The following is a 144179-nucleotide window of genomic DNA, read 5'->3' on the forward strand; positions in this document are numbered from 1 at the left end:
TATTTATTGTCCAAGAGGCATGAGGTAGTTGAGCATCTTATTCTGTGGAGAATTGAAGACATTGTTCTTCATCTCTGGGATGGAAGTCATGTTTTTTGGGGGGAGACTTCCTCTGGGCAACATTTCGAACTTAAAGCCTAGCTGTGCGGTCGTGCAATGTGTATTATCTTTCTTTTTCATTTGGGCTGTTCCTGGTAATGAGATTCCTGCTTTCTCTGATTTGCCTATTGTCTATAAAATCTCAGAACAAGATGGCAATAGTGCAATGGAGTCCTGAGCTACAAATACTACATTAAACCTAAGAAGTTATACAGTAATGGAAATAAAAATAATGTAGTAGGTAATTGCCTTGGGAGTTGGTATTAAAAATATAATCAAACCCTAACATGCTGGGTAAAGCTGATTTCACTCCAATGTTAAGATAGCTTTGCTCCTATTTCAGAGGAGAGTGGTGATGGAATATGACTTTTCCTGCATGGGTTTTGCTACACAGTTGGTGGTGATGGGGTGTGTCAAAAGTGATGCAGATTGTTAGTATTTCCAATCATGATCAAACCAGACAATGTATACTGTGACAAGCTATTAAAGCTCCATGTTAAAGAGCCCCCAAGAATTTCAAAACTTGGAGATCATATCTGTGCTAAAAAGCTTTTGAGCCATGCCAAGCCAGTGACTGAAGCAGCTGTATTATTGAAAAGTAAGCTTTATAACAATGAAAAGATTCTCATGTAGTTTAGCAAACAATAAAAATAGGATTAACTATGAAGTTGGTGGGATGGCTTTTTTGAAGCCCTCAACATATTTTTACTGTTTGGCCTCTTGTGTACTTACAGAACTAGAACTGCAACAATTGAAATTCCTTTATTATTGAAATATATTCAATTACAGGGTCTAAAGAGCTATCAACCATCAGCTGGGCCACAAAATATGACTTCCTTTATAATTAGAAGAAAGTATCCTTTGGCTTTAAAACCCTGTTTAAATAAAACTACATTTTGTCACAGAGACCCTTTAAGAAAAGGACAATACTTGATACATTCAAAAGTATTGATTATGTTGGAGGAAAAGGATGAATAAAGAGAGGAATTTCCCTTCCATTATTTTGAACAGAAATCTATGTTAAATGGAAAAGGCCAAAATCACTTGGGACTTTTAAACTGGGCTATTTTAAAAAAGAAAAAAAACCCCTCAACAAAAATTGTTTTATAAATAAAAAAGCTCCATCCTTTTAAATGGCCTTTTTAAAAAGAGGAAGCACTACATACATTGAAAAGACAATTTGTATTGAATGTGTAGAGGCAAAAAAATTCAGAGGTAAGGTCCAGAGGTAAACTCTGGGCTGAATTCAGCTGAGAAGCTATTGCCTCTGAAAATTACTGTAGATCTAGTGATAAATAAGTACAAAAAATAACTCAAAGCTACCAAATCTAGTGATCACTGGGAAGATACTATAGTGATAAGTGACCACAGAATAAGAACAGCACCCAAATGTGAGTTTGTTCTGTATCTTCTATCTTGCGTAATACTACCAGAGAGAAGAGCTGGAATATGCTTAAGAGAGCTGAGTATGCCTGAAATATCCTTCTAAATTATTCACCGCAATCTTACTATGTTTTGGCAGGTGAATCCAGGTTAAATTATAATAATAGCATGGTCATAGCAGGAGAATAAAGCCAAAGTCTGGTATCTTGGTGCCTCTGGGTAGATTATGTAATTCTAAAAATTATTCTCTCTTCCTATGTATTTTACATTCTATATTTGGAACAAAATATAACAAAAAGATGAAAGTCTGTCTATTTGAATGTAACTTTCATACTTAGCTAAAAAGTCTGTGGAGTATGGATCATATGATAAAGCCATTTCAATAGTTGATATAAGGGAATATATTTTTCATTAAGTACAGTGTGGTATTAAACTGTATTCTGTACTTAGTAACTGTAACAGGAATTCTGTTCCTGCTGCTCTTCAGCTTGTGTAATTAACTGGACAGAAAATGACATGGACATATACAGCAAAGACAACCTTCTTCACCAAGAGAAGAAACTAATAACAAACCACTTCACTTCAGAAGGATGCAAAATACTATCCTAAAGGATAGTATGGCAGGAAAGCTAATGACATTAGTACATAGTTAAAATTGCTCTTTCCTCATAATTGAGATATACTCTTTCCTTAGATCTAAGAACGTTCAGGTGGTGGTGGTTTAAAATAGGTCGTGGCATGAATATCTGAAGTAATTATTACTGTCAGAAAAATTTAATTCACTTCTTCACAATAAAAGAGCATTTAACTTATGTTGATTGCTTTTTTCTCTGCTCCCCCCTCCTCCTCTTCTGCCAATAGTAAAACTCACAAGTTTTGGTCATGTAGGGATCTCATGGCACCAAAGGATGTAGGAAAAATTAAATGGAGTCTTTAAAGATCATTTGAAGCCAAGTAATAGAAGGGAGGCATTGAGAACAGAGAGCAGATGTCTTCCCTCAAAGAGTCAGTAGATAAGTTCTGAGCCAGCCTGGTCCAAGCATAATCGAGGGAGCTTTGAACTTGACTTTTCTGTATTCTCAGTTTAGCTTAACATATTGGCTTTTCCTTAACCTGTGGTTGTCATATTGTTAGCCAGTGTTGAAGCTGTAAGGGAACAGAAGTAGTTGTTTAATAACATTATTGATTCAAATGATGATAGTGAAAGATGTTTTAAATACAAATCTAGAGTTACAGAGAGGCTTCAAAATAACAGAGAGATTACAACTAAATTTCTGTGGATTCCAGTTTGCAGTGAGAAATGTGCTGAATATAAAAGATATTTAGTCAGCTCTCAGTTGAGTTTCAAAATTCAGAACTGCCGAACATATATGAGAAGAAAATTTTTGTACTTGTTCGGTTACAGTAGTCAATGTTCTGTTTACAAACTTAAACATCATGAACAAAGCACTAACTATGCTTTAGCAAGAACAAAGCTATTCCTAGCTTTCCATTGAAGACAGCAACACATTAATATGCCCTAGTGTTTGGCATGGTTTGAGGTGTCATTAGGAATTTACTTCTGAGTACAATCTTTTCTCCTTTTTGCCATTATAGATTTGGGTTCAGAAGACCAGTACTGTGTAGGAATGTCTGTTTATAGCCCATTCACACAGGAACATCTGCCTCTGGAAAATTCAAGTTATTACTTACAGATGGAACATTAAATCTTCAGACAAATGTGGGCAGGAATAAGGGAAAGAGAAGGCAGGAAGAGATGCTGTGCTACTACATATTCTTGGCCACATCAAATAAATTATGGTCATGAAACAAGAAGCCTTTTCTTCCTGTTTCCATTCTGCGTCCCATAAATCTACACTTGGATTATTTCCTTTAAAATTAAAAATTCTACTTTAAACAGTATTTTTTAGAGTAAGCAAAAAGCAAATTTCTTTTTTTCAATACCAATATACAAACCACCACTATAAAATCTGGGTCATGTTTTGAGGTGGTGTGCATAATTCTAGTTGCTTTCAACTTTGAAGACAGAAAGTGGTCCAGCATGAATGCTGATAAGTGTAACAAGCTTCATATTTGCATCCTTTTTATCTTCTACAAAAAGGACTTTATTTCAATAAGCTCATTTTATTTGCTAAAAGGAAAGCAGTATTTGGAAACCTATAGCATATTTTTCATGGATGCTTAAGAAGTCTCCAGCAGTGTTTTCAATCAACTGTAGGCCTGTGGGGAAAGCCTATTCCACATAATTTAGCACATTATTTCATCACGGCCATTATATCTAAGCTCTGACACTGGATATTTTGTTTTGCTGTTTACAATGTGTTGTGGTACATAATTGGAGTTCAGGAAACATGACTTCAAATTGCTGTGCAATAACTGAGGGAGAGGCTATGACCTGTTCAAATGCACTTGATAGTTTGGAAATACCTTCGTCTCTTGGTGAGATCTCGCTGTATTCGGATACAACCTAAAATACTGGATTCAGATGATCTGTAAAATTGTGGGCTCTGTTTAGTCAAAGAAGGAAGGTGCCAAAAGCCTTCCAACAGAGTTGATGCATATGGTACTGAGCCTCCTGCATCTTGTCATGCTGGTAGAAATAAAGAACCACAGACCTGCAAAGGTATCCACTATGAGGAGATTAGTGCAAACCCGTAGTTGTTGCTAAAGACAGGAAAGGGTTGGTATCAGGAGAGGAAGCATGGTGAAAGGAGTACAAACCTTAAACTGCCTGACATTTCCTTGTGCCACGAGTTGGTGCTCATTTTCAGGTGTGATGCAGTAAGCTAGTCTCTAAACCAGATGGGAAGAAGAGGAAAAAGTCAGCCATATGAAGTGGGATTATGTGTGTAATCCCCAATCTATAATGGGGAAGTAGTATGAACTTTATTTAAAACAGTAACTTAAATCTTTAATATCACTGCATCATGTGCCTTTAACTTGGTCACTGAGAGAGCAAGCTTATTGTAAGCCCCTTGGTATTAGCCTTTAATATAAGAAGCAACAGTAGAAAGTTTATGCAAATACTAAGTTCAAGTATTTAGCAAGTGCATATGGAAAAGAACATCAGGAACAAGTTGCTATCACAGGCCTTACATCCCCTAAAATCACACTTTTCTGTTAGTGCTGTGATGGGGTTGACCACTCCCAGTGGGAGAGGAAGGAGGTACTGACTGTTTCCCAGCTTCTCTCCCTTGTCTACCCTATGCTGGGCCATTTGGAATGATGTAGATTTTGGTTTATCGTGAACTTTCAAACAACTTGAGTTCCCACTAGACTGAGAGCATACCTTTCCCCATACTTTTTAAGAGCCATAAGTTAGGGCATCATATCTTATGTTACTTGGATGTAATATACTAGCCTTTTGCTATATTTCTCATGGGGAAATTGGAGAGTTGCTATCTACAGGAGCTGTAAAAGACAAACCAGAACTTGCTAACACTACAAAATGAATGAGAAATGTGGGTTTGGCCAAAGGCTTCTGCATGCCAATATCAGTCAACTTGTGCAAGTTGGCAAAAGCCTGTCGGGCCAGTACAAATTATTCTTTGGCATTTAGATGCTAATAGAAAACGGGTTTGTAAACCCCCCAGGAATGGAAGAAAACAAAGGGTTTATAGAATTGCTGGAAATAAGAACTAGAAATTGTGCACAACATCGAGATGTTGGAGCTGATGAAAACAGGGCAGGTGAAGAGGAGCTCCCACTTTAGTGTGCCTTTCTGAAGTGAACATTAAATGAGGTGACTGTAATGTTTCAGAAATGAGGCATTTATGCCTTTGAGTCTGCCAGGTCTAGGTGAGGGGGTGCGCCCTATCTAGGTAAAGGGTGAGATCCTATTTTCTGCTTAATTCTCTGTATGGTGGTGGTTCAGTGATTTGCCTTAGACTGTCAATATCTTGCTACACCTTTGTGTAACTCTAGCTGTAGGAAAGGAGAGCCATAGAACTAGGTATAATTCAGAGAGTCTAGACTAGGTTATAAAATTATGACATGTGACGGGACAAAAATTGATGCTGTATAATGGTGAGGAGTCTTACTTCTGAGCACCATTAGAGGTTTTAAGAATATAGATAAATTACTATGACAGTGATGGTAAAATTAATATGATGGTAAAATGATGAGTGAACCTTAATCCTGTGGCATTTTGCAGTAATAAATAAAGAAAAGTACAGGGGAGTGAACTGTAAGGAAATATGGATGTGTTTTTCCCATAGAAACAGGTTCTTTTAAATGGAATTAATACATTAGTATTACACATAAACATATAAATGAAGTTAAAAAACACTGTTAAGGTTGTAATGTTAAACATCTTGCTGTTAGGCAAATCATTAGAATAAGATGGTCACAAATTGTGTCTCCCTCTGGTTCTGCCTTATTCAGTGCACAGACGAGGCACAGTATGCATTAAGTGGGTTTATGTAGGGCAAGATGCTGCTGTCTAGTACCCTAGTTCTTTTACTGAAGTAATTAAAAAGTAACAGGCTAGATGGGACCATAAGCAGTGCCTGTATCAGAATTTTCTTGATCTCCAGATCTATTTCAGCACCTTGGTCTATCTTGACTATTAAGTTTCTTCAAGCATTCTGATATTAGTGATGAACACAATAGAAAGACCTGCATTAATTCTAGCCTTGGCAGAACATTGAAATAATTCCAGTAGATAGAGGATAAGGATACATAATTGTCAGAGAAAATCAAATATGAAGTGGCTGCTGTTAAAGACAGAATACTGGGCTAAATGGATCTATTGCTATGACCCAGTTAAGGCATTTCTTCTGTCCTTTCTGTATGCTCATTAAATGAACAAAGGCCATCCTGAACACAGGGCTACTTTGGGGTCATATCCTGCCCTCCCAGCATGTGGATATATGTTTAGAGACTCTTAAAATGCTAAGACAGGAGAGCTCTGAATTAACTTTGTACATATAACAGTTTACAACACTCCAGTATATAGTGATAAAGCATACCTTGGACTGAACTCTGTTTAGGTAGAACTGTGTGAAGACCATACCTCAGAGTTGAATATGAAGATACCATAATTTGTATATTTTTTTGTTAATAAGGAAAAAAAAAAAATCTCATCAATCAGATTAATTACATGCATGAAAAATAATTTTTCAGAATTATTATGGTGCTGTCTGGAAAGCTAATTTCTATCTAGAAACTCAAACAGCATGCAGTAATACTACCTCAAAACTCCAATCCATCTGACAGTTGGATCCAAAAGGTCACTCATAAGTAATAAGTTTCAGGAGTAAGAGAAACAAACTGCCAACTTAGATCCAACCTTTTAATTTCATAGCAACGTTTCATGACATTTTATTAACGTTCCACTTACTTCTTTAAAGGTCCCACGCACATTCATAAATTTATAGATAATATAGGCAGGCACAAGTATCATTGAAGATAATGCTATTCCCCAGCCAATGCGATTTGCCCAGAGAGGGAAGGTGTAGTCATCGTAGGTCAGAGGTTTGAAATTTATTATGCTGACTATCACGACAAACTAGGGAAGAAAGAATAAAATGAACCACACTTTTGGGATGAAGAAACTTAGTGGAAAAATGATTTCATGTGTTTTATTAGGCAGCCACCCTAAGGTATATTTCAATCCAGCTTTACCATTTACCTTCATCCAATTGACTTTGTGCCTCAACTGCTTAAACTGTTGAAGTTCTTAATGCATTTACTACTATTAACAGTTCATTTTAGCTATTCTGGACACAGATTATTTGGAATTTTGGTGGCAAGATCAGGGGGTTGTCTGCTACTGCCTCAGTCAAACTAGTGTTACAGATATAAAAAAGGGATTCTGTAGTCAAGAAAAACCTCTAAGATCTATTGGTTTTCCCTTCTCTGTTTCCCACAGGCATTAGGCTTCATTTAGAAGTTTTGTACTCATTTTTCAAAGAGAAGCATAACGCAAACTCCAGCATGATACATTTACTGAGGAAAGGTCAAGCAGCCTTAAGGCCTGGAAGACAAAGGTGGTTTTTTTCTGCTGGTGTTACCCTGTCCAGTACTAGATGCAAGAAGGAAAGAGTGGGGTAGCACCCTATTTCCCTCCTGTTAATTCCACATGGGTTGTGTAATATGCAGAGTTCCTTGATTTGATTCTCTGGGCCTGTGCATTCTGCTCCATATAGCAATTTCAAATTAGAGTATTTTGAGCCTAGGGTTTCAAAGGCTACACAAGGAGAGTAATGGCGTGGGTTAAAGGATAGTGTGAAATCCAGTTAGAAAAATACAAATTCCATTTTGAGATTTTTCTTGGGATGATGCACATAGCTGCAAACAGTATGGAGAAAAAAGGTTCAAGGAGATATTTCCAAATATCAGATACCTGACCAACACGCAACTTACCATTTTCTTATAAAGAACTGTATTTATCATTAGGAACTTCTGTAATATATTACCAGTACCAAACAGAGGCCACCTTGCACTAAGCATGCATGGGATTTTTAGAGCAAGAACTACACTGAAGTCTGACAATTTTATAGCCTTTCCTAAATTATCCTAAACTATATATATATATCTCAAAGAAACTATATCTGATTTTTTTCATTTGTATTTACTATGCTTATGGTCTCAGTCTCTTCTGGTGAGGCAGGTTGCATGCTTCATATAAGTGGAATAGAAATGCTGTTTCTTAGATCAAGTGACCAAATTTCTAGAGTTTGTAGGTTTTAATTATGTAGTCTAATGGTGGACTACCTTTTTTTCATGCTAGTGACCATCTTTCTAGTTTTCATTTATAAAAGAATGTTAAACCATTTTGGTCAATTTAACATAATTTGCTTTATTTTCTTAATGTCTTGAATAATGAACTCAAAAGATAGGCTGTAAGAAGGTAAATTATATTCACTTTTCCCCTATAAATCAAGATTGTAATGTCTGTCTTGCCTTTTAGAAAATTGAGGAAATGTATAGCTATAACAAAACTGCCCAGTGTCCCTACCCAGTGTGATACCGTTCCCATGGGTTTTAAAATATATTGGTACCCAGTAATTAAGTTGTTATGTTCCATGTTTAGCACTTCCAGCTGGAAAAAAATCTGTGCATTGTGATGGCTGAAAGATGCATTACCTGCATTACCTACAGATTCATTCTGACTGTTATGTTTGTAGGCTTCAGTAGGAAGGTATTGGGGCCATTTCACCAAGAAATCTTAAGCTACTTGAAGGTTAGACAGACAGTCAATTTAGCTTTCTCTAGCTAGCTTGCTAGAACTCTCTCTTTGTAAAATTTAGATGTGCAAAACCTAAGGATGCTCGGTGCAGCATTTTTCTGTTCTGCTTGAGTCATCTTGTTTGAAGTGCTGCAGGATATAGTCCCATACAAGCTTCTCTATAGAATGGTGTTTAAAGATAATTAATACATGCTTGGTAGGTGCTTTCTGATGAATTGGGGCCAGAAGCTTTTATATTTAAAAAAAAAAAAAAAAAAAAAGTGGACCTGAAGGCTGTCATAGAAGCCTACCCAGTGTATCTTTGGAATACCAGTACTGCTTTAAGAATGCACAGCTTTAATGTAATTAATAGTCTCCTAAAATCACAGTGAGCTTAAATTTCCATATTATTCATTGTGACCTTTTGATTTACAAATATGCATAGGAGAAGATCCCAATAAAAAACTGTAGTTTAGTTCTGAATCTAACCTTTACTCAAAGCAACCAAATTCACACTTTGTGATTTTTTTTCCCCAAATTAATGAAGCACTTTTTTTCCCCATCAGGCAGCTCACAAGGTATATTTAATACACCTCTTCAGTGTTTCACATAGTTAAATACTATGTAGTTACCTATTAGTTTTTCTAAGGTGTCATTCCGCAATTCAGGTATCTTGGTATCCTCCAATGAAAAATAAATTCTTGCTAACACAATCTCTTGTACCTGGCCAGTTTATTTTCCCATCAGCATGATTTGTGTTTAATACACATAGATGCTGGGGAGGGGCAGGGAGGACACTGCCTAAGAGTTCAGTGTTCCCTAAGAAAAGCTGCTTTCTTTAAATCCTGCTAAAGTAAAGGAACAGAAGATGATCACAGCCACAATTAGCTTCTCTTTCGCAACTGAAATGTATTATACAAAATATAACCAATGCCATTGAGGAGAAACAAGAATTAAAAATTAAATTGGAGTGTCTTCTATTCATCCTGACAACATCAGGCATAGTAATGGGTATCTTGCTCTTGGTACCTATTGTATATTCTAGGAAGCAACATACTAGCATTCTTTCCATGATGAAATAATTATCAACACTTACCAGTAAAAAAGCAGGGCTAACAAATTTCCAGCACAATCTCCAGTAGAGACCTGGCTTGAAGCCCATCATTTGTTGGATATCTTCACTGAATCTGTCCACACCTGGAAGGGATGTAAACATCAGACTGCTGTAAATCTGAACTGATGAGATGCTGGCATACCCAAACCCATCTGCTCTTTCAGAAAGCAGACATGAATGACTTCCAAATCAGAAGACACATAAGATAACAACATTGATCTCTCTTCAATGACTAGATGTGTCTTTGACATCACTGTATCCAAGACTTAAATGCCTGTGAGCTCTTAAGGCCTGTTGCAAATAGCATTACCATTGAAAAATGGGATTTCACAAATATCTAGAATTAAGTTGTGAATGGGACACACTATTTTTAATATTGTAACCTAATTACTCAACACTATTGTGAGTACACTGAAGGAAAACCCAGACCCTTACTCACACAAACTGCTTACTGATAATGAGGTAGATTCATATGATTCTTAATTTATCAAAGGAGGCTTACTTGTTCCACTTAATGGCATACTTTACTTATCTTTCAGTGTTTCACTGAACACCATGGAATGTTCATTATATCTGTGACAAATGTCATTTCATCTTTTTTCACCTTTCCAAGTAACTAAGGAGATGATGCTTCTCTTCAGCATAAATATATACAAAACTACATCAGCTATAAACAGGTGGCCTTTTTTAGAATATCCTGTGTGTTTTTGAAAATTATAATACCAAATACAATTTTCTAAAATTGTTACCTCTGTATGCATCTAAATATCTAGTAAGGTAACTGTGGTAGATACCTTAGAAGATACATGATCTCTTCATGTGAGTAAAAACCATGAGTAGTCAGAAATTTTATCTCCTGCAGTAATTAAGACAGTAGAGGATAACATGAAAATCATTAAATTAAGAGATAGATCAAAGATAAGTATGGCTATTTGTACCAGGAATATAGAATATGGATTTAGAAACATGGATGGCTTCATTGATTGATTATTATCAAAACCTTGATAGCAACATACAATATTTCAGTATAAGACTTTGGATTAACATGCAAGAAATAATTTACAAGATTTCTATTGTCAGGAAAACTTTATAGTGGTATTCCATTCAAAATGACTCAAATGTTAGCTACCTGCAGTGGGATTCACTGCACTACAGTACAGAGAAATAGAGGCACTAGAACAAAGTGTTTGGCAAGTGACGTCATGGCCAGAAGGGAGGAAAGCTGCAAATACCCAGTTCTCAGTTTTTAATATCCCTTGAATCCATCTAGTCTGAGCTTTTGCGTGTGTATGTTGTTACATGTGTGTGTACTTAGTACTTATGTCAGTTGAAGTATTAATAGATATAAAAACAGTGTAAATAGTTGCAGTAGAAATCTCTCCCCACAGCCAATGTGGAAAGGAAGATCCTCTGACCTTGTTGACTCCCCTGCAGAAACACTATCTAGACCGTAACTTCAAAATCAGAATATGTCATGTTGCACAGGCCAAGGTGAAAACAAAAAAATCTGCTGTCCTGGGTTCCTCAGGACATACCAAATTAACAGTGAATAAGGAAGAAATGGCATTTCAGTCAGTGCCTTTTAATTCCTTACGGGTTTTACACATTTAAGTGTTACGAATTCTGTGTCTGAATACCTCAGGAAGCATTGCACAAGTACAGTGTGCTCCTGTGAGTGGCACTAACCTGATCTAGCTAAACATTTTGAATCGTCTACAAGGGTATCAAGCTGTCTGTATGTGAGAAACGTATATTTTTTACTCTAGTAGTATTTATTGATGTCAACTCACATACTTTGGACTTCTGGAAATAGTCTAGTCTTCAGTGGGACATTTTCCATCTTCAGTATTTATTAGAACACTTTTTTGCATTAAGTAATGTACTATAATTTACTATGCAAAGGAAACATTCATTTTATAGTGACTATAAAATGTCCATTTGACTAGTAGCTTCTTCCCAGTTTTTTTTTATTGTTTCTATTCTGGTTGGACTTAACCAGTATGAGGTATCTTGCAAAAGTTTAGTCTAAGCCCATGTTATTTTCCACACTGTATTTTAGAATAGGATGACTATCACTGATAGAAAAGTGGGAAAAATACATCCTTCTCAGTTTTCTTTAAAAAGAAAACAATCTCTGACTTTATGCCTTAGAGACATTGGCTCACAGAGAAGTAGTTCTCTTTAGTGCAACCTGTCATGTCAGACTACTAGTTTGTAATTTATTATACTTGATGTGTTCAGGAAGTTTACTTTTAATCCTGAACCCTATTAGGTAAAGAGCAGAAATGCAGCCTTTGCCGTGAACATTTGTTTGTTAGAGGAGATGTATAGTTTACCATAATTGTTTCTTTTCATGTGGATCAGTACAGTAGGATTTATTTAGTGTATTTAATGTAAATAATTATGACAGCTTTAGGTAGTCCTTTACATGCAGCTAGGATGTAACATATTTGCAAGGTCTGGAAATTCAAGTATAGACTTCTCTTTGATTTCCAGCCCCCAATATTATGTACAGGTGAAGAAAAGTAGCCGAAAGGATCTGCAAATGCTCTTTAAATTTAATCTAATTCTATTTGCAGTGCCTTCTGTGAACTTTAAAGTGACTGAATTTCAACTGCTATGAATACTGAGTGAAATTTATCATGGTGCAGAAGGTCAAAGACAAGGAATAGGTATCTCCACAAATTTTATTCATAGGCTTCCAGACAGACATACCCAGAGCTCAAATAGTGCCTGATGTTCAATTTCTACTGAAAATGGGGGATAAGCAGGCCATGCTCTCGGACTGCTTTTTCAACAGCATGCTTTTTCAGCACTATATGTCTTCAAATAACTAGTCTAAGAATCAACCTGTAAAAGTAGAACATAGCTATAGCTACAGATGATGGTACCTGTACGGTTTGGTTTTTTCCAGTTCTTGAAAGTATTTACCCATTTTTTTTGTGATTCTGTAGGATAAACCAAAACTGTGGGTGTCTCGTTTAGTTACAGGAGGGAACTGGTGTACCACAAACAAAACTCCATGTTACTTGCTAGACACCTGGTGTTGAATAAAGAAATAATCTCCTTGCTTTTCCAGTGAAAAACGAGTAAGAGAGACTTACAATTTATCCTCAGGTCCTGGTTAAACACACTGAACCCAAAGAGAATTTCAGTGTAATTTCTGAACTAATAAACACTGCAGCTGCCTGAGAATGTCACCACGGTAATGGTCTATTAAATGGCATAGAAAATTTGGCCCATTCTCTATAGACATAATATTGTGTTGTCAAGGGAATTAAATCAATATGCAAAAAAGAACAGAATAGGAAGAAAGTGAAAAGTAGATTTGGCTATAAATGCAAGTTACCCTCCTCACATTGGTGCAACCTTCTTCCAAGGGACAGATATCAGAGTTCAGATAGAATGAAAGTCTGCATGTTACCAGTACCTCCTGCCCCTGCTGCCTGCTAGAGCTTTGTAAATCATTTTGCTGTATAAACTCAGCCAGTGGCTTCAGAACCAGTCACTTGCAGAGAAACCCTTGAGCAGGTCCTGGCCCTGAGGTGAAACTGCTTAGTGGCCATAGCTGAAATAATTTGTGGGCATGTTTCCAAAAAGTGATGTCATAGCTCCAACAATCATTTGGATCCCTACAAGCAATCTTTGTATGTGTTTTTTTCCCTTACTATCTTGTTTAACTCTGTAATGTATAGTATTCTTTATATACTTAGAATATAGGGGTTTTTTAATTTGGAAAGTAAAAATTAGTAATAATGCCTTTAATGGCATACATATGATTTAAATGAATCCAAGAAATCAAATGACTACACTGAAATAATGTAGTAGTAAGAAAAAAGGTATATTGAATCAATCTTGAAGTTATTTTGCACTTAATTACCTTTCTCTGTGAATGTTATTTCACAGTTTTTTCTCCCATACTGAGTTTTACCTGTGTGGTCATGCGTAGCAGTGTATGAGCTCACACAGTTTGTATGCAAATGAAGAGTTGTAGTGAAACGGCTTCACCAATCCATCTGATATTTTGGCCCTTGGGAATTACAGTAAATCACAGAACCATCAAATTATTCCTTTTGGAGGAGTTCTTGGAAGGTCTCTAGTTCAGTTAGTCTCTTGCTCAAATCAAGGTCAGCACAATTCAGAACAGATTTCTCATGGCTTTGTCCAGTTGGGTCTTGAAAACCTCCAAGAACAGATTCAGCAAGCAGTCTCTGCGGAAACTGTTCCAATGTGTAATTATCTTTATATAGAAAAATTATTTTCTTCCTTTCAATTTGATCATGGTCTGCTGTCCTCCCATTGCGCACCTCAGTGAAAAGCCTGATTCTCTCTCTTGATAACTTCCTTGTAGGTGTTGGAAGGCTGCTATCAGGTCCTTCCTAAGCCTCCTCCAGGCTAAATAAGCTCAGTTCTCTCAGATTTTCTTCACTGGGCATGTGCTCCTCCAGCTCCTGAACATCTTGGTGGCCCACCACTGGACTCTCAGCAGTTTAACACCACCTTGTTTTACTGAGGGTCAAAAACAGGACACAGTATTCCAGGTGCAGTCTAACAAGTGCCAAGTAAAAGAGAGGAATCATTTCCCATAATCTCCTGGTTATGCTTCTGTTACAGCTCAGTACACTGTTGGCCTTCATATTCTGGCAGGTCACTCTTCTGACTCATTTAGCCTGCTGACCACATCCCTGAGCAGCTCATCTTTGAGTGCAAGTAGCAAATCCAGAAGAGTGTCACTTCTGGTTTGCCCACCTAGCATCTATCCTGAGAAGCTGCTCCTGATACCTTCATCTGAAAGAACCAGGGTCTGATCTAGACACTTCTTCAAGTTGCCTAAAGAAGGCTTCTTGCACTTCCTGACCCTGATCACATGCTCAGTAAAAACATTCCCCGCAATGTCGCCCTTGCTGGCCTCTGCCCTGACCCACAAGCACTCAGCCATCCAGTTCACTACATTTGAGTTGCTCCTCCGCACATAAAGATGACACCTACCCCCTGCCTCTGTCCTAATGGGCATGTATCTACCACATGCAGAACCCCAGGCATACAAGCCCTCATCCAGGAGAAGATGAGGAAAGACATTGTTTTTTCACACAGTTCAGCAATCATTGGCATTGGGAACATGAGAAAGAAGAGATAAAAAGAATATAAAAGCCATTGTGAGGCATTCATTTGCAAATCCTACAGAGCACAGAACAAGGTATCTGTTGATTAGCCATGTAGCAAAGTAACAACAACCGACCCTTTTTGCTCCTGAGTTTCCTTTCTAACTCTGGAGCAGTATTGCTATTTGGTGGTGGTGACCCTCACCCAGTGGCAGTAAGGGAGTAAGCCATACCAGTACCATTCTCAAGGAAGGGCAGCTGCGCTAGTGTAAAAGCAAGCAGAACAGTAGGAAGCATTTCCCCACCATGGCAGTGGAGTAAGCTCTCCAGGTTGGTTTGCCCCATTTGTATTTCCATTCCATGGAAATGTGTGCATTCATACTTTGTCTCTCATGCCAGGCACACATCCATACAAAAGCATCTGTGAGCAAAGATGAGTACCAGCAGTCAGTACTTGGTTAATTTCTTTCCCTTTTGCAAAATCAAACAGTTGAGCTTAGATTTTTTTCAAACAAATGCACCTTTTGGTCTGAAATTTCAGGCTAAGGCATCTTTTTTGAAAATTATTTGAGTAAATGAAAGCAATGAGATTACAGTTGAGGGTCAAGGTCATTGCTAGCTCATACTGAGCTTATTCTAGTCATTCAGGGAGATGTTCACAGTAAAATCTGACTGAGAGAGATTTTCCTGCAAGTGAAAGCAAAGAGCAGTTTTGTGTCGGCAGGAGAGGTGTCTGGCTTTTATAGCAGAGGGGTCAATCAGGGTTGCACAAGAGGAAAAATGGTAACAAGCTAGCAGTCATAACTAAAATACATCTGTATAGTAAAACAAACTGTCTGTCTCTTCTCTTACACATACAGTTGGCCTTTGCCAGAAGCAGCTTCACAGTGAGCGGTCATAGGTATAATTTGAACTAAATTTCCATGTTCTTGGTCTGTGCCAAAATGTCAATGCTTGCCTTCAGGCTGGCTTAATATTCATCTGGGTCATTAAGGCAACTGGGGTCTATCAGAAAAAAAGAGGTAGACAAGACCATGCCAGATTTAATCAGTTTAAATAGCACCTGGGGCTGTAATAAGTACTTTATAAAGCAACAGGTCATGCTGTGTCAGTAAAAACATCTGTCAGCTGCTTAAGATAAGTGAATAGATATTTTCCTGGTTATGGGGAGGCAGGAGGGAGAAAGGAAAGGATGATGAAGGACAGAAGGTGCAACAAATAAACAAAATTTGACTAACCTTGACTTAGTCTGTGAACCACATACAAAGCCTAGCTATTGTAAAGTGCAGTAAGTCCTATTTTAATAGTAGCAGAGAATAACTTGCCCTTACTAACTGAAGAATATTTTTATGCCTCTGCTTCCAAGCTAAACTATTATAACTCTTCTGCTTTCAGCTCTTTTATAGGGATTAAAGGCACTTGTCTGTGAAATCTAATGCCTCCACTGTTTTGAGAGAGAAAAGCATATGAGCTCCTAGCTCAAATAAGGCTAGGGAAGTTATTTAATGAGCTGGGCGCATGATCTGAGACCTGACTTGAATTGTGAGCCATATTTTTTTCAGGGTACTCTAGCACATCACTGCACTCTGGTTGGCACACAGTGATTCCATCCTAGTGCCAGAGATCAACTGAACACTCCTAAAGCCTGCCATATTGGGGATAAAACAGATTACTGCCCCCTTTTTGTGGCATAAATTAGTATAAAATACTCAAAATAGTATTGTTTCTGGTATCTAGGACGTTGGGTATTCCATACCATGCTATGAAATAAGATAAATTTTAAGCCACTAGTGTTTTACAGTTAGGTGGAATATTGTCTCAAACAAAAGGGACTAATGTAGGAATTATTTTAGTTCTCTAAAGACAAACTACCTTTATTTGTATTGCATGGTGGGAGCTTGAGATTGGCCCTGGGGAATTCATGGAAAGGAGGAACAGGTGAGTCTGTATTTAGGCTAATCTACTTGCTTTGAAAGTATCAGGTATAAACCTCCTACTGCAAGTCATTAGCTATGTTAAGAGCTGCAAAATACTGGCAAAAGTAGTAACATTTCCATCCCACTGTAGTCTCCTTCACAAGGCAGTTTTCTTTGGCTTTGTGCAGGGTTTCAAAGCTTGGCCCACTGAACGTCTGCATTCCTGTCACTATTCATAAATCAGATGAAAATCGCTGCATGAAACCTGGCTTGTCATGGTTTCATGTATACAAGGCTATGCTGTTTTCCCTTAAAAAAATGTGTAAGGCTGTCATGAGCACTTGGAATTTTAAAAAGATTTTGCAGGTGCAAAATGGTGTGCTTACCATAAAACCAGGAAACTCCAATTGCCTCCATTAGAACAGCAAACAATATCGAAGTCCCAGCTGCAAATGTGTCCAGAAGTGTGAGGACATAAATTCCACCCTAGCATTAGGGAATTAAAAGATGCAACAAAACAAAGTTAAAAATCAAATAATCTCAGTAGTTTAGTATCTAGTTAACAGAAATCTGCTTTACTTGAAACATTATCTTAACCCAAGTATTTGAATATGGAGCCGATGCTGCAGACACGGGTTCATATTTGCACACAAAATAGTGGAATCAGACTTGCAACTTTCTGAAGAGGCTTCCTTTCACCTATGTCCTTGCTTAACTGGGAAACAGAAGCCTCAGCTTAGCATGATTAATGCGTGCTCTTGGCACTCAGTGTTCAGTGAAAGTCAAAGGCACTGGCTGTTCGGGAAAATGCTCGGCAGCTTGTAAGACAGGGCCTGTCTACAGCAGTTAACGAAGATCTTCCTAAATTATAGGCAGGAATGGAGCGCTACAAGCGTTTCCACAAGCCATTATAACTCAGTTTGTTCCTAAGGCCAATTATTCTGTAGTACAGTGAATCTGCAGACTTACACTGATGTCTCCTTTTCCTAGACTGCCTGCATCTGTCTCTTCCAATCTTCCTGCAAAGGGAGCAGTTGCATGTTAAGTCTCTGTTACCAGCCCAGCATGGAAGCAGCTTTGCCCAGTTTAGTTTCTTGGCTGTGGTATTAGCAAGCCTTTGCTTAGGGGAGAGGGCAAACCAGATCATCTTCCTTCACAACAGCACATTTCTGTTCTTCAGTGGCTCATGACTGAGAACTATAAATGAATTTACTAAAGTCTTGTTTCACTGATTATTTTGTTTTCTTTAGCTGCAGTTTGGCTACTTTTTGCCTCATTTTACAATGTGGTATGACTTTGTGTAAATTACTGCTCATTTTATTTAGTTTGGGCTAATGAGGAATGGAAGACCATGGTATGTTTACTCGTTTCAAAATGAACCTGAATTAAGTGTTTCAGGACATTCTACACATGTAAACAACTGAAACATTTGCAGTTGCAGTAGAGTTGTGTTAAAATCTTTTTTTACAACCCAGCTTAATCTGGCTATGCCTGTTCAGAAGGGGAGGATCAAAGGAATTATTCTCCATGTTTTTACTAATGGTATAAATAGCACTTGTACTCTTTAGATCTCTAGGTGATTTTAATCTCTGCAATCAATCAGTGTTCTTTTTTCTTATAAAAAGATGGTTTTCTGAAACAGCTGTGCATATTTAAAAAAACAGAGAGAACAGTATTTAGGCCTTGTCTAGGTTTTTAATTCTGTGGGGACTTGTCTGGAAACTGAATGAACTTTGGTTATCGTGTGGAAAGAAAATGTTCTTTATTGAATGACATTTGGGTTTGACCTCTTGTTTTTGCTCTACACCTGCTCTAAATGAATGCCTCTGCTATCAAACTTAGTAAACTGAATGTCAAATACAGTTTTGTAAGAAACGTGTTTTGAAAATACAGCTTTAAAATCTCAGAGGACAAAATCAAACAAATTAATGTGATGGTATCATAAGGGTTTTTCTTTGTATTTTGTACACATTAAAAATGTTCTTCTTCAGTTATGAGAACCAATACATTTGGACAAGTCTGGGCAGTTTTGTGCATTCCAGCTGGTGGGGTGAACTTAAGTATAAACAGGTGCCATTATTTAAAAGCTAGACCTATGTTGTTATCTGGAACTGCTTTAGCTCACTTGAAGGCAGTGGAATTGCACCCACTGGCACCTCTTCAGGTTCTTAACCATTGAGTTTCTTCTGATCTTGTACTGCAGGAAATTTTATTTCAGTTGAAACTTTGAATAAGGAAGGAGTATTTCAATTCTTTAGGTAACAATAGAGATAGCATGGTATTAAAAGGATAGGTATTTTAAATGGTATATCTAGCGTCTCAAATGTTTTCCAGTTTGAAATAACTAGAGTAAAAATATTGGGGTATTCTTTTAGTGTAAAAAGAGTTTTGTTATTTATAAACCTATGCCATTTCAGTAATCTTAAAAATAGATCTGGAAACCATTTCTAGGGAAGGAGAGAGGTTCAACCCATCTATTTTCATGGTGGCTACCTCAAGTTTCAGTTGTTTTCTGACACTTTTGGCATCTTTACTTACAGGGCTTTTTGCTTTTTTGTCAAAAAAAAAAAAAAAAGTTAGTTCTCTCCAACCTAGAACACTGTGATTCTCATCCTTTAATTAATTGTTAAAAGCCTGGTGAGGCAAATCATTCAGGATGATGGTAGTGATAAATACAGGTTACTAGATGTTCAGGGTAAGTTATCTGTGTGCTTTTTATAGTATTAAGAGTAAGAGGTAAGATTTAGGTATATGAAGGAACATTAAGAAACACATGGTGGGGAGGAGATCATTATTCTAAACTCCTTTCACAAGAAGTGAATGCTTCTTATGTGCTTCAGGAAGAGAATAGCCAGATAAGGGTCTGGTCACTTGAAATTCTTAGTTCCTCACACAGGAATAAGCACTCAACACAGTCCCATTTAATGTGATTTAAAAGAAAACCCAAAACAAACCACACAAACCCAAACAAAACCAACAGCAGCACAGATGGCTCTTTAGAACAAAGACCTGTAGGTTCTGTTGATAGCTAATGATCTTGTGCAAAAAAAGCAGAGAAACTTCATGTAGATAAGACTAAAAGTAATGTTCTGACCATAAAGTTGCTTAAGAATTAAAATTTATAACAAAAATAGTCACCTGAGCATATTCATATTTCTATCTGATGTTAACTGCATTTTTAAGGTAGCTTGTTGATGGAAACTTTTGTTGTACTTACATTGGTGATGCAAAAAAGGGCAAGTAGGAAAGTGCCAAAAGAAACACCAAAGGTGAAGAGCTTCCTATGCTGCTTCAGAATTTGGAAATCATCTGCCAAGCCAGTGATGACAGCCTCCATTCCACCCATCTGAGGAAGGGAAGACAAGAGCTCTGGTTAAATGCTACTGACTGTTGTAAATACAGATTGAATAATGTAAAGCAGCTTGTATAATTAATTCCCAACCACTGTATGATTTCTGACATTTCAGCTGTAAATCACTGGCCTTCTGAGGTATAATTTATTTTCTCAAGGTAGAGAAGCGAGTCAGGGAACTGGACGTCAAGTGCCATGGCTGTTGGCTTGATAGCCATATCCTCTGCAGAGACTCTTTGCTGACTCATCAGGATAGTAAGTAGACAGTACTTTGGGAAAAATAGTACATATTTTAGTATACTTTGGGGAAAAAGCTGGTAGCTTAAGTAACCAAACTCCTTAAGAGATTACTAATATAAAGACAGACACAGCAAGTACCTAGGGGAAATGTACTGAACAAAGATTTGGTTTAGCCATTGATTAACCAAATCCAGTTCGACAAAAATCTTTACAGATCTGGGAGAATCACTACATAGGAAGCTTGATGTAATTTTTTTTGTTGACAACATGAAAGAATTTTACTTCGTTTCCTAGAAGTTAATGCTGAACATTAGCCATTGTTTTGCAATATAGGAAAGGTACTTCCCAAGTTTTCATTGAAATTGCTGAGTTATGTAGGTGGTTATGAATTTTAATTTCTTTCCAGCAATGAAAGCATTCTGCACCCCCTCCACCAAGAAGTTGTGAAAACGAATTCCAGTCTCCTCTCATAATAAATAAATTTATCTAATATTTTGGGGAGGCTGGATTCTATGCTTCTTCTGATGCTGAAAGATCATGGCAAGACTTGGAGTGCTTGGTGCAATACAGTAGTTGGTTAGTAGTTGCTGACATAGTCTGTCCCTTTCCTATAAGAATTTGATGAAACCAGCATCTCTGGCTGAAATCAGTAGCAGAGAATTATCTCTCTAGAATTTGAATGATTCCTGTCTACAGCCAAATTGCTGCGGGCAGTGGACCTATTTTTTTAAAGGTAGCTAATATTCACAAGTAAAATGTCCCAAAACCTAGTGTAGGCTTGTATTTCCTAGTGTCTGGGGGGGGCATCGGTAAGTGCCCTGCAGTTAAGATGGGTTAATATTTGATGTTCTCAGAAGTTGTTACCGTGTTGGCACTTAAATTGTCATGGAGAAGTTGAAAATGGAGAAAACATGGATTATTTTGGCTAAGGACCACTTCTTAATGTATCATGATTTATTCCCCATGTTAATTCCCTATGCCAAGCTAGATACCTACTCCAAACATTTGTTCCATTTTCTGTCCTTTTCATTGTTGCTTGCTTAACCTTGCATGATCAGATTTCTCTTTGCTTAAATATTTTGGCAGTTCCATTTTTGTACAGATGTCTGTATTTCTGTGCCAGTGCAGGCTTATATGCATGAATAAAAGTAATCATATATAATTATTCCTCTTTAGCTTTGGGGTTATTTGATTTTTAGCTTTAAAAATTTTTATTTTCCCTTCAGGGGCTTGATCAGTCAAATGTGGGGGGAGAGTTGAGAAGGCCACCATAAAAAATACTGTATGACCTGAGTTTTCTTAGGTAAATGATGAAGAATCCTGAACAAAACATGAACAAGCAAATCCCTCCCCTTTTAGAAAGAAAGAGCAAAACTTGGTGACATAGTTCATAGTATTTTAATTAGCTCCACAAGAAAGAGCTTTCTCCACTTGTTAGATCAGTGTGTTCTGCAGTCTAAAGCCCTGTGTTTTTGTCACTTAAATGTTTCTTTACATCGCTTAAATTTACTGCTGTTGCAAAGGTAACTGCTTTCGATCTAAACACTTCTGAGTAGGTATTTTCTTCTTCTTCTTAATTCTGCCCTGTACCTACTGGTCATTAATGCCCTTCTGCAGTGCTACACCCTTCCTTACCATCCTTCATGTTTGCTTACAGTTGAAAAATGGCCAAGCTGCTAACCCAGATATAATCTTGCCTCAAACATTTGAGTAAGGATCCAGATCTTAGTGTATAGACAAACTTCATGGAACCTGAGCTGGAATCCAAAAATCGAAGCACTTTGGAAACATTTAGACCTGAATCTGACCTTTGCTGCCCTGATCTTACTCCATAAGATCTCATTCAGCTATTTGCCAACGATAATCAAAGCTTCCGGCTGCAGCCTCATTTTTCTTAGTTTTGCTCTCCTCCATGTCAATTCATTCCTTCCCTTTCTTGTCCTTCAAAATGAATGACATTTTCTGAAGTTGTAAGCAATGGAAACACTGGTTTTTGCCATTTCCAGCAAGAAGTTCCTAGATCAGCTCTGTACATTCAGAACTATGAAAGAGACTTCTATGTTTTAGAATAGTAAGAAACCCCTGCCCTACTAAAAATTATGAATGTTTGTTCATGGTTCACTATTCCTTAAAGACCCTGTTTGTTTTTCCCAGAAATTAATCAGCCCTTAAGCTAAATATAACAGATGTCTTGATGAGTCTTTGGCAACAACAGAGCAGTACAAAAGTTGTTAGGAGACTTGGGATATTTTCTGGGCTGAAGTTTCTGTGACCCTGAATGTCATAGTACAGTAAAAGTCATCACATTATGGAAAGATCAAATACACTTGTTAGACTAGACATTTTGTAGTAAGACAGTAGTAAAATGAAATCACTATGGAAATATTTTGGTGTGATTTTTAAATTGTGACTAAATTTACAGGAAGTTCTGTATCATTGCTTGTAGAAAAAAATCAGAGCACCTTCAGACATTGTCTATCTTGTGCTGAATTTCATTAATCTGCTCATGTAAAAATCTCTTCTAGAAACCACTCTACTCAATGTCTTACTATGGCTTGTTTTTTGCAAGTGGGATTCCAAAACCGTACTGCAGGTTTGTAGTAGCAACAGTTCATAGTAGTGATGCTGGGTCATACCTTTAAATAGTAATAACTGTTGATGAACAGCCCCTCTGTAAGGTCATAAAAAAGCATCAGTGAGTAATTATTTGCTGGCTTGTAAAAGATTTGATCTTTTCCTAATTCTCTTAAATACTATGAGTCTTTAAATGTACTGCCAGGAGTAATACTATTGGTATGTTGGCTGTGACTGTGAAAACAGATTCAGGGAATGTACAGAATGTTATCTGAAATGTAATAAACCCCCTGTTTAAGGTTGATACCTCTCCAGTTACAGAATATAACAATAAAGGAAAAACGTCAAGGCTAGAAGGAAGAAATACTCACAGAACTGTCAATGCCAAGAGTAAGGAGCATGATGAAGAATACCACAGCCCAAAATGTAGATCCTGAAAGAGTTGAAATTGCCTCTGGATACAGAATGAAAACTAAACCAGCTCCTGAAATAGAAAAGAAAAAGTAAAAAAAAAAGTATTACTAAATGATGTTTCTTAGCTTCACAAAATGTTCATTTTAATAAGATAAATTATGACTAAGTTGACCTTTACATCAGTCCACATCACACTCTTGAGTAGCTGTTAAAAAAAAATGTGCATTATACCAAAAATATATTCACAATACTTTAATAAGGTACTCATGACAGTTTTGTCTTAAAAAAACCCCGCTATTCCATTCTTTCCTATTTCTAATAATATTTTATGGGATTTGCAACCACACTAGCTACTTTTCAACTATGTAGTAGAGAAGGAACCATGTGGATGTAAACTCCACTCTTGGCAGGAGAACTCTTGGATGTGATGAGAGATACAGGAAGTGAAATCATGGGTAACCTGTTACCAGTGAAAGGACTCTACAGCTAAGCTTACCAGAACCCTCCAAAACAGTAGACAGCAGTATATGGCAGTGAACAGCAATACTTTTGCAAGATACTATGCAGTAGTAAATGACTGTTGCACAGGGTAAACTTGTGAGGGGCAAGATGTTCGGGAACCTCGATTCAACAGAGGTGGGATGAATCAATACCATTTAGAGTTCACATTTCAGCAAGGCATTGACACACTGAGTTTTAGTTCCAAGTAAGTTAATTCAGGTCACTTCCATGAGATTTTCACACACTTGTTTGAAACAAATATAAATACATTTGCAAATAAATGGTGGACAAAAATGGATAACACTAGTACAAAATAAACTTCCTACCTTCAGTGGCTACATCCTCAATTTTAACTTTGTGTTCATGAGCCATGTAGCCCAATATGGAGAAAATTGCAAATCCTGAGATGAAGCTTGTGACACAGTTAATGGTGCTAGTCAGCAAAGCATCCCTAGTGATGGAGAGAAGAACAGCCCAGTGAAAAAAAACCCACACTTTAAGAACTAGATGGGGATTGTCTTATAGTGATAGGAAGATTCTTGTGAAAATGCTAATTGTGCAATTATCCTGATGATCAAAAGCTCATATCAGTATACTATGCGAGGAAATGACCTACTTCTGTGTACTATTTTGATTTAAAACTGAGTTCTGTTCAAAAAAAACCAACAAAGCTATGTTAAATGTTAAGATACTAAAGAGTAATGTCATCATCCTAGCTGGTAGCCGTAACATAGCAAGAGAGTGGCCTGAAGTGAAAGAGCCTTACTGTTCATCAATTCATATAAGTAGATATTGAGAAGTATTTTCAGTTAACTCCAGGAGTGCATTTTTAGCAAACTGTGCTGCCATTTAGATGGCACTGGATAACCATCCTTAATCTATAATGAGGTGCCTTCATCTAGGAAGTTAGTGAGGCTTTTTCTGAAAAAGATACATCTCTTGTTTATCACATTGTTACAATAGTGAATTTGGTTTAAAGGTTAAATATTATCCAGTGTGCATCACATAGTAATGATTGTACGAAGCTGTGGTTCTAATCAATCTGCCATGGTATTATGATAGACCTATGAGTTTTCCTGGGTACTAATAATCCCTATTACTAAACCTAGCTTGAAGATAAGTAGACCATACATCTTTGGATGTCTGCCTAATCTGCACAGTGTTTTTTTTGCTGCATATGACCTTTAGAATGGAGGACAGGGCTCTATGAACATCAGTAATGCTAAACAGTGCTTTAATAAGCAGAAAGTAAATATGATTTCCTTTTATCAGTTACACTACCCAAAAACATAGGTGCCATACACCAAACATTATCCTCTCCCTTGTATCACTTTATTTTGATAACACTGAAGAATTTATGTCCTGCAATTCTTAAAGTGCTTTCCTGGAGGAAAGCTGCAGGATCAAGAGAGACCAGATTGGACCCATAAACTCAAATTCTTTTCACTTATTAAAGAAGAAAATTGCTAGTTATTTGTCACTGATAAGATGGCAACAGTATTTCTTGTTTCCCACAATTCAAAAACATTCTTATGCAAGTGAATAATGCTTCTTTTTGCTTAGTCAATAACTGGATTATGTGATGCTTATCTCCTTATAAACTGAGCTGAGATAGCTCTCAGTATTTTGCATGTAAAACTAGATCATGACTTAAGTACGGATTTTCCTATTTTCTGGCCCTGATTTTCAGTATTGTTACCCTACCTTACATTACTGACACTATTCCTCTCAAGGAAGGTGTATTGAAGCATAGATGGGACAGTATTGTGCTGAGTTATGGCCTTCATTTGGAAACAGTACTATTTTCAATTTGTACTGTTTCAAGAAAGCCTTTTGAACAAAATATGTCAGCACATTATGGAGTTATTTGACCAAAAGAAGGATATTTGTAAGTGTTGTAAATGCTACTGAATTGAAGCTTGCTTTTATGGTTAGAACTAAAACACAGTATTTAATGAAACTATAGATTACTCTTACAGGGAAGGCAAAGCTTGTGAAGAAACATTGGACAAATACAGTAAGCTAAGAACTAAATAATATGGTTTCACATATAATCTGTGGTGTTTGCTTAGTTTTAAGTGGTTTTTTTTCCATTTCAGAGCAAATTAGAATGCAGAAGAAAAACAGTTCTATAGGGAGCTGCTATGGGATTAATGCAAAATTATTTGCAGAAGACAATAAAAGTTATTTTGGAAGATTGCTGTGGTTAGCATTCTAACTGAAGGGTTCTCAAACCTGGTAATACTACCTGTTGCAGATAATCAGCTGGCAACCTATAGTTTCTCTGGATTAAGTACAAAGCTCTCTAAGTCAGTGGAAGTATTCCATAATTTTGGTTTTCAATCTGGTTTAGGGAGTTCAAATCTATATATTTTCTTGTACCTTTTTACTTCAAAATTTTTTTTGCTATCCTTCAGTTCACAATGTATTTATAATACATGTACTTTCTGCATTTATATTTCATGGGAAAATTTAAAGCGATGCTTGTTTTCATTCCAAAATGGAATGTTAACAAAACTTCTAAATGTTGGAAGTTCTCAGAAGGTGCAGAGCAGTTCTGGTTGTATTTCCATGGCGGTGATTCAGCAAGACACTTACAAACTGACTTGATTTAAAGTGCATTCCTAAATTGGAGCTCAACATAAAATATCAGAAATATAATCCCAAAGCACAGAAACACTTCTGGAAACTGGAATCCTTCTGCTTTTGGCTCCTGGACCAATAAGATTTCATCCTGTATTCACTGTTGCACTTAATGGTACTTTTGAAAGGCAAACACAAGCACAGTTTACACAGCTGTTTAAAGTCCAAACCTAATCCCATTCTGGTTTGCTGTACAGCAGATATCTTGGCAGGTTTCTGTTACTAAAATTTCAGTAAGGAAGACAGTGTTTCAAGATTTGGGTTGGTTGCTATGTCTACACAAGACTGGCCATTATTAATAAATGACTAAAGATAAAAAGATAGCTTAATACTTATTCCAGCTGCAGTTAGAGTAACATAGTATCATTCTGAAGCAGTATGAAAGAATAGGCTGTCTTACCTGTAACAGTTGTTGTCAAACTTATTGTAACTGGCAAATGCAATTAAAACACCAAACCCGGCTCCTAAGGAGTAAAATATCTGAGTAGCTGCATCAATCCATACCTGCATAATGACACCAACATTGTCATTGTCAGTTCAGTCTGAAAGATACATCAGGGAAATGCAAGAAGTGTACAAGACATCTGGCTTTTGAAAAAATGATCAGCATTCATGCTTATGGGGGTGTAACTGCTTCTCAGCCCCCATGAGATGTCACATGGAGCACAGTTGTGATCTGGAATGGCTTAACCCGAAATAGTAAGGGCCAATGCAGCGGGCAAGTTCTCAGTGCCTGCACACTGCTACTATGGTGGGGTGTACCAGTTGGATCTGTACTTCTGAGCTTTTACTGAGTACTGAAATGATTACATGTTTTTTCTCCCGGTGACAGAAATACACTTCCAATAGTTCTTGTTCCAATTTATTTTGGAACGTACAACCAGAAAACTAAAAATAGTTAATGGGTCAAGAGTTACAGGACATTTTCTTTCCCATAAGAGAGCTTTCTTCATGGGACTGTTAGTACACTTTATATGATGCTTTCTTGTTTCAGAAGCTGAAGCATTACTGACTTGCTGTGAACAGAACCATGCAGGTTATCTGTCACCTTTCCCACTTAGTTGGAGAAGGAGTTATTGCTGATAGTCATGAATTTTCAGTTCAGATGCAGCTTGGTCATTCTCAGAATTGTCCACTAGGGAAAACATGTTTTTAATGCTATAGCATTTTCTAAAGTGACCCTCCAGCCCAACATCCAACCAAGATGTGCAGAGAGCAGTCAGGAGCAACAGTGCTGGTCTCCTGAATCAGAAGCCTGAAAATAGCCTACCCTGGTTAATGAGGGTTTCACTTACTCAGTTGTTACACAGAGATATTTAAACAAGCATCTTCAACAAGCGTAATGAAGCCAATGGAGTGAATACTACTCAACATTTCTCAAAATGAGTTCTTCAGTTTTTGATTAAGTCTGCCAAGAGGTCAAGACTTTGAAAAGCACTGGATTTCATCTCCATCCATCTCTACAAAATCAGATCCAATGTATCTACTCAGCAGCGGCTTTCTAACAGATCTAAGCAACATTTGCATTGGGATTTTAATGCTAAGCTTTCACATTTGGCCCAATGGAAAGAGAGTGAGTGCCTTGTCCCATCTAACATGATATGAAAGCACTTACGCTAGTAGTCTATTTTTTTTCTCAACATAGATGATAGATGCTTTTAACTACTGCCTGTTGAAGGCTGAGGACCATTTATTGAACTCTAGATTTGTAGAGAAACTTAATTTTATGAACTGTTGAGAGTTAATTACTTGAAAGTTAATATGTAGAACAATCTATGATGTGTTTATTGCAAACCGGTGGATAGGGAGATATGATTTCTCTCAAATTGCAGTTCATACAGGGCTGGCTTTTAGGTATCATGGATTTCTTTTACTAAATAGCAAAACAATCCTGTAAAATTAATTCCTTGCGCATTCCTTTCATACACCCAGTTACATCTGAATGTTCTATCTCCACACAAAGGTTGAGATCAAATAGTTGTACTCTCTGAAGAGCGTTTATGTAGATAAGAGTGCAGAAGGGGGGATGCAAAGCCTCCTATAATTTTTCTTGTTTTTTTAAAACTTCCCATAACTTGTGTTGTTAACAAATTCCTGAAATTTTTTTAAATAAATTTTGCTTAAACTATAACTAGATCTGCATGCTGCCACCATAAGGCACTTGTTTTTAGTGGCTCTCTAGCTCTTTTGTGTCTTGCTGGTAGAGTTGTACTCATACTTCCCCTTGCTCAAGGGTGCTTGAATAGTAAGAATTGCTTAAGTCCTATTGATTCAAATAAGCGGTTATCACCTGCTGCCTACCAAAGGAGTTATGCATATGCTTACCTATCTGTTGAGTACGAGTCTTGGCTCATAGTAGCTGATTAGGAAACAAATTGAGAAGATCAAGGTGAAGGGAAACAGAGCAGAAACCAGAAATTACTTTAGAACTAAGATTAAATGCAAAACATTCCCTTTGTTACAACAAAGCAGGATGTGAAACAGACAGTGGGGCTGGTTCTTCTTCAGTTTACACTTGTGTTCTCTGTTTACTTAAGCTGGATGGCTTCTGATTGATGCATAGTCTAATATATTTTATGGTAGGATATTGTTTTTATATGCATTAAAAATGAAAAAATTGAAACATTTTACAGAAGGCAGTCATCAATCTTTCTAGCTTTCTTCACAGTTTTTTATGCCATTATAACTTCTGTGCGTATTCTTTCTTGTGTATGTGGATTTAAAGAATCACTGTGCTGTGTGGAGAGGAAATATTGTGTGCACCCCCAGATGTTATATAATCTTCAGGAAACTTGTTAAGGTCTATGAAGGAGTGAGTGTCTTCCTCATGTCTGATTTAACTCTGTATTTAAAGCCGATTCCTTTAGCAGAACAGAAGTGTAGCTGCTGTTTTACACAGATATTTAATGTATCCATTTGTGTAGTGGAGATGACTATTGTGGCTTTGTAGCTCCTGGACTTTCACCGAGGAGTGTAACTGGGCATTGGTCTAGTTAAGAGGTCTTCAGGTGAATATCTTTCTGTCCTTTTTATAGACACACTCTTTGTGGGTTCAATATCCCTGAAAATTGAGGTGTCTTAGGGCTTGCTCAGTGCTGTGCAATATGCAGTCCTATATAATGAGGCAGACCTTGACATTGATCAGGATGCTGTAAGGTCTTTTAGAACAGCAGAGGCAGAGCCCTCTGTAGGTCATTACTGTTTGTGACTTATGATGTTTCTTTGTGTTGTGGTTTAAGCCCAGCCAGCAACTAAGCACCACGCAGCCGCTCACTCACTCCCCCCCATCCCACTGGATGGGGGAGAAAATTGGGAAAAAAAAGTAAAACTCCTGGTTTGAGATAAGAAAGGTTTAATAGAACAGAAAAGAAGAAACTAATAATGATAATGATAACACTAATAAAATGACAACAGTAGTAATAAAAGGATTGGAATGTACAAATGATGCGCAGGGCAATTGCTCACCACCCGCCGACCGACACCCAGCTAGTCCCCGAGCGGCGATTCCCTGCCCCCCCACTTCCCAGTTCCTAAACTAGATGGGACGTCACATGGTATGGAATACACCGTTGGCCAGTTTGGGTCAGGTGCCCTGGTTGTGTCCTGTGCCAACTTCTTGTGCCCTGGCTCGGCATGAGAAGCTGAAAAATCCTTGACTTTAGTCTAAACACTGCTGAGCAACAACTGAAAACATCAGTGTTATCAACATTCTTCACATGCTGAACTCAAAACACAGCACTGTACCAGCTACTAGGAAGACAGTTAACTCTATCCCAGCTGAAACCAGGACACTTTGTTAGGTTCATAATTTGGGAGAAAAAAAAATCATAAATCAGAAAGATTCAGGGACGCATTGACACAGAACTGAAGCAGGAGTCTATTCTTTGGAGCCTGAGGACAGACTAAACACACAAGCCTATTGCAGCAGCAGGTATCCCAGTCTCTGAGCAGGAGAAAGGCTGACTTGACAAAGCAGTTTGTGAAACTTCTCCTTATAACTGATCTTTAGTCTTTTATTATTCTAAAGCAACTTTTTTTGTTGTTCTTGTCTGAAAAATTTAGTCTTGGAAAACAAATAACGTTAGGGTCATCCAAATAGCAGCTGCAGAAATATTAAGCCACAAAACAGCAGTGCACAGAATATCCTTCCAAAAGCAGAAAGCAGATATGATTATGGAGGCCTAGATTGTGAGCTGATGCAAGCTGGCATAGCTCCATAGACAGCTAGTTGAACTTGTGATGTTTTTTGCCAAACAGCACTTAAAATGTATAAGAAAAATTTAAGCACCTCCTTTGTTAATCCTTGCATCTTTGTATTTATGTGTATGCGTACATGTGAACTACTGAGGTGGCTACTGCCTTGTTGACAAAGGTGGATGGAAGTCCCATATTTGAAGTTTGCTTTGACTATTACAAATAGAGTGAGAAGGGGACTGGGTTCTGGTGATAACTTATGTTGTTGAAGAAATGCCCATTTCCAAATTTAGTATTACAAAACCAAGGAAGGATTGTTTTGCTAAGAGTATATAAAATAGGTCTGTATTCTCACACTCAAGGTCTTTTTAATTATTCAGGAAAAATCAAGATATAGGAAATGTACAGTGCAACTATATATAGACTGCAGACATCTCTGAAAGCTGCAAATTTTTGAAGACAGTTAATTTCCTTCTAGTAGAACTATGTCCTCACTTTTCAGTTTTGTAACCATTTGAATGGCCTTGTGACCCATCCACAGAGATACTGGTGTTTTATAAATGATTTGTGATATTTTTAGAACAGCACAGTGGTAAGATCTCTCTGTAGTCACCAGATCATTGTTCTTCATAGGTCTGAAATGCTGGTAATTTCTTGAGTTAGTGACTATACTTACAGATCTTGCTTTACATGGGATGAAATAATTATTAGTTCTAAGGTACTCCACGAATTGAGTTGGTTTGGATATATTTAATGAGAATGTCTTGCAATGTTGTTAAATGATACAGTGAAATGTACATTACTTTTGATAGTAAGATAAGAACACCATGCTATTGAAAATCTCATTTTTATGAAGGACCATTATTTGATTAGGTGAGTTAGTCCTGAATTAGTAGGTTTAGCAAGGTTTTCATAGGCCAGCATTTTTGTTTACTAGGTTAATATTTAACCTAGTAATTAATCAAAATCACAAAGAAAAGTTTTCTTCTTGGGGAAATTCTTAGCCTTTTGAGAACTAAATTTTTGCATGACTCAATTTTCATGTATAAAGCATACTGGAGTTTACAAGGTACACAGACAAAGCATGAACTTTAAGGGACTGCCGCACCTGAAAACTGCCCTTGCACAGGTTTTTTGTGATCAGAACAGCTTTGGTTCAGGCTGAGATAGTCCTGTTATGGAGAGTGTTGGAAAGTTAGACTATCAGGGATAGTGGACTAGTGCTTATGCAAAAGCAGAAGTGTGGCTATATAATTTCAGAAATTACCTCTAATATTTTTAGTTTTAGTAACAGGGGAAACAGGTTTAATAATAACAAGGGAATGAGAGCAGAAGAGTATACTTACTGTGGCTTCTTTTAATCTTCTGAAATCTATGTGCAGGTATGCATTTATTCCATTGTATGCACCTGGCAGGGTTATTCCATGTATTAACAAGACAAATAATACAACATAAGGCAAAGTGGCTGTTATCCAAACAACCTGCAGACAACAGAGATCCCAAAGGTTAACCAACTGTTACAGAAGATTTAAGAATGTGTGAAAAATACAGCTGGCACTTTCTTGGTTTTGTCCATTCAATTCAATGGAGAAGCTGTTTACAGGACGTCTTGGGGGAAAATGCTGTTATGTATCATAAGTCTTTACATGTGCGTGTTTACAGGTACCAGTAGGAGACAGTTTTGACAAACAGAAGACTTGGGGTGCTTATATATTACCTGTGTGTGTTAGACTGCTGATTAGTTCTTCGGCTATGTATTCATTTACGAAACAAGTGCAGTCATTGCCTCCTGTTAGGTGATACTTTCATGAAAATGTACAAAAAACTCTAAGATGTACCCAACCCTAGAATTTCCATTCAGGTGTTTTCTGAGGGATGTCAAAGAGTAATTTCAAATTACTTTTGCCAGATATTTCTCCTGTCATGGCATTTTATATAATAAAACCAAAGCATCTTAAACCATGGAAACATTAGTACATTCTGCTAAGAATAGGAGGCACGTTTAAGACAATTTAAAGTCTTTCAAAATATTTTCTGGATGAGACCACTAATGCTGAATTGAAAATAATATGCTAATAAAATTTCCAGTTGGAACATTACACAAGCAAAACTTGTAAATAAAATGAAGTCTGAATCGGGATTGTGTATTTCCACTGTACATATATCAAGGCCTCTCACATGGTTTGGTCCCTGAGGATCCCTCAGAAGCAGTGATTTAGTCTCTTGCTTTCTAAAATTAGGAGACTTCTTAAAGGAGACAGAGAACATAGTTGAGATAGAAGGACAATATTAGCTCTACCTTTCCTGAAGTCTTCACGCCTTTCCACAGACTAAAGAAAAGAATGATTACCACAACCAAGAGGCAGAGGGAAAGTTGCCAGCGAGGCAAGCCAAGGTCATGGATTCCACGGCTTTCATGCAGGTGCAGAACTCCTCGCCTACATACCAGATACACAGAAACAAAGCGAAGTCACTGAGGGAAAAAGGGTTTTACATATCTCATCCTGTGGGCAGCAGAAATGGATGCTGCACTGCGGTAGTAGTTGCCCTACTGACATCACTAGCAGTTAGTGAAATCTGTTTTGTGAAGCCATGTATTGTGCTTCTTCCTTCAATGCCTTTGTGGTCTCACTGGCCCTCTATGTCTGTTTAGCACCATAGTGCCATAATGATAGCACTCTCTCCTTCACTGGAAATGTTTGGGGATTTTGGAAGTGTCATTCATTGATTCTTGCTTGAACACTGAACAGGTGCCCAGAGAGGATGCAGAATCTCTGTCCTTGGAGATTTTAAAACTTAGCCAGTAAAGGCCTTGAGCGGACTGATCTACTTTTGAAGTTAGCCTTGCTTTTGGGTAAGGAGTTGTATTAGATGGCCTTCAGAGACCTCTTTCAACCTAAATTATTTTGTGATTCTAGATAAGCAAACAGCTCGCTTTCTGTAACTTGAGCAGCTCCAAAGTTACTCTCAATTTCTTTTTGAATAGGCTATTGTGAGGCTGCAAAAAAGTGGTTGGATAGGAAAAGCAACAATTGGTAAATTTAAACTGGACATAGTGCTCTCTGTTGTCCACTGAGACAGTGGAGTGATAGCAGAGGAAATTCTGTTGCTTACTAGAGCAAGCTAATTCTTTTGAGATCTACACAGTGAAATGGACTGAAGTGTAGGAAAGAGTGTTTGTCCTCATGACTGGTGATATCTACAAGTAGAGCTGTCAAAACACATTGTGTGCAACAGGCACAGGGATATGGGAGAGATGTTATAGTGGATCTCCGTCCCTTTAACTTAGTTCTGTGCTATTGAAGTGTCTCTTGCTGCTTTTACAAATCTAAAAAATGCAGAAATATTTTCCTTTACTGAAAGCTGCATTTGCAAAGAGGAATGGCATTGCGGCTGAAGCCCTGCACTAGACGTGAATTACAGAGCTAACTCCTGGTTCTGATATGAATCTACAGAATGCTGGCTCAGGGATTCAGTTTCTTAGTGTTTCAGTCCCCATCCAGGTAAAATGATCACGACCTTCCTTGTCTCCTTCCCTTTCTCTATCACCTTTTATTTGCAGTGCACTGCTTGGGTGAAATAGAAAGTTGATCTCTGTTGGCTTCTCTTAGCACCATGATGGGACAAACAAATCAAATCAAAAAAGCCCTTTTCACTGGAGGACCCTGACATGTTTTATGAAGATAACTGCATTTTAGAGAAACTGAAGTACCGAGTGATTTGCCCTGCATGACTGCAGACATGTAGAGACTAAAGCCTGAGGAGTCTAATTCCAGCCCCATTGGCTGTGCCCATACAATCTCTTACTAGATAGATGGTGCTTCAGAATTAACTTAAGCACTGGTCTTATCAGGTCAGAGATGAGTGAAATAGTTGAATAAGTTCCAAGATAAGGCAAACCTGTGTCAACTTAAATGGGAAAAACTGAAAAATGTATCTGTGTTACTTAAACTGTAGAAACATGCTGGGAAAATTAAGGCCCATTGTCTAGTAATATGAAAGAGTTGCACACAATTCCCTTTTGATCCCTAAAGCATCAAGATATGGTCAGCTAAGAATTGTAATAGTTCTGCTTCTCTAGTTTCTTGGATTTAATAAGAAATGCAGTATTTTTGAACTGTTTCTATGATTAATCACAGGTTGGATAAAAGATACTTGTAGAAAGCATCCTCCTAAATCAGCTGCTTGATTTAGGAAGATGCTTTCTACAAGTATCTTTTATCCAAACTGGGATTATTGTAAGGCTAATAACAAGCAGGGCATTAAAAGGGTAGTGACCATGTGTTTGTGGCATATATTCAAGAATGTTCCTATTTAGAAAGTATGAGGTGAGTTTAACTCCTATTATACAACAATGTAGCTATATAATAATACAGCTGTTACCTATGGAAAAAGTAAAATATAGAGGCAGTCTTCTTCATATCTCATCTAAAAACCTATTATCTTTAATTAAATGTAAATAAACAGGTAGGTCTTATTCAACTTTTGCTTTGAGCGTCAATGAAAGCTACTTGTATTTCTGCTAATAAAGCATAAATTGCCAGAGGATCCACAGGTATAAGTGAATCCTGGGCAGGAATGCCTGTTTCCATTCTAAACTTATCGGCTTGGGCAGTGATAAGTATAGCCAGGAAAAGTTTCACAGGTTTCTGATGAGAACATTTGTCCAGGATCTTGGGAGGGTTTTGGCAATCTGTGCTATCGCAGTTACACTGCTATCACTGTCATAGCTGGATGTTGTAAAGGAAGTCCTTTGGATTATGATATGTAGATGTCTACTCAGAAAAACTGAATCTGAACTTGCATTCTTTGTTGCCTATTTAACTTTTTATTCTTCTTGCCCAAATATTTTTCTAGATTTGCAAAGAAGCCTGCTTCCTTGTGTGTTTGCTTTCCAAGAAGCAGCTAGCAATGTGTCTTACTATTTGGAACACTTGCCAGAACTGCCATTTCAAATGCAAGATTCCCAGGATTTTCAGGAGAATCTCCATTCCAAGAGTTCTGCTCCCTTAATCAGGTTAAGGGATCATACAACAGGACGAGAAAAGTACTTCTGTAACCAGCCAAAACAGCTGTGTAACTGGGCAGCTAAGCAAGGAAATTTTCATAGACAGCTGCTGTTTCTGAGCTGTAATTCTAGCAGGTTTTGTTTCCTTTTCCTTTTTTCTTTTTTTGTTTTTCTTTGTCACCTCTGAAGAGAAGTCACAGAAGCTTTCTGATAGGTGCCCTTTTTGAGGGTTGCTGGGAAGTAGTTCATGAATGTTTACCTACTAGAAGCTACATTTCTGTTCAGGTGGCACCATAAATTATAAAAGATCTAGTGCTAGACTGCAATTTAGGTTAAGATGTGCTGACATGTGAAGAGATGGAGGAGAGAAGCAGTGGCCAAAGTATTAGGTAGACTAAACCTTCTTGGTTTGAAGGATATAGCTCTGTAACGTTCTTTGAAAAACAGTCATTTTTTGAAGAAGGGCAAATTTGAAAAGAACTTTGCATTCATCATGTTCATCCAAGTTAGTATGTATCAGTGATGCTATAGAAAATCCAGTTAGCTCAATTATGCCACAATTTTTTCACACCAAGGAATACTTACTTCATGAGCAGCTGAGGCTGTTTTTAGCCTGTCTGTGTTAAGGCAAGTTGAGTGATAAATCCCTGACTGGCTCCTTTAGATTATACTTGGTCACTTCCTTTATACTGGCCACAAAGAAGAAAATGTGAAGTGAGAGATACTGCAAGATTCCCCATTCAGGAAGCTCTGAGGTCAAAACACCTGAATTTTCAGCCTTTTGATATTACAGCAGAATGATGCAACATGGCCAACGTCCATTCCTGAATTGAGGTTGCCTTCACTAGCTGCAGGATTGTCCCACTTCCCAATGCTATAAAGACATATGTAAGTCAGACAAAGTGGCATAAACTGCTCTCTCTTAAATCCCTAAGCCAAGGAACCAGAGGAGGTACAGTACCAACTAGTATCAGCCTCTGTTGTCTGTCAACTTCTTTAAATTATGTCCAAAGCTACTGAGAATGTCTTAAGTAAAAGCTTCTGAAAGTGATTCTTGTTTCCTAAGTACAGAGATATTTGTCCAATTCTGCTAACAAAATAAACTCTCATAATTTAGAACTCTGAGTCAAACAGAAAGGAAAAATCAGGGGTAGTGAGGCAACTAGAATTAGTATTTTGCTTGCAGATTGTTGTTATTGAGAAAAGAATGAAAGTAGATGAGAAATACATGCAAAAAAGGAGAAGAAAATGTTATGGGGAAGATTGAGAATAAACATTAACGGAGCTGACAAAGTAGAACAGGGACCTATTATGCTCAGCAAAGTATACAAGAGGAGCTAATAAATTGTTTAAGTTTTCTGATATTCTAGTCAGAGCTTTAGCAATATTTAGTTAGTACAGCACCCGGAATCAAAGAACATGCACTAGAGATAAGAAATTAACTTTTTTTAATCAGGGATTTGTGCAAAGGAACCTGATTTATGCTAAGACTGCTTTCCATGTGAGGGAGTGTAAACTACATTTGCAATAACTTTGAGACTGTACATCAATGTAAATATGGGTCCCAAGAGTCTTTCTGCCTGTCTGCAAGAGGAGCAGGAATGTGAAGGGATTTCAGACTGAAGCTGCATTCATTGATTCTGGTTTCTCTCTTTGTGAGATTTCTTCTCAATCTCTCCTTCCCTGTGCTCTCTGCTGGGAAGATTCCCGTAGTCACCCTATAACTCTGGAACCAATTCTTGCCTTACTTCCACACTGTGTTTGGCTAAAAGGAAACAGTTCATCTCCATTGAACTCAGCAAACAGTGATTCATTTGCTAGTACCACTATCTTCTGGTTTGTCTTTGTGCAGCACTTGGGTCCTCTTTAATTTGGTGTCAGATCACGGAAAGCCAACAGGAAGCCTAGCTGTTTAGTAGTCATACATGAACCCTACTAAAGACAAATTATCGAGGAGGCAAGGGGGCAGCTGCTCAGTGGGACTCAGTAAATGAAGGATCCAGTCGTAGTTCTAATAATAGGTAATGCTGGAACCAATAAGTTCATCTCTGTGTCTTAGTGTTCCCGTCTATAAAATAAGGATTATTATGAACCTTTGCTTTGTCTCCACTCTGAGCCATTCAGAATATACTCTTTATGGAAGTGGTGAGTATTTGAAACAGGGAACCAATGGAAAAAGAAATGCCAAGGGTCATGATCTGAAAATTACTCTGTATCTTCTTCACTCCAAAACATTTAATCCATAGCGAGAAAACAGGAGGTAAGAGTTTTAGGTATAGAATTCTCCTAGACTTTTTTGTCAGACTGGTTCTTTCTAAGGACTTTCTAAGGAGCTTTTTGTATTCTTCATCCCTAGACAGATTTACATGATTGTATTTTGGAAATTTAGAAGGTTTTGTACAAACAGATCAAGTTAAAGGTCTCAGAGTAGGCCTCAGTTTTCCAATGCCAAATCAATTATAATTTTATGTTTCAATCCAGATATGATTACACAGCTCTATAGGCTCATTCTTTCTCTTTTTATTAAAGGCAAAAGTTATTTGCCAAAATTTGATGCGATCAATAGAAGGGTGTCATTCCTTTAAACGATTTTCAGATGTGTTGTATCAGATTTGTTCAGATTGCAAAAATGTCATCAACTTGTCAGCAAATTAGTGTGTTAACTAACAAAAGTATTGTTAGTTAACATATTAAGTAATTCTAAAAACTTAATAGTTCTAAAAGTTAGTAGTCACTTTTATGGGATCAAACCCAAATGGCATGAATAGAGTAAGTATCACAAATTGGCTAAGATATAAATAGATATAGTCCTGGTGTCCTGAGCTCTATTCCCTATTCTGGTAGTTAGACTAGTTTTTTTATGATTTAGAACTTAATGCAAGTTGTAGATTCAAGTTGCTAAAAGAACTGTCGTGTATACAGTGTGCAATCTATAGAAATTAAATTATATAGTCAATTTAGAAGGCAATTTGAAGCATGATAATTGTGCTCAATTAGAAGGGTCTCCTACATGCATCTCTTGTGTTACATATTTGGGCAACCATAGTTCAATTGTCATTGCTGCCAGTTTCCATCAGAGCATAAAATATGGTTGGTTCTCTTTCTGTGGAAGGTTAGCTATCCGCATTAAGCAGGTGGGGTTAGAGTTCTTCTTGCACAGTTTGCCAGGCTCCAGGTATTTTTACTTCAGGTGCAGCACTGCTTAAATTCAGCTGTATTGTTTCCATGGCAGTTTGTGTCCACAAGGTGTATATCCACAGCTGTGTGGGGCAGACCATGTGGTACAAACCCGGCAGACCTGAGCCGGCTCCACGCAGACTGAATACCAGTGTCTCCTCACTGTAATTCTGGGGCTAGGGGCGCAGTGCAGAGATAACAGTGTCTCTCCACGTGAAGTCAGCGAAACGCAACAGGGTTAGCCTGGCTCAGACCCAGCTCTGCCATACCTACAGCTGCTGTCTGAGCTGCTTGGGTTGCATCTGGGTGCTTTCTAAAGAGCTCTGCGTAAGGCATCACTGCAGTGCAGGATAGCCTGGCTCCGGGAGCGTGCTCTCGTACAGCCAAGAACATAGGACAGTGGTGCTGTGCGCTTACATACCTCTCCCCCACCCTGGAGCACTGGGCATGCTTCAGAGACATGCCAGGGGCTCTGCAGCAGCCAGGCAGCTTGGGTTCAGCTGGAGGTACTCACTCCAGCTCTGTTGGATACTGCATTGTCTTTTGCCAACACCTTTGTTGCCTGGGTTTTTCTGTTTCTCAAGATATTTCAGCTCCCTCTTGTGTTGGAGAATGGAGCTGTGTAATGGACTTCAAGCTAGATTTTGGGAATCACTTACAGAAAGATAATTTACCAGTGGCACCCTGGCTGGCGTATAATTAATTATTATTTGTACTGAATGAAATGGTATTTCTTTTTGAATCACGATAATCCTGAAATTATATGTGGCCACTAGGACTAAACTCTTCATTCACTGAGAATGTTTTTCTCAACTCACTTAAGTTTTCACCCAGCTTAATTCTCCCATTAACTCGATAATTCTGACCTCCCCTGCTATTTGTGCCACACTTCAACACACTGAGGTCTGCACAGCACTGAAAAAAAGAGATTTTCAAAATCTGCTTTTATTATACTGAGATCTGCAGATAGGAAACACTTGAATTTCAGCCCTCTGCAGCTCTAATGAATACTGAACTCCTGAAAAAAGTTTATTGTTTGAGGATACATGGCAAAGCAGTTAGAGCACATGTGCTCCCAACTGCCCCAGCCCTTAGTCAGCAAGTTAAATGTTGCTTCAGTCAGCATTCTCAATTGGCCATGCACTGCCCTAGACAGGGAGGTGGTGAAAGAAGAGCCCCAGCCTCTCCAAAGCAGCTGTTGACCTTTCATGAAGCTTTACTGATTTCAGAAGAGCCACACGGAAAGACACAAAGTTGAAGAAAATCAACCATAGGGATAGGCTCATGCACCACAAATTGAGGACATTTCAACAAATGAATGCTCACTTTGTGGTTTGACATTTGTTGTAATGCTGGGTCCTTTACACAGTGAGGTTAAGTTTGTAACCTTTTCATGGATTAATGCTTACATGTGATAGCTTAGGATGGGCAAAACACTCTGCCTATAGGAAGCAACACATAAAACACTAGTGGTGGTATCACGTCAGTAGTGTGTTGTAGAGAACATTTGACAGGAAACAGGTGGATACAAATAAATGGGTGTTTAGTTGTGTGTGACACCATTATTGGCTTTGTCTTGAGCAATATAAGCAGGTGGAGATGTTCCACAGAGAAAGGCTCTGCTTCTGCTTGCCAGGTTTTCAAATGCAAGGTAATATAGGGGACCTGCTGCAGCACTGACCTCAGCTGTGGTAATTATTGCTCAGAGCTTGGTGCCACTACCAAACTACATAGGACTCTGTATGTAAAGGTAGCGGTTAGAATTCGTCCTACAAGTAAGCACAAAGCAAGCCAGTTGCATGCAGCATAATGTGCAGCTCCTGACATTTGCAATATCTCATATTCCCCGCCCCGCCCCGCAAATTTAAGTTGGCAAAGTGGTCATTATTCCAGTTTTCTGGACTTGCTGCACAAGGGCGTGTTGTGGTTTAGGAATCATTTCCATAAAGCTGTCCAAAGCCTAAGAACATGTGTACACACTTACGTGGATTGACTTCCACTGTACTTGCATTTGATTTCTTTTCTCTTTGTGTAGGTAAATGGTCAACAAATGTGAAGATGTGAACATAGGTGAAAAGTAAATGTCAAAGCTGCACATGTAAATATTTGTGGAATAGCTTTTTTTATTTTATGCATATAAATACTTGTACCAGAAATTTCTATGCGCTGAGTCAAAAAGAGAAAGATTGAGTTACTTAGTTGAGTCCAAAAAAGTCAACACAATCAAAAAGTAAATAAACAGTGTGTTCAAAAAGTAAATATACAATGTGTAGGGATGCAAATATGTTGGTCTCAGACTATGGATGTGTAAACAATGCACCCAAACTTCCTAAATGTGCCTGTGCAATTAATATAGAATTGATATCTCAAATAGCTTGCTTATTGCCATAAATTTCCCACATAAAGTATTTAATAATGTACCTAATTCTAAGCCCACTGAAATCAGAGGAGGAGCTCGGTTGCATTCTGGGGATTTTCTAGGGGTGAAGGTACAGAACCTAGCTAGAATTATTGATAGTCTTTGTGTGATTTCTATGAAGGTAAATAGATGACTGCTACCTAACTTCAAACCTGTCAGAAACACCTGACAACTTTCCTTACAATTAAGATTCAAAAGATGAGTAAGTCTAGATGTCTAGAGAGGTTCTTAATTTTTCATTGCGTACAAACTCTCTAATTAGTTCACAGGGTACAGATGTTACATGAAGAAACCTCCTAAAGAAGCTTCAGATGTATTCAGTGGAGGTTTGTTGTCCAGGAGAGTGGTATCATTGAGAACTGCTGATCACGTTTAGCATGAGCTTAGAGTCTTTTCTTACCAGATATGATTAGCAGAATATAGGGCTATCCACTCTAATTAGTTCTTGTTGTCTGATTCAGTTTTTATAAGCATTTATAGGCAGAATTGCTTATGCTTAATTGAAGTGGTGTTTTCTCTCTTTTGGGAGAGGTTGCTTCAGAGTCGTTTTATGGGGATAGGTTCCTGCATCTTCCTTTGAAGCACATAGTGTCGATCGCTCCATTTGACATGATACTGTACTATGTGGACCTTTTGGTCTGTGGTGGTATTTCTGGTGAAGACTTGTACCCCAAAGAACAAGCCTATCGGTCTATAAAAGTAACCTTTGCTGTGTAGGGTGAGGGTTTTTTCAGAATAGTCTTGGTTCACACACTCCTCATAAATTTATGTTCATAAATATGATAGATGTAGACTGCCATAACTGAACTTTGTCTTTAGTTCTTGTTCTAAGGTAGCTTTTTGCAATTACTCACAGCTGGGCATACTTGTGAATTCTGTGAGTTTTCTTTACTGAATCTGGCACAAAAATTTCCTATCAGAGGAAAATAGCTGTAGCTCAATAAATTTGTTGACAATTTCACTGTTTTGTTTAAAAAATTGCCAGGATTTGTTCCTATAACAGCTCATGATTTTTTACAGGCACAGTACCTCATGAGAAGAATAGTGCTTTTGTTCCTCCAAACTGGTATTTCTTAACTGTCAGCAAATGAAAGCAAGATGGTAACAAACTTTTCCCAGACACAAGAATGGAGAGAACAAATATAAAGTATACCTGTATTCAGATAAAGTATTTAAATAGGAGTGATATGGAGTAGATAGGGGAACTTTTTTTGTAGTGATGCATTTGTGTTCTTCCAAAAAAATGTTTATAATGAATTATATTAATATATGTTGAAAGGATAGAAGGTCCTTTGCATTTTGTGTGTTTAATTCCAAACCGCTGAAGAGGTAAGTAATTGAAGTAATGTGTGTCTCCAAAGCAATGTGGAATTTACTTTTTATTCCTAACTGCATTTCTCCTATGACTATTACTAGCAGAAGGGCACCAGTTGTTATCAGATTTTGGAGTGCTTGTTTGCTAAGTTTGCAGTGTACAAATACTTTATAATTGATTTTAACCATCTCTAATGAAGTATTGTAGAGGTCCTATTCCTTCCTGTTGTAAGCAACTGTCCCATTGATGTCAGTGGCACTTTGACCTGAATTAAGCCTGAATCACTGAAACCAGACTTAGTAAAATGAAACACTCTAGAAAGCCTAAGTGTAGAACTACTTCAACCTGAATTATTGCCCAACTCTTAAGGCTTGAAAATAAAAGCCAAATAATGTTTGTCAAAGTCTGCCTGTCACTGCCTTGGCATGAAAATTGCAATTTGAACTGATTTCTTCCAAGTCTGAGGCTTAGAGGTTTCTCCCTGCTTTCCCTCCCTGCCAGATACTGGACAGCTGAAAGATTTGGCCTAGATTCTTAGCAAGTTTTCCCTTCTCTCATTTGATGTAAGTGGTAAGAATCAGCATATTTCTGTTGAACTTAGAGGTGCCTTTCTTGGAGTATTAGATGAACTATCACATCACAGTACTCCCACCTCTTCCTACAGTTTATTCCTGTGCTGGTGGAGATAGAGACAGTCAGCTCTGGCAGCTGCATGGTTTTAGGAAATAACCTACTCTAAATTCATGGTCAGGCAAGCTTTGTGTGAAGGAGTCATGTCCCAAAAAGAAGAAGTGTTTGTTTCTTTTAAGGGTAACCACACCAGCTTTCTGCTTGTGGCCTGTTTTGGAAGTACCTCTTTTCAGTCACTCTCCAACTGCAAAACAGATGTTTGGTGTTTCTGGTCTCCCTGCTTCCAGTTCAGCATGCCCACCAGAAGGCAAAAGTTTGCATATGTTATTGATGTAAATATACAACCTATAGAACCAAGTTCAAGCTGTAGCGCTTCCCATGTAGGCTTGAGGCTGAAGGCTTAAGTGCTTGGGCACATTTAGCATCCTTAACAAGTTTCCCATAAGCTGCAGTGCATCCCAGTAACACAGAGCAGCAAGTTCTTGTTATGCTAGTTACTGTGGTTGAAAACATGGCCCCAAATACTCAAAATTGTAATGGAACTTATTTTCACCTCCACTGACAAAATCTCTTCCTTTCTATCCTATTTTTACAGTGGGGTCCAGTGCTGTTGCTGTTTTCAGTTCCTGTTTTAATAATGCTAATTATCGTACTTTGTTGTGTTAGTGCAGAGGCTGGGCTTCCATAGGTATCCCACTGAATTTTGAGTGGCATAGTTTGATTTCCCTCTGGTATAAAAGTAGCTGCTCCACTTCCTTGTTTCTCTATATAACTGATCAAAACTCAAAATCTTAAATCTGTCATAATAAATCTATTGCCCCCAAAGTAATTGTCTCTGTTATTGCTAATATCTTGTACCACTGGATAGCAGTACAATCTTAAGAAAGTAAATATGATCACAGAATTTGGAAACCAGTGTCTTCATCATCCACATGAACTCTTATTCATCCACAGTAGTACTGAGGAAGGATCAATTAGCTATCCAGTCAATAATTTAGGATTTCTGGCTCTAAGGAATAGACTGACCTGGCACAAACCATTCCATCAGGAGCTGTAGTTCTCCTCTGGCAAATATTTGTTGATTAAGAAGTGACTAATGGCTATCTACCAGGAAGAATCAGGTGTGATTCCTACACAAACAGTTCGGTCAAGTTCAGCAGTTGTTCAAGCAGTAGTGCAATATGGTATGAGGACACCCAGTGTTCTCCAGTATTCTTAAAGGAATATTCAGCCTTTACTTGAGGGGGTTTGCAGAGGGAACATAGCCAGTCAAGACCCTTACTTGAACTATTATTTAACATACTCCACCCAGAAATGGTGCATCATTTTGTAAACCCACTATATTGATACAAATTTAATACTACATCATCACTTCTATTTCCTGACCCTGTTGCACATAATAGGAAACTTTATGATCAGAAAATTCAGCTCTCCCTGTTGTAAAAAGACCATGGGAATGAGTTAGATTATTTGATATAAGAAACACTGTTTTCTGAATTGGGCTGTCTTTGTTAGGTTGGATCTGAATACACTAAAACATTGCACAAGTTTAGGTCCACACCTGAGCGGTACAGCTGGACTTGATGACCTAATCCAAATACTGGATAAGTGAACATAATGCCCCTTGTGATTCCCTGTTTTTACAGCTGGGGAGGCAGATGTTACAGATTGTGTTACTTGAGTGGTTATTCTAATTTTTGCAATATAATCTAGTTGCTAATAAGTACAGGGCCTAGGGACTTAATTATGGCCCCAAAATTCAGGGATCAAAGCATAATGAAATGTCAAATTCCCTTTTTATTCTTACCTTCTGAGAACTGCACTTTGAATCTTTTACATGGTGAGGGAAGATCCCTAATGTTTCAAGTTTAAGTGTACAGACAGAATCACAAATTGAGCTGTTCCCCAGATCAGTGGAACTAAATCAAAACATTGTGAATAGATTCTACCGCAACCTCACCCACTACAAACTCAAAATCATACCCCAAGCATGATGTGATAACAGAAAATGTGTAGAACCACTTTAAATCACAAAGGAGCAAAGCAAGAATATAGGGATTGCATTTTGCTTTACAAAGGCTTAAGCACAAGAAAATGATAAAGAAAACCTCTTTTCAAATGCTGTTCAGATGGAAGTTCTGTAATAATGCAGTTCTTTGTTTGAAGATACTGAATGTATAACTTCTTATAGTTCACTTCAAAGTGAAGGTTCTTTAACTGACTACATGTGTATATAGCCTTTTGCTATAAATGATCTATCTTCATGTTTGAGTTACAAACACATCACATACTGTCTTTGTAAGGGCAGTAGATTTTCTAGGTGTCATTATTTGCCATTGTAGTGAGTTCCTTTGAACTCAGTCCCCCCTTATTGTTTTCAAAGCACTGAGTTTAGTTTACCCAAACCTGTGCCAACAGTTTGGTAACTGATCTTTCACTGTGCTGTCTTCAGAGGAGAAATAGCAGCCACAAATGTTTCAGAGCTATGAACACAGACCTCGAAATCGCTGCTGTAGCCAGGCATGGTGTAACACACACTAGGTTATTTATAGTAACAGTGGTGTCCCTTTGTTTCTACAGGCCTGGACTTGCTGCTCAGCAGGTGTGTGTTCTGATATCCTTCTATTCCCAACACAGAACTATGAATTGGTTATTCAGATTAATTCAACGGCTGATTCAATTACCCTGATGCCCATCCTCCTTTTTTATCCTAATCAAATCCCATTTTCCCCTGGAGGCCCATAATGCAATTATTTATACACAGATCGATATCTTTATTTTATAGTTCAGTTGTTAGTTTATATACCTTTTTGGTTTGGATTCCAAGTGTTTGATTTGAGTGTGCCTTTGCCTGTCTTGGCCCATACTGCAGAATGCTCTTTTGCTTAGGAATTAGAAAAACCCATCTTTCCACAATGTGGCAGCAGCTCTCCTGCTCGGTGCTTCATCTCACTTCATTGAACTATTGAAGCAGCTGAGCAAACAGATGTCTGCTCTGAGATATTTTGCAAGTAGAGAAACAGGCCAAGCCTGTTGAACAAATGATTATTTTAAAGCCTTAAAGTCAGCTCAGTTTGGCATGCAGTCATCTTTGTCAGAATATTTCTGTGTTTCCTTTTCCTGGCAAAGTTGATGCAAGCGGAAGTGGTACATCGGGGAAGACTTGTGTCTTTTGTCCAATTCCATTTTGCTCAGTGGCAAGTATTGCACAGGAGAAACCAAAGCTCACAGAGGCAAGAGTCTTAATCACACAGGAATACAGATCAACATTACAACTGCATTTTAGCCTTAGTCTTCTGATGCTTATTCTAGAGGCTGGATGCTAAGCTGTTTTACCTTCCAGAGTAATCACAGTTAGACATAGAATTTTTAATAAATAGCAAAGTCAGGTCAACACTTACTCATAAAATTCAGCTGCAGGAGTGAGCTTGTACTTCGAGTATTTGGTACCATTGCCAAGTACTGATGCATTGAAGAGTTTGGGATCTGTACAATTCGGGCTGTTCCAACTGTTGTCGCAGTTTGTCCAGGGGAGCTCAAATGTGAATGATGAAAATAGATAATACAGAGACCAAGCTATGATAACGTTGTAGTAGAAACCCACGTAAAGAGCTATGAGTATCACTGCATAGCCTACACCTAAAGACAAAGGAAAACTAGATTATACATTGTGTTTTACATGCACGAGTATATACAAACACTGTTGTTAAACTCAGCCATACATGGTTGCAAATTCATTTTAGATCTTTAGACCAATAAAAGGAACTTTTGACATTTACATACACACATGCAGACACAGTGTCACTGACCTTAAAAAAAAAAAATACATCAATGATTTTAGTAAATGACTCGCTTTTAGCAAATCCAGTTGTTTGCCAAAAAAAGAAATTAAGCAGTGCAATGTCAAAATTTGCTCTTGTACAACTCCATTGCTGATTTGCTTCCAATGCAGAAGATTGCAAGCCCATGTTAGGAGTGAAACTCACTTCATCTTCATAATGTCAGAGTCTTGGCAACTTTTCTTGGAAAAGTAAAGCTCGAGACTCAAGTGAAGTTTCCCTATGCCTCACATTCCCACCCTGAGCTAGTTTGGAACAGACAGTGATCCCTGTCCTGTTTCTTTCCCATTGTTAATCCCCAGATTGGCTTCCGTCAGCGTGTAATTAGGTCCAAAACATGCATGAAACACTCTGTGCTGTTCCACTGAGGGGCTCCAAGTGGTTCTTGGGCATGCCAGTAAATCTTGGTGAATATCAAGCTTGGGGCTAAACTGTGTGTAGACCTTCAAACCTTTTCATTATCTCCCCAGGATTACAGAATCCCCACTGTAAGCATTCTCTTTTGACTTTGAACATTTGTTTTATATTTTTGCATACTGTGAAGTGTGCTTGGAGGGTCCCTTTAGCAAGAAAGCCCCAGAGAATGCATGTTGTCCTCATGAAAATGGACATTTTCCAGTGTTTGGGAGGAAGCTTTGGTACTATTGTCAGAGCAGAACAAAAGTTTGTTGGCAGAATTGTTCTGGAAGCTTGCTTTATATTGGCTTATATCATTCTTCCTTTACTCTGTGTGCAGCATTGTTCTCCGAGTCCTACCCCAAAGTTGTATGTATTAGATATAACAGGTAGAGACTAAAGCTGTTTTAGGACTATCATCACTGTACTGTCACAGCATCTAAGTGTAAACCTTTACTTCTAATTTTCTTCATTTTAGTTTTTTGGAGATCCTAGCAATTGGAGATTGTTAGGCTTTCATATTTCTTGATAAATCAAGGAAGTAGCACAACGCTTTGAGTATTAATCCTTGGTTTAAAATTTGCATAAGGAACAGATGTTGACCCTCAAGGAGTTGGCAGTTCAAAGACTGCTGCATATACCAAAGTTAGTCTTTGCTCTTCCGGAGGCTTTTAATCCATAGACCAGTTTGCTCACCCTTAACATTGGGGAAAAGGTTGTGAAAGTAAATATGAAACCGTATCTTCAGATCCTTGGTGCTTAAATGAATCCAGTACATTAACACTCAAACTCTAGTGATACATTATGATCAATAGAATGGAGAGGAGGGGGGAGTCACCCAAGGGGATAATTCTTAAATATTAATGTGAATGTTAAAATACTAAGTACAAGTAATATATGTTGCACTGAAATTGGATGATTTCTGTTTTAAAAAAGTTTTTCTGAAATTCCTCTAATTCAGGACAATGATAGATACTTAATATCAAGAAAAAAAATACTGGATCAAATGTATCTTAAATGTCACTCCTCTGAAATCATAAGAATGTTCAGGAATAAATTTGCTCTCCTGTTTCTAGGTTTAGCTTTTCTTAAAAGTAATGCTGCACCACCCACACTCCAAAATAGACCCTGGAAAATGCAGAGATGAAAACAGACTGTATTGCAAAGGTTACAGGGGTGTGTTTTTAATTGCTTGCATTGTAAGAGCATCTTATTAGAAGTAGAGTCCTTAGAGTTTACAGCAATAATATTCATAGCTAAAATTAGTACTATAGTGCTGCTCATTTAGATTAGCTGTTATAAATTTGTGTAGACTGTGTACTTTTCATTTGAGTGAGAGATTTGAGTTATCCCAGAAACAACTCAAAAGCATTAGCAGTAAAATGTGTTTGTATGTTACCAGAAGATTTGGTCAAAGCTTTTAAAATACTGATTTTATACTAGTGCTGAGGTGCAAATTGAACTCAATGCTTATTACTTTTGGAGAATCAAATAACTTATGCTATTCTATATCCTAGTAATAAGAACACTTAAAAATCAACAGTAATGTATGTTTAGTCCACCTTGAAAATGTCAGCTTAAAAACACAGCTGGAATGTCAACAAGACCGTACATGAAATAAGTTCTATTTTCCTTTCTCATCATCTTTTCAATCCTGAAGTCAACAGACAGAGTACCTCTGAGCGCAGTGGTATTTGGCTCAAACTCTTTGAGATCCTTAAGGTCTAATTTTTGCAGTTAGGTTTTCAAAATCCTTGTTGGCATCCAAAGGTATTAACTGATACCAGCAGGAATTTTGCTTGAGCAAGGGTCATCAGGTTTCCAGGTGGTAGGATGAATTTTGCCTCAAGTGAATGGATTATAGAAGGACTAGGTAAATCTTATATGAATTTATTTTAAAATTTTGAGGCACATATTTTATTACCTTGCTTATTCATTTTTTACTATATCTCTAATTTTGCTGTGAGTTTTGGGTTTTACTGATAAGAAAAAACCCTGCAGTTTTCCTATTGGGCAGCACTAGACTGCTTAAAGAGGAAAGCTGTATTTTGAGAAAGAAGACTAACATTTACTCAGCGTAACCTATATCCAAGCACCAGATCTGCCAAGTTTGGATTGCTATTGTTAAGCTCCTCAGCTTTTGTCAGTCACAGGATGAACATAATGTGAATTTTAAGCTTCTAAGATCAGCTGAGCTTGACTGGTTTCATTTCAGATAGCTCTGTGTTGAAAAGGCTTTTATATAAGATTATAGATACAATCTGGTATAGATATAAGGGAATTTACAATTTTTGCTGGTAAGCAATGCTTAAGAAAATTCTTGAGGCTCCTTAACAAATGTTTGTTTATGTACAGAAAGCATATGGCTTCTTTCACCCAGGGAGATCCCTTTATCCCTGATCAATGCCAAACACCCTGATCAGTATCCAAACACCTAACTTTGGATATTTCTTCCTTGCAGAATGATTGCAACTCAGTGCACAAGACAGCAATCCACAGCCTTTTATTCAGTGATGCTGGAAAGTTAACCCTAGTGGAGAACACTCAATAGTAATAATAATGTTAAGGTTTTAATAAGTGCATTTCATTGCTAGATTTGAAAACCTCTTTATAAAGTCTATCAGAATCATTCCTCCCATTTCATAGGGAGGACAACTGAGGTACAGAGCTACAGATAACTCACGTGATGTTACAACTCTAGTGGCTGAACTACAGTCTCCACAACTCCATTTTAGTGTTCTAGCCACTGTGGTACCTGACTTCTGCAGACAGTGCTGCACACAATGAACTGAATGGAGTCAGTAGTTATCTTAGTCACTGGGGGAGACAGGGCTGAACTGCCCTCGATGGGATTTGATTTTTCCAAATGTTTGCGTTGCCAACCAACTGCCCTCGATGGGATTTGATTTTTCCAAATGTTTGCGTTGCCAACCCCTTCCTCCACCTAGAGATACAGAGTTCCTCCCACTCTGCAATATGCAGAGGAAAGGGAGCACAGGGCTGAACTGCTCCTGCTTATTGCTCTCTGTTGCACTCCTCAGCAATCACCCTGAAGATGATTCCTGTGGCTTTTCCCATTTTGTGCTCCACTTGTGATAACAAAAAGACTTCTGACTCCAAGGGTTGGGGAAAGGTCAGCAAATATCATGCTGTCTGTGGAAAGATGAGAGACCTTTACTTTCTTTGTGATCACAAGTGTGTGGCACCCTCACGGTGCTGTTCAAGTGAGCAGAAGGACGCTTACCTTTGAAAACTGGACAGATTTTCCACACAGTGGCAGCCCCTTCTCGGTTATACTGTCCCAGTGCTAATTCCATATAGAACAGAGGCATTCCAGCAATGATTAAGAAGAGGATATAGGGAATAAGAAACGCACCTGGAAAGAGAATAATTAGACAGTATGGTCTATGTTTTGGTTACATTTTGCTTTCTCTATTGGTTACTTTTACTGGCTAAAGGCAAAGCCACTGCCTTTGGGAAGTAGAAGGGAAATATCAGGAAGGAAGAACCCATGTTCTCTTGGCCCTTTCCTGTATTTTTTTTAAGGTCTCAGAGACAGAAACCCCGAAAAAAGCTGTAGATGTGGCTCCGATTTCCCCCTAATGTTTCCCCTCTGCTTTTTGGCTTCAAAGGGGAAAAAAATGTACCCCTGAAAATTAATCCCTAGCTGAAGGAGAAATTATGACGAACACACTTGCAGAACTAAAAAGGAAAGGGACTATGGAAAATTTTGTTAAGTGTTTTTGGAGTAGTACGTTCAAAAGGGAGCATGGAGGACAGCAACAGAGGAAAATAAATGTTGTGCATCTTCCTGTAAGTGCGGTTTAAATCATACTGTCTATGGTGTCTGCAGCAACCTCTGGCTTGAAAATGAATCACTACTGGAATTTGGGCTTCCATGGCATATTTTGGTTTTTGCTATAATAAATTCCCTTATTCTTATGAAATGTGTTAGACAACACACCCCTTTCCAACCTAGTGATATTCATTGCCATTAACGTGGAGTATGTACTAGGTTTCACTGCTGGGCCTAAGTACAGCATCTTTATATTGCAGCAGGACAGTGCCAGGGCTGCTTGCACCTTCCTGGAATACATAACTTTACTTGATTGAGGATTCTCCTGTGAGTTCATACCACAGAAACTGTCACCTGTGGAAAAATCCTGATGTGTCAATGCTACTATCATAAAAAGTATTGCCAGCTGAAATACAAAAGGCTCATCTAATGTAGAAATTATCTGAAAATTTCTTAGCTATTTTATATGATCCAGGTCACAGAAAGAACACTCCCCCAGTGCATGGCTACATATGATCATTGTAAAACAATCATAGTTGGTGTCATGTTAATAACTGGATGCTCTGTCAGTCCTCTGCTTTGTGGTACCTGTGAAGTGTAGCTTTTATTTTATTACATGGTCCAGAACAGTTATTACTTGATCCAGGACAGTTCAATTCATGTAAAATTTGTCTGTATAAAAAAATTCTTAGATTGTTTTGATAAATAAGGAGCTGACAGAGTAACTACATATCCTGAATAACTGACTGCTGTCCTTAGGAGTTAGGTATGAAAAAGAAAATAGATTGTGAAAATCATGCTTAAATTGTTCAACAAAAGAAAAAAGCAAAACAGCAGCAGGTGTCTACTTCTCCCAGTAGCAAATAGTATGAACTTCTGCATACCTTTAAAATCTACTGTACTGGTTTAGTAATTTGAAAACTTCCCTTGCAAAAGGAAGTAAGTTTGCATTGTTTCTAAATATATAAACTTACAGAAGGTATGTGTAGTCTATAAAAGTATAAAAGCTAAAAGCATGACTGTAGCTATCTAAAACATGCCAGTAAGCAGAATGAATTGCACATTTAAAAAGTACTTTTGGGACTACTGTCGTACTTTTAAAGGTCTTGAATAGTTGTTGCTCCTTTACCTTTCATGTTTGCTTTTCACAGATATTACTAGTGTAAGCTGCCTAGCATGACTGTTCAGAGAGAGAATTTTGTATATATACTGGAGAATAAGAACGGAAAAACAAACTGTTCTCTTAGTCATACCACAAATCTACTTCTAAAAGTAAAGTTCTGTAACATAATGATAAGGACAATGTATTCAGCATTCAGTCATAAGTAGGTATTTGAAAGTTGAAATCTTGCAATGAAACGGAGACAAGGTATAACAACAGAAATAAAGAACAGCTTAAAGCTTTGAGAATGTATCCTAAAAGTGGAAATACATTGGTTGTATCACTTTGGGGGCAAGAATCTTTGTACTGATGATGTTTATATTGAGTGTAGTGGAAATGCAACCTGCATTCACATTAAGCTACTACAGTACCAGGGATATGTGTTTTAATAATATTTCAGTGTTGTTCATAAGCTACTTTCTCTGATTGTCATGTTGAACTGTCATATGTTTGACTACGGTAGAGAAAAAAATATTTGTATTCAACAAATACTTGATACCCTGCAGTTCTAAACTCTGTTTAGTGCTGAAACATACTGAGCTAAATCAATCTGGGATACTACATACTGCTTTCACTATATCTAGTATCTAGAAAAATTATTTTAGGTGTTTTTTCTGTCAGATCTCTTCTAAGTGATGGCCTTTGTAGTGCCATACTTGTCTTGCTTCAATAGTATTACAGTGTGTGGAGCTGACTCACAAACCTAGCTTGTATTTGGGAGGTATGGAGTTTGCACAGAGTGCTGTTTGATTAACTTTCATGTCCAGAGACTGTGGAATACATTATGCCGCAAATTGAATAGGGAAATTTGTGTTTGAGGAAATTAATCCTGGAGATGTGTAGTGGACATATATATTAAATGCTAGTTTAAAATACGTGGTTTTTAAGTATGACTAATAACCATGATGAACTGTGAAGTGTACTGTACTTAGGCATACTTGCTTAAGCGTCATCTCTTTGGCTGCGAGTCATTCCAGGCTTTAGTTAAAGGAGGTTCTTTTTTTTCTTCCCCCGCCCTGCCCCCGCAAGGGATTAATAAAGTGTGGTGTAATTTTCAGCAAAGAGCAGTTACACAGTATGGCAGGGTTTCATAGCTGGGTTACTTTCAGGTAACTACATGATTGAAGTATTTTGAAATTGAGATAAATATCAAAGTAAGGGTGCTTAGTCACATGAAGTTGACTTAATGTTTTGGAGACTTCTGGAAACTTCTTGTTTTGCAGCTTCTCATTAGGTAAAAAATACCAAAAAGTCAGGTATTTTGTAAATATCTTGATATGTGCTCTTCTATTCGTAGTCAATAACCAGAATCGAACTTCATGTTGTTCACTGAACCCTTTCTAACATCATGGGCACTTCAAAGGAAAATAAATGACGGTCAAAGTATCATTCAAATTGCTGCAAACTAGAATGGTATGCAAATGCTTATAAACAGCATATGTGTGGTACATGATCAACCTCACTCTGTCGCTGCACAGGGTCTCCATCATAGGACTGGTTTGTGTACGGGATCTTAGAACAAGAGGTGCTGTTTGGAAGGAGACTTCATACTGTCCTGCATGTGTGAACATCCTGTGGGCCAGGGAGGAGGCAAACCTGCATGCTGGTGGGCCTCTTGCTTTAGGTCCACTGGTGTGAATTTGAGCATCATACCAGACTTCTCTGAAGGAGCAGCCTCACTGTTAATGCCTACCTGGTCTATGAAGTCAAAATGTGTTAGGAAGAGTGACACGATGCCAGCTGTGTCACTCCCACCTGTGCCACTGGCGACAGAAACTGCTGTGCTTTAATTGCATGAATCCAAGGGGCTGGTCAGATTTGTATAGCCCAGGCAGCTGAACTCTTAGGGAGCACACAATTTGGCTATCACTTCAGACTAGCTTGCCAAGATCTACCTACCTCCGAGAGCTGAGGGAATGCAATCTGTAGGATTGCTGCATTGGCTATAACACACTGATAGCAGTCGAGGGGATTCCACTCCCCCACTGTGTGATGGGATGGGGCTGAGCACACAGCTGCATCCCAAGGGACAATACTGGTCTTAGCAAACCCTAATGGTTCATAATGTCCCTTTACAGCTAAAAACCTGAAGTAATTAATGTCTGTAATACAACCCTGGCATAAGAGCCATACTTGACTTCCTACTGAGTCACATGCAGCTCAAAAGCCACAGGTTGGCCTTGGGCTGTTGCAAATTGCTACATCTCTCTGTTAACAGATTTCATGAGATCCATACACACCCCTTAAGGTGCCAGCATATACATGGAGTTAAGACAGCCTTGTGTCTTATGCAAAGCTAGATTAGGTCAAACCCTCATCTTCTACAAGAACCATCTGTGTGAAACTTCAAGTGGAAACTTACACAGAAGTTTTTTTAAAACACTATTATATTAATTAATGAAGGACAAAATACAAGACACGTTTTGCATTCCTGTGTTCAGTGCCTGTCTTAATTTTTGTAGAACAGAATCCACACAAAGAGTGTCTCCTCCCTTTGTTCTTCAGCATCCTAGGGGGTGGGAAGCAAAGAGGAATACAGCTCTAAATACTCCTCTCAATCCTACAAGGAGGTCTCATCTCACTTTTAAATACCAGAAAGAGGCATTAATTTACTAATGACTGAAAAAAGATCATTTAAACAGCTGCTGTTATCCTAAAAGGATTTGTTGATGCACATACAAGAAGCAGGCCAGGCCAGGGGTAGTTGAAACAACTTTGAACTATTTGTGCTTGTTAGCCTTCTGCATTTGTTACCATGGTTATTCTAGTCAAAATGTTAACTGGCGGGGATGTCTGCTAAAACAACAAACTTTGTGCAAATATTGCCGTATATTTTCAGATAGGAGTGTTTCCAGTATTTGTGCAGGAAAAGAGTCTAAAAATCAAAGATCTTCCAATTGGTGAATTGAAATACAAGCTAATCTCTGTATCTGATCAACACTGCTTTTTTTTCATACAGAATAAATAGTACTTCAAACAGTATCAGGAAACAGTTGATAGAAGGCAGTACGTTTGCTCAGACAATGAGGAAAATGGGTGTAAACGTTAACCTGTGCAGGCTCTTGTGAATGAAAAAGGAAGTCCCCGGTGCAAAGACCTTGAAATCTAGATTGTACAAGATCGCCATAGGTAGAAGAACTAGGTAATCAGAAAGGCACACATTTATTAGTATGTGAACGTTAGCTCTGGCTCTTCAGAAGACTAGCTACCAGCTGGCTTGCACAGCCACCGAGGGCACCTCTGAAGGAGGCGAGAGCTTGAGCCTGCTGCAGGCTCCTGGGAAGAAGGGGTGGACGGGCATACCTTTACTGACCTGAGATTAAAACCAATAAGGGTTTGCATGGTACAGCAAAGAGAAGTCAGAGATACAAAGGAACATGATATAACCTCAGTGTCAAAGCCAAGATGATGATTTTAACAGCAGCTGTATGATGATGTTGAGCCCAGCCAGCAATAGATTATAGTACTCAAAAAAAAAAAAATTTTCTGCAAAACAGATTGCATGACATACTATAAAAACTTCAGCAGCACTTTGCACATATAAAATCCTCAAAGTATGCAGTAAAATCTTCCAAGTATGCAACCTTTTTCATGGAAAGTATTTCTGAATCATAAAACCAGTAGAGCTATACTATGGTGAGTGACATGTTTCTTTTGAAACCCTTATATTTAGCTACTCCCTCTAACAAACCGTTGCTAGATTTGAATTTATTTATATTTCTACTCTCAATTTGGGCTCAGGGCCTTCAGTTTTTCCAGAATTCCAATTTTAATAGCATTCCTTTCACTCAAAAGGAAGTGAAAACAAATAGTTTCCAGAAATGGTTCAATGCTGTTCATGGGCTGATGCCAACTGAAGCCTGCATTTTTTGTCTTGAGCTGTTAACCTGCTACTGCCTTGAAATCACTTGAAGTGACTTGAAGTACAGTGTATTTATAAGCTGATCACTGAGTTGTAACAGAAAGGGTTACCCAAGCCCATCCATACAAACCCAGTTGTGTCTTTGGCTTTTTGTTACAAGAGTAATAAGCTAAAGAAACCCATTAGTAGCTATTTTGAGCAAATTAATGAGAGTTAAATATATCCAGTCACTCAGAGCAGCATGATTCATTCATAAATGACACCCAAGTCATTGGCTAAAGTCCTATTTACATAGATTAATGAAATTATCACATTTACAACAGTGTATAGTTTAAAGATAATCACAGGAACATACAAGAGCAGAACAGGCCTATGTTGTTTGATAGGAAATCAAAGAATAAATGAAGAGACATGGTGGGTTTAAGAGAATATAAATCAGGTTGGTCCAAGATGGCCAGCATGGCAGTGGGAGCTCTGGAGCTTTCCTGCTGCTGACCTTCACAACACTCTCACTGCTGCTAGCTTAAGAACTTAAGCCATTTCAATCTTCTGCCATGAGTGTGACCATAGAAAATCCAAAAATCTGCTTTACAAGGTTGCAGTGATACCTTTTGTTTTTACATCATGCCTCCTTAAAGCAGAGGTACTATTGAAGCTGTCTCCTTTGTTCTGAAATAAACGAATTGGCATCAAGGTGAGTTTTGACAGTAGTCTGGTAAGTAAAGTTTGTAACAATGTGGAGGTCTAACTATTAACATTCCTGCCCAAATCTATCTTGTGGATTTTGTGCCTTTTTCTTTCTTTAACTACCTGTCTGGCTTAAACAAGAAATGAGAGAGTAAGTGAGCTGGAATGTGGAGCCAGCTTGTACACTGTTTTGTTATGTAATTTATGAAATCCCTATTACTAACGTTCAATAGGACAGGGTTTGTAGGAGTGGTGGTATCCTTTCCTGGAACAGCTAACACTGTTGGGAACAAAATGGCAAACTTTCTAGTTCACAAGCTCTTCAGCAGGTGCTGGTCAGGGAAAGTGCGTAGTACTGGACAGCTGGGTCAGCCTGCAGATGCCTAGCTGGAGAACACTGCTGCTTCACAATAGACATGACTGGAAGCTTAAGAGATGCTAAATTAAGAGGAAAAAAATACTATTCTATCATTTTATTAATAGGAGTGTTCTATTTGTGTTTTTTCCCCAACCTTGCAATTATTAGGGGTGACACAAGGATATATTCACCTGCAATTACACATCAACAAAACCACCCATGTAAGGTGTAGGCTGTACTTGAGATGTACAAAATCAAGTCAAATGTACTGTCAAAATGTACCCTGATTTACTGGTGGCAGAACATCCATGACTAAAAATCTTTTTGAATGAAGACATCAGAAGCTATTCGCTGTGAGCTTGTGGATCAAGATAAGCAGGTTTTGCTGGATTCCAGCACTAAAAAATCCATAATAGCATAACCTCATGTGAAGTTTTACTTGAAATTTGTGTGCTGAAAAACTATTTTCTGTGATGTACAGACTATAGTCATGTGCATGAAAGGAGGTACTACTTCATCAGCTTAAGTGTAGGGAAGTCCTTGCTTGGTGCCAGGGAGATTTTGGCAACTACAGTTTTACTTCCGTTCAGATACAGACTATCAGTCATAGTTTTCTCTCCCTTCTCAGAGAACTTGTATGTTCATTTCTGTTTGTTTTGTCTCAGCCAGCTGTAAACCAAAATTAATGTTTTCAAAATTCATGGATCCATCTGATTTTGATGCCAGAATGGATTGTTAGATATTGTGATCGAACTTCCTGTCTAACATAAACCAGAGTTTCAGACAGAAAAACATACAATCCTGATTTGAAGATACCAGCCAGATCCTTTGCCTTTTTTGGTAGTTTACTTCATAGGTTAATAACTTTGGTGCTAAAAAAAATTATTTAAAAAAAAAATCATTATTTCTAATTTGAATATATCTGACATTTGGTTGTGGCAGTGCTTCCCCTGATAAATTAAAATACCTTGCAATATTTTCTATTTCCCTCCTGTGAAGATGCATAAGCACTGCAATCAAGTATTTTGGCCTTCTTTTTATAATCTGAAGAGACTAAGTAAGCTAAACTAATCAATTACAGTGTAATACTTATTTCTGCTTTTCTGTCTAAAATTCCCACCTTACAGGTATTCCTTGGTCTAGCAGGTTCATACATTGGCAGGTTGAAGGGTTATGTGGGCACTTTTTGTACCCACATTAGATCATGGTACCCACTTTCTTAGCTGTGCATTTGATGTTTCAGGAATGTCAAGTTTATATCCCTGAGATGTTCCTCCACCTTACTAGTAAAGAGCCTGGGATGAATGCTCTGGATTTCAGCTCCTCATTTAGGCAGTGTTAGTCCTTGCTTTGGTCTTTCTAACATTCTCAGGATTGCTTTTGTGGGAGCTGCTCGCTGTCCTCTGTACATTGTACAGGGTATACATGGGGAGACTTTGCCTAGTTATGCCACCTGCTTTGGGTGCCTAATACGAGGTGATACAACTGCCCTGGCAGAGCTAATTAAAGCCACAGTAGTAGCTAATGTACACAGTGAGACAAGGCATGTTTGTTCTGTACATGTAACAGTGCAAATTCTGGTTCACAACACGACCTCAGATGGAGGGTGTTTCTCTTAAAGACTGCTTTTCTTTTGCAGGTTGTCAAAATAAAAAACAGCCCCAAAGTTAAGCTCCCTCTGGAGGGGACACAGTACCCGTTTTAGGCAGCATGAGATTCATAACTGTGCCAAGGTAAAACAAAGTGCTTAAGACATCTTAAATCAGCTCTAGACAAGTGCCAGGCAGCTTCCAAGAGGATTAATGTACAAACCAATAGGAGGTAAATGCCTTGAAAACGGGCTAGAGAAAATCAAGTATAAACACTCCGAGGTACACTTAAAACTTGCCTTACCATTAAGTGATTAATCCAATTTTAAGTTGTAGCTCCAATTTTTGGACTCAATGACCAAAGCAAAACATTCCTTTTCTTTCCAGGCTTAATTAGAGATATATTTTTAATAGTATAATACTTTCTGTACTATCTTAATCTTTACAAACTCTTGCACAACAGAATCCTCTAAATTCTTCCTATCAATAAAGGGTTATGTTTTATCACAGAAGTACAAGACAGTTATATGTTCCTATCTGTAAGAATTCTAGTAAATCTAACCTGTACTCTCAGTCATTATAAATGAAGCCTTCAGGATGAATGCTCTTTCTGATGTCACTGAAGGAAGCAGAATAACTGTAAACTACATATAATGCATGCTTATACAGGGCTTCAAAGTAGAAGGCAAACAGTTACATACACTGTAAAGCCATTCTCCATGTTTTATTAAAACCCACCTATGTTTTCTTGTCAACACTACTAGGAAGTATTCTTTATATACAGTTTTCTGGTACATCTATATTTCTTAGACATACTGTATAAACTGCAAAGTACAGATTTCACACATGTTTTGAAATGGATAGTATGCTATCTATCCATAAATAATATTTTCTTATATAAGACAAATGTTGCATCAATTTAATTTATTTGTCAACTTTAATGGCTGCATGTGATGCTGTTAGCAACAATTTTGGCAAATTTACCATTACAGCGATGGCTACTACTGCATAATTGCCTAGATGTCGTGGTTTAACCCCAGCCAGTAACTAAGCACCACACAGCCACTCACTCACTTCCCCCTCACGCCCCCCCAGTGGGATGGAGAACAATGCAAAACCCTGTACTCTTATCAAAGATTATAGTTGCTGTTGGATTGTGCTAAAATTCTGGAAGGTCTGGGCGAAGGTAGTTTCCAAATGGCTGTGGCTTCTTTACTTTGTATAGTACATTTCTATGAGCACCAAACACAAGAATTTTACAAAAACTGTCACAGCATTCTTCACAGAAAACTTTTCCATTTGGAAAAAAACCTGTATTTGGCCTAGGGTAGTGCTGGTAATATTCTGTATGTAATGCAGACCCATAAGGTGGAGTCTCTTAGAATTTGGGCATTGTGGGCACAAAGCAAAACTTCAGTAGTATCCCTGCAATAGGAGGACTATAAGAACTACTACTCTTGATGTTGCTTTGATCCAAAGGGTAAACTGAATCTCACCTAGACCAGTATGAAACCACAACACTGCTGCATCAATCTAGCTGTACTGGCTAGCAACACCCTTCCTTCATTTTCTGTCTGACTACTCTCCCTCTTCTGTGGGAATTAATCAGACAAAAGTTTTTATTTAAGTTTGAAACCTGAGCTTTATGTTTGTTCTTATTTAGGGGACCATTTTCCTAATAGGCTTCAAGCAACAAAGTAAATTTTCCCCCCAGTCCAAGCTGTCCAGTACATACTTTATCACTGCCATTCTGCACAGGGCCTCCTAGCTTGAAATGCCATAGAAGAATGTGAAAATGACCTCAGGGCCCACCATAGCTCACTGCCAAGATGAAGCAGAGACTATTAACAGTTTGAAGCAAAATCCTTCTTGTTTCATCACAGTGCAGCTTTTGCTAGGGCAGATTGTGGGGCAATTTTGTTCACTGATTATTCAGACCTTAAGATAAATCAGTGTGGCTGAGCTTGGTGTTTTCAACTTACCACACAGCTATATTTTTTTTCTTCATATTTCTAAACAGCTTTTAAATACATAATACCCCATGACTGCAAAACAGTATTTAGAAGGAAAGATGTAGGTGATCTTGAAGATCTCTAAATCTCTTAATTTAGGGTTAGAGATAGTGGTTTTGTCATCAGCCTCTGTATGTGTCAATAAAGGATTAACCTGCAATTTAGGAATAGCCTGGTAACTGTTTTCTGTCACTTTCTTTTAGGAAAGAGGCAAGGGAGAGAGACTAACCCATCCCAGCTATATTGCTACAACTGCCAATTTGAAAAGTTCAAAAACCATGGGTTAGGCTCCAGAATAATTTGAAATGTCTTAAAATGTGAGATCTTCTAGTCCAATCCTTTTATTTGTCTGCTGGCTGTTAGTCTTGTACTTGCTTTGTATTTTCCCAGCTTTTTTCTTTAGCCTTGAGAGCTAGAAAGACTTTCTTGCCTAATCATTTGTCTCTATGAAACTGTGAGAGTAAAAAGCACTTTTTAAAATAGTACTCTTTTTAATTGCTCGAACCCTACATAGGAGAATGCTGAGGTCATAATCTAACTCTTACAGAGTAAATTCATTTTGTGTAATAATGACCATCATCTATCTAAGTCCTGACATCTTACTTATTGGGTAAAGTACTGAGCTATTGCATTGAGTGAAGATCAGTTATTAGTCAGTGGAAGTCTTCTATATCAGTTTAGTCTGAATAGTTTTTTTATTACTTTACTCTGTTTTTCTTCTCACGTAGTCTGGAAATTCTACTTAGGAGTCCTTAAGAGAGAGATGTCTGTTATTTGGGTTGAAATCCTGGCTCTGGTGACGTCAATGGAAAAAAAACACCCATTGACTTCAGCTGGGTCAGGATTTCTCCCTTGTGGTTTATGAATCTATTGATTTTAACTAAGGCTGTAGAGCCACACATAAATGAGAAACAAACTGCAGAAAAGGAGCAAATGATCAAACTCTTCCCCAAAACAAAATCCTGGAGTGTCTCTGGTCTCACCAACACCTGCCTCGTGATCTCATTGACACAAATTCCTTGACAATTCCTCTTTAAAGAGGAGACAAAAGCGCTGCACAGAACAAGCTATTCCTTAATTTTGTGATAAATCTAATAAATAGGATGCCTATGTACAGTTATAATCACCCCTCAGGTGGGGGCATGGGCTTTTGAGCTTTCTTCTAGCATCAGTCTTATCGGACATCAGTAGACAGATACAGTCCTGCATGCTGACAAAGAGTCATGTAGCAAAGACACTTTTGAGTAGCTTCGAAGCTGTGGACTTGACGTTTTGATAACACTTGGCCTTGAACATTCTAATATTGTAGTTAGTCCACTATACTTAATTGCTCTTGCTCACTGAAACTCTTTGCTTTCTGTTACTGGTGTTGTGAAATAATTATGCTTCTGCCAAGAAGGCAAGGTGCTGAGACCTGCTGGAAGGCGGGTTACATTAACACTGAAGAAGAAAAAAAAAACACAAAGCAAAAAAAAGCATGGTGCTCTGTTGTAGAATGGTAGTGAAAATCTGTGTGAAGCTTGTTTGTTTTCCAAAGGTAAATCTTTTGAGGGGACTGCAGAGAACAACCTCCTAAACTTAGTATTTGAGAAACTATTTCCTCCTGTACTATTCCTTCAGGGGAGGATGCTTTATCTCTATTTTAATGTTGCACTCATTTAAAAAAATGTCGTTTTCAGGGGGTAATATCTTGTTATCAGTGGATTGTCTCCTTGCTCTCATTGTGGCCATGCTGACAAGTGAGCTCCTTAATGTGAATTAGGCATCAATAAAAGCTGCCACTCTTATAATGTCCTAATAAATGAAATTAATCAGGAAATGCAAGAAGGGTCTGCTTGGGAACAATCATTGATATTACTGGGCAGCTTTATATTTGAAAGTCATGAGCCACCCTGTTATTATTATCAGTAATTCTTTTTTTTCTATAAATGCAGTAGGTTGCCGTTACATTAATTATCAGGTTAGGATCTACTAAGATCTATAAGGATCTACTGCTCCACCTTGTGGTCTGAAAAGAGTTTTCTGTTATTCTACTCTACAGAGTGATGTGTCAGAAAAAGTCCAGCCTCTTCACCTTTTAATATTAAACTATAATTTGACTGGAATCAGTATCATGCTTTTCCTTGAGATACGGATCTTAAAGGCAAGTAATATGTTGTCACCTTTGGCATGCTTCAGGATAGACATTGCAAGAGGTATGTGATTACAAAATAGAAAAAGAGAAAGAAAAAAGTTAAATTGGTGAAGAGTGCTATTCAGTACACATAGTTCAGAAGGTGCAGAATAAATTATAAATAGCTAGCAAAAAGTAAGATACATAATACTCGGCTGTTTTTTTCAGTACATATGCTAGGCCCATGGTAACAGCTTGTTTGTATGGTCAGTGAGGCAATCAGATAGGGTGTATTCTTCCATGCTGCCGATGGGCCAGAAAATCAGCGGCTTCCCACAGTTCTGCAGACTTCAGTAAAGATGAATGCTATGCAATTACACAGCCACAATCCTTCCTGTACATCAATGCCACAAAAGCTGTTTCTCAAACTAACAAGAGTACTATAGCAAGACATGGCTTTTTACTCACTCTGTCACTAATTGCAGTGCTTGGAAATCATGCCAATATTTTTCTCCAGCTCTGAAATAAAGACTGTAAAGGAGTAATATTCTTCTGCTGTTGAAATCACAACTCCTGTGTATGGAGTATGGGGCGGGATCAGACTGGTACTGCTCTTCTGATGCTGGGTTTGTTCTAGGGAAGCAGTTTATAACAAAGCAGTCCAAGAAAGGCTTTATATTTGTGTAGTCTAACACCACCGGTCTGGGAGTGCTGGATCCTATATTGGGCACTTAAATTAGCACATATTCTTAAACAATAGTAATACCCAAACAATAGCAACCCGTTAATACCTACTTTACATTAAGAGCACAGCTTCTGCAATCACTTGTGCTTTTGGAAGTGAGTGGTTGTGCTCATGAAGCCTAGAAGAGTGGGAGCACTGGAAAAATTACCATCTGCTATAAAAAGGCTTATTGTATAATAAGGGCAGCTTGTCTTACTGCATACCAGCAATCAGAACGCTAGTTATAAAAAACATTTATGGACTGGCAAAAGACAACTGCCAGCCCAATCCTGATCAAGTTTTGTTTAGTAATATGTTATCATGGAATTCCATGCACTGGGAGGTTGGTAGTGTGCTTTGGATGAATATGAGTATAAAGAAGTATGTGGCTTACGTAGCCAGACCTCCCTGCTGACAGTTTCTGTTTCTGAATGGTAGACCCTAGTTCTCAAAGTGGTGTACTGTTCTGTCACCTTTGTCATGCTTCAGGAGAGGGATTGCAAAACTTGTTAAATAGAGAATAGGCAAAAGGACAAGGAGGAGTGAAAGTAAAACAAAGGATAGCTTTGATAAGTAGTTTAGAGGTTCTTTCCTGTGGTCTTGGTAAAGAATAATATGTCACAAGGCAAGGAACTTAACTGTTACCCTTCCATTCCCCCTACCTCCTTACCTCTTCTTTATGGATTAAAGGTTTCAAAATCTGTATGGCTAAAATTAAGTATGTTGAATCTATACAGAAGTTAAGATGCTGAATTTACCAGTTATCTCTGCAGAATTTCCATGAGAACAGGGATTATTCAGCATTTCTGGAGATCTAGGGACTCAGTCAGTAAAGCCTTTCATTTGAAACTATTCTGACTTGGCACCAGTGCATAAGATCTGCACAATTAGGATGAAATCTTGCCATGAAAGGTTCAAGACTTAAGTTGGAGGTAAGGAGAAGGAAAAGGGAATTACAGGTTGTCAAGGCATGGGTAATAGGCTACTAACATGAATCCTTTGTCACCGAATGCCCTGAGGAAGGGAAACTGAAGGTTTATAATCAGTGTGATATTCCTGGAATCTTTACATACTCTTCATTGAAACTGGATTGGGGCAGTGGAGTTGTCCTGAATACAACTTATTGCAAGTCAAGAGTCAGTTGCAAGATTCCCCCAAATCCATTATCATGGTTTTGTATATTCTGTATGAAGGATATATACAGAGAGAATTGAAAGTACTAGGAGCAAGGAAGTACTGAAAGAGCTAGAACTATTACAAAGACGCTCCATTTAAATTTGTCTCTTGCCTCCTGAATTACAATATTTTCATATAAATATATCTGTATAGAATTTATTTGGTTATGGTTTATTATTTTGTTATAGCGCTGAAAGCAGTTAGGTACAAATGCTATGGAAGTTACAGTGCAAACTGATATTAAAGAGCCATACTACAGTTCTTAACTATTTAACCAATTGCTTAACCTGGGACAAAGGCTTTAGAACTGGGAGTTGCTGATGTGCTTCGCATTAGACATAGCAAAAATGAAGGTATGAGCTATTTGATGTTGCTCCTCAGAACTGCTCAAAATTCTTTAAACCATTTGTTTCCATTTTGATTCACAGCAAGAAGTTCTGTAATTTGTGGACTGGTTTTAATCATAATTTCCCTCACAGCATATCTAAACACTCACTAAAGCTGTATGTTCCCTCTGATCTTACATGTAAGCAGTTTCATCAGCATTCTGTTTTGTATCGGTGCAAGTATGGGGAGGAAAGTATCTGACTTGAAATAATATCTTTAGACTGCTGGAGCTGTATTCACATATTCACTGAACTGACAGACAGGTTTGTGATATTTTGCCAAAAGATGAAAGGGAAATTCTGCCCCAAAACCATGTAGACCATGTCTCAGTCTCCTTAGAGATATTTTGGTTTCTTCAGTAAAGAAGGGCTGTTGGCTGCTACACTCCTAATATGGCCTTTCTATTTTCCATTGCTCCCAGCGAATTTAGTAAAGAGCTTAAAAAGATGTTGGTGAGAAAACAGACTAGAAACAGATGAAGCTTAATTGCCTGCTATTTCAGCTTGAATGAGTATCCAAAACCTGAGATCCCTAGCCAAACTGTAAGAAACTCTTTTATCTGTTTTAATGGGTGTTAATATGAAGGTAGAAGGCTTCCTAATGCAACTTTCAGAATTTACTTGTCTAGGAGAGATATATATCCTATTGGAATGGCTTTCTAGGGATATTTCAGTACTTCAGTTTCCTGGCAGAACTGAGAAGGGTATACAGGAGTGAAGGCCGGGGGGAAGACCTTAAGCAGAGACTAAATTTCCAAACCACAGAACTAAGTTTACTGTTTGATGTCTTTTCTGCCTCTTACTTTAGAATAAAGTGCTTCTGAGTGGTAATCAAAATGTGTTCATTCAGCGCGCTTAGAAAGAGGTATCTTTGCTTTTGTTAGAACAGCTGATTTGGTTCACACCAGCTTTTTTATCGTCTTGGTAACATGGAGGAGCAAAGGTGGAAAACCAGTTTTGGTGATTGATTGGGCATTAATCACAGGATGCTCCTCTTAAGGTGTAATGTCAAGCTAAATACTATGAATCTTGCCTAGAACCTTTCTGTGCTTGTATATCTCTAGAACTTTTGTAAAATTATCAATCAAAGGGTTGCTATAATTGTTCAGTCAACTGAGAGTCCATATAGTGCACCACTTACACACTATTTCATGGTATCTCACCCCAGAGTCAGAAACTAGAATTTTAGAATTGATGAAAGATTTGGGTGAGAAAGATTCAGTTCTTCCTTATCAGCTATTTATAATGCTTCATATGTAGTCAGTGTATGACATAGTAGCTTATAACCCTGCAGACATTACAGTTCTGAAGATTTATTTTGCGGATCCAAAAAGACATGTAGAGAACAGGGAATTTCAGAGAGGCAGCTGCCAACCGGCATGTAAGCCACAGTGCTGGTGAGCCTAGCTGAATCTACGCTCTGTATGTACCAGATGATTAGTGGATTATGAAGGAAAGAGAAATGATGAAGTTATGTGTGAAAGGAAAGAGAGCAACTGTGAGCTGGCCACTGAATCCAGCTCTGGGGAGGGAGGTACTGTCACACCACACAACTGAACATTGTCCCCAGTGTCACACGATGCCCAGGAATCCAAAGCTCATGGCCACAGTTTGGAGATCTGCATAAGAGTTTAACCTATCTGAGGTCACTGGTTTGATGTGTTAATGGGAATTGAAAACCCTGTATTAGGAAACCCAAATCATAGATTTGCATCTGAGCTTTGATTGATTGATGAGTCAAACTCTTGGCATAGGCTTTGCAGTGAGATTACTTCAAAGTTGATTTATTATTATCATCATCAATGCTATTTTGGAATGTAAACCCTGATATTACAAGGCAAAGGTCATCCACCTTTGAAGTGTAAAGTGCCAGATTATATTCTTTCTCAAAATAGTGATGAAATTTGGTGGCAAACACTTGACAAGATGGAGGGGGGCAGAGCCTAGTAGAAAGGCAAGGTGCTGCTGGTCAGCATCATATCTTGCTTTTGGTGAAGCAGTGCACTAGCCAGGCTCACAGCTCTGTGGGAGGTGATACTTTCACAGGTGTCATTCTCAATGTGTGACAGATCTTGGCTCCTAGTTTTGTGCTGGCCTTGTTTAGGGATGTTAGGATTTGGTGGTATGCTGGTTTTGGTACATGTGCTGTGGATTGCTCAGCCCTGCATTACAGCTTATGGAAGTATGAATAGGAAAGGGAGCATTAGGATAAATTGTAAGATACTTCTGTTCAAGTGTATTGATTGCTGGTGAACTGCTCTTTGAAGCAAACAGTTCTTCTAGAAATATTGTTGTCTAAAAACACTTAAATAATGCTTCAAAGGAGATTAAAAGTTTATATTATGACAGGTAGAGAACTGTTAAAATTTTTATCTGCAGCTATTCGTAAGTTCATGAAAAGCTTAATCTGATTCTTATGATACAGTAAGTCTCCAGTGACTAATCCGACAATTACACGCTTCCTAATGAGTAGTCCGAACATGACTGACCTTGCAAATACTTTGGCTAACAAAAAAAAGTACTTTATGTTGGTAAATTCTTTTCCCCACAAATTTCAATGGGAAATCGTAATTTTGCCTATGACTATGCAGGAAAACTAAACAGAAATGAACATGAATACTAAAAGTATCTTGTACAAAAACTACAATAGCTTTGTTAACTAAGACTGAGCATCATCCTCCCCCACTGTGAGCACATCAGTTAATCATACTAGGCATTACTCAGCTTCATTTGGCATCAGTAAAATTTCAGATGTAATCCAAATATCAGGGTAAATCTTTCTCTAAATTGATGAGACTAATTTTAATACTTGTCTTATTCCTTAATTCAGCATAGCCTCTTGCAGAACTGGGGAGCACTTCAAAGGTTGGATATGTTACAAAGACTTGTTTTGAGTACATCAATGTTGACCACTTACAGAGTCATACAGCTAGAGAGTCTCTTTTTAAAAAAAAGAAAAATGGGCTCTGGCCAGAAATGAGTTGTAATGAGGATATAGCACTTGTGAGAATAGCCAGTAGAAATGACTGTAGTTGATGATTTCTCCAGTGACATACCCTGCTCCTTGAAACTCTCACAAATGGACTGCACAAGAAGTATTTGCTTTGCTGCAAACAGTGTTTTTCCTTTGTGCTGTGAGCAGCAGTCAAATACATATAAGTTGTGGTGTTTATTGATCAGCCAAACTGACAAGGTGATGTTTGAGAATTCCCTCTTCTGGAGTGTTGCCTCATCTGCTTAATGACAGCTTGCAGAATTTTACCATCTGTACAGAGCCTCCCTATCATCTTATAAAGCAGTTTAGAGCACATAGTGGGCATATCCCACTTCCAAGAAGTCAGTGAACACAAGATCTCACCCAGTCTGTTCATACTAAACTGTCCTGAAAGTTTTCCGTAGCCTGTTTCATGTTAAAATACAGCCACTGGATCTGTCTCTGCCCTTGTAAGGCAGGAAGGTCCTGTGGAAGTAGGTAACTGATACAAAAAATAAACATGCTAGCTTTTTAGTTCTTACTAAAGGTTGGGGATTATTTTTCTTTTGTAGCAGAAGAATGTTTCCAAAAATCACAGTTGTTCACATAAGGGTTACATTCTGCCATCTATCTTTGTGCAGAAGTCCCATTGGGGTCTCTCAGCAGGCTACTCCCAAAACACAGATGTTTCTGGCTATTCATTCAGCATTTTAGTGCTGCTGGATGCTTCTTACTCTCTAGCTTTTTGTTACTGGAAGCTTGTTAAAATACAAATAGGGTTTTTTTGTTAACACCACCGGTGCTGTCTCCAAAGTTATCTAACATGAAAAAGTCTATATAACTACCACTGGGTGGTGTATGCCTCGTGTAAGTAAAACTCATTGGAGTAAACTCTCGGAGTTTTGTATGTGTGGAACTTCAGGATCTAACCCAAAAGCCTGTACGTCTAGTTTTTAATTGGGAAATTTCCCTGGACTTTATCACAGAAAAAACCTCAAGGATTTGGCTAGTAAGAAAGTGGGGGTGTATATGCATCTATGTCCTTATAAAATTCAGCTTTGAATGAGGGAATACAGTGTGTATTTATACTTTCCTTCTGAGTTCCTGTAAGTTCTCATGCTTTATTGAGAACCACCTATTTTTACAAGCATGGAAAGGCCCTTAGTGTGTCTGCTGGCATCTTAAATTAATCATAGCCAGTCTTAGGAACATAACAGTCTACACGTCACCCATGTCACTTTTTTTCAGATGTAAAGGGGGATGCCATTTTCTACCAATTCCATGTCCTTAACGCTTTTGTTCAGCATCTAGGAGCATTTGTAGAACCTTTGTGAGTGTAGATTTTGGAAGGATAACAGAATTTCTTTTTGCTAGATAGCACAAGCTATGCTGAAAACAAGTGTTAAAATACTTTGGTGGCTTAAGACTTCTGGCATTGCAACATGCTGCCTTTTCACTGCCTATTTTGTATCAATCTGTTGAAGATACCCAAATTCATAACACACATTTGACTATCTTTGTCTAAAGTCAGCTCTAGTTAAATTGCTGAGGGTGAGTAATTGCTGAGGCTTTCAGAATAAAGAGAAACTGATGGAGGAAGAGGAAAGGAAACCTTTTCTTACCACTGATTTACTTTATACATGCCATCCAATTCAAGTTTAATCTGTTTTGGTTTTTTTTCCTTTATCTAGTAGTTCCTTATAAATATCAAAAGGCAAGCTGTAATCCTATTACAAGCATCTTGTAAAACTTTTTTTAAAGAACAAGTCTGAGCATGCTATACAAGTATAGAAATGCCACCTGATTTTGTCTCTTTAGCTTGCTTGGCAGTCTAGCAAAACTACTAAGATAATGAAATTAAATTTTCTCCATATCTGTTAGTACATTTATTTTTATTACATCTTTTGTATGGAGGTAAGTAAGCTGGCAGTTATATGAAACCCACTGGATTTTTCTTTTGAAGCAGCAAAACTTGCTCTAGTGCTAGAAAGGTTCCCTCCTGCAGTAACAGTGTGAAAAAAAAGATGTTTAAAAATATCTGTGATTTAGGACTGGAAAGATATCAATAAAATCCAACAATATCCCATAGCTCTGCCCATTGCTTCATGTTCTTTGGTCTTGTAGGAAAATTTACCCATAGAGCAAACAAGCTCCCAAACCCAGTTTGAAAGAGAGAAGGGACTGAGTTGGCTCAAAACTCAGTAAAAGTACTTTTACAGCCTGAATCTCTTATAGGAGTTTCTACTAAACAAAATTAATAAATATGTCCAACATGGGAGGCAATGGATGGAAAATTTTTGAGATACCATAGAGACAATTGTTGTAAAGAGAAGGAAGAGAGCTGTTAACCAGTCCCTGGCTGTATTTCCATTCCCCACTTCTCAGCGCAGGGTCTATCCTGGAAATTGTCATGACTGAATACTACTAGCTGATATGCTGATGGCCATGCTCTATCAAACAGCACAGAAAAAGAAAAATAATCTCAATATCTAGATATGGTTAAACTTCAGTAAGCCAAACACGAACTGTAAAAATTAGTTTTGTCTTCCTATTAGCCAGGGGCGATGTTAGCTAGTTGATGTCCTCCATGAGAATACCTCTTTAGGAAAAGCCCATTGTTGATGGTTTTTGACCATCGGGATTATCCCATCTTTCATTTTACGGTAAAATAAGTCTTTTAAGCACCAGTAGAGGATGTTGTGATATTATGTATGTGTTCAAGAATGATATCTTGGGTGTTGATTGAGATGCTTTATACTGCGGTTTATTCCCTATTGAAGAGCAGAGTAAACGAGTGTTTACAATCTCTGTATCAGTAAGCAGTTCTCAGTCATTCTATATATTTTGATAGCATAGGGCCTCTCCACCTTTGCTTGTAAATGTCTGATTTCACTTTGATGGTATGGAAGAATTGGTGCAAACTTTTCTCTGAAGGATGCCTCTTGTAGCTGTGAAGTAGTTAGCTTTCTCTCCACTGCAATTTGGAAGTATTTGAATTAAAAGATGCTAGTGAAGACCCAGGTTTCTCTAGCTGAACTGACATAGAATAATACACAGAGACTAAACAAAACGCAAGATTGTTGCGGACTGTTACCTCCTGTGCCTGAGCTAGCACCAGATTATAAAGGAAGCAGGTTAGGAAATTAACTGACCCAAATTACAACAGAAAAGAGTTCAAGCGCTCTGGGTGTCACCTTGTGCAATGTGAGATAGGGGAATATATTTCTTTCCCTAAAAATTGCCAGATGACCTGGAGATCTGGCAATGGTACGTATGTAATGAGTGGCATGAATGATGCTGCTGCTACACCTGCATCTGACATTGTGGAAACCTGCTGGGTTCGTGAGGCATTGTGCTGCTGTAGTGTGAATTGCTGGAATTATTTTTGGACATAATGAAATAAGGATGGAGGTTATTTTTCAGTACTACCTACCTTCTTCAGCCTGTCTGGGTGGTGAGTGGAGAGATTTTCTGACTCCCCTCAGAAGTTGTGCAGGTACCAAACTAGTCCTAGTGTTTCAGTACCAGCCCTTTCTAGTATCCCATTCAGTTCCAAGGACAGGTGTAATTCCATGCTAATGGACAGGGATTTTCCCATCCTGCATTCCTCTTTTCACAGGAAGCAAGTATTTTATGCTGAAAGTGTGAACCATTAGCCTTTATCACCAGGCAACCACATTATCAAGACATACATAACTATCTCACAGAACCCGCTTTCCATCTAGCAGTTCTTCTGTCTGTATCATTCACCGTTCACACAAACAGTCCTCCATCTGCTAGGCAGGGGCTGTTCTTCCTATGTGCGATTTGAAAAAGCACCCCAGGCACCTGCCCGGCTTGCAGATGGTGTTACTCCATCAGGGTGTGGAGTCATCACTGACAACACAGCGTATTTCAGGGAGATGAAAGGGGGTGATGGAGTTGAGGTCTTCCTGAAGATGTGCCAGACAATCTGAGCTAACTGTAGTTACCGCGTGTAATTTTTTTCTGTTGCTGTCACTGCCAAACTGTGCGGGAGGTAAGGTTTGCTTTGTAGCGAGTCTCCTGCCTACTTTGAAGGGGGGTGGGGGTGGGGTGGGGTGCGGGAGAACCCCCAAACTGCAGAACGGAGGGCGGAAATCCTGACCCCGCGTTAAAACTGCCCCTAAGAAACCTTTCGGTGGTCCGGCGCTAACTTTTCTAGATGCCGTTTTTCTGCTGAAGTGTTTTCGGTTCGCTTTTTCTTTTTTTGCCCTCTCGACGAAAAAAGCGTGAAGCAGGCTGAAGCGGCAGCCGGAGGCAACTACGCCTGTGCTCGAAACTAAGTGAAACTCCGCGGGGCGTGCGAGCGCTCCTTACCGCGAGGGTCTCGAGCGGCGGGGCGGGGAGCGGCGGCCCGTCTGGCCCCGGGGCCCGGAGCGGCGGCGGTGCCCGGAGCGAGCGGCGGCCGTGGCCCGAGCGAGCGGCGGCGGTGGTGCCCGGCTCGCCGGGACGCGGGGTGCCGGGTGGCGAAGGGAGGAGCGGGGGAGCGCCGGGGCAGAGCGGCAGTGCCGCCGCTCCTCCCTTCGCCATCCGGCACCCCTCCCGGGCACCGCGGGGCAAGCCTCGCCGCTCGGCTCTCCCCCCGAAACTCCGGGGAGGAGAAGAAGGGGATGCCGGCCTGGCGGCGGTGGGGCTTTGGGGCGCGGGGCCGGGGGAAGAAGACCTCGCGAGCGGCGCTCTTACCCCCTCCATTTTTGTAGCAGAGGTATGGAAATCGCCAGACGTTGGCCAGGTCCACGGCGAAGCCGATGACGGAGAGGAGGAAGTCGATCTTCTTGCCCCAGGTCTCCCTGTCCTGGGCGCCGTAGCGCGGCGCGGGGGCGGCGGGCAGGAGGCTGCTGCTGGTGTACTGCACCCCGTTGTGCTCCTTCACCAGGATCAGCTCCACGTCCTTCCTCGGGGGCGGCGGCCCCGCGCGGTCCGGCAAGGGGGCCACCACCGACACTTTGCGGTCGGGCTGGATCTGTTTGTTCATCCTCGCCTTAAACATCCAGAGGAGAGAGCGAGCTGAGGCGGGGGAGCGGGCGAGGCGGGGTGTGGGAGCGCAGATAACGGAAGTGCACTTCCCGCTGGAGGCGACTCCGCGCTCCAGCCCGCCGGTGTCAGCGCGGCAGGAGCGAGGCACGGCCGTAATAAGAGCCATGCAAATGAGGCGGGAGAGGGGGGACCGCGGCGCCCGCGCCCGCCGGGGTGCCCCCGGGGAGCGGGGCTTCCTTCCCGCGCCTCTTGCTCCGCGGGGGAGCGGCCGGCGGCCGGGCACCGCGCCGCTGCCCGCGGGCTGCCGAGCGGCGGGCGCACCTGGGGCGCGCCGCCCCCGCCCCGGCCCCGGGCCCCGGCCCCGGCCCCGGGCCCCGGCCCCGGCCCCGGCCCCGGCCCCGGCCGCCGCTGGAGACCCGGCTGGAGCCTCCCGACCCGCGCCGCGAGCCGGCTGCGCCAGGGAGCGCGGAGCCGGCCGGAGCCCCGCACCGGCCGGCGCCGCACCTTCTCCTCCAGCGGCAGCTTCCCCTTAGAGTTAGACGGTTAGGGCTCGTCCTGCCGCAGCCTGCGGGGCGCTCGGAGCTGCTCCTTCCCGAGAGGCATCCCCGGCCGAGCCATCTGGAAGTGCCGTTAGCAGGCAACAGGTAGAGCTAATACGGATTGCCCGCTTCCCTTCTTCCCCGGCTGAGCTGCAGCACAGAGACAGCTTTCCCCTCTCTGCTAGCCTGGCTTTAGTGAAACGGCAGAATTTGGCTTTTGACATCAGAACCCGGTGGGGTGCAGGTTGAATGACAGAGCTGGACAATGCTAATACGCCTACGCCGGGACTGATGGATGCCCGGCTTTTTCTTTCCTGGCCAGCGTGGGACTGGTAGGATTCGGTTGTCAGGTTGAGGTATGTGCAGGACGTTAACTGTTTGCTGCTATTCCAAACGGGACCTGAGTCTTTTACGTGTAAAATGAGCAAAGCGTTAGCTGGCAGAACAACAGTGATTGGTGCCAAAAGTTGGCTAAATACAACTGCAGAAAGGGGTTTTCGCGGGCTCTTCCCCTTACAGCTGTCAGCAGTAACTCTACGTTCAGCATCTGCTAAGGGAATAAAATTTGAACACAAAAGGAAGAAACTGGCTCCCCCTCCCCAGTGTTGAATAGTTTCCCTTCTGCCTGGCATCAGTCAGAACGGGTCAGATCGCAGAGGATTCTCGGTGGTGTTACAGCCTGCCGTTCTTATTCACTCTGCTAGGACTGATAATACAGTATTAGAACTGTAACATATGAAGAGGTGCTAGTTAGAGCCCAAAAGGAATACTAGGTTCCTCTGCAAACTTGGAATGTGAAAAGGAATCCCAACTCGGGAGTTAAAGCTCCCCTCCTCTCTTTAGGCCACAGACTACAAAGATGCTAGTAAGACAGCTATTGACAATTTGCAGATTTTTCTGCCTTCACAAAAAGCTCTTGGTTCAAGCTCCAAGCCCTCATCTGGGCGAAGTATTTGAGCAGTGGCTATACTGTTTCAGAGCAATTGTACGCTTAGAACATGCAGCTCATACGTTCTCTTTCGGTTACTCCGTGATTTCCTGCTCTCATCTCCTCCAAATACACCACATGAGACCATTTTCTCTATTCTTTTTAACACTTCATGCCATATGGGCTGCAGGTACTTCCCCTGTGCACAGTCATGCCATTTGCCCATGCAGTACAACCCACATTTTTACACTCATGCGTAGCTACACTGCTGCCTACTCCTCGTACCATGTATCAGTCACTGCCACCACATGCATCAAACACATAACCCGTGTTACATGCAGTGCCCCCAAATATGCCCACACTCCCCTGCGTTTCAGTGAGCCTGCACACCCATTCTCCCATAGAAAATAAAGGACGAGCTCTGTTCTGGGCATAAGGAGAGCCTCTGCTTCCAGATGCAGAGCACTGAAGCCACCTTGCTGACAAACTCACCAGATAGCACTGGGGATGTCTCTGTCCCATTCCCTGGTACCTATGGGGAGGAGGAAGATGACTGAAGGAGGATTCCTCCTTCTTGGTTCCACCACTCTGGGATTGCAGTCTGTCTGGGAGCTGAAGCTGTAGTCTAGCCAGTAAGGAGCTTTTTAAACCTGGTTCCCTTCTCTCCACGTGACTATCACTGCCTTAATAATCTGCACAGACTTCCTACGCTAGACAACAGCACTCCCATATTGCTTCTGGAAAAATAAGGCCTTGCTAAGGAACACCCTTTTCCTCACAAGGTCTCAATTAGCTGAGCTTGATCATGATGTCTATGGTGGGAGGAATCTAGAAAGCCCCCGCTTTTTTCCTAAGAGAATTAAGTCACTGTGCATATATATATATGCCTTTAATTCTTGCATGGCAAGTGTGCACAATCTGGTTAATGTAATATCTGCTGCACCCTCAAGGTAAGAAAGTCCTCAATTGGATTTTATAAAAAAGTTGCTTAATCTTGAATCTGTCTGGATCTTGTTATGCCTAATGGAGCCTGACAGCGGGTAGAGTTGAAGTCAGAGAAGGGAATATTGTATTTAGAAACCTCAATGGAGCCAGGCAAGATGGCGGGGTGTTAGTGATATTCCGCTGTTGACTGGGAAATAGGCTATAACTTACTTTAGAAAATAGTCAGGTGTTGCTAGGTTAGTCATCAATTATTCAATTTCTTGTCTGTCATTCTCTTTGCAACATATAGGAGAACATAGTGTATGCTGTAACAGTAAGCTGGGATTGTCACACTCATATGTTAGTGTCTATGAAGAAAAAAACCCCCAGCGAACAATTTAGTGTGTACTTCCAGATTTCCATTTGCTGCTGGTGTGAAGGCTCACTGTGCTTGTTGGCAGCAGCATTTGAATTCTCCACCTTCGGCAGCACAGCCCTCTGCCACTGATATTACAGAACTACAGGAGCAGCTGGCTACTGTCCTTTCTATGAACCAGCTTTTGAGAAGGGCTGTATCAAACAGTTTTCAAATATGTTGGAACTCACACTTTACAGTTGGTGCATCTGAAAGAGTCTTGCTTCATGTTATGTCTGATACACTTGATGAAAGAGTTTGGCAGTTGAGCCAAACAGAACAGTGACTGAGAGGGGATATGATTGCTTTATAAATAAATTGAGGTAAATGTCACTGACTGCCCCCTCCTCCCCCAACATTTAAACCGAAGGACAAAAGAACTGTGATACATTTAGTTGGAAAATGAGAAGAGTTCTAACTATCAAAGCAGTGAATACAGTGGGCACTAAAGACCTGTGTTTTAGGATATTGTTTTATGAGCAGGGTTGTATGGCAAAGTTGCTTGTGAGAGCTGGGATTTGGACTTGAAGACTCAGGACATCATTTTCTTATTATAATCCAAGATACAGTGAAAAGAATAAAAAGGGGCAGGGGATATATACACCAACTCTTTAATTTCATGTCCTAGTACATCCACAGAAACTCTGAGCTCATTCTGGCCTGGGGGCTCACTGGCCCTGAAAGACTAAACATTTTTCAAACAAAGTGCATAAGCTGAATGAAGTTAGGTTTGGTTATTTTGTGATAGAAGAAACTTGGGGAATAGCCAGTTGCTGCAGGAACCAGGAAGAAAGTAGGCAACAGCTTTCTGACTGAATCAATGTTAAAACAATTTCACAGTGACAGGAACATGGCAGTGGCAGGGGTGCCCATCTTTCTAGGTTAGCAGGTAGAGGACACCATGCTGTAGACTGTATCAGACACCTTTTGATGACAGTAGATACATCAGCTCCAGCTTCTTGGACTGTTACGACTGGGTTGGGCAGGTTTGCTTCATAGTATCTCTAAACTCATATTGCCATTCCAAATGTAGTGTTTACTTAGCATTTAAAAGCTTTGTTAAGAGGCTGTTTTCATAGTATCTCTTCCCTAGAGCCAAAGAAATGCATCTCTTGCACTGAGAGGGCCCATTTGTGTTGGTCCAAACCTGCATTTTGACAGTTAGTGTCTGTCATGCCACAAACTGTCTTCAGACTGAAAATAAATATTACAAAAGCACTCCACGGTTTTTTGGTATTCCATTTATGCAAGAATGCCAAGTTTCAGGGGAAGACAAGGCCTCTCCCTGTTTCTTACGATAGTAGCATTTGTATCTTCCTTATCAAGTTGCTTGAGACTGTCACAAATGCATGCTTCCCAACCTCATTTTACTTGGGATCTGCTACCCTTGGCATCAGGTGACCTTCTTCAAGGGAGCCATCAGTGTCACCCAAGCAAGCTATCCCATGGCATCTTTCTCATTTTATCGCATACAGAATATGTGTGTGTGTGAAGAGGACGATGTTTAAGTCTCGCTATAGGCACACCCTCTTCACCTCACTTTGGCCACGTTCCAGCTTACTCGCACTTACTATCTTTTAACGATCATAAACCTACTTTGGAACATTTCACACCAGAAGTAGTTAAGTTCCAGCTCCAGCAATATTCTTTATCACTACCTGCTTTGAATTGCTCTCTCTTGGTGCTGCTTTAGCATCAGGTTTATTCTATCTCAAAGGTAGCTGTGTGAGAGCAATTTGCAAAGCTGCATGTAAGTGGGATGAAACTGGGAGCACTCCCAATTTCAGTCTGACCGTGCATGAGGTGCACTCCATCCTCCTCCCTTCATCTTGGCTTGTGCAGGAGAGAATCAAGGTGCAGGGTCCAGAAGGGAGCAAGGGCACACACTGACCTAGTCCCTAATTTGAACTGTAAGAGAATCAGAACACTGGTCCACTGTAGTCCGTCGTCTGGGTTCACCATGTCGTATGTCCATGTAATCTTTCTCTTTTCTAGTTGGAATAAACCTTTCCTGAGCAAACCCGGCCTAGATTTCAGATTAAGTTTTACCAGCATTTAGTGAAACAGTAATAATTTCCAGGATTATCAGCCAAGACTTTAATGAGAAGGGAATCTCACTTGCCTTTTTCACACCTGTATTAAATGTTTGTCCACAGACAGGTTATAAACATCAAAGTGACTCTGCTCTGTCATTTGTCTAATTCTTAAAGGCCAGGTTTAACATTTTACGCTGTTTGCTTCCATCCCATTTCTGTTATTCTAGGGTTCCTTTTTTTTCCTGTGTGAGTCCCATTCTTCACTGATTTAATATTGCCTGCCAACTTCACCACCTCCAAATTTCATTAGCAGACATAAACTTTTGGGTGCATATTATTAATGCAAATATTTAATAAATTCATGCCCAATAATCGATCTTTTGGGATGGGTAATCTCAGTCCAAGCCTGTAATTATCCTTATAGCACAACATAGTGTTATATCCTCTTTAGTCAGTTCCTTTCCTGTCTTAACAATTATATTTGTCTCCATCTCCTCTGCTCAGACTAATAATTACAAGTGTCATTGTAGCAGCTGCTTTTGTGAAGTTGTGATAGATTAATATCTACCACATTCTCCTTGCTTTTGTAAAAGGTAGTTATCAGAATAAGGTACCAGATTAATCTGGCCTCCTTTGGGAAGCTCGTTTTGCATGTAGCAGTCTTCTGTGCTTGTATGCCTATGGGTAGAACTCATGAAAAGTGTTTTAATCTGGAACTCCATGTGGTCATAGGATTATATGCACCTCCCTAAATCAAGGCTTTTCTAAGATACTTCATAATTTCTGTCATCTGCAGACCCTGAACAAGACACCTCACTCAATGTCCAAAGCTAGACCGAGAGATGACTGAAAAAATATCATGATATGAAAACTCACTGAATTTCAGATGATCCTAAGATTAGATTTTTTTAGTGCATTGCTGATGGCAAGGAGTTGGATATTATCTTCCTCCTGTTGAAAAGACTAAAGAAAAAAAAACAGAAGCAATTTGACCTTGCTTGCTGGGAGGACCTGTCCTTTCTCTTGGTGCCAGTCTCTTGCTGATACCTCTGCTTGTACAGCAAGTAAAAGGTCCAATTGTGCAGACTGCAAAAAAGACTAAGAATGAGCACTGATATCTTGCTTCATTAGAAATAGGCACCTTAACATGGCCTTCTGATCTTAAGTTTATTGCGTACTACACTGATTATTGAACATATTCAAAGCCAATCTTCATGTAGCCTCATTTACTTTAAGAGGCATCATGTACCTATATCTGAAGACACAAAAGGACTGATTCTTTTTCCAAATGCAAAATAGCTGATTTCACTGATTACACTAAAGCCTAAACAAACAGTGAGAACATTTAAATTATTCACTGTTGGTGCTTTCTACTAGGCCTAATATTAACAGTGGGGACCAAATTATTTCCTTTGGTATAGAAACAGAACTCCCTTTGTGGCCAGTGAGAATGGTATACACAGATCTGGAGAGGAGATGTGGAAATGAAAGCCTCACTTATCTAAATTCTGTTTGTCATTTTTGGCTTTTCTAAGAGTAGTCAGAAACAAGTGAATTGTGCTCAATAAATTTGCCGTTTCAATAAGGAAAGGTGTGCAAGCAGCAGCTCATACTACTGTTATCCAGGGCTTACGCTGCAGTAACATCCAAATCAAGAGTTCTGTTGTGCTAGATGCTTGCTGAACATGCACAAGCACAGAAAAATGTCAGATTCACCTTACCTACCTAGAAGCAATCAGCTTTCCATTGTTGGTAGCTCGAGGGACAGGACCACTGTGTCTGTCAGTGGTCCTAAGGTTTCTGATTTCTTTAAGCTTTTGGTATTGTCATTACATCTCTCTGAGATGGAAGGAGAAAAAAAACAGTAGCTAATCGTAAATAGGCCTCCAAAACACTGAACAGGACCAGTTCTTTATTTCTTTTAAAAACAAAGTGAATCTGTAAAAATATAAACATTCAAAAGGATCCAAGTCTTATCACAGCTATTAGTTGAAGGGGCAAAAATAATTTCTTCTCAAAGATTAAGAACTTTTGTATATGTTTTGCCTTATGTAAGTTTATACATTCATCCTACAGGTGTTTTCATGTGGTGACCTCATGTATAGGTTTGAATGGGTTTTACTTACTTTTACTGTCCAAAGCCTTTGCAGTTCTATAGCAACAGGTCCATCAAGTTGTGAACTGATTTAGTACTTGGAAACCTCCAGTTGCTCTCAGTTGTAGCATTTATCCAAGTGCAACACGAAGTAGCAAGTTAGCTTCCGAGCTAACATTGACTAGTTTGGACAGTTATAAGTAAATTGTTTTTGTTGAGCTGATTGTTTTAAAATTAAGCCTCCAAGCGCTGAAAGAATCAGCAATGCCGAAGGAGACTCAGAGCCTGTCTTCAAAGTTATGACAAGTCAGGCACTTGGCAGTTTTCACAATGACCTATATTTTAATATGGGCTATTGGATTATTTCTAAAGAGTCTTCTTAGCCATAAAAGAATTATGCTCATTGGCTGGGCTGTGGCAAAAATACAATTGAATTAAGGATTGAAATAATTTAGGATCCAGCTGGACAAGTTGTCCCTGCGGCTGAGCAGTAACAGATGGATTAAGCATTGGAAATTGCACAGAAAAAAAGGTATAATTGATCTAAGGTAACCTCACTACTTTATATTAAATAAATCAATGCTGATAAGCTGAAAGGTTAGAAGCGAGAAGCTGAATTGAAGGAAGGGGGACCTGGGAAAAAGCAAGTCTAGGTAAAACAAGTTAACTTTTAGGTCCTAAATGTGGTAGGGACTGTGGACACTTGAGGTCTGTAAGTACAGTGGCTATGAGTTTCCAAATGAGCAGGGATGCTGGGGAATGTTGGGGGAGAGCAGAGGAGGGGATACCAAATTGCACATCCTTGCAGAAAGGACACATTTTTTAAGTGAGGAAAAAAAATTGCAATTAGCCATCTCTATGTCAATATGTGCATCTAAAATAATTCGTCACTGAAAACCACAGGCGACTCTCAGCCCTCACTCTCTCACACATGTATGTACCTACCTGTATGTATCTGCATTTCAGCTGAAAGATTAAAAGGGAAGGCTGCACTGTGACAATGACATTATACAGAGCAGTTGATGTTTTAGGAGCGTGATGTGTGTGTGTGTGTGTGTGTTATTAAGAAGCAGGTAAAACCAAAATGTTGGCCAGTAATGTAGGATACAGTAAATTCCTTCTGGAGACACCCAGTGCCTGAACGCTAGCAAATGGAGTGGTACTGGAGTGGGAGGCTATAGAGTGAAGAAAAAAATATTTTTCTAGCTGTATCTCTTCTTTGAAAAGTTGAGAGACAAACTTTACACAGTGAAAGCAACTTCAAATAAACTCGTCTATGTACGTAATGTAGATAGTAATACTGAAGGGTAGTAGAAGACAGGATTTCCCTGTTGTTGCTCACTTAACTTCTAATTCCTTTTATGCGTTTCCAGACTAAGCACAAATGGTTTTCATAAGCATTAACTTTGTTTTGCAAAGAATGAAACGATACAGAAAAAAACCCCTTGCAGTATTGCTTTGAGTGTACATATATTAAAGCAAACATATACTTGCCTGACTACTGAAATGAAGAAAAGGAGGCACACCAGTTGGCAGAGGCGGTATTGCCTCAATGAGGATGTTGTAGCAGGTTCTGTTAGCTCATGTGCCGCAGAGCAGATAAAAGCAGGTGCCAGGATGGGGTTGCATTTGTCCAGATTGGGGTTGTTCTGTAAGTGTCTAGAGAGATAATAATTACAGTGCTTTGGCTTCTGGTTTCTGAACGGCTCTGCTTTTCTGGCAGGAAGGCTTGCGTGGCTGGCTGTGGGGGTACAGTTAACAGCAACTTTTAAGTGAACGCTGTGGAAAGAAAGGCAAGAAGTGTCTTTTTGGATTGCCCTAAAGCTCCACCTGCTGGTTAATCTTCCCTCCAGCCTCAGGGATTAACGGGAAGGCTCTGGTATGTAGGCAACAGGATGATGCACAGCAGCTGGGATTTCTGGTACTGCTGGACCTGACACTTCAGAAAAAGTCGTTTAAGGGAAGCTGGGTCTTGGCTTATGTGCCTGTTGTCTTACTCCTATCAAATACTGTAGACCTCTAAAAAGACTACAGCTCAGTGGTTTTCTACAGAAATTAAAGATACCTGCATTGAAAACAAGGAAGACACAAACTTCCTTAATGACGCAGCAGATATGCTGATGTAGCGCATATATTTGAGACCTATGAATGGCAATGTCAAAAGCCAGTCATGGCTGCAAAGTCAAGCAGTCAAAGTTTAGGAAAAGTTGTCAAGATAATGTTTTAGTTACCATTTTGCTGTGGCACAAGTGAATGGAAGAGCTGATGTTAGGTCTTAGAACATGGCTGTGCCTCTGACATTCTCTGACAGCCAGCCCTCTTGCACACCAGACGTCTTCTGTCTCTCTGCCATTTCCAGGAATTGAAACTTTTGTGACCTACTAATTCCATGTAGGTTTCCTAAAGCTAATACCAAATTTTGCTTGATTGCTCCTTGTGCTGAGCAGACAAGAATCCTTGACGTAAAAGGAAGGGGAATGAAAATGCTGATTTTGAAGTTAGATTTGAAGAATCGGTTGTTTCTTTGTTCATTTCAAATAAATGAGCTGAGATGTAACCAGCAGGTAAACATCCAGTCACCTCTTCTTGCTGTGATTATTTAGTTTTCAAACTGTTCTTAATCAAAGTACATTGCTTGCATCTCAATAAAACATAAGCATAGAAATGGCTAAACATAAAGTTATGTAATTAAAAAATATGATACTTTGCCCAGCTAAAGCTTCGATTTTTGTTTATGTACTGAAAGAGTAGCGATACGAGAAGATTAATCAGCATGAGAGATTCTTTGTGAGACTTTATATTCTGAAGGAAAGATGGGGCATTCAGATGTATCCTCAACATTAAAAAGTCTTTTTTGCTTTCTGAAGATTTGCAGGTTGCATTCTCTTGATGTCCAAGTTACGATGAGAGAGTGTATAATTCCTCATGGTCAAGGTCAAAAATTATCATTCATTGGGAAAATATCACGGGGAAGTTGAATATACTCATCTCTATACTGTCATTTCTGTGGTGTTTCTGAGAGAATATTGTGACTTGTTTGATAGTAGCGTCTAGAACCCTGTTGTAATAGGAAGTATACAGTGGACTTCATCCTGTGCTAATGCACAGTTAGGGACAAGGACAGAAGATTACAGTGGAAACAGATTAGAGGGAGAGGAGAACAGTTACATAAACTGTGGCTCAGAATATGCTATAGTCATCCGCTAGTCCATGGACAGAATCAGATCCTCTGAATGTTAATTCTTACCTTTTCTGTAGACTGGGGATACATCTTCAGATTATACAGTCTCTGTTCTACCTGAAAGCCATCTCCTGGGTAGCTTAATATCAGGATAATTGCTCTTGCAATACACGTTAGAGTACAAAGCTTTTAGCGTTCCCAGGAGGGATCATGGTGGCAAGTATGGTAACACTGGGATTCCATGTTGGTGACTGGAGTCCCATTGCACTTCATGAAGTATAAGGAGAACTTACCCTGTTAAGAAGAGCTGACAGTTACGCTCCTTTTCTTTCTTAGTGAAGACCTGCATTTGCAGTCTCCCCATTCTCTATATCCCACTGGTGGTCTCTTATAACCCTTTGCAGATCATTGCTATTAGCTGATTAGTCCACGTAATCTCAGCAGAAGAGTATTCTGCCTACCTTCCATGTGACTGCAATTTGGATTTTTCAAATTTGGGCATAGAGAATATGACTCTAGGCATGACTCTATGTGCACTGGAAAGGCAAAGTAAATTGCTACACAGCTTATCTCCAAGCATGGCAGAACATTGTGCTATGCGCCCGCCTACCCTTCATCTGTGCTTTTGCCTCTGGTGAATTGCGGCCACTGTTCTTTTAGGATTCAGGTACAGAATGGGAACCCAAATGACACTATTCTCTCCTGTTTTAAGTGACGCCATTCATGCACTAAGGACAGTGCAGTGGGAATGGGATGGGTTGGGACCTGGGCCTGCCTTCACTGTGTAAGGGGAGGAACTGGGATGATGCAAATACAGTCGCTCTTCTGGCCATAGGGAGGAACCTAGAAAAATGAGCAGAGGGTGGATCAGCAGTGCATGCTCTGGAAGGATCTCCCACAGAAGGGAATCTCTTTTTAAAGAGAATCTGAGAGAGTGCCAGCCCCAGGGAGTGCCTGGCAGCGAGGCTGAGTTGGAACAGAGCTGGGGAGGGCTGGTGGGTAGTGTGGCCTTGTGCAGATGGGCCGCTATCCTGCAGCTCCCCAGGAATCCTCTGCCTTTGGGGGCGGGCCCAGGGCTGCCAGCTTGCCCAAACCTCACAATATTTGGGGTATTTTCATAAAAGTCCCACCTTCTGAATTCGTGTGATTCTATTAGAAACCCAGCTTCCAGTCAAGAATAAAAAGATACATTTCTAGCTCATAAGCTTGAAAATGTGACCCATAACAGTTCAAAACAAGAAGGCTAATAAAAAGAAATGCCTTACTATTTTTTGGAAGAAAAACAAAGATGATTTTAGGAGAGGTTTTTAGGGTGCTTTTTAATATTGTCAGGAGAGAGAAACCAGTTGAGCCTTTTTCTGTACATTCAGGGAGACATCTCAGAACCTTTCCAAGATACTTCACATTCTGCAGGTCTACCATTGTGGGGAGGTAGAGATGGTGAAGCAAATGGCATCAGGCCCTAACTGCATAATGTTCTACTCAACTGTGCTGTCCTGTAGCTGTACTGTGCAGAAATTTCCTGCACAAAGGAGCACATGGAAACTTAAAAAAAAAAAGAGGGGGGTGTGTGTGTGTGAGCTGAATCTGTGTGAAAAGATGTCAAACCAAAAGCAAACTAGCACATCATTACAGAAAGTCAAGATATACTAGGATACATGGTGTGAGCTATTGAGCAACACAGAACAATGAGTTGTTCTACATGCTCACTCCCAATTCCTCAAAGGAACTTTTGCTGTTAATGGCAGGCTGTTGTTAATTATTAGTCTGCATTTTATTAATGTAGACAGTGCTATTTCTTAATACATTCTTGTAATCCTAGTGTTTTCTGTTGTTTTGTTTGTTTTAAATTTCCACAGTTCGGACAAGGATCTGCCTGAGCTTCCATACATACTGCAGAGGGAAATCAAAGGGCCAGTCTCATCCCTGGTTTCTGCATCTCATTAGCAGTTTGCGGATTTTCTGGAGGAGGAAGTGTGGAATATATTCAGTGTCTCTTTATGAGGGGCTCAGGCTCCTGCTGGGCCACACAGCAGTGTGCCTTGAGTTCAACTCCAGCCAGGAGTTGAGAGTCTTTCCAGCAAGGGCTCTGAGCTAAGGCAGTCTGATGCAGATGAGTTGAGTTAGACCCAAAACTTTCAGAGGAAGTTGGGAAATATGGTTTCTCCTTTTTTCTTCTCTCTCTCTTTTTTTCTTTATTTTTTCCTTTATGAGAGAGAAAAAAGGGAAAAAAATAGATATAGGTACTGCTTGGTTGGGACTTGGATGTGCTGGCATCTAAGAGCTGGTTTGTTTATTTAGGTTGCAAGAAGGAATAGGCTAGAGTGTTTGCTGGACTCTGATCTCTGGTTAACACAGGAGCCCTTTCCGTAAATTAACAAGTATGGAGGAAATTATGGGAGAGTTTGAGGACAGGAGTATGAGTTGTTTGAGTGTGGGACTTCTCTGAAGCTTCCTGCATCTTTTTTTCATCAGGGCTGTGCTCTAGGAGACCCTAGATGAAATGTGGAAGGCAAACTCTACTTTGAAGGAATATTGTGTATTTAGGTATATCAGTATACATTGACTTAACAAGACCAGAAGAGAGAAAATAAGAAGATAGAACCAAATTAAGTTGATATGGACAATAACTTCATCAGGGAGAGGGCTATTGAAGGCAAAACTACCTGTATTTTACTACATCTAGGTCAGTTACTAGCTCGTCTGCTTTCGTTTCTAGAATTGCTGCAGTTGTCTTCAACATCTACCTTTCCTGTGGGCTTCAGCCCCCGAACTCTTGATCTATGTGTCTGTAAGGAGGCATAAGCAGGGTTTAATGCAGCAACAGCACTTCAGCATTCCCTTTCTCAATAAATTAATCATTAACATTGACCACTGACTCCCATATTATTTATCTTATACTTTTCCCTATTTTCTCTTAGCTTCATTCTTTTTTCCCTCTTCTGAGTTGATCGCAGCAAAACTTTGTTCCAGTCCCTGCTGTTTGGTAAGTCTCTGCAGCCCCTGCGGGGAGGAGAAAATGGGTCAGAACTACAGACAGCAGCAGGGCACAGTCTTCTTACTGGAATGAGTATGAGGCCAGGAACAGAGAAGTGCTGGAAGCTTCATGCTGTGTTTCTGTGGTATAATAACACAGCTCTGATGGCACACTAATTCAGTTTTTTTACTTTCAGGAACCACTAAGGCAGGATCAATGCTTCCTTAACTGTGCTAGTTCATTATCATAAAATGTAATTATCTCTTTCTGGTATACAGTTTGTAGGACCTATTTTCTGGGGCCTGTTTCTTGGCAGATCTACCTGATAAGGGAACTTCCAAAAATGTGTATTAAAGGGTTAGATTGCTGTGCTGAATAAGTTATTATTTGTATTTCGGTGGGATTTGGGGCCCTGTTGTGATAGGCTCGGTAAATGTCTAGCATAAGGCTAGTCCAAGCCCTAAAGAATCCAGATGTAAAAAAAACCAAACCACAGATAAGAATATGTAATAGGCTCAAGTCAAAATCCCAATCTTTTGGAAGGAATTTGGATGTAAATTGAAACTTGGCAGCTCTAGAGAGCTTATAATTAAAAATGCCAAATAAAACTCTGGTAGGACCCTTGCCATGTCATTGCTGACATTAACATTAGGCTGCCTTACTAGGAATGATAGAGGCTTTCTTCCTTCTTGTTTAATAATGTATTTCCTCTTGGAGGAAAAGTGTGGTGGTAAAACTTGGCAAAGCCAACAATGTGTCTCATAAACAAATTAATTTCCTTCTTCAAACATTGTTTCATTCAAGAGCAATGCATTAAAAATTCCTTTTAGCACTGGTCTTTAACTGGTCGCTTTTGCAGGAATGAAGCAGCCATTCTTTGAATCTCCCTTGAAGTTTGCTGAATTTGTTAAAATCTGCTATGTAGTCTCCTGTTTGGAATGCATCCTTTACTGGATTGCAGCAAGGGAACGATCTTGATAACATACTTCATGTATGACTTTATTTGGAGTTTCTTAGGAAAAAACCATAAATTTGTTTTTAATGGTGACCATTTTCCTGTAATATTCACCCTTAACATTTCTCTAGAAGGATGCAGTTGAGTTTCAGGATTGTTTAATGATTTTTAAAACGAACAAATGAGGGAGACCTGTTCCTGGAGTGAGGAGATGTCATTTCACCTATCTCTGAGAAAGCCTCAGCTGCTTTGCTTCTCCCAGAAACTTATTTAGTAAGGCCCAAGGAAGGGGTAATAGGGCACTTTAATTTGTTTAATATTAGGAATAACTTTTGCTTTGCATTTCTTCATTCATTGATTTTTTTGTTTGTTTGTTTGTTTTTCACACACTACTGTGATGTACAGATGTGATTTGAATACAGTGGGTTTTTTATTGAGACTATACAGTCTCTTTGCCTCCAGTTAGTAAGTGCAGTTGTTTGAAATGCAAATGTATCTGTGTTACTGCCAGTGTTTAATGTTCTGTACAGAGAAGAGACAGAAATGGAGAGAGTGAAGGTAAAGGAGAAGTGATATAATCTAAATGATTTTGTGGTTTAAGACTGAGTGCTGACTAAACCTGGGAGGAATAAACACTCCTTTGGGAAGTGTTTCAGCAATGAAAAGAACTAAGTTCCGTTTATTATATTCTGTAGGAACAAATGAAATTCAGATTGCTAGTTGCCAGATATTCATCGAAACAGTTATGCAACTAAAGTTACCTTGATTTTAGCATTAGTATTTCCTGGAAGAGCATTAATATTTCCTGGAAGGCTGCGGTTTAGGTTAGTGGTTTGCATTCCCTCCTTTTTTGGGATGGTTTGGAATTTTAGAAGTGTTTTTATCCAGTCAAGGAGTAGGGGACACACCATGTGATTGCAGCCATATAGCAGGAGTGGTAAATAAGGCTAAAGCTGTGGAAGACGGTATGCCGTGTAACCCAGGGCTGAATGTGTTCAATTAAAACTATTCATTAGATGCTCTCTCATGATGAGTGAATACAGAGAAAATCAGCACTGGCTTTTGAACCACTTATCAATTAATGAGAAACCAAAGTTGTAATGAGTATGGTGATGAACATTGACTAGTTATAGTAGAAGCTTGTAAGCAAGAAGAGGCCAGAGAAAAATATAGCACCATAGCAATGTTCCCTCACCCAGCCCTGAATAACGAAAGAAATGAATGGAAGTTGCCGTTGTTGGAAAAAAGCTTTCACACACAGACCTGCCTTGTGAGCCGGCACCAATTTTCAGTAGCAATAACTAAGTCAGTGTGCTACTGTGCCTTATAAATGAGATGAGCTTCCTCGTGCATAAATGAGGCTTTCAGCAAAGAAAATACATGGGGTTTGTTGCACTGGGTGGCAAACACCTTGCATTATCCCCATAGCAATGCTGACTGGAAACTACTTGACTTACTACTGTAAGCCGAAAAGGCTGTGTCATGCTGCTCCGGTGTCTCTGGTTGCAGTTGCTTAATTACCAGGACGACAGTTGTTCTTCCGCCAGTACTGTGAATGTTGCCTGGCTTCTTGTCAGTCTTTGTTAACTCTAAGACAGCAGTGGGGGGGAAGAGTGCCTTGTACTTTTTTACCAGTCCTGTGCTCATGTCCTCCACAGAGCTTATTTTCACAATTAAAATGGAGTTAATAGGGATTTTCTGCTCTTCTATCCCACCCTCTTTGTGCCCTGTGCTTGGCTGGGCTGTGTTTTCTGAAGAAACAGACTGAAAATGTATTTTAATGACACTTGGTCCTCTAAACTGTGGGCGGCTTTTGGAAAATGGTACTTCAGGCACAGAGGCACCTTTGAGCTTTAAAGAACATGACCTTCTGTCTCTGGGTGCTTCCACACAGCATTTATCTAGAGATCAAGGTAAATTTTTACCTCTCTGAGATGCTTCCTCTGAAGAAATTGCTTCTGAAGAGAGTTCTTGATTATTTTTTTTAATCATTCCCCACTGCCTGAAAATGGATGCCACCGGTGAGTCACAGACATCTGTCTAGTGGCAAACTTCTAACCCAAAATGAATATTCTTGTCTGATGGTTCATTTCACCACTAAAGACATGATCTATAGAGTTCTAGTAACTGAAGAATCCACATCTATATGTGTTTTATTCCTTAGAGTTTGGGTGATCGGATTGCAATGGCACTGTTTTTAGGAGAGAAGAGATGCTAACTTTATCATCCTGGCTTTACTATAGTTAAGGTTGCATCTGAAAGAATTGCCAAGGTGGTTTCTTCACTGATGTTTTAAATTAGGAAGCATCACCAAAATAAATTGGGTTCAGTTTTGCTGTATCAGTGTCATTTATTATGGAGAGCATTGTGAGCTGAAATGTGTGTAGATGGCTAACAACATAATGTCATTAAGTTATTTTATATTTTCTTGGTTAGAAGATCATGGGATACCCGACATGTAGGCCTGAGGTAGGATCAGAATAGGATTAGACTATATTATTCATTTAAAAATAGTGTGGAAGTTTCAATATTTTAAAGAAGGGGGTGAAATACTTAATATTTATTGCACTTACAGCACAAATTAGTATCAGAGAAACATCCAGTGATCAGGACTGATTCAGTCTTGATGAATTACCCTGCCTTACACAGTGATATAGCTAAAGGACACTTCTAGCTGGCTTTGTTTTGTATGGCCAGTGCGATATATTCCCAAGAGACTGAAGTACTTTCTAAGGAGGGAATACATTGTCCTTGTCGCATCAACAGTCCTTTCTTGGGTACATTGTGACATTCTTTTTGTGGGATGTGTTTGTCACTGTGCTGTATGGGAGGTGTGTGCGTAATGAATCCAGTGGAAATAAACAGTGTTTTCCCCCTTATGAATATTTGATCTATGATTTATTTATCCACCCAGACTTGGACTAATAGCATGTCAAATGCTGCCTGTTTGTTTTCCTGTTGACATATTTCTATCAGCAGTGTCTTCTGTATTACGGACAGGAAAAATATTAGCAGACTTATAAAACAATGGCTTAATGAGACCAATTCTTTGATGTAAGCTAGATGGACTCCACTTGGGAAAATAATAAGAGATTAGGTGGAGGGGACGGGTTTTTTGTCTACTGTGAAGTTGTTCACATTAGGCTGGAAGAAGAGTAAATGGAGACTGACTGACTCCACCAGAAGGTCAGACACTGACTGGTGCTGGCAGGCCAATGTCTGCTAGGGCAGAGCTTGCCTACGTACCCCTGTATAACTGTATGGAGACCTGAGATCTCCATGCCTAGTGACAGCAAGCAAGTCAGAGATAGCTGCAGGTAAGAAGTACAAGTATTTTTATAGAGAAAAAGATCCTAAAAGAGTCTAAACACACCATCTTGCCATAAATGACTAAACCTGTTTAATCTGCTTTTCATGATCTGATGCTGAGTTCACCTTCTTGCATCTGGAAAAAAAAAAAAAATCAGTGGGAGTGTTAAAGCAAAGAATGTCAAATTTGATTATGGCATTTGGGACACCACAAGCACCCATGGGTAATTCACTTAATCAGGAGTCAGTACTCTTGTATTTCTAACTCTGCTGTGCTGGTACCCTCCTGTGTAACTTTTGGCAAGGTAGTCACTTTTCCTCTTGCCTTGTCTATTTATAAACCATTAAATATCCAGGAAAGGTAGAAACCCTTATTAGGTGCTTTATACAATACTTAGTTCAATGGCTGTTTCTTCTGCTAGAGCTGCAAAGGCCACTGTAATAAAATGAGTAATAATGGAGAGTTTTGTCAAAGGTGTCTCCCATTATTTGTCATTGTCTGAGGGGCTGATTTTCTTTGGTATCTTTTCTATTAAAAGAGACGTTTCCACCATATAAAGCATAGACTTTTGCCATTAAAATTGGCAATAGCAAAGGTAGAAAGAATGGCTCCTGCTCATATTTATTTCAAAGGTTGTTTTAGATTTAGTGTAGCTTTGAGTTAATAATAGTTCAAACCTGCATTCAAACTTTGTAGGTGAAAATGCTACTGTTTCTCTCTCCCCAGTGTACCTTGACAATATACTTTTCTGCTTGTAAGAGACAGGCTGTCAAAGACATGTAATTAAATAACATTATGGAGGTTGGCATGCTTTAATTCAAAAGACCAGTGTACAAAATCTAAACATTTTAAATTATTTCTGCTTTGAATGGCTCCTGTAGTTCATGGCTGGTTATGTCCAGTTTCAAAGACTTCCGGCATTGAGGAAAACAGCTTTCCTAAAAGCTGCTGGCAGTTCTGGTATGACTCCTTCTGGTCTCCTACACGTTTTCCTGTTCATTTCTTTTTTACATTTTAAGAAAAGAAAACATTTTGAATTTTCCTGCAATCTTTGATATCAGGAGATAGGAGCAGAAGCACAGACTTGCGTATCTAATTGTGCACTTGGCCTTATCTTTGTCTGCAAGGCTGATGTTTACCTTTGAAAAGGAAACTACTCTTTTTGAACAATTATAGCCTCCAAGCTTTCATCATGTCTCTCTAATTTATAGTGCTTTGCTTCTAGTGTGCTGTCAGACGCTTAGTGAAGTTTTAGGAAGATAATGTCCTTAACAAAAGGGAAATAATTTTTATTTTTTTTTTTAGAAGAAAGCTGTTTTTAACAATAATCTGAGCTGATCAAAATGTTCTTGATAAGCTCGTCTTTTAAATGCAGTGATGATAAAGCTAAGGTACTGCAGTAGGCAGGAATGAGCAGTAGTAGGAAGAGAGAAAGGAGGAAGCTGGTGAAAGAACAGTTCTTCAGAAGAGGATCTAGGGCTTACAGATCGACAATAGCTGTATATGAGCGGGCAATGCTGTGTTGTTTTAGAAAAGCCAAGCCTTAACACTGGATGTGCATGAGCAGAAATATTGACTGCAAACTATGTAAAGAAGCCTTCTAGTCTACTGAAGAATGGTAGGGCTGGAGCTGAGACACTATCTCCAGAGAACTTAAATGAAAACAAACAGAAGTCTAGAAAGTGCAGCCTCTGAGAAAAGAATGAAAGAGGTTTTGCTTTTTGGCTTAGGAAAGGCAGGCTGGGAGATGCAAGAGTGAAACAGGCATGGTGATAAGCTCTGGATATATGTATGTACAGATATAGATAGTTACCCTGCAGAGAAGTAGAAATTAATCAATTCTCCTTGAGCAAGGTGAACTGAAGACCTAGTGACTTCAGCTGCAGAAGTATTTGGGTTAGACCATGAGAAAAACTTCTCTAACAGTAGAAATTGTTAAGCAATGGACTAGATTGTCTGGCATGGCTGGGCGGCCTTCCTCTGTGGAGCCCTTTAATGACAGGCATAATCTAATGAATTCTCACTTCTGCAAACAAATTCTATTTACTGGTTTTATAGGAAGAGAATAATTTTTTGGTGTGTGTTTATTGGGTATTCTTGCTAATACCAAATTCACAATGAAACATAAGCTAAGTATCATTCTCAAAATGCCTGTTTTGCTAGCAATTCCTAGAAAATACAAATCTCCAGTCTCCTATATAAAACCCATGACTGGTTTGAATGATTCCTGTTGTAGCTGTAGTACTGTTACACTGCTAAATTGAATCCTGTGCAGCCATAGTGTAACCTCAAGAGATAACACACTTAGGGAGACTTCTAGAAACTAGGGAAACATGCTCACTCTTGCCTATGCCCAGTTTAGAACAAAGCAATGAGCTTGCAGGTGTAGCTTTAAAGATGAGCCTCAATTAAACCTCATTTTAACATGCAAAAGAAGATTTTCAACAGAATATTTTCTAGATAGTCTAACAAAAACTAATGGATGAAAAAAGTTAACATAACTGATTTACTTTTAGCACATGAAAGCATGTAATAGCATGAAAATGTAGAATAATTGTGATGTGAGAAGAGAAGAGGGTCATGTATTTACTTTCAACCTGTTGGAGCACAGAGGGCTTAAAAAAAGGCAACAGTAGGTAATGCCTAGTTAAGGTAATGAAGTATTTCCTATTATAACATTGTCATGTGTGTCTAAAGTCTCACGAGTCAAGCTGTGATTGTTAACAGAGTATCTTAAACTAGGAGAATGGCACAATAAATGAAAACTTTCATAAATTTTAATCAATTGTGATACCATTTTCCTTGGTAAGGGTGGGGTAATTCTTACCATCATTGACAATAACTCGCCATTGAAATTGTTCATGTTTTCTCATTACTAGTATTATTGTGTGCTTTTAATAAGTACAATGTATCTGATTGATGTCTACAGGATTAAGCATACACTTAAGTGCTTAGTAGAAGTTGGGTCCTTAAATGACCCTTCTGTATTTCCTTTGTTATGGCACTAAACCTGCTGGGCTTCTTGAACTTTATCTGAGTAAGTGCTGCGTACTGTATTTATATCAGACACATTTTTTTGTTTGCATTTTGGCTTTATGAAATGTCAGAATCAATCTTATACTAATGAAATGTCCAAATTTCATCTCAGCTATGATCATAGCTGCTAATCCTATAAGATGTTTACTTTCTGCCTCTCTGGCTATGTATAGTAACAGAGAGTCTGCCAACTTAAGCATGGCTGACAAACGTCTCCCTACTGCTAGTCAGTCTAATAAATGTTATTTCATTGAGTAAAGATTTAAAATTAATTAATTAAATGTCATTAAAATCCCTTGCAACCTTTGACAAGTTTGCTCTTACTGCAGGCCAGTAAAAGTAGTTACCTGAATGCTGCGTAAGTGCCGCCTGAATCCCATTCAATTCAGTAATTTTTGTGCTCTAATCTTACAATTTCTTAACTTTAATCATTGTGGAATACAGCTTTTGATGGTAGTGGCTGTGTTTGGGGCAGAAATTTGGAGGGAGAAACTAGAGAGGAAAGGTGGGCTGTTCCAAGGGATGCAAAACTGACAGGAAAGTGTAAGCCAAAGGCCACTCTGAACAGAGTCTAGTTTCCTAGCAAATCATACAGAGTGTAACTACAACCGCCCCAAACCTTTCTTAAAAAATTAATTTTAAAATTTTTACTGTGGCATTCTCAAAGTGAGAGCTATATAATTCTCAGCATGAAATCTCAGGGTGCTTTGCTTCGTGAAGGCTGTGGTCAAACAGTTCACAGGCAGACTTTTCCACAGAGGAGTGTGGGTGTGTTTGTGTATGTAGTGACAATTTTTTACATTTAGTTTCTAAACTTCAGGCCCTGATTTTCCACATCCATGCATTCCGAGTAGCCTTTGGCACCTATGGAAACACCACCAGTAGCCTGCTCAGGCACAGTGGTGTATTTGCACTGGCATAGTGCGTGAGGAATTAGCCAGGAACAGTGCCCTGGTGTGCTGACCACTGTAGAAAAAAAGATCTCAACAAATGTTTCTCAGACTTCTGATATCCAAGGAACACTTTGTTTTAGATGGGAATTGCTAGGTAGATGACAGATGAGGCCAAGCAGCCCTTACCCAGTGCAGCAGTCCTATGAACGGTCATCAGATCTGTCAGACAACACGACCCTTCTTTGGCCTCCCAGGGCTCTTAGTCCTCCTGGGTTCTTGAGAGAGGTTATATGGGTAGAGCACACAGGTGTCTTGCAAAATTTCCCTTGCAAACCATTTGGGAATCACTGAACTTCCTTGCCCCCCCTCCAAGATAGGGAGCAAGCTGATGAGGAAGAGGAAGTAACACCCACAGGAACATTTTGGGAATATGATTTGTCACCTAACTTGTTCTGACGTAAATGAGTACAAAAGCTCAGAAGCAGCAGCCACTGCCTGGCTTGGTACCTCTCACTGATGCTGCACAGTTACTGACTGAAAATAGGAGATCCATTTTTGGATGCTTTCCATTGAAGTGTTACTGCTCCTCATAGTTCTACGGATGGACAGCAACCAGCCAGGAATTAGGTGATTTTGGCAGTTTTTAGCAGTATGATCTGACATGAAACCTGGATGTGTTATCTCTACTTCTGCATTTAGTCAGGCAGTGCCACTGATACAGCAAAGGAAGAGCAAAAATACAGTTTTAATTTCCTTGGATCAGAAGATCTTTCCCTCAGAAATCAACCTCTGGTGTGGCCAGTCAAGACCCTGTTGATTCACCTTCCTTAAAGAAATTGATCAGGATTTACAGTATTAATATCTTCCTTGTTCCAGGGTGAACCAGGAAGGTCCACTTTTCTAGGTGACCCGCCACTGGCTTTTGTGTGTTCAGAAACAGGAGCCTAGCTTTTAAAAAATGTAAACGAGATTTATTCATAGTGTAGGTACACAGTTATCAGAAAACATGAAAAACAGCAGCCCATGGACCTCTGTTCTTGAAAATTAGTTGTGTTTTTCTCTTGTAATAGATTTGTCCTCATCTGATTCTCACCCTTGTCCAGTTAAGATTGCTGGAGTTTCTATGTACCGTGTCTTTTTTTGATATCTGTGAAGGATTTGTCACCAAATCCATGTTACAGCTAAATAAATGATATTTCCTACAGTGACATGGGACCAAATATACCTTTCTACTAGCTCTACTGTGCAGGACTCAAAATGATCCTTAAGCAGCCTGTAGACTTAAGAACTCGCACCTCTGGAAGTCACAGGCAGAAAGGCGTCATCCCTCAATGCCTGATTGAGAACCACTTTCTGTTTAATATTTTTAACCTTCTCCTTCTGTTTAGTTCCTGCTCTGCCACTTAATGTAATGCCTGTTTATTGCAGACTGCTTTTAGTTTGGTCCTTTTAAAAGCTCCCTGAAGCACAATGATGCCTAGAAATTAATGTATTCCCTTCCTGCACATCAAGCAGATGTGTGTATATTGAGTTAGTGTCTCTAACATTTAGCTGATTCCTTTTCAGAGCATAGTTGAATCACTGCTACAAACCAAACACATTTGTGGCTTTTCCTCCTTAAACTATCGGGATATGTAGATTTACATACACAATATTTTTAGCTTAATTGCAAAGCGCTTGTGTGACTTGAAGGTTTTTATGAAATCACTAGTCCTAAATATGCTACGCTATTGAGCACAATAGTGTTCCAGTTGTTGAATGTGTCTGGATTCAACAGGAGCATGCATAAGGCACCCTTGGCCTTCCAAGACCTTGAAGTGGCTGTCTTTGTCATCTTTGCCCACCCACCCATCTTTTTCTTACTGGTTGGAATAGAAGTCGTCTTTGAAAAGATTACTGCTGGTTGAAAAGCTGAGGACTTCGGTTAACATGGTAGGTAGAAGCATCCTTGCCAAGGAATGAACATGTATTCCAGCTAACTGTACAGCCAGGTTAGGTTAACTCCTGCTTCTCCTTCTCTAAAGTGAAAGAAAATCCTCTCCTAATGTTTATATTACACAAAGCCATGACTGTTACTTCTCAGCTGTGGTTGAGGTCACTCATTTTACCTGTAAATGGTGATGCCTTATTTTCCATCAGAAAATGGCAGTATCACTCCAAATACCTGCAAATCTTCTTTGTATCATATCCCATCTTGCTGAGGCAGTCGACAGAAGTAACTCTTTGGAAGAGCATTGGTCCTGTCCTACTTTTCTAGCTTTACCACGAAGAAAAGTACCATCACACTCAGAACTAAAAATGCCAACTTCAGGTTGCATTGTGTTTATCAAGGTAAAACATCGTAAGGATGATTTATTTCCTGGAAGTCCCACCAGCCCCTTAAGGTAGACAGAGTAGCCTTCCCACTGTACTAAAGACTTAGCTGTTCAAGTGAAGTCTTTTAAAAATATAGATTTATTTTAAGCACATGAAACATCAGGATAGGCACAATTATTAACACAGAAAGATTAAATATGGCAATGAGCTTGCAGTCAGACAGTGCAAGCAGTAACTTCAGAGGCAGAGGTTACCATTTCACATACGAACACCTGCTGAAAATTGGTTATTTTTGGTACTAGACATTCTAGGCTTTGCTCATCTCAGTTTTAATTTGAAAATACCCTGTCACTCCACCCCTTCCAAGTTTTTATTTAGAAGTATTTGCATAAATACCTATATATTTTAAATATTGCATAAAGTGCATTCAGATGAAGGATGGAAAAAGGTGAAGGCCCAATTTCCAGTGGACTAGAGGGGACTGAGGCAAAACATACTCAAACCATTGACTAGAAAGAGCTTGGTTTTGAATCAAACCCTAAGAACACATTGAGTAATGGCACAGTAATGCAAACATCGTTTCTAGGAGACAACTTTAGAGGAGATACTAACTATTAGAACTATGGCTTGACAGCCTATTTGCCTTTTAAGTTTTGCAGAGCAAGGTCACATTCCTCTGTTGATAATTACTAGAATAAAAATATGCTGAAGTTTGAAATGTTCCTCCTAATGTGATCCTGAACAGTTGTTACTGTAAACAACATTCTATTTATTTTGAAATAGTCCATTAATTCTTGGGTCTTATTGTCTGCATTTTCCTGTAGACTGTGAGCTGCTATCTTGGAATTCCAATTAGTTTTTTGTTGTTAGAAGTGCAGCCATTTCCATCTTTAACTAGCCTTTAAGCCTAAAGCTGTTTCTGTTAACATCAGTGAATCAGCATGTCTTGTTCAGAAGCTTAGGCTTTATAGTTCACAAGTAGTTAAGGGAAATCTAAGGACAGCTGAAAGAAAACACCAGCTTCAACTCTGAGCTTCTTGTAACTCATTTGTGTCTCTCAGAAACTTGAGAAAGGCTAAGGGATACTGCAAACTAAAACACTCTGGCATCATTTTTTCCCCTTAGGACATGTTGGGGATGTAGAGGAATTGAGCAGCACCAAAAATTCCACTTGTTTTTACACAAGTGGACTCCTCAGTCTCCATTCTGAGAGGTCACTGCAGTGCCGGAGCCTCTTACCTCTCAGCACATCTGTTATTTTTGTGGAAGCATAAACTTGGAAGACAGTGAACAACATTCCCAGTATTGTGATACATACTCTTGGATAGAATAGTTACAGTGGTTTTTCCCTTAGACTCAAACAGGAATAACTCCTCCTGATATGAAAGTAAAAAAAAAAGAAACTTTTTTTTTTTTAAATTGTAACTTCCATCTCTATATTATATCAGTTGTGCTCATGAATAGCCAGGGAAAAAAATCCTGTAGAATTCAAGAGCTGAATTCTTTAACTCTTCTCAGTCATCCTTTTTGTCAGAGGTACTTGAGTTACACTCTTCATTGCCTTCAGGACAGACTTTATTTCTTGCAATTGGTGTTGTTTCTGAGACTGGAACTGTATTCTTTCTAACTGGACTGTGTTTGACTTCAGGTGACTCAGTGTCATCCTCCTCCAACATATCTAACTGGTATCTCTGTAGCTCTAGGTATGTAGTAAACAACTTGGCATATTCTGGATGCTTGAGTGCAAAGTCCTTGAACTCCTCTGAAAAATACAAAAAACACGGATACGATAGTGCAGCAAGAGAATGAAAGAAAATTTCAGTGCCTGCTCCTTTTACTGAAGCTGATTGCCAGTTAACTTTCCTCTGAAGCATCTCAGGCATACCAGAAACAGGGTAGGAGAACCATCAGATAATTTCAGGGAGAAAAAAGGTAGGGAACTCCTACTGTCAATATGACTATCAGAGTGCTCTTTGTTATAAAAGGATGTAACTTACCATAGGACAGCTTCCCGGTTTCATCTGCATCTATTTCTTTAAAAAGCATAGAAACATCAAGGTCAGGCACCCCCAGAGCTGATTGAATGATACAAGCAAACTCATCTTCCCTTATAGTGCCATCCTCATCCATGTCAAAGAGCTGGGAAAGACATCAAATGTAGAAATACTTTAGCATCAGTTTGCCTATGAACCTTCTGTGCACATTATCCACCCATATTAGGTTTCTAGTATTCAAGAGATGATCTGCAAACAGTGCCTGGGATTTGAAGAGACTGGTTGCATCTCAGCTACTTTCTCTTGCGAAAGATTTTATGTATTTTCTCTAGAATAAGACTAAGCAGACACTTAGCAAAGCAATGTACATGCGATAGCTGGGATTAGAATATTCTCTAATAGGAAAAGCATGTAGCAAACCTGCAACAACAAACCAACCTCACAGCATCAGTTCAGTAATAAAACCCATACAAAACTGATAAAAACAAAACATAAACAAAGGTCTATGTTAATTATCACTGTGAGCTATGCTAAGGGTCTACTGGATTTGGCCGCTCTATACTGGAACATCTTAGGTTTTAGTCTTCATTTTCATCAAGTTATGGCACATCTGCCATCAGATTAAACTTGCCATCGCTTATGTTCTGACACAAAGTACCTAAATTTTAGTATATGTGATCTGTCACCCACTAAGGAATTATTGTAATTAACAAGGAATTTTGGTGACTGGAATGTAGGCAGTAGATGTACACTGATTATCCCATCCTTACCAGCACAGTGACAGTAAGCATCTGCTATGAAGCAACCCCTTGAGAAACAAAAGGCATGAATGGCCGTAATTCTTAAGTACTTGCTACAGGCAAACTTTCCCGTTGCCAAGGAAAGTACATTTAGTGGTAGAGAAAACAGGTAGCAAAAGGAAACCCATAGTTCCATTTCAGACTGAAACAGGCTTTTACCAGCTGAACCAGTCATTTCCCGCTGAAACTGGGAATTAAATTACTAATTTCATAATCAGCGCAACTGTTAAGATACTGAAGAGTAGAGTCTAGAAAACAAAACAATAAAACAGCAACAATAGCTGCTAGGCTTGCTTCTTCATAGGAATCTGTAGTGATAAAACATCCCTGAAAAAGCACAAATCACTTTGAACAGCTGTAGTGCTTATCTGTAAAGCAGCCAGTGGATATAATGGATTGCCATAAAAATTCTGGTACCTCTTGTGTACGTACGCATCAGTACTAAACAGTATCCAGTTTAAGAGGAACATGATCCATCTCTCAATATATTGTTCAATATAGTTCATAAGAACAGATCAGTGTGTAAAATAATGAATCTGTGTCAAAAATCTATTAAGAAAGAAGTCACTCGACCATTTTCCTATTCAGGGATTCACAACCTGGGCATCCCCTGGGTCACATATTGCCTGCTTGTACCTAAGACCTGAAAGGAGCTACTGCTCCTTGACTGCTTGTACTATCAGGACACTACAGTACAAGCCAATAGATCATCTTAGATGTAGCCCAATTTTGGATGTCCCAGTCCTGAATAGCCCTCTTGATTTTTTTTCACCCCTCTTTGCTAACAGCAGTGATTCTACTGAGTGCTTGACCCGCAAGAGGATATTGCTCCATCTATTGTCTACTCGTGACATTGAAGGATCACAGCAGAAAAAACCTCAGGCAAAAAAACTGCAAGTGCTGCTGAATCATTTTTGGAGTTAGCCTGCCAGGTTACATACTCATTAGTGCCTTCACATGGCTTTTAAAACCCTTTTCTATGAAGCTGAAGCCTGCAATTCTCCCCCTCCCCTTCACACTCTTAAATGTCAATTGGTTTAAGAGTATTACTCACATTTGCATAACAGATTGAAGCTATAAACTTATGATTTGAAAGCTAACAGATTTGCAGTCAGTCTTGATTTGTCACGTTTGTAGATTTACACTAAATTGAACTTACCTTAAATGCCATCCGAATAGTCTCTTCTGTGTTGGCTGGGTTACAAAGAATAGACAAGCCAATTACATATTCTCTGAAGTCGATGGTGCCATCTCCATTCTGTAACCAAAATACGCATGGCAGTAGTTATATAGTTAATATTGCAAATCACTTTAAAAGCTGTTGTGTAAATCAGCTATACAACGTGCACTAAGACAGTTTACAACATTAGAGGTGTTTGTTCTTCCTGGAAAAAATACTAACAGCTGGCTAAATATATGTAATACTAGGGCTGAAGTAGCTACATATTTTCAATAGCTGGAAACTGGGTATCAATTTCTATCTTAAAAACACCCAAACAAAAAAGATGTAAAATGACTTAGAAGTTTTTCTTTAGTACATGACCCTCTAAAAGCCTCTAACAAGAATTGGAATAGGTGTGTTTAAGGTAACTGTAACAGTTCATGTACCCCTGGAAGTTCCTAAAGTTCAGAGACCAATGCAACATCCTAGAATAAACAGGCTAATGGTGTGAGGCTGTTGCCTAGAGTTAATTCTTCCTAAGAACCTTCAGCAATAAAATATATGTCAGCAAAAGTACAGCCTGATGATGCAGTACATCTACGTGGTCTATCTTAAGCCCTTCCTTGAAGCAAATGCATTGCCCTACATGCTATTTTGAAGCCAATAAACTGTCCAACTTTTTAAGCCAGAAATGCAATGAATTCATTGTAACAGCCTCTCTGGTGATTCCAGTTTTGATGTGAACGAACATTTCAATGTGTTAACTACAAATCTACATCAACAAAACATTTGAAGCTTGCTTTGATGGGATTCATGATTAATTCTGTGTAAGCTGATTATATCTGCAGATAGTGAAAATGGCAGATGCCTGTTGAAATATATGCTTAAGTCAACAGTGTTACTGTGACCACACTGAAAGCTTCTTGAGGGTTTTAGGAAACATCCTGTCTGGGGAAAAGCCATATAAGTGTTTGGTGATGGGCCACAGAGTAGTTAATGAAAGCATAGTAGAGATGACTGGTAGCTCATAGTTTGGAACATTCACAATAAGGGCACTCATCAAAAACATTTTCAAAGCAAACAAAAGTGTAAAGTGGAGTTCCCTTTGTGGATAATGTGTTGTACATTTCAAGAAGAAAGAGATTTTTTAAAAAGTGGACTCCCTAAGTCTGAGAACAGCACAAAACTTTTCCAGCCAAGCGAGAGAGGGGTGGTCTCCTGGGTAAATCTAGTGAACAGCCAGATCTAGGTTCTATTTCTGGCTCTCCTACCAACTTCTAATGCCCACTTGAGCATACCAACCGTAACCTTTCTGTTCTTGGTTTTTTGCTGTTGAATAGTGGAATATGGAGCTTGCCAGTGGAGAAATGCTAAGGCTGCTCTGCAGAGTGCTTTGAAAATCTTAGGTTCTATGAAATAAGGATTTCTGTTACTGAATTCAAGTTTTAAGATGGTTCTTGATTAACAATATACGTATAATAATGTGTTCAGCACTAACTTTTCTTTATCAAACTATATATTTGACAGGATTTAAAACTGCTAAGATACAATTTTATTTAGCCTTCAAAACCGATTCAGGACTGTTTTGCACAGACAACTGTTATTTTCTTTATATTGATGGTCTAACCAATCTTTTTCGAAGACATGCAACCTTTGAACATCTTGTTCTTTAAAATTCTGTGAATTTTAGGGAAAGTTTTTAGCAAAGATATTAAGAGTCTTTAAGTTACTTTCATGTGTCTAAGGGATATAACTTTTGACAGTTTTTAATCATAAAAGGACAACTTTCTCTCATAAGTGCTGTTTTATTTACAAATCTGTGCCCTCATATTGCAGCGTTTGACTTTAAATATTTTGGCTACATCATAGTTCTCATAATAGAAATAATAGATACAACTTTAAAATGTATCATTATAAATCTAAACTCTTAAAACAACTGAAGCAAGAGTGTAGACAATAATTGTTCAAATTCCATGGAATATTATTTTTGGACAGTTTTGTAGACTGTATTCTTAGCAAAGGATTGTTTGATGCGATTAGAGTATTTTTTTAAATTTATTTTTAAAGTTAAGAGTATGTATCACAGGAAAAGAATTGGAAAGTAAACTTTAAATAAAACAGCTTCTCATTAAAAAACAGCTTCTTAAATAAGTTAACACAGCTGTGGCTGCACATGGAAAAATGACAAGAGCTAATAAGGGTCATAATACTTTCATTAAAGTGCTAAAACCCAGTATCAAAACTGAGTGCAATCTGATACACAGGACTCCAGCCATTTGAGTGGGAAATAAAGTTACTATACTTGCAAGTTCATGTTGTGACTAGCTCTACTAAACCCTAGGATGCTGGCTAACTTCCAAATGCTCTGGCATTTTGGTCAAGGAGAAGTGATGGGGTTGTTGCCTGGAAAAATAGATGGGAGTTAAAACTGAAAATGCAGGAAAACCTTTAGTGCTTGTGTAGCACTGCTGCAAGCAAGCACTTGCAGTAGTCTTTCTACACATACCTAGCTGTGTTTGCAGCCAAGAATATTTTAAGGAAGCAACATGTGAGCTGAGCTCCAATTCCCTCAGTAGCAAAGCAGAACATCAATACTTAGATATTTGTATTTATGTTACATAAAATAATCAAAACAGTGTAACCTCAACAGCCCTTGTTTTCTTTAAAGGACACTAGTTTTCTGCTACTATTTCCACTATAGCATGCTATGGTAACTAGGGTTTTGTTGTTGTTTTTTTATCTAATACAGTAAATCTTACACTTTGGGAAACAAGAAAGTTTGCATTCTCATAAGCAGTCTCCATTTAGAATTGCACAAGCATTGCAAGACAGATGCAGTCAATAAAGTTTGAAGTACTACTGCCTCAAAACTTTTTTCTCACTATGTAAGACAATGGGAAAATCAAGTTTGTATGTGTGTGCTAGTCATTCACGTTTAGCTCAGTAAACCCTGAGTCACTTATGGGGCTACCACAGAGAAGCTACAACTGGACCTTTTGGGGAGGAACTGCAGATGCGCCTCACGTGTTCATATCCAGGCTCATCATTTAAGAGGCTATTGCTGTAACTCCAAAATTTCCACCGCCTGTTGCTACATGCAAGTTCTAACTAGTCAGAAAGGGAAATTCTGAAACAAACCTGGTAGGATGGTACACACCTGGAGATACCACACTTGCCCTCATGCTCACTTTTCTATTACTCAGAGCCCAAATGCCACTGTGGATAACTGTGTGCTTTTCCATTGAATAACTGGGAAGGGGGTGAATGCCATTAGGAAGGAAATGACCTTTTTCATCACAGTCTGGGCCAATACGAATGTTTTTACTGTTTGTGTCACCCAGCTTAGTATTAAAGTGCAGGAGGAAAAAAGTCTGGGAAAAAGTTGTAAGTTACTTTTTCCTAAGTTGCAAGTAAAAGGCTTCTGCAAGTATAGCAGGGAAGAGATCTCATCAGTTTGGAAAAATACTATTTGCCAAGTGTAACTGCAGGATTCAGAAATCAAAGCTATGGAAATTTAGAAACAAAACCAAACCACAGTACTCCATTAGCATTCAGATGCCCTGCAGGTATTGTGAGGTGTTTCTCAATTAGTCACTGATGTCTCCCTGGGGAGGGGCAGGGGCATGTGCACTCTTACATCTGGAGACTGCATGTAGTGCACAGGCTGTGCTACTCAACTCATCCTTTTGCATTCCAGTCAGCTAGCACACACCCTAGACAATTTTCTTTTAAAGCAGCAGAGCCCTGCTGAGAAATCTGCCTTGTTACATTGCAGTGCAAGAGTTGTTTTCATCAACTATGTAATCCTTAATTCAAAGAAATGTACCTTTGACAGTTCATTTCATTCCTTGTTCTTTTACTCAAAAGTTGACATCTTAGACAGAACTGCATAACTAGCTTGAGTGGGACACTGCACCCTGATAAAATTTAACTCAGATAGGCAACGGTTGATTTTGACTGTCTGTCTGCTATGTGACTGCATTATTACAGCAAGCTTCTCTAAATACAAATGTAGTATTTTAAGTTCTTTTCATTATAACTATAATAAGGCTTGACGGAAAGAGGGAAAAGACTAGTTAATACAATTGTACAAAGGAGAAAAAAGTTGTAAAGGTAGCCTTATATAAATCTTCAATTTTGTCCTGGCCAGCAGGTAGAACTGACAATACCACTCAGGTTTTGCTTCAGCAGACAAGCGTGAAAAAGCAGAAGTAGGAAGGAAATTAAATATGATTATGTAAATTCATTGATCATTATAGTTATTGCAACTCTCATGTTTTTCCCCTTGTTAGAAATAACTGCACAAAACTCTTTACTAGCAATTGCCTTCAGGCAAACAGCTTTATTCCAGCTTAGCGAATGCTGACAAGTTGAAACAGTAACATCAATGCCAAACTTACGAGCTTTTTATATAATATACTCATATACAAGCCACTTTATGTGAATAACTAAGCTTTGATCCTTCAACATATTCCCTCGTTTCAGAGTCTAGAGATAGTTCTCCGAGACAGACTTACGCAGCTGTCCAACTGACAACTTACACAAACCCTTCAGAAAAGCAGACTAATGCATGCACAAGAGCAATCACAATACTTTAAGCGGAGCTATCTGCCACTAGCTACATCTGCCTTAGAACAAGGAAAAGACTACAGTTCTATAGCACAGGATTGTAGTCTTCCATGTATATCTTCCAGATGAAGCTTATTCTTCTCTGCTATACCTTCACGAATACATGGTCAGCTGCAGCCAGTCTTCAATGGTCATTTTGATCTGTCCGCTTCCAGCTCGGTCCAGGGACTTGAAGGCCCGGAACATGCTGTCCAGTCGTACCAAGCAGCTAATGAAGTTGTTGAAATCCATGCTACCGTCCTCATCAGCATATCTGCGCACGATTATCTGGCAGAGTTGATCGTTCAGGTGGAACCCTGCAGCCTTCAAGGCATCTGGCAGCTGAGCTCTCCCAACAGTGCCTGACTGATAAGTATCATACTGCTTGTATACACACTGCCATTTCTTGATGTTGTTCCACAGATACTTAAACTCTTCAAAGCCCAGTTTGCCATTTGTATCACTGTCCATGACAGCTACCATGCTACGGCATGTGTCTAAGCTGAAGCCATCTGTCTTCAAGTCTTGATGTCTGGAAACAACTTTGTTCAGGATGTCCCTTAGCTCAGTGGCACACACTTCCATATCATCTCCAGCCAGCTGGACAAAAAGGCGACGAAACTGCCTGATCTCCTCACTCTCATAAGCTTCCACATTTGTAAAATGATGGTGAGGAGGTGGAGGTGGCTCTGGATTATACTGAGCTGCTGCTTCACTTATAAGATTGACAAGACCTCCAACAAATCCTCCAAGATTCCCTCCGTGTCCACCTCCTGTTAGGAGACCTCCAAGGCCACGTGCAAGGCTCCCTCCACGACCACTACCACTTCCTCCACTCAGCAAAGCTTTAGCGAGGAACATCGCGAAGATTTTTTGAAAGTTGTTGTTCCTCAGAGATCCAGTGCTTCTGTAACTCTCCGAAGCTGTATTGTGTCTGAGCTGGGCGTGGGCAAAATGCACCTTATCTGCGTGCTTAGACTTCACTGTCTCTGTGCATGTCTGCAGCTGCCAGTTATCTCAGGTCTCAGTAGCTTCTGCCAATTTTTGATACGCCTCTATTTTTTTCTTCTTTGTATAGTTAGCTTTATGTGATTGGAGGAATCTTTTTAGAAAAAAAAAATAACAATGAGGCTGCCACAGAGCAGAAGTCTCAAAATACCTGTGCTCATAACTGAAGCAATTTGAAAAAAGCCCTGCCACATTAGTGTGTCTGTTTCTCAGTTTAAGCTGATCTCCTTAAAGATGAATGCAGCAAAAGCTTACTAGAGTCTTGTCTGTTCTTGCAATCTTTTATGCCTTCAACTTTTTAGGGAATTGAGCATTACATTGCTAATTCTAGTCACTGATACTATTGTGTCAGACAGAGAAAGTGAAAGGAGTCTTGGTTGCCCTTAATTATTTTGGTTGCCACACCATATTTCGATTGTATGTACTGTGCCTCAGGACTCAGACTACCTGTTCATAGGAGCCAATGGTCTAAGATGGGGAGGCAAGAATGAAGAAAGGATGAGTACCTAGCTCTGCTACAGCTTCAATGCATTCAGCAATTAAGGAAATACATTTGACTCTTCTCTATTTTAGAGCTTGTAAAACCTTTTTATCTGGAAAAATCCTGAAACAGTTTTAATCGGTATATACGATGCAATGACCTCCCAAGGACAGGTGTACCGCTGAAGCTAACTTGATCAGGAAGAGTGATGCTTAGTTGGGAGAGCTCCTATGATCAGAAACAAACTCCAGTTCATACGCACTTGCAGTACAACATGCTGCTTGCACCGTAGCACATATTGGATGCCTAGAAGCAAGATGAATTCTATGCTATGCTTAGTCACTGATGCTTCTGGTATAGTCAGAGGGGCGCATCCACAGAGCAATTTTTCTCATCTCCAGAGAGAAGCAGAAAATGGGAGAGATCACCACTGACTATGGGGGAAAGCCTAAATAATCAGATTAACGCATAGCCTCCTTTATGGCGGGATATAGGCAAGAGGAGTCCTTGTAATGTCTCATAGCACCCTTCACAAACACAGCAGGAATATACGCTCTAGTCACCTTCAATCTGCCTTAAATTATCTGCTTACAACTCTATCAGTTAATTAAGCTGACAGAGTGTACATAAGCTCAAAATCTGGGGTAGGCAAAAGGAAATATTCAGCCATTACCAGCATGAAGATTATCATCTGATGGTGGTGCAGCAACTTGGTCCAAGAGATGGCTGTCTTCTCACAAGCTACAAACTGACCAACCTTTTTCCATCGAAACTTAAGAAGGAAACTGTAAGAGACACCTATCTTTCCTACAGGAATTGCTAATGAAGAAGCATTTACTAAACTGGACACAATGAATTAAATATCCTTTAGGGATGTGATTTTTAACAAAACATTGTCAACAAGTCAGTTAACCAACTACTCACCCTGTCAAAGAGTAGAAACAGCTCTTTGAGGACATCTGAAATCGGAAGCTTCAAGTACTCTGCAAACTCCTCAATTCCAATTCTTCCCCCTTTGGAAGCACTTGCAATAGCAGCAAAGGTATCCAACTGCTCTCTGACATGATTCCATTTTAGGCTATGCAAACATGAGGGAGAGGAGATATTTCTATGCAGCAGATCTTGGACAGATGGGAATTTCAGTAGGAGTTATTACAGTGTTAAAAGATAAGTAATAGCCAAACAGAGCATGTGTGTACAGCATTAGAAATGCTGTTACTTCCAGCCTGATATTTTATATGAAATGAGCAATTAAGGATGGCTCCCCCTGGTTATTAATATTAAAAGCAGGCAGTTCTATGCTTGGATATATCAGACTTCTGTAGAGTAACTTCCCAAACCTAGAATCATCTGTCCAGTTACCAGGCTAGTCTAGCAGAGAGCTTTTCATTACCATAAATTCAGGTATAGCATTATTTTGCTGCATCATGCTCTAGGGAGAATATTTCCTTAACAGAAGGGAATAGATCTCAGCTCGATTAGCTAACTCTCTACCCAAATGCTAGTATCATTACAACCTGAGAAGTATCTGATCTCTCTGCAGAAATACACCACTGCACCACAGTAAGAATTATTAGGATTACCATGTAACTATTGAAGATTGTTCCAGACAGTTCTATAAATGGATATACAGCACATATGTACTAAGTCAAGATTTACTGTGCACGTACGTCCGATTTGACAACAGCCATGCCAAGTTATTTGATGGAGTTACCGTATGATTAAGTGGTTCAGTCATCAAATTCTACTGTATCCAGACAGAAGAAGTTGACACCACTAGCAAAACATGGCTGCACAGTACAACTACGAACAGTAAGCCACTGGCTGAAGTCTCAGGCTGGAAAGAAGGTTTATTACTTCCTACCACACACTGCCTGTGCATCTCCACAAAAGCAATTTAAATTGGGCACCAAGACTACCATCAAGTGCCTAAAATAGGTACTGCTCTACCTTCCTCACCTTTTGGTGAGATAAATCCATAGAAGATTAGAAAAATGCATTTTCCCTCTTGTAACACTGCCCACAAAAATTACTCAGGATTGGTTCTTACTGGGATTTTCCTCATCTCCGATTTCCATATAGTTTACGTACGTAAGTTGTATACATTAAGTACACTGTATTACACATGGCCAAGTCAGTTGTCAGGTAATTTATCCTTTTGTAGATGGCCATCAACACTTGCAGCACTGCAGTAATTATGCTACCAACAGCTAAACTTCCCTTACTTGAGTTTCTTGCTAATTTTGGTGAATTCCACCAGCCCAGCTTCCATGGGTAGAGTCAGCTGTCCTGCTGAAATCATCAGCCTGCAGTCTTCAAAAGTGTGGTCAGTGACTGGCACATTCAAAGCACTGAAACAAAATTAAGGAAAAAGAAAAATCAGTTTCTTATATTAAAATTACTTTTAGTTGACTGTTTCCCTTCTCTGTCTCAGTTTGGCTTTAATGCTAATGTACAAAACAAATGATAATTCATTCTTGCACTGCTCCAAGTAGGATAAAGCAATATGTGCCATTCTGTTAAACTGTGAAACCATACTGTGAAACTACATTATGGCAGCGTCATGATGTCTTAAGATTTACAGTCTTGTAAATGTAGCCTAGTAACACTGGAGAACAAACCACCCACTTATTCTTGCCAAGCAAATAAGGGAACAATTTATTCCAGCTTTCCATGAATTGAACATACTATGTTCCAATATAAGACAACCTTCTTTATGCTACATATAAAAACAATCAGGGTGGTTTAGTATAGGAATTTGACACCTCTCAGTGAAAATCTAGAGCAATTCCTATATAAAGCACCTGGGACTTGCCTAAATTCTCCTTTATGGCTAGGATATATATATGGAATTGCTGGATATAAAAGTTCTCAAAGATTTTATTCATGACTGAGTACATACGTTGCCATAGTTTGTCGGACTCTGTTGGCAAAAAGAATGGGATCATTCTTTTCTTCCTCAGTAGGGACATGAACAGGCAGAAACTGAAAGAGATAAGTTATCCAATCAATTCAATAGTTGCCACTTTATTAGCAACATGAACAATTTCTTGGTACTGTTCGGAATGGGGGAAAAACAGGAGAAAAAAAATAATTAGCCATGCAATCAAGGAACTGGACACTAGAGGTCTCAACTGCCTTAGAAACCACTCTGGCTCTTCTGCACTAGCCACACAAACGAGATTTACTCCAAAACTACTTCTTAAAGGTTGGTAGAAGCTGCTTCAATATGAAAAATCAAACCCCCGAAGAAGGAAAGTATAATAAATGAATACTTAATTAGAAAATTAAATGCTACATTAGTAAGAATGTGAGTCTGAAATACTGTACATTCCTTTTTAAAGATCCTTTTTAAATGATGATATATATTGGAATAGTGTATGTAAGATTTTTAATGTTTTTAAGTACACTCTGCAATCCCACCTCGTACCTGTTAGTTGTATCTGTCAGCATGTGACTGATAAGTTTCCTGTAAGTTTTTCCTCCATGATAAAAAATGTTAAGGAACCTTAGTTCTGAATTGTTAAGTAGAGCACTAACTGGATACAAATACTGTAAAATTTTGGAACTCCAAGCAGAGAGTAAAAAACCCCAACAAATCAACTGCCTCTCCTCCCAAACCTAGAAAACACCCCAGATATCTAAATGGCAATACATGTACTGTTGAGGATTTATTCAACGTTAATATGTAAGAAGTTAAAGTAGCATTACACTAAAAATGTACTATAGATGAATTATTATCTAACATGGCATGAATCAGCATCTGTTTGTTTGCAAAGAAGAGTGTGTGGAGGAGTATTTTGTTCTTTCTACTTCAGTCTACAGTGTTTGCTGTTTACCATGCCTTTTCTCAGTTATGTTTATCATTTATCTGAGTTCTGCTACTCCCCACCCTGCAATCTTGCCCTTAAATCCTGGAATACAGCAATTCTAGGGTAAGTATAAAGTGTTGCTCATGGTTCATTGGAAGACACAGTGGCTAATTATGTGTCAATATGTTTCTTCAGTTACATTGCAGTTGCTGGTGATGCACTAATATAGCGGTAACTGTCCCACATAAATGCAGTCCATCCTGAACAGCCTTTTTATGTTTGTTTTTAAGGAATGCTGCCTCTATGATTTTTATGATTAAAACCAGTAAGTTTATGGAATCAGCTACCTGTCAAATAGCCATAACAATTTTCTGTTTATAGCTAAAAGTTTTCTCCCCTTTAAGGACAGCAGGGATCTAGCTGTTTACATGAAGGTTTGAGATTTCATTCTTTCTGTAAGCAGTTGCCAGCTCTGTTCAACATCTGAAATACATCCCTGCTTATTACAACTCCCCTTCAGAAGTCACCAAACTCTTAAATCAAGGAAGTGCAGGCACATCGTACAGACGCAGAAAACTGGGTCATCACTGGGTGAGATGAAGTCATAACTCTGAGAGGTTTATCTATGCAAACATGGGTTATGGTCTTGAAAGCAGTGATTACATCGTTTGAGGCTAAGGTCTTGCTCAGACAGCAACCTAAATCTCTGGCAGATTAAACAACACCTCTGTCCCCTTCAAAAAACCTACAATTATTCAGAAAACCAGTTTGCCAGAACCACAGCTGGGGATGAAGAATTTGGTTTCTTGGCCTCCTGAGGTGGCACGCATGCTCTCAAAGACACCCAGCTGCTTATCTGATGAAGACTACTAAGTACACCTTCCCTGTCAAATTGCAGTCCTTCTAAGAAAAATTCTTCACAGCTCTTCCAGTAGCAAAAATACTTCTCTGATCTGCTTTTGACCTAGTCTCTCTTCATACAGAATTTGCCAAATGCTGTATCTTTTGCAGCCCTACAACTCACTGCCAGGTTCACTGTTTAATCTTCAATATCTACAGTTTTTTAGAATATGACTAGACATGTATGCACATACTCCCTTGGACTACAGGAGTACATCACTGTTCATGTGCAGTTAGTAGAGGCAGTGTAAGACTCATGCGAGTGGAGAGGCTACTTGCTCACAGTATAGGACAGCAACAGAAATGTATACTCTTAAAAGTAGTCTGATTCCCTCCTTTCCCAGGTAAATCTGCCCCTTCTCTTTTTAAAATGGAAGATCTTTTGCATTGATGCTAAGAAATTATTTCTGCTTTAAGGACACATGCTGCTGTGAAAGCTGCATATTTTTTCATGTTTCAGTTTCATCTTTTGGAACATGAAATTTATTTTCTAACAGGCAAGTTTGAGTTCTGTTCTGAAGTAGGGGAAAATAAACATTCTACTGGAAGGGCTCCATTAGTTATTTCTTGCTCCCACATAGATAAATTACATAGGTATGTGCTTCCGTACAAAATTAGGAGAATTTGCTCTTTAGTATACCTTCTATAAAGATGTCTACTTCATGTACTATACAGTAACAAGGTGGTCCCTTAAAATTAATTTCATTGTTTCACAACAAAGACCATATTGGTAATTGTAAGTAGTATGAAGAAAGAAAGAAGCTGTTACCTTTAACAGAACGTATTATAATTCTTAGTTTTAACATCTGTAAAATGCATGTGGTGATAATTAGCAATGATTTTACAATGCTCTAAAAATAAAGGCATTTCTGACAGCTTGCTTTTAGGAAATCATTAGATTAAGTGATACATAGATATGGACAACAAATCTAAATATATTACTCACCGTGATTCTCTTCTTGTTTCTGAGACATTTGTTTATTGTTCACTAACAGTGACTGGTAATGTGAATAATTGACTGATAATGTGAATAATGCATTTATATTAAAGTACAAATTCCCTGGTTGCTGAATCTTAGTACAAAAATATTTCTAATTCTTACCTCGACTTCTACTCTTGTGAAGAGCTGACACACGGTCATTACGCACAGCTCTTTTCTGCAGGCAAAGAGGAAGAGGAAGAAAAATACATTTTACTTACTGAAAAACAAAGTATTTGCATATCAGCAGATGAAAATTTTTAAAGCATTGACAAAAACACAGCCAATATTGGGTGAGGTTTTTAAGTACCTTGCAGTGAAGTTCCCTGAAATGTTGCTTTCGACATTTTTTCTACAGGGCTTCTGCATATAGCTGCTTCTTGCTCACTGGGCAGGCAACTTGTCTGTTGTCATGCACATTAACAATACTATACACTTCTTTGACCAGAAAAATATATATGTTACTTTATCTTTAAAGACGTGAATACATACTGGATTTTAACACTTTAAGAGCTTTGGTTCTGAGAATTAGCTTTATCTTTTATTCTGTCACCTGCAAAAGGGGACCAGTAACTTCCTTCTGTAGAATTGAAGCAAGGATTTATTAGTATTTGCTAGCCATTTTGCAAATCATAGTAGCGTTTCCACAAATGTGTTAATGAAGTGTCAGTATGTTCGGGACCTTCAGTGCTTTTAGAAAAAGTAAAAAAATTTAGTATCAACAGGGAGGGGGAGGAAGAAACTGTGAAAGAGGGTAAGCATAATCACTTCCACTTCTGACCTGTTCTTTTCACTGTGCTTTTTAAGCAGAAATGCACATTTGCTCTTTACTTTAAATCAGGTAAATTATAATAGAAAACCTTCAAGCAATCTTTCTTCTGTTCTTGTTTTGGACAAAATAAAAAAAAGGAAAAGGCAGGAGAACAGCTAAGGGATTCCTTCTACTTTATGCAGGAATCCACTCTTAACACTCGATTTTCTAACATGTAACATTAGGTATTCCTCCCAGTAAGGCACAGAAGTAAGAAAGAAGTAGTAAGTGAAAGCAGAAACTGGGTCAGGAGGTTTCTGAGAAGGAGAGTGGTACTGTCCCATCCTGGCCACAATATCCAGGAAGTTTTACAAAGAGCGTGACAGTTCTGCATTTTGTGATCTGCAGGTTTGCATGGGGGATGTTCTTCTTCCGGATCCAGTTGTTTTTGTTAAGAATCTCTAGATTCTACCCCAGCCATGCCTTCTCTTCTCATGATTTTGCCAAGCTGTTTCTTTCATCTTTTCATAGGTTTCAATTTGAGCCTTCATCATCCAGCCACAGGCTTAGAGCATTTCTCAAATTTTAGTGACTGGGCAGCCTCCTCCTTTCCACAGGAATACCTCTGATTTCATTTCTTTCTTCACCTATTCCTACACCATCTGTCATAACTGAAGACATAGCTCCTTTTCAATCTTCCAGCATAAATCCTTCATAGGAGAAATCTGCAGTATGCTACTGAATTTGCAATGTTCATTACTCTCAGTATGCTGATAACTGTAACAGCAGTTAATAAAAATGCTTGGGAAACCGAGATGGACATTTTCATCTAGGTCAGCTTTCATAATGTCCACTCTACAAGTATGCAGGTGCTAGGATTAACTAATGATAGCTTAGAAGGCACTTATGATCTGCTCCACCAGTTCAGACATGTTTCAGAATTAGTTGCTTAAAAATTTTAGTCAGTAAATCAGTACTGCTGTACTTAGATACACTACATATTCCACATGAAAATGTGGTATATGGACTCTGCAAATCCACATTTTAATGAATGTTTATAAGGTGAAAAGTATTTTCCAGACATATTTTCAGTGCACCTGTAAAGGATTTCTAATACTTTAATTAATATTTTAGCATATTAGAAGGCCACCTGTGTTGAGAAATAAACATAGATGCATTGCCTAACTTGTTTACTGAAATATTTTTCATTATTTCAATGCCAGATACTATCTGTATCTATATCTATATCTATAGCCTCTTCACTGGGATCTCAAAACAATTGCTTTTGTTGAGTCAGGCAAAAATAAAAATCTAAAGAAGAATCCTCGATGTTTGAATGGGGAAAGGTGGGGAAAATTAATCCTTGGTTTGCCCATCTTCTTCAAATGAGATGGAGGAATGAATAAACAGAGGGGATAAAAGAACATTTTTTCTTGTTTGTATACCATGTAGGAAACTGTAAACAACTATGGATTTTAATGACTATTATCGTTTCCCCAAGAAAAAGAATTTCAAATACTTCTTTTGCTCTAGTGTAATGTGCAAAACACAGGAGAAAATTAAACAAAATGGTGGCAGAGCTGGAAATAATGCTTCCCCATTTGCAAACCCTTTCTCTAGCCACTCAGATATGAAATCTGCATGACAGCATTATCACCCAAGTATTTCCCCCTCATAAAAACAGATCTAGTAGAACATGTGTCTTGGCTCAGCTGAATCTGTTTGGCAGACTGTTTAGCAATGGGGGAAAAAAATTCAATATGTAATTTTCAGTAGGATTAAGAAACTTACAATGAATAGCCCTGCCATGTCCAGGTCACAGTATCCTAAGGAGAAAAATAAAACACAGAAATGTATGACAAAACCAGATGAAAGTCAGAGAGCAGATAAGGTACAGTATAGAAGACGGTTTTATAGTCCTGTAGTGAGAATAAATAAAGGTGTCAGGGTGACTAGGATTCCTTCCCTTAAAAATTTGGCAATAAGCATGGCAGACTTTTGATAATATCAACAATTGGGAACAAAATTTATATAGTTACTTAGATATTTTAAATCATTCATTCTGATCCAAACAACAGAGGTTGGAAAAAAAAAATCTATTAAGACTTTTTCAGAGGACTGTACCAGTTTCTTTAGAAGGGCACCCTCATAAATATGTTTGATTTAGTTTTTAAGGACATTTCTGCACAGGTAATCTGTCATGCTTTTTCTTTGCTTTTTTTAATATTTTTTTTTCCTTATTTTATGTTTATTACTACTTATATATAATTTTTACAATGTATACTTCAGATCCTTAAATCCTTTCGGTGAAATGCAATACCAATCCCCTTTAGTTGTTCCCTTAATTTTTGAAACCAATCTGTAAAAAGATTTTACAAAGGAGTCTTTGTAAATAACAACAAGAATAGCAATCACTGGTTTTTAATCTTAAAAACCATTAGAAATGAAAAATTTGGTCTTTTCTGGATTTGTTGGATAACCAGGTAATTAAAAAGAAAGTTAACAAGTTGCTAGACTCATGTCCCAGTATTACCCCTGTCAGTGAAGCAGAGCCATAGTCTGTGCCTCTATACATGGCAGAAAGTGTAAACATTTACTCCGCATAACACGGGAAAGTTGCAGGAAAAGATCCATCTGCAAAGCTGCCCTCCTGAGGCTCTGAGGGGGTGTTGGAGGTACTGCATGGCTTAGCTTTGCTTTTGTTCCAAAACTTTGCAAGCCTCTTTGCAGTAAGAGTATGTTGAACTTAAATAAAAAATGGTGACTAGTAGAGAAGTTGTGTACATTTTAGACTTCAAAGTACAGGCTCTGTGGCTTTGCAGGAAGTTTCTAACTTCCGCTGCAATACTTTCCTGTGCTCCCTCTTACTTTAACTATAGCTAAGAAGCCCAGCAGTAATTTTTTTACAATCAGAATAGCAACTACACCATGGTGACACTGGGGAAGCCTGGCTGCTCCAATGCTAAAGCTTAGGACAATAGATTCTTCAGTGACAAGGCAAAATATTTATTGTAGGTACTGTTTAAGTCAGGATTTTGACTTCTGTATTACTAGTTAGTGATAGAAGAATGTTCTGCTTACCAGCTTGTTGGGGTATCGGAGCAACACAGGTTGTACAGGGACTCGTGGAACAAAGGCACCTGCAACCACAAATTAGAATTGATTGTTAAGACTAAGCTTAATACAGCAGTTGGGAGTTTTAAGTGATTCATGTAAGACATGGTATCTGGAAGGAGAAATTTTTAAAAATGTGAGAAGAAATGGGAAGTGTTCTTATTGTTGTAGGTTTTCTGTGTTATTTGTTTGTTTGTTTGTTTGTTTTTAAATCAGCAGCACAACTAGCAAGATGTCAGGACAGAAAAGGGTTAGTCTCCATTTCAAGGAGAAAACTGCCTAACATTCCTAGACTGTTCAAACTCATTTTCTGTGTATTATCTCCCCATTGATTGGCATTCATTTCAAAGGATTAGATGCTTACAAGGCTGTTGAGCATTTCCTGAACCCTTTTCTGTTCTTATTATCTTCATAAGTGATATGCATCTGAGCATGTAGTACTGTTTTTGTACCTTTGCTACCCAAGGCACTGTACAACAGTAAGAAAGGAGAGCAACGTGGCTTTAACTAAGTGCAGCACAACAATCTAATGATCAGTGATGCTATCAAGTACCTTTCTGTGTTAAAAATAATCTCTCGGCCTGCCTTGCTAAGCACTATGCAAAAAGATTTTGTAACTTGGTTGCTAGGTCTTGCATGGCAAAATTTACAGGAATCTAAGATGGCATGACTGTAAGTTGAGCTAAAAGAACATCATAAGTAGAATGTATTTCAGTAGTTCATCTCATAATAATCACAGTCAAATTTCTGGATAAATAAATTAGATTAAAACTGTACCCAGAAAAAACCCCAACCAACTAACCATATACATCATAGGTATTTTGCATCCTACAAAATACCAAAAATCAGAAAAGTAAACTGACTAGTATAAAATATTGGGTTTAGCGCCACTGAAACTGTAATGATATCAGACATTACTACAGTGCTGTTGTGGGTGAGGTACCTGCAGAAGTATAGGCCTTACCAGAACTACCAAATTAATATTTCACACCTTATTTTCCAACAACGATGTGACAAAACCTCTCACCTTGTTTAAATGTGATCAGGCAAGATCGGTTTGTGCAGGTGCCTTCTGGGAAAATCAGTATCTTGGATTTAAAGAGAAAGAAATACATATATATACACACATTTCATAAAAAGATTATAGTTCAGCATCAGTTACATAAAGGCTGACTTTTTATGCAAGCTCTGTGACATATTACACTGCATCACAAGAATATCATTACTGTTTCAAAAGGAAATGAACAAATAAGTGAAGGATGCTCACAGTAGTATTAACCTGATCCATCTTGATTTGAAAGCAAATGATTTGTAAGAGAGAATTTCAGGGGAAAAGCCTTTATCAGTTCAGAAATACGGTACAAAAGGCTTTAAGTGTTTCATTTGAAATGTTTAGTGTTGGTAATAAAAGGAGAATTGTTCCTCTGCCAGCAGCTCCTTATTGAACTGCTGGGTGTATAACCATCAAGAGTCTGGGCTCACATGAAGTGCATAAGGTTCTTGAGCATTTACAGGCACAGATGCTATCAACAGAAGTGAGATGAGAAGATCACAGCTTGAGGGGTAGCAACAAAAGGCAGAGAGAGCATGTGCGTCTGTGATGCAGAGCTCTGAAGGCATTACATATCACTACACAGCCTCTGAACCTGAATTACTCAGACACACCAAATACCCAGAAGGTTTCTGAATTAGTGTCTGAAAGATACTTCATTAGATGCACAGTGAGCTGCAATGGGACACACTGAATCCAGCCCCCTATGGAATATAAGGAGGATCTGTGTTTCTCATATCACTATAGGATCATACGAAGCATTCCAAAAAAACCTCAGTACAAGAACTGGTCTGGGTCAAAAAGAGTGTTCAAGGTGTGCTCCCACTTCAGTCCAAAAGAACAGGTCAAGGCTAGATGAAAGAGGGCATCATTAGGTCACACCCAAGAGACACAGGCTGTACTAAGGTGTGATAGAGACAGCTGCACATACCGATTTACAGTCAGTCCTTCACTACGCATTCTATAATCAGAAATTGTTCACTGGTGCTATGGACACAAAAATGGATATGTTTCTGCTTAGCATATGTCATAAGCCACAGAAAAAGTATTAGTGACTGACTGAAAATTAAGTCGTCATTCCCTCCTTCCCCTTCGTTTTGATACAGGGTTGGGAGAAGCACTTATCAGAACCTCAAGCTATTAATAAGCACAAGCATTGCCCTGCCTGTTGTGTTTTGGTTTTAGGAGGAAGGAACAGGGAATCCAGCTACTCTTTCTTTTCTATTGTGCTAAGAGAATGCAGCCCATGCATGCTGAAGAGGATATGACAGACATCATCTTGTGGTCAAGTTTCTCAAAAAAAACAGAGTAGGAGGAAGGTGTGGCCAGGGCACAGGACTAGGAATCACCCAGTGACACCCCCAGTTATACTGCTGACTTAATCTTGGAGATTCCCAGATTACTTGACTCATAGACTATTTATGCCATGATACATATCTAGTTTTTATCCCAAGTGCAGTATTGGTGTAGAGCCAATTCCCCTTTCCTCCCCATGCTATTTTCAGCAGAGACTAGGTCTACCAGGGCTTTGCAAATTGCAAGCATCAGAGTAGTTTGTAAGCACAGTATTAAAAAAAAAAGAAAAAGCCTTCCTAGCTTTGCATATTTAAAATCCTCCATATTACTGACAAACTAAAAAAAATAATGGAGGTTTTAAAAGTATTTATGGCAGCTTAGAAAAATGCATTTATGAGTCAAATTAAAGTAGCCTAAACATCAACTAAAAAGCTTTTTGTAAGGTGCTTGCTAAGTAAAAATGATGCATGAAGTGTCTAAATAATGCCATTTCAAAAAAAGTGGCAAGTGTTGGTCTTCCCTATGTGAATGTTCTCTCTTTCTAGAGACTATTCAGCAAGTAGAGCAGTGTATTCAGGTCTAGCTGTCATAGAGATACCTGCTACTGAAGTCTATTATTTTCACTTGCCTCTCTTAATTTTCCTCAAGAGCCATTCACTGGAAAAAAAGTGAAGGAAAAGTTGACTTTTCTCAGTCATGTAGGAAGTATCCAACTCTAACTAAAGAGACCTTGTGACTTTAGCTACTGAACCAGTCACGTCTTTGAGTTTTTAAGTAAATTAACCCCTAAGAAACCAAGTCAAGAACTAATTCAAATCACAAAGCATGAGTTTATACACAAATCTGCACAGGGTATCTCTGGAGAAAGGTCTTATATCACTGACTGTATTTGTCCAGCAGCATGGCAATGATACTGTATTTATAGTATCTGAAGGCAACATGAGACCAGAGTCAATGCAACAGAAGAAAGCAGAGAGGCACTGCCAAATGAGATGTCAGTAGGTTCACAACCACTCCAGGTCTTTCTGCTTGCAAAGGATGCAGATTTCCATCCCAGCCCTCTGCCTGTTGCAAAAGCAGCAGAGTTGCTGCCTCAACACTCTTCTTCCTCTTAAGCAACCCCTGCCCCATTAGCTCTTCAGGATGGAAAGCCATCCAAGGCCTAGAAGCACAACAGCAACTTGCTGCTGAGGAATGACCATGAGAAAAACTGTGCAGAATCAGTAACTATTGCTTCCATGTTGAAATCTTCCCACAATTCAGACTAATCTAAAAGTCTTGGGTTTAGTGCATTATTAACCTAAAGAGTGAACTGAGCTTCATCTCAGCTTTTCTCCACATGTGAAATTGATATTTTAAGCTTAAGTACTGTTCATGCTGGAGCTTGGACAGCATGGGTTACCCATCTCATCAACTGCTCATCCCCTAACTGTTATGAGCGCAGCTTTGCAACATAGCTTCTGATGCAAGAGCTAGCTTGAGAGTACTCATTCACATATACTAATGCAAGTCATCTGCTACACTGAAGACAGTATGTTAAGACTTGAATAGGGAAAAGAGAAAGTCAAGAGCATCTGCATTTGGAACAGCAGTTGTTACTGGATAGATTTTAACTGACCCATTTGTCACAAGAAAACTCTTTCTGGGAACCAGCCTCTCATCTGCCTTTCCTAAACCAGTTACATACCTGAGAGCTGACTTCATTTTTGTATCAATAGAATCCTATTTAGCTGGGCACTCGTGATATTATGATGCACAGTGAATATGGAATATGAATACCTGACAGAAGACTAGTAGCATATTTATTACCTGTGGCCACTGGCCTCTTGATAATGCCCGCTTTGTTATCTCAATGACCGTATTCTTCCGTGAATCAGGGTCTTGACGAGAAACTGATACAGGCTGAAGGGAACTTAAAATGGCTGTGAAGGAGATAAACATTTTTGTCTCATACTAGTGCTTAGAAAACACATGAGTTCAAGACTCTTGTAGCAAAAACTTGTTATGCTCATGCCTGGAGACAGACTTTGCACAAACAGCTTTCAGACTAAATAGATAAGAAGAGTGTTATTATTGCCTCATTCTTCAAAATGGGAAGTAAAACATAGAAGACATACCTACACTGCCAGCTGAGGAGCTTTACAGTAGGTATAAACATGCCAAATTCACCCAAACACATTCTACTAATATTGCTGTTATTTTTCACTGAGCATTTCCACACAATTCTAAAGAAGAGACCTGATCAGGTCTCTGCTCATGGGCCACACTCAGGCCTACTCATGCAGACTGCAACCAACAAGTAGTTTGAGCCTATGCTGAAGAAGCAAGATGTCCCTTTTCAGTGACAAAGCACACATAGCTCCTGTGTAAACTGCAGACACTCCCCTCCCCCCCCCCCCCCCCCCCATTTAATCAGGAATCTAAATCAGAATGTGTGTACCTATTAAGATGTGATGAGAAACTTAGGGAAGAATTATCTTCTATGTCCCACTCCTGTGCTTTTAAGAGAAGATCAATGTATTATCAGTTAGTTTATTTCCTACAAAGACACTTTTCTGTGTTGCCTACTGAGTTTAGTTTTGGGTTACTGTACAGCCAGCAGAAAGTCTACAGCTGATTCTAGTAATAATGCAAATGAGGATTCATTTTGTGCCAAAAGGAGGAGGAAATAATAGAAGCATGAGTCATCTGATCTCTTCCATTCTTTGCATTTCCTTTTTTGAGTAACTTCTCTTTTATTCTTCCCTGGTTTGACTCCCATTAAAAAAAAAAATATCCGCAATAGTGCCTGCAAGTTTAAACTTATAAATATGGTATTTTCCAGAATGCTGTAGTTTGGGTCTGTTTTGAAATAACCTTCACTAATCCATGTTGTACATTTGTGGGCCACACTGTTAAAAGATAGCAGTCGAACAGATTTCTCAAGCTATCTACTAGGAGAATTTTAAGAGAAAGCTTCTAGCCTGAGCAGTTAGAAGACATCCTTTCAGTATAAAGCAAATTTAAAGTGATATTATATTTCATATCTGAAAAGAAATGGCATAGTTTTAGACATTTTGACCAATTCAGAAAGATAACCTGTCACAGGGATTTCACTAGAAATAATCTGTCAGTATCTTTGAAACCTAAGGGTTTAAGACATCTGTCCTTAAATCACTTTCAGAGAGAAGACTTTCGGCCTAATGTCAAATTGCTGACTTCTAACATTTTATTTTTTCATAAATACTTACTGCCAAGTACCGGAGTTGACAGGTTCTCTGCTCTAGACACTATTGATGGCATTCCAGTTAGGGCAGAAATAATGGCATCAAAAAAACTTGAATGAGGAGCTGCAACAAAGATTGGAGCTTCCAGTAGACTTGCTATTTTCCCTTTTACTTTAACTTGGAAACCCATTACGAAGAACAGCGTACGAGTTAGGCATGAGAGGGTTGTCTGGATCATCCTCCTTGTAAACAGAAACACAAAAATATCATCCATCTTACAGTTAGTATTTCTTTTGTACTTCAAAAGAAAAGCCCATAATAATAATTCAGTTTCCTAGTTCTCAGCAGCACTGGGGCCAGGCACAAGGTAGCAATACTACTCACCGGGAGACTGTAGGGCTAAAGGGGAAGGAGTAGAAGCAGGGAAGGGAACATCACCTTTTCATGTTGAAACCAGATTATAATTTTAAAGATAAGGCAAGGTACAGCACCTTGCTAAACCTTCTCCCAGGTACACTATTTCTCTTGCCATATTTTAAAGCATTGTAGCACAACACTATTGCAAGGGGAGGGTGGGTAATTAGCAGATTCAGTGTCCTTTTTGTAAGAACTTAGGTAACTCTGATACAGTTCTTTTACTATCAGTTTTAAACAAGTAATATTAAATGATCCTGTTCCCTTACGGGAACATGTTCCCTCAGCAGGGGACATGTTCCCTTCACGGGACTCTTCGTAATCTCTCAGCCTTGCTAGAATTCACTTCCTGTGCCGCCTCCTCCTGTGTGCAGCTGCTGTGCATCGCAGCTAGAAGGGAACTTCATTACTCTGAGGTCAGAAACCCAGAGCAACTGAAACCCAGAACCCACAGAGGCAGCTGTACAATACTCCTTCAAGGGCAACATAGCTAAGAGAGGAGCTGTGAAAGCTAATTTTGTCATAAATTATAGCATAGCAGGAAAGACAAGGGCTACAGAGAAACTCAGCCTATGTAACATTACCAAATACTTTTCGTAATGAGTTTCTTTTCTCAAATATTCCTATCAGTATTATTACTAAAATAAGTCCTGGCTTACACATAGTCTATAAAGATTTTTATACAGATTTGTTTTAGCCTCAAGACAATTGAAAATCTACCTATTTAAAAAGCTCCACTATTGTTGTAAAATACACTCATCAAAAAGTTGCTTCACCTAAATGGGTAAAACTAAGATTTGACTGAGTACTCCTCTTTAGTCAAAAGGAGAAAACAAGTGAGAGGAAAAAAAAAATGCTTTAGACCCTGGCTTTGTGTTATTAGGAAGAAAAAAAAGCACAGAGTTTTCACAAATATTGGTCACTTTACCTTCTCCATCCTTTCAGCGGCACAGATCCTTTTCCAGGGTGACGGAAAGTTGCAATTGATGCAAACAGCCATGCTAGCAGTAAAATGAATGCAATGCATATGGCACGGAGGGGTAGCAAAATAATCCCCTGAAGAATAGTCTGGAAAAAAAGAGGGGAAAAATCTTAAGAAATGGTATCAACAGGAATGCCACCGATATCTGTGTAGTTACATTATATGGACTTCCAAACACTAACATTACTGCTATGTGATCTAGGCAGGAAAGCAGTCATGATTCTGGTCTTCATATGGGAAGTCAGTCATTCACAGGATTTCAGTTTCACTTCTGGGTTCCCATTTCAGGAAGAACTGGAACATCTGAGTATTTCAGTTTGTAGCTTGGATGTTGTTAGACAGAGAGGGTAAACAAAGTTTGCTGGCTTTAGTTTATACTTAGACTTGGTCTGCAGCATACAACCAGCTCAGATGAGTCTGCCCAGCTGATACATATCTCTGCTACAGAGCCTTCTGTCACTAGCTGCCTGTCTAGAAGCCAAGTGGGATTGTTAAGATGACTAAAATGTACTCTTGCCCTTTCAAAATGACAAATCTTGTGTTGAGTCACATTATTGCTACAAGTGATCCTCACTACTACTGCCTGGAGTAGTGTACAGGCAACACATCTTCATTTCCCCTAGTTGGAACTTAGGTGAAATAGAGTTTTCAGTAAAACTGAACCTGTGGTTTAAGGCAATGTTTCAGACTTTACAGTGCTGTTGAAGCTGCTGTAGCAGCTCTTGGCACATCACCTTTGGAAGTGGTTTGCTCACCGCCCGCTGCAAACATGCAGCAGAACCCTTCTGATTATGGAGATTAACTTGTTGCCTCCTGTTTGAAGCATCTTAGATATTAACCTCTGTGCTAGGACACCCTTGAATTTTTCATAATAAATTGAGAAAGCTTAGTTCCCTTTCCTCCCCACAATCAGGAAAGTGTTATTAGCTTGCTTTAACTTGAAGCAAAAGAAACTGCTGAGAGAGTTCTGCTATGGTCATAGACAGCCAAGCTAGGTAGCAAAACCAGTATAAACGAGATCCAAGCCTGTTCACTGTTTCTTCAGTTCTTCCTGTATGTTTGTAAGGGGAGTGGAGGGAAGGAGAAACACTAACATGCCCTGGTTGCAAATAATCCTCAAATATCATCCCCAGCCCCCCCTAAGGATTTTTAGCTTGCATTTTTTTGTGCACAGCTCCAGGGAACAGGTGTATTGGCACAACCTTGTTAACAGGCAGCTGCGGTACAGGGCAGGGCAGAAAGAAATTCTTAATTGTTCTACCCCAGTAAATTAGGTTAGAAACTATATCCTGAAGGTTGGCGTTTATGGCGCAACACAGCACTATGCAGATTGAGCAAGCACAGGTCTGGGAGGCAGGTGAGCTGTGTTAGCATGGGGAAGTCATAGCCTAGCATTCCTGGTAAGCTAGTAAACGGTTCAACTCCTTTTGGCAGCTAATCCAGCTCAGCTACCACTCACTGATGAGGATCAGCTCTGTGTGCATAGATATGCACAAAACAATACACACCCAAGCAGAATTGTAATAGTGCTTTTTTTAATTTTATTTGGGCTATGTTTCTAAAAGTCCCCAAAAAATTTAATAAGAGTGCATCATTGGTCACAGACAGCTCCACCAGTTCAGAAGTACAGTAGAAGCTATTGAAGGAGAGTTGTGCTAGTTGAACTTAAGCTTGTGAGCTTACTAATTTTTATGCTTTACTATTTTTTAAGAAAATCTACAACTGAACAACAGTGTTCCTCTCTCAAAAATCAGCTTTCTAGTCAGCTCTTTAGCAATGGCTACTTACGTACAGGAAAAGAGCAAGGCTTTTAATAATAAGTAAGTTTTACAAAATAGTTTGTAACTTACATACTTGAGCTATGATTATTAAGCAACCCAGTGCATTTCAATTTACCTCTTTTCTTTAAACAGAAAAAAGTGTTTGTAGTACATTTGGAATATAAGCACCTTTGAGTATTATTTATCCAATTCTTTGATATAGTAGGTTGGTTCTAATTTTCCTTTCATCAACATGGTCCTTTCCCTCCCCACCAAATCCCTTCCATCTTCACATAAACTCCTCTTACTGTCCTCTTGTCAATATTCAGCAGAGGCTCTGGCCTCTGGCTCTAAACCCTGTGATGCTGATGAGGATTAACAGGAATTTTGGGCCTTCAGGACTCAGTTTTGTGTTACAAAAGGTACAGTGACAACAGACCAAACTTGATAGTGGAGAGTATAAATTATGATAAGCATGAGAAGCAGGTACACAGTGTTGATGCTTATGTTCTGTAAGCACTGCCATATAACATATTTCCAGGAGAGATCTGAACATTCAGGTGTGATTATTTCCTGCTTTTATGTAACAGTTGTATACAACTAGCTACGGAATTTTAACCATAACTTCATGGACAACAGGAAACTAGATAACAGAAATGGGTTCAGTAGCTGGGTATGAGAGATTTGGCCCTGGAGATCTATTGCTCCCACTCTCTGGTGCCAGTTATGGCCAATCTGAAAAAGTCAGGTAGCAAGTTAAACCAACGGAGCCTCCTTGCTTGTTTCTCAAAATCAGATGTGTCTTTTTCTCCATATGCATCCCCTTGTACTATGATTTATAGCCCCAGTTCAACATTTCAGCTGCATTCAGTTACCCAGAATGGGCAGCATAAGCATAAATCAGTGTGTTTTGACTTAAAATAACTTTTTGCTTTATGGAAAAAAAATATGCACTGACCTACAATGAAAAATAAAGAATGCAGTAGCAAAAGCAAAACAATCCCTTCCTCAAAACTTTAATAAATTCATTAATCTATTTTAGGCAGATGCACAGGTGGTACTGATTTGCTGATGCAGGCTATTGGCTTTCTAGGTCACTGTGTAATGAGGCAGAGTTGATTTCTGCTCCATCAGCTGCAGAGTAGGGTAAGAAAAGGACAGAAAAGAGAAAGGTCAAGGTAGGCTAGAAAAGAAAAAAGTATAGAAGAAAAACATACAGAAGAAAATACAGGTTCAAACTTCAGTAACTAATAAGTAGGATCATAGAATCATAGAATTGTTTAGAAACCAAAGAATTGGTTGGAAAAGACCTTGAAGATCATCAAGTCCAACTGTCAACCCAACACTATTATGCCCACTAAACCATGTCCTGAAGTGCGTCATCTATGCTTTTTTTGAATACCTCCAGGGATGGTGACTCCACCTCTTCCCTGGGCAGCCTATTCCAATGCCTTACAACCCTTTCAGTAAAGAAATTTTTCCTAATACCTGATCTAAACCTCCCCTGGTGCAACTTGAGACCATTTCCTCTCGTCCTATCACTAGTTACTTGATAGAAGAGACCAGTACCCACCTCACTACAACCTCCTTTCAGGTAGCTGTAGAGTGATAAGGTCTCCCCTCAGCCTCCTTTGCTCAGAGCTACTCCAGCTTCTATATACAGTAAGCACGAAGATTATTCTAAGTCATCCAAAGAACCTTTTCTTACTTTCGAAATCACCTGTGTACTTTCTATTTAAGATGCCTGCAGCAACTCCATAGCCTGTCACTGCAGTCGTTGCAGACACCTGCAGTAGTCCTTGCAGTCCAGGTCACACCCCCACAGCTGACCAACTCTTGAGCAATACATGGGATTATACTGTCACTGATGTCAGGAACCAGGGAAGGGGGAATAGCAGGTCTATCAGAAAGCCACAGAATTCAGCTTGAAATTTTGTTCAACTTCAGCTGCTGACAAGTTATCTACGAAGCAGCACAAGAGCAGGCTGGGGACCAGAATGAAGCCCAACTCCAGCTGAACTCTCCTGACATCTGAAACTGTGATCAGATGGACTGTCTCCCAAAGCAGTACATGCACAGCAAGACATGGTCGTCCATGAGTGTCCAGAGTACGTCACAGCTCTGCCAGGCAGTCTAGCCACTTGCTTCCAGGTACAGGGTTGAAAATAACACTTACAGCATGCTGGTTGTGCCATTACATAGTTCAACATAAATCCACTGAGCATCTCTTCTGAATAAAATGGAATCTAGTAATGACTTAACTAGTATTTGTGCATTGCAGTTGCAGTTCTGAAGTCAGGAAGGCAAGCGAGCAATCAGGATGAACAGAACTAAAACTAAAAAAAGAAAAATCCCACCACTGAATTGCAGCCAGCTTCAGTTAGAAGATGGAAACCAGAAGTATTTGAACAACTGTTTTAAAATCTTGTTTGGTACATGCAGATGTTTAGCACAGCACAACTGATCCTTGTTTGCACATTGTAAAGACAGACAAAAATCTCATTCGCTGGTAAGCTACTAGCGGTACAAGGACTGGCAAAAAATTGTAAAATCTTCTCACTCCACTTTTCAGTCTGGCTACAGCCTATTTTTATCTTTGAAGATGAATGAAATGCAAACTGCTAGCCTGTCTCACTTTCAGGCTCCATTGGTCAGGGGACAGGAGCCTTTACATTCAAGGAGTTTACCAACATACGAAAATCCAGCATTGGGCTCCCAGAGACAGTTTTGAAATTGTATCTGTTTTTATCAGTGTATGTTGGAGGAATAGTATAGAATAGGGGGGAATATAACAAAACAGTCCTTTAACGTGCAAGAATGGAGATACACTCTGTTTGATTTAAATGGAAAGAGAAGGGGCACTTCCCTTTTCTGAAGTTTACAATAACACTCTCTGGTAAGGCTCTGATTCCCAGCTGGTCCAGTATGCAGTGGTGGGCAAGACAGGAGCAGGTGTTTACAGGATAAAGCAGACAGTAGGAAGTATCCTAGTCTTCATGACTATAGGGGAAAGAGAACACAAGGGAACAATACACAATCCAAAAAGGTTGTCTCTCTTGTGTCTTTCTGCTCTAAAGTTCTGTGACTCCTGCAATTTTGCTTCAAAGCTCACTAGCACCGGGCCCTGACCCAGCCGGGTGCTTTTCCTTCCAGGTGCATTGTGGAGTTATGTAAGGAGTGTATCTTGCCTTAAGACACGACATGTTTTTCATCCCTTCCTCCTGAAGGGAAAAAGTAGGCTATATTTATGATTGCTAAAATGGTAATTGTAGCTTAAAATTGCAAGCTTTTGAAAGTAGTTCCTCTAGAAAGAACAGGCAGCACAGAAAGCTGTCCATTTCTGGAACCTCATTAAGAAACTATTTTCTTTACCTCGGGGTTCATGCCTACAGCTACTGATTCAGATGCATTTGAAATGTGTTTCAGGCTGCTAGTAAAACATAGGGATAAGAGGATTTGAAATTGTTTTCCAGGTTTCTCACATTTCCCCCACCCAGGTACCTTCAGGGCAAACACTGTTTATAACTTGAGGAAGAGCTATATGAAACATAAAATATTTAGTTGCACATCAGCCTCAGATATTTATAACAATCAGCAGACAATGCTGTAAGGTCACCTACACACAGATGTCCTCACTGTCATCACTGAGATGTCGGTTCATATTTGGTGTATCAGCTCAATTTTTTTAGAGAATGTTTCTAAAAATCAAAGCCCAGAAATACTGTTTGCTTTCTCAATTGTAAAAGTACCCTGTAAGTCTTGTGTACGCTTGTACACAACCTGTACTGGGACAGCATTCAGCTCAGAACCCTAACTGAGCTCACCCAGTGACAGCAGTCAGTAACCCAGTGGAATTGAGGATACCTTTTTGTTGTCCACACTGCAATATGGAAACAAGAGATTAACATCCCTCCCCATAACCCAGGCTTAAAATCAGCCTAAAGTGAGTTAAGTGTCCGAAAGAGGATTACTGTAAAAAGTTATTTTCTGTTTTAGCTTATCATACCAGAGAGAAATTATCATCTTCATTCTAGAGCTGAGGCATTTGACACGATGGCCAGATGGACAGTATTTCGTTCTTGTGATTCAAACGGGGTGCAAACCGGAGTCAAACAGGACTCCTGTTTTCTCTAGGAGTCATGTGCTACCTGTAATGATTGTGCAAATCTTCTCAAAAGTGTGTTGCAAATCTTGCGTCAGAAGTTTAAGTTTGAAGTCGATAAGCCTGTGTGTGTGTGTCGAGCAAGCATGCAGTTTGTGGAATCTGAGGAGGGACAGCTCGAAGAACTTCACTTCAGAAAACGGTGGCTTTTTAATGCCGAACGCCTTTTGCATCTTTGCTTTGGCTATTTCCCTAACCTACTCATTTTCTGCTATCACCAGGCTAGATCAGGAGGCAAACTGTGCCGTACTTGGGAAGGATCTGTTCTGACTAGGTGCCGTTTCCTGGAAAGCACAGGAGCTGTGGATGTTGAGCGTCAGGTTTGCTACTCGCTGTCCCTTCACGGCTCGGCGCCGGGGTGTAACCGCGGTGCTGCGGCGGGGCCGGGCTGCAGGGTAGGCCCCAGCAGCGCCCGTGCTCCTGTCAGACAGGGCAGCGGTTTCGGCGGAGCAGGCGGCAGTTTTAAACAGTATTCTTTCGCACAGTGGCATTCTCCCATCGGAAGGAGGTCTCTTTAGAAGGACCACTGACCTTCACACCGCATCGGTGACGACCCCTTGGTTCAGAGCGGCGAACGTAACGCTGGTTCAGACCAGCCGGCGGGACGCCGCGCCCGGCGCGGCGCGGTACAGCACGGCCAGCGTCCGCTGGGGCTGACAGCCTCCCCCGCCGCTCTGCCGCCTGGCCTCCCCTCCGCACCCATGCGCATCCCGACACCGGGCGGCCCCGGCCCCGGCCCCGGCCCGCCGGGCAGGGCGCGCCCCGGCGCCCTTTCCCGCCCGCCCCGCCAGCCTTACCCGCAGCTTGTCCCTGGCGCTCAGGCGCCCCGGGTGGACGAAGGGGTTGGGGACGGTGGGCGGGCAGAAGGACTGCTGCCTGGGCAGCGGCAGCACCCGCTGCGCCATGCTCCCGCCGCTCCCGCCGCCGCCGCGCCGCCACCCCGGGCGATTGCGCATGAGCCGCCGGCGGGGCCGCGGCACCCCGGCCCGGCGCGGCCCGCCTCGGCCCGGCCTGGCCCGGCCCTGCCCACGGCGGGGAGCCCCCCCCCGCCCCCACGGGGCAGGTGAGGGCGGGCCAGCCTGCCCTCGGCCGCGCTGGGCTGCGGGCGGCGCCGGCTGTCTCCGGAGGAGCCGGTGCTGAGGCGGGAGCTGCCAGGCGGAAACCCGAGGGAGGCGCTGGGGGTTCCTGCCCGCTGCGGAGGCCCGGCAGCCCCGGGAGCCCGGGCAGCCCTCTCCGCCCCCAGCGCAGCTGCCCCGCGCTGACCACAGCCATCTGCACCTCCTGTAAACCGGTCGCCGAGGCGATGTTTGCGGAGTGGTATGGCGGGTGCGTTGTTGAGAAGCACTGGCAGTCCTCAGATCAACGTGGTCTGTTACCTGAGAGAGAGGAGAGGCAAGGGTGGGCACAGCGTGCAGCTGAAGTTGTTTCCAGGGGAAGGATGCGTTTCCACCGCTGCAGAAAGCGGATGCGGAGATTCTGGTCTTGAGTAGGTGAGGTCTAGAGACCCGCTGCGCAGCTTTTCCTTCGGCGGGATCTCTTCCCGCACGCCTGCCCTGTAGGGATGGGCCGCGGGCTGCCGCCCGAGGGTGGCCGGCCCCAGGCAGGCAGGCAGGCAGGCCGGCCGCAGGCCAGGCGCGGGGCGCAGTTCTGGCAGAGGAGTGCTGTAAAATACTCCGTTCCTCGCTGCCTTCTGCCGGTCGTGCGCCTTCAGATGCGATGCCGATGCTTCTGGTTTCAACCCAAAAGGAAGTTTCAGCCTGAGCGTATTTAGGAAACAGGCTTTTAGGTTCTTACGGTAGGTAATCCACTACAACGGTGGGGGTGAGCCACCAGTCTCCGTCTGCAGAGAGCGCTGGTCCAAGACTGCTGGCTCCTGGCCTCTTACATGACATTGGTTCGGATGCTTTGTTTTGTTATGGTGCTTTTTCCCTTTCTCATATCCGTGAAAATACTGGTACTTCCTAACACAACATTAGTCCCTATGTTGCTGGACTGTTTGCGTTGCTGTAACAAAAATAATTACAATTGTCTCATAGTTCAGTTCCCACTTTGACGTGACTGCTTCCACAAAGATATCATCAGAATTAGTAAAACAATTATTATAAAATTATTATTTGTGTTTTGCAATTGCAGGTGCTTAAGGAGTAATCATAATGATATATTTGGGCTAACTGAAGCCTGCCTATAATGGAAGCTTGATGCGTGTAGGATTTCCTTTGGCAGGTTTCCAGGGTCTCCCTGTGATTGCCAGTCCTTGCAATGAGCACTATGCGATGAAAAACCAGAGAGCTGTGTACGAACCTGATGAGCACAATTCTCATAGAAAGTAAGGCTGGGGGGAACTCCAGAGGGGAAAGATCAATTCCACCTCCATCATTCTTGACAGATGATTGTACAAGCTCTTCTTAAAACCCCATGAATTCCCTAGCTGATCCATTCCAGCGATACCACTTCTCTGGTACTATCTTGAAACAATTTTTTCTGTATCTGAGCAGAGTCTTTCTCATTGCAATTTATATCCATTCTCAGTAGACATGAGAACAGTTTGCTTTCCTCTGCAGCTACTTTTTGCACACTTGTGTAGCATTATGATTCTCTCAAGATTTCACTAGACTAAACAATCAAGTGTTTTCAGGTTTTCTCTCCCAGGTCATAGTTTCTAGATAGCTGAGCATTCTTAATGCTTTCCTCTGGCCTTTCTCCAGTGAGTCCACACCTTTCTTGAAGTACCCAAACTGGAAATACTACTCCCTAGGAGGACTGACCACTGCTACTGTATGGGCAGGAAGGATTAATTTGTATCTAACACATAATATTTATATATACCTATATAGTGTCTGCTTTTTTGTCACTAGCCTGACCCTGTGACTCACACTGTGACACATGATAACACTTAGATCCATTTCTGAACAATTACTTGTCATTTATGGTACAGAGTTCTTAAGAAACACTACATTTGTCCTTACCAAATGGTGATAATGATCTTACCTCTTGAACTGGAAAATACTAAAACATCTGGCTTTACAGACATGATGCTTTTATTATGTAGAAGAATGTTTCTGGTGACTTGTACATTTGTTAAAAACAATTAATTATAAATATTTTACTCTTCTAAGGCTGATTACCCATAGTACCATCAAATCACAGGCACCAAAATACAAACATGGTGAAAAAAGTTTTAACGTTCAGAACAAGTGAGAAGGTGCAATCATATGTAATTCTTTGGCTAAATTGATGTCAGCATCTCTTAGTCTGTGAATCTCTGGTAAAGAGAACTTTCTATGGTCAACTAACACAAAACACCACCAAGCTTTAGTGAAACTGATATCTGGAATCACCTCAATATCTTTCCTTCATCAGAAGGTGCATATGGTCCTAGAGACAGGCATTGAGGGAACAGTAACATTAGCTTGCTACTAATTATTTTTCTAAGTTGAAGCTACAGCTTCAATTCTGCAGGTCACTAGGAAGATGTATGCTTTCCCTGAAGAGCTTTACCCTATATTGCCTTGACTCTGCCTAGAAACTGTAAGAAAAGCGGCTCTGGAGCAGGTGTAGCTTCTGTATACAATCCAAGTGAATCACATTAGTGATACATGAAACCCCAGTAAACGTTTCCATAGTGTAAGACAGGGATTCTTCTTTCATATAAACAGACACAGCTTTTTTAAAGTTGTCATGGTTTAACCCCAGCTGGTGACTAAGCACCACACAGCTGCTCACTCACTTCCCTCCCCCCACAGTGGGATGGGGGAAAGAAATGAGGAAAAAAAAAAGATAAAACTCGTGGGTTGAAATAAGAACAGTTTAGTAGAACAGAAAGGAAGAAACTAATAATGATAACAACACAATAATAAATGACAATAATAATAAAAGGATTGGAATATACAAAACAAGTGATGCACAATGCAATTGCTCACCACCTGCTGACCGACTCCCAGTTAGTTCCCCAGTGGTGATTCCCCCCAGCCCCACTCCCCCCCAGTTTATATACTGGGCATGATGTCACATTGTATGGAATATCCCTTGGGTCAATTGGGGTCAGCTGTCCTGGCTGTGTCCCCTCCCAACTTCTTGTGCCCCTCCAGTCTTCTTGTTGGCTGGGCATGAGAAGCTGAAAAATCCTTGACTTTAGACTAAACATTACTTGGCAACAACTGAAAACATCAGTGTGTTATCAACATTCTTCTCATACTGAATCCAAAACATAGCACTGTACCAGCTACTGGGAAGAAAATTAACTCTATCCCAGCTGAAACCAGGTCAAAAGTCTATGGAGCTTTATAGTTTTTAATATAAATTATATATACAGTTTAAATTGGACTAAGATCTTCGCTTCATCATAGCTGCCTTTGTGACAGTTTACTTTGTTTTCCTGGCATTTGTAAAAATATAGTCCAACATATCTTTTATCATAATGATTTTAATAAAGCTATAGTAATTTCAAAGTAATTCCAGTATATACCAATTCTATAAAATGTGGGGCAAAATCATATACTGCAGAATATGAAATCCTTGCAAACTTTTTAAAAAATCTTCTGTCAGTAATTCCTAACCTGAACCAGAAGCTAAAGGAAGTTGTCCTTTTTAGCATTTCCCTATTTAATTCTTCTGATAAGGGCTGTTGTATTACCTTTATAAAACACGCTGACAAAGGCGGTTTTTGATAGAGAAATTGAAAACCTGCTTTGTGTTTGTACTGCTCCCTGCCTGCATTTGACAAAAATCTGCCATCTCGTGGCCACAGTCGTGTACTACTGTTGCACAGAAAAGTTAGGGCGGCATCTGTTAACTACTTGTGAGAAAAACAACCTTTTCTGAAGGACTAGCTTCAAAACTTCTTCATGTAAAGTAACATTCTGATTTTGTGTTTCTTTCTGTGTTATTAAATGTGAACTACTTGTGCAAAATGGGTATGAGAACAGAAGTAGATGGCCAATGTGTTTCCATTGTTGATTTAATTTTTTTCCTTCTTTCCTCCTTTTCTCTTTCCTTCCCTTCCCTTCTTCCCTTCCCTTCCCTTCCCTTCCCTTCCCTTCCCTTCCCTTCCCTTCCCTTCCCATGGTCCCCTAATGCTGGTTCAGTCTCTGCTTCCCTCCTGAAACAATGCCGACTAATGCCTTCCAAGAGGCAATCTGGGCGCACCTGACAGCATGTTCTCTTCAGGGACCAGTGCAGCCAAAAAGTGTAATACAAGTCACATGAAGTTTGTCTGTCTCCACCTGGGACAGTCTTCCAGTGTTATCCCAGTAAGCCATATACCCCCAAAGGTCTTTGTGCCTTGGCCATGCAACATACAACCTCAGTATCATGCTATGTAAATGGCACTGTGGCAGGCTGCCACGGGTATTTTGAACTAAAAAGCCATGAACATTTTTGATAGTTGTATGTCAGAATCAGAAAGGCATTGTGTGAGGCTTTGAGGAGATACAGGCTTAGTGCTAAGCAGTGTGTACATACTTTTCTCCTTGATAAAGTCTACAGGGATAAATGTGGTCTGTTGTGCAGACAGTATCAGCTGCAGTAGTAGACAAAATACTTACTGTGGAAGAGGAACTAGAATCACCCTGTACTGTTTCAAGATCTGTACTGCTAAAGGACAAATTAAATGGCAGACCCTGGGGTAAAAACGATCTGATTTTAGAAGGTAACTGAAACAAGCACTTTGTAACAGTCTTTAGAACTAGTATCTTTTTAGTATTGAATAAAAAATGCTGTCCATGGGAATGTTCAGTGGGCTGGATAACACATGGTGTAATTCGTTAAGGCTGCATCAATCAATTTTATTCTGCTGGAATCTAGCTCTGCATGTCCCTCAGTAGAATTTATAATTTTAGTGTGACTTCAAACAAGAAAAGCAGTTTTGGGCTGTTCATTTCACAGTGCTCAGGTACTTGTGGACTGGAGGATGTGCTTACTGGCATACATGTATCCATCCAAGCAGGCACACACATGTGCATGCTTGCATACACAAACCCAGACACACTTTCTCCTAAGACAGTTGCAGAGGTATGTTTATCTTGGGAGTTTTCATTTAATGTTAAATAGAACTGAAACACCCCTAAAGCTAAGCTTTCTCCTGGGTATTCCTAGACGTTTCCTCTTAACAGAAATTCCTTTCTCTGCCTCTTTCCCTTCTTTCCTAAATGTTAGACTTCCTGTTCTAGTGTTATATCCCTTACACTGGTGCGCATAGGGTTCACACAGTGTTTGCCTGGTAGGTTTCCAAATGATTCATTCTATTTGAGAGTTGTTTCTAGGTGTTTTTATTAGAGGGCAGTTGCTGCCCCCAGTCTGTTAAGTATGAGAATCCAGCCCACAGGGATAGGTAAAAGAGTCCAAGAATATGTCCTAGGATGCCGCACCAGAGAGGAAAACCTCATGCTGAGAGTTCCCTGAAGCTTCTGCTGAATTCCTTTCTCTTTGCATTGCTTAATGGACAGAGGGCAAGTAAAATCAGTGGCAAGAACCTAGTCACTTCAGTTGGCATGTCATACCTGATAATGACCTCTGCAAAGGGAGGCACTTAAGTAAATGCTTAGCTTGCATGTTGTTAGTCCCAGTGGAGTAAGTAGGACTTGTGTTAGATTTTTGGTCTGAGACAGGCAGATAGATTGCTGAGCTAGCTCTATTAACAAATTAGGAAAAAATAGCATTGGGTCTTGCTGATGCTGAGTGAAAATAAATGTAGTATTATCTCAGGGAATCCACTGGGTATGTCCCCTTAGAGAATCCTCCTGTTAAAGTTCCTCACCTGAGCTGGGTGCAGAACTGGACAACTCAACACGAATTTCTCTTCTGTTTCTCTGGGTAAGGAAATCTCTAGACTGATGATGGAGGATCTCCAACTCCCAGTGCTCTCAAACTAGCACCTTCCCTGATTATTGAATTCACTTGAAGACAAAAGAAAAAAGTAGATTTACACGAAAAAGAGAGACTCCAGTGAATTGTGTGAGAATGAGATATAAAATTAACTGGGTTTTTTTTTCCTTTGAACTGAACCCAGGAGCCTCAGTAAAGTTTACCCTATTTAAAGCATTAATTAAGGAGCTGACTGTACATAAAGATAAAACAGAACTCTTAAGGAAGTCTCCAGGGACTCCAAAAACCCCAGTTTTGTCTACATGAGGCAAAAGAATTTTAATTAGAAGCAACTGAATTGAAGTGAACTGATATAAGCAACAAAAAGAGAATTTATCCCACAATTTATTCAGGGAACATAATTGAATGTTCATTAGCTAAGAGTTATATACTGACTGTTAATGAGCAGAAATGAATATGTATTATTTCTTATTAAGCTGGAAATGTATGGAACTAATTGCATTTAAATATAGTAGCTATAAAGCTGTGTTTATTAAGTGTCACTACTAAGAACAGGAAAGACATAGGTGAATTTGTATTCTTTACTGCAGTATCATTTTAAATATTTATTATGCTAAGTGGTATTAATACATAGCTTTTTGTGGAAATGGTTATTATGTTGTGCTAGTAGGACTTGGTGATGCCTTCATTTGGATGGGATTTATGCTTTGTTTATTATAAATTAGGGAAGGCAGCATAACCAAGACAGAAGCTTCTGGATTACTGTAAAACAGTGTTATTCTTGCTTCTCATAATGAGAGTCCTCTGTTATTCATCATCAGATGGCACTTGGCTTCTTGGTATCGTGGCTTAATAATAATCTCAGGAGAGAGTTTTGGTAAGGTTTCTTTGTTGAAGAGGTACAGGAGAAAGCCATCTTGTTATGAGATGTAATGATAGAACAACAGAATTAATTTGTATTAACTCAGTGGATGTGCCGTGCATGCCCTCAGGAAGGGCCTATGCCTGCCTGGGAAAGCCTACAGTCATGTGATAGACTAAGTCTAAGAGGAAAATGGTAGTGGGTAGTGGCCACTTCGTCTTACGAGGGGATGGAGAAGCATGTGGGAGTAAGCAATCACAGAATTGTTTAGGTTGGAAGGATTCTCCTAAGATCATTTACTCCAGCCCCCCCAAATGTTAGTAAAGGGCGCATGAAGAAGGGCAAAGCAGAGGGAAGGGATGACATAGCTGGCCAGAGACTTAGGGCAAGGCATGAAATGGAAACCCTGGAGTTCAACAGCTGGCGCTGACCCTTGCTTTCTCTCATCTTTGGAGTTTTGTGAGATGAGGGGTGGTGGCTTTGCCTGAACATTTTATGGCTTTTACCATGATTTCAATAGTCTCTTGGGAAAGGAGAGGGACAGTAGAGGGAGAGGGAGAAGGAAAGGAGCAGCAATACCCTGAGTGGGTGCAGAGCAGCAGGGAAGAAAGAAGTGCCACAAAGAGGAAGATCCTTAAAAATAACTCAGCAGAGGTCTGATGGCTTCCCAGTGTTGAGCTAGCCTGTTTTCTTCTGGAGCTGCTGTGGAGTGCTGGACCAAGACATACTTAGTCCTGACTCTGGGACTTCACTGGGGCCTGCAAACAAAGTTGGACTTAGACCCATGATTATTCATTACAGCTGAAAGGCCACCTCTTCTCCCATATGACAGAAATACATGTTTTCATCCTCCTGCTCCCTTTGAAATGGAAGGATATTTTGGGACTGCAATCAGGGATGGTTAGCACACCTTTGAGTTAGTCTGTGCCATTTGACATCAGTGCTGTAGGCAGTGATTTTGTGGAATTTAGATTGCTGTCTTCCTGCTTAAATGGAAAAAATACCTTGTTTCGTCTGATTTGAATTATTTTTGATTTTGCAATTTATCCTTTTCTGATAAAATTCTTATAGATTATTACAGTAACCACTGGTTCTACCTTTAGTAATCCAAATTTATGTTTATGAATTGTACAGATATGTTTTTACTACAGGATTCTTCAGTAGCAGCAACTGTGTGTTCATTTTCTGAAAGATTGCAACTTTTTTTCCTATTCACAAGAGGGCGATACATCTTCATCTTTATTCAGCCTCTCTGTGAAGTGATCAGTACATTACTGCAAAATGCCATAAAAAGCAGCTTGCTGTCAGATAACTGATATATATCTACTGATCTGTATAAAATATTGTGACTCCTTTTCTTTTGTTTTATGGGAAGTTTAGGCTAGGCCCTGTTCATTTCATGCCACTGTAGATCCTATTGTCAGTAGAAACTAGATGAGGGAAAGTTATTTATAATATTCCTCCCCACTACAAGTGCAAGTGTTTTCTTCATGGTACACTTACAAGTATTAAATTCAGATGAATGTCAAGTGCCTCACATAATGTGATTTTCAGCATACTCTTCAGGAGAATATCCCATAGCCTAAAGTTTGTTGTGTGTGTTTATTTCTTCCTTATAGTGAAACTGTTTCTTTGGTAATCAATATTTTCAATTTCTTAACTTTAATCCTTTGCATCAATTGAAGTAGGTTCTTTTCTTGAACCTCCCCTTTAAATGCAAAGTTATTTCATCTAAATACAAGGACCACAACTTTAAGCCTTTTTGTGGTGATAATATCAGTATGGGAAGCTGCCATTAGCACTGTGATTTCTCTATTTGTGTAGACAATTTTATGATTTATTAGCACACTATTATATTTTCAAATATTTAGATTTATTCACTTTGACATCCCTTGTCTCTCTTAAATAGTTTCTGTTTTACATTGTATAGTAAGAATAGTTTCAGGAGTTTTACATGGAATAAGGAATAAGGAAAAGAAAAAGGAACAACTGATTCAGTATACTAAATTATTTTATGTCTCTGTTGACGTTACCTGAGTTCATTCCAGCTCCTGTGTTTGAAGGAGCTGGAGAGCTGGATTCCTTCCAGCTCTAAAGTTCCACAACCTAACCCATGCAATTTTTAAGCTGTCAGTATTAGAACAAATTCTTAATAATTTACAGAAGAGTATGGCCTCTGAAGAATGTTTTCACTCTGTGTTTTAATATGAAAAATAAATAAATGCCCAAAGTCTCTAGCAACACACTGAGGCATTTGCTCAAGTACAACACCCAATGGAGTTTTAAGAGCCTCAAATGATGTGACTTCCAATATATCTCTTAAATAATAAGACAAGTCCATGACTCTTGAGGCTCTTTCTACAATCTGAATGGAGTTCTGGGGCTGTCTCAGCTGAGACAAAAACACTTTTATATTGTCTTTCAACAACTTCAGCAGTCTTTGGTTGCAGAGATTGAGTCTTGCCTGGCCCCTTGCCTGGTCTCCGATTACCTCAGGCGTGTGGTAGGAGGGAGCTGTTAGAAAGCAGGACTACCCTTAGCTTACTTATTTTGATATTATCTTGCCTGTAACAACCTTCACAATTCACCTCCACCCCCTTCTCACCACTGGTGTCTCCAGGGGCTGCATCAGTGCAAGGGCAGGGCTGTCCTTGAGCATAGCACCAGTTCTCCTGCGCTACTGGCAACTGTAACGCAAGCAGTAGCATGGCTGGGCAACAAGTGGAGCTTGGAAGAGATGCAGATTGGAGTTTTGGGGAGAAAAGCTTTATCTTGCTTACTCTGTTTAAGTGAAATTAGAGTCTTCCCTGTTCCTTTCCTAATCGCCAGACAAGGTCTATGGCCTCTTCACTGTTTTTACTCACCTCCAAAGTCAAAGGGTTTTAATGGGTGTCTTGCCACAGTCAGTAGTTCCTAGGTTGGGAGTTCCACTTTAAACACCAGCTTCTTCACAGAGATTCTCAGTACAGTCAGGCATTTTGGCTATTTTAGTTAAGACCAAAATTATATAACAAAACCATGTGACTGTGTCTGTTGGTTTACCATCAGCTTTCCTCCGGACAGCAGCAGAGTTCTCTGTGCTTCATTAACATCTCCTAACTTATTTGGCAGATGCAGCCCCAGTTCTGCTATGCATCTGAGGGTATGAAGGTCTTCAGAGGGCAAATTCAATTGTAAATATGATATGCCTCACGGTAATGTATAACTCATGTGTTTCCAGCTAAGGAAAACAAACCCTTCTTACCACAACTATGTGCCTTCCAGAACTCCATCCATATGTCAGAAAGATACTCAAGTCATATTTTTGTCATATTATTGAAGTATACCACAATAGTAGGAGAGCAAGTATGCAGATAGGCAAATTCTTTTTATATGTTTGCAAGAAATAAAGAGGAGTTGAGAGTGAAAAAGCAAGAGTAAGTGAGGCATTTCCAAACAACTCACTGTGTGACTCAGCTTAGGAATCTGAGGAAAGTAAGACATTGGTAACTGTAATTAAGGGGGGAAAGGAAGTTGTGCAATAAACTTTTTTTATCTAGCAACTGTAGGAAGATGTTCTCCAACTTTAGATACTTTTGTTGAAGTCTATGGGCTTCTTACAGCAGGTGGGATGAGAAAGTCATCAAGAACTTGCTTTAGCAGTAGAAAGCTGAAGATTCAGTGGTATTACTGACTGAACAAAACCAGTGGGAAGCCCAGGACCGAGCATGGGTTGTGTCAGATCATGAAGTCCATTTTATCCTGGGTGTTGATGTAAGTCTGGACATGACCAAAGATTGTCCAGTCTGTAGTGTTAACAGCTGCTTTGCTCAAGTTTCTGGATGCCTTTTAAAATGCTAACACTGAAGCCATCCTAATGCCATTAATAAGACAGCTGTGGCTGCAAGACTGTAAGGAGAGTAGCAAAATTTAGGTGTGCGAGCTCAATTAATGCTAATGTAATCTGTCCTGAACCACACCATTTTTTCAAATGCTGCAGATTTGTTGCTGATGGTGAGAAAGTTAGGTAATTTAAAGTAAGACCAAGTATTTGTACTGTTTGGCAGTCAGGACCCATGAAGACAATGGCAGTGTCTCTTCTACACAGGTACTCACAGATAAAGTTGATATGACATAGGGACCGGCCTAGAATTTTGCTGTGAAGCACATAGCAGAGATGTATTGTGAGCATTGGAGTACAGGTTAAAAGAAATACATTTTTAGAGGAAAAGGGCAGGAAGAGTAGAAACAATGAGAGTCTTGGAAAACAAGAGTGAGCGCTAGGGAAAAGTCTTGATATAATTTGGAGGTTTTCAGGGACCTGCTGCTAGCTGTGCATTAAGAATAAACATTCTGCCTTTTCTGCTGACTGTAGCCAAAGTTGGTGGCAAGCCAAAAGGCAGGGGAAGCTCTGAGGAAGAGCAGGCATGTAACAGGGAAATTTCAGATGCTGTTTACAGGTGCTTTGCCCAATTGTTGGAACTCCTTATTTCAAAGAAGGTTTGAGTCTGGAAATGGCCTTTAGGATTAGAAACACTGCCTAAGCTCTACCCAGCTGGCTTGGAGAAGCTTTTGGACACTGATACGCGAGGCAGGTTCAATGGACTGGTACTGAGCCTCAAACAGTAAAACAATAACCTTTTTTTCTTCTGTGGAATCAGATCACAGATGTGGATGTTAACAAAGGATTATGGAGCTGTAGCTGAGTTCTCATAAAGAGAAATGGTGATTAGTTACAGGGACTTGTGAGCTTACTTCTTCCCAGCAGCGGAGGGGCATGGACCCGCAGGGGCCGGGTGTTGGAATTTCACCCACGCTTCACTGGGCAAATGACAGCCACTCTGTGCTGGTTTTACAGTCTGTAGTACGATGCGGTTATCTTACTGAAGGCTTTGAAAGGCATAATCAATTGTAAAATGCATTGACACAGAAAGTGCTAGCTCAGTGCAAAGTGGTTTTATCTACTGCTGCACACCCAAAGGATTTAATTTTGAGGTGGAGACACTTTTCTTAATGCCTGCGATTTGTACCGAAACAATGGGAAATATAAAGCCTTGGGTTAGTGGTGTTGGAACCTCGTTCTTATTGAGGTCAGTGGCAATTCCATCACCAATTTCAGCAGGAAGAGGATCAGGCCAGTTTATCAGGAAGCATTAGGTAAATACAAGAGTTTCCGATACTAAGGATTTGGGATTTTGGAAGGCTAAATTATGCAGTGCCAGTCCTCACCCCGGTAGTCCAATGGTTCGGTATAGACACTTTATGTCAATTACTCAGGGATTTATTAACTTGAAATTTTAAGAAAACTGCTAGCTTCATTGCTGTCTACAAACAAAACATGCAGAGTGAAGAATGTTTGAATAGCCGAGGGATTTTGGCAGAAAGTGAACATAAGATAAAGTATGTTAATTGAACAAAGGAAGGTAATTTGAAAGATGTGTGCCATTAAAATGGATCATATGATCCATGAAAGAAGTTACAAATAAATACAGTGCACCACTGTTGTGGAAATTGAAAAGTGACAGTAGAAAGAAAGAAACCAATAGGTAGAAAGAAAGGAAAAAACTCCACAAAAAACAAATGAAAAAAGACTTTGTGGAGATTTGTGGAGATTTACCCCAACATAAATCCAGTTTAAAATGTATTGATATTTAGGAGATGCCTCTGACAGTTCTGAAGTCAAACAAGAAGCATGGCTTTTGCTCTGAAGAATTTCAGAGTGTATAGATCTGCTAACAATTTATATATCAAAGCAGTCACCAAATGGGCTGGAGAGGCAGAGCAACAAATCATTTCCAGAAGCTGCCATTATCAGGATTTAAAAATAATGTTAATCTCAGTGTTTCTACAAAAGTGAATGCTAATGTCTGTATTTTAAATAAAATCTGATTTTGATTTTGGTATGGGGGCTTAGAACTCCTTGGAATTGGTCTTGGAAAACAGTGCTCTAGCCATGTCAGCTGGAGTCTTTTGACATATAGATGACAGAAATATGGAAAGCTTTCTAAACTATATGTACTGTCTCGTTAAATCACTGTGCAGTGTTTCATCTGGCCATTGAAGACGACTCATATAGTTAGTAGAGCTAACAGACAGGTGCACAGGTGACTTTATTATTAAAGATCAGAATATCCCTCATTTATTTCTGATGTTTTTCTAAAGGATTTGTGCTTCCACATGATTTTATGCCTTTGCATTCATTTCTTATTTTGGAAAGGAAGATCTTTTAATAATGTTTAGCATCAACCTCTTCCACCCCTGCAATTTGCTGCTCTGGTAAAAGTGCTGTTCCTCTGCAAAAGCTCATAATGTGCTATATGAAATGTCAAGAATGATAAAGCAAAAAAAAGAACCTCTGAAGGTAAATGTGCTGCCATGAATACCTGAAATCTACTGAACCACTGCTTTATTATACTTAAATTTCAATGAACACTATTCTTAAGAGCTTGTGTTTCAGTAGGCAGGGAAATGTGTTTTCTATGTAAATAGAAGTGTTTGCCTTTTCTTTAAAAAATATATTCTCACCACCGTTGTAAATCCTACAAGCAGGCTAAAACACAGTTTAGGCCATGAGATATGGAATAAAATCTCTGAAACCTCTCTCTGTGCTTGTTGGGTTGCATTTGTGGCCATAGAGCAAGAATGCCTTAGAGAACTGTTTTTCACAATGTTTTTACGTCTATTCATGTTTCAAAAATAAGAGAGAATAGAGGAAGCCAAAACCCTCAAAAGGGTGCTAAGAAGCTCATTTTGCCTCTTCCTTGTTTTACATCTTGCTCCAGATTTTATAGCTTCACTGTTAGCGGATATGGTATGGCACAAGATTTATTTCTGAGCGCTTATCACTCCTTAGTAGAAAGCATTTAAGTTTTTCCACAAGAATGCTTTCTATTCAACTCTTCCTTGATAGCATTTTTATCCACTTACTTTACCCTGAAGTATCACTTAGAAAGCTGCTCGGAGGTTGGCAAGGTTTAATGTAACCATTAATGCATTAAAGTTGGATGCTGGAGGTGTTAATGCTTTGCTGCCAGTTGTGTTTCACTGCTAGCTGTGTTGTTGAAGGTCTTCCTTTCCTAAATGCAAGACCAGCGTTGTCCTTGTCTT

The 144179-nt window shown here is 39.5% G+C and overlaps 3 protein-coding genes across 4 annotated transcripts; all 3 read right to left on the bottom strand.

Moving 5' to 3' along the window:
* Positions 1-2372: 2372 nt before the first annotated feature.
* Positions 2373-75313, bottom strand: SLC6A2 (solute carrier family 6 member 2). The gene is made up of 15 exons (XM_049805407.1): positions 75284-75313; positions 73031-73328; positions 50732-50863; positions 46654-46891; positions 33003-33141; positions 32050-32184; positions 26910-27013; positions 24193-24317; positions 23323-23435; positions 20003-20131; positions 17172-17271; positions 9750-9850; positions 6824-6991; positions 4204-4275; positions 2373-2628 (listed from the first exon to the last, which is right to left on the bottom strand). The coding sequence occupies exons 1-15, from the start codon at positions 75311-75313 to the stop codon at positions 2605-2607; spliced, it is 1908 nt and encodes a 635-aa protein (XP_049661364.1). The 3' UTR covers positions 2373-2604.
* A 21736-nt stretch (positions 75314-97049) lies between these two features.
* Positions 97050-130392, bottom strand: LPCAT2 (lysophosphatidylcholine acyltransferase 2). 2 transcript variants are annotated; one of them, XM_049805017.1, is made up of 14 exons: positions 130207-130392; positions 123434-123573; positions 122116-122333; positions 120695-120807; positions 117566-117626; positions 116506-116564; positions 115216-115250; positions 112797-112851; positions 109885-109967; positions 109208-109333; positions 107907-108060; positions 100883-100981; positions 98927-99068; positions 97050-98691 (listed from the first exon to the last, which is right to left on the bottom strand). In XM_049805017.1, exons 1-14 carry the CDS (start codon positions 130363-130365, stop codon positions 98444-98446), a joined length of 1692 nt encoding a protein of 563 aa, XP_049660974.1. In that variant the 5' UTR covers positions 130366-130392; the 3' UTR covers positions 97050-98443. The 2 variants fall into 2 exon arrangements, with proteins under 2 accessions (XP_049660974.1, XP_049660975.1); XM_049805018.1 differs by lacking the exon at positions 130207-130392 and adding an exon at positions 123670-130059.
* On the bottom strand, positions 105233-107887 carry CAPNS2 (calpain small subunit 2). Its single transcript, XM_049805019.1, has 2 exons — positions 107656-107887; positions 105233-106595 (listed from the first exon to the last, which is right to left on the bottom strand). The coding sequence occupies exon 2, from the start codon at positions 106352-106354 to the stop codon at positions 105608-105610; it is 747 nt and encodes a 248-aa protein (XP_049660976.1). The 5' UTR covers positions 106355-106595; positions 107656-107887; the 3' UTR covers positions 105233-105607.
* Positions 130393-144179: the final 13787 nt, after the last annotated feature.

Source organism: Accipiter gentilis, chromosome 7, assembly GCF_929443795.1.
Source record: "Accipiter gentilis chromosome 7, bAccGen1.1, whole genome shotgun sequence".
Taxonomy (NCBI): domain Eukaryota; kingdom Metazoa; phylum Chordata; class Aves; order Accipitriformes; family Accipitridae; genus Astur; species Astur gentilis.

Excerpts from the sequence above, each read along its gene's own strand:
- SLC6A2 (XM_049805407.1), bottom strand. The coding sequence starts at position 75,313 with ATGGGACAGAGACATCCCCAGTGCTATCTG. Across the intron at positions 32,185-33,002 it reads GCGTGAAGACTTCAGGAAAG|GTTGTTTGGATAACAGCCAC; the intron begins GTAGAGCTAATA and ends TGTTGTCTGCAG. Across the intron at positions 6,992-9,749 it reads TTAGCCCTGCTTTTTTACTG|TTTGTCGTGATAGTCAGCAT; the intron begins GTAAGTGTTGAT and ends TTTCTTCCCTAG.
- CAPNS2 (XM_049805019.1), bottom strand. The coding sequence starts at position 106,354 with ATGTTCCTCGCTAAAGCTTTGCTGAGTGGAGGAAGTGGTAGTGGTCGT.
- LPCAT2 (XM_049805017.1), bottom strand. The coding sequence starts at position 130,365 with ATGCGCAATCGCCCGGGGTGGCGGCGCGGCGGCGGCGGGAGCGGCGGG. Across the intron at positions 117,627-120,694 it reads CAAGAGGCCAGTGGCCACAG|ATACTGATTTTCCCAGAAGG; the intron begins GTAATAAATATG and ends TTTAAATCCAAG. Across the intron at positions 100,982-107,906 it reads TGTTTCTACTCTTTGACAGG|AATGGAGATGGCACCATCGA; the intron begins GTGAGTAGTTGG and ends TTTTGGTTACAG.